This window comes from Mustela putorius, unplaced genomic scaffold, assembly GCF_011764305.1.
Source record: "Mustela putorius furo isolate JIRA1106 unplaced genomic scaffold, ASM1176430v1.1 tig00003863_pilon_pilon_pilon, whole genome shotgun sequence".
NCBI lineage: Eukaryota > Metazoa > Chordata > Mammalia > Carnivora > Mustelidae > Mustela > Mustela putorius.
The window spans coordinates 21,597,679-21,741,857 of NW_025422015.1; the positions used below are offsets into that span (position 1 = coordinate 21,597,679).

General features: G+C 38.2%; 1 protein-coding gene across 1 annotated transcript; it reads left to right on the forward strand.

The window, feature by feature from the left end:
• The first annotated feature begins 129,145 nt into the window (after window positions 1-129,145).
• On the forward strand, window positions 129,146-132,214 carry CCN2 (cellular communication network factor 2). The gene is made up of 5 exons (XM_045066348.1): window positions 129,146-129,351; window positions 129,476-129,698; window positions 129,882-130,133; window positions 130,269-130,480; window positions 130,866-132,214. The coding sequence occupies exons 1-5, from the start codon at window positions 129,286-129,288 to the stop codon at window positions 131,160-131,162; spliced, it is 1,050 nt and encodes a 349-aa protein (XP_044922283.1). The 5' UTR covers window positions 129,146-129,285; the 3' UTR covers window positions 131,163-132,214.
• The last annotated feature ends 11,965 nt before the right edge of the window (window positions 132,215-144,179 follow it).

The following is a 144,179-nucleotide window of genomic DNA, read 5'->3' on the forward strand; positions in this document are numbered from 1 at the left end:
GATGACCTGAGCCGAAAGCAGAGGCTTTAACCCACTGAGCCACCCAGGTGCCCCTCTCTGCCTGTTTTTAATGAGACTTTTCTAAATAATCTAAAATTATTAATTTTAGGTATTAATACTTAATACCTAAGTCCTAACTTTCTGTTCATAAATGGGATGAGTTTTGCCTAAGCTAGTATCTTATTCTAGAAACATAAACTATGCTGCTTAATGCCACTGGATACTTTGCAGTGTTATTAATTTCTGTTGGAAAATTATTCTACACATACCCCTAAAGAGGCTAAAGTTATATACAGACTCAACAAAAATGTATTTATTCACTCCTCATTCATTAATTCCCTCATTCCACATTTACATTACTCTGTGTCAAGTTTTCACTGGGGATGCAAAGAGAAAAGAAACAGTCCATGACTTTGATAAGTCGACTGGAAAAGATAAACATATAAACAGAGAAAAACCATATGGAAGAAGAAAATTTCATGGAAGTGCCTCCTTTAGTAAGGAAGATGGTTTTCTTTTTAGTAGCTTCTTAACAGAGATCAAAGTAATACAAAAGACATAGGCATTTCAGGATGTCACAAGAGCAGGGTTTCTATGAAACCTTGATGCTGGTTACCAAACGTCACAACATCAGAATAAACAGGAAGCTTGAGCTGTTTGATCTTGAAGCCTCTGTACAGGCAGTGATGGTGTGCAGAGTATTCCAGAAGGAATGGATGTGCCCTAGACACCTATTCCAGTCTTGGCACAAAAAGAAAACAATGAGATACATGCTCTTCTGTCCCCAGAAACTCCTGGAAAATGGGTGGTGCTTCAACTGATGGGTCACTGTTAAGTCTTGGGTCCACCAAAGGCAGGTAGGTCTAAATAAGCAAAGAAAACTGCATAGTGTTACTCCTCAGGCCACCTTCACCTATTGGTCTCATTAAGTAGAGTAACTTATGAAGACATAGATCAAGGGCCGACCTCTCTCAAGTTATCTTACCACATGGTTACTTAGGCTGGTATTTTAATGGACTCAAATCTTTCTATTAGAGATAAAACCAAAGGTTCAAATGAAGATGCTTACTTTAGATAAGGCACATTACTGAGATTCATTTATACCCATGTAAAGTGGAACCCATCAACCACACTTTTATAAAGGCTAGTATCAAATTCTCTTCTGTTTACACAAGATGGGAGGGCTAGAAAGCATTTGGAGAGAATGTGCCAAGAAAAGTTGAGAATGTGGAAGCTGAGGCCTGTGAAAATGGAACATGAATTTCACCAACTTCATTTTTGGTTTAGGATTGATCATGCAGTTCTGAGTGTGTGTTCATTTGATGCTGTTCGTGCAAGCTGAGCACTGCGTGCCTGGATCCCATCAGTTAAGTAAGGATCACATCACGTTGCAGAAGTCAACCCTGCTATCCATAATTATAAAGATTTTATTTGGTTTTTAAACAAAGTGTGTTAACTCAAGATTATTTACAGACAAAATATAATATTTAAAGTTAGGTAGGGCCTCCAAAGAGGACCACTTGGGGTCAAATCCTGGATCCTTCCCTTCTGAGGCTGTATGATTTTGAAAATGGTAACCTGAGCACTCTGTGCAGGTTCTCACCTATAAAAATGAATGAGACAAACTGAGGGTAGCTGGAGGGGAGGGTTGGGGGGGATGGGGTAAATGGGTGATGGATATTAAGGAGGGCATGCAATATTATGAGTACTGGGTATTTATAAGGCTGATGAATCACTGACCTCTACCCCGAAACCATTAATACATTATATTTTAATTGAATTTAAGTAAATTAAATTTTTTAAAAATATATGAGACTAGTACTTAACTTAGAGGAGTGCTGTGATGGTTAAAAGAGAGAATACAGAAAGGCTCTTAATACAAAGCAAGCTCTAAATTCATATCTGTTAGAATTATCTTCTGTAAAAAAGACTGAAAATGTCATCCAAAGTCATGGAATTGACTTACGTGAGACAAAATTAGGCATGCCTGGTAAAAAGAAAGACTGGCCAACTTAGTAGCTTATTAGACATTTATGTTTTACTCTGCAAGCTTTTCTAGAATATTTTGCACTTTTACAAGAGCCATGAAATATGATATCATCAGTATCAAACCCTAGAAGTATCTGAAGAACATCACAGAAACTTTCCTGAAGACTTTCAAAATGGGGAGCTCAAATGTTTATATCAATGTGTCTGAATAGTAGAGGAGATAGAAGGTAGGTTAAGGTAAAGGAAGTCCAAAGGGACCTATAACTAGTAGAAATTTCTCTTGTGTCTTCTTTATGACCATTCTCTGTTATACACCAATATATAAATACAGAAAGTTTTCACAAAAAATTCCAAGATAGCTGCTCCAGGAAATTTCACTTTGTTCATTCTGGGGTATCAACCACCAGCAACCTGCCATGGTTTCCCAGAGATTCAGTTATTCCGATTTGAGAACAGGAAATAGAAAGAGAATTCTAATTAGCATACTGCCACTGAGATAGATTACACAAACTATTTAACAGCTGTGAAATAGGAGGCTCAGTGGTGATAATCTTGAATATTCTGGCTCTCTGATTATTCTCATGTGTATCAACAATTTGAAAAGATTTAAAAGGTAATTAAGTATACTTTTCACCTGCAGAATTTTATTTTTTGATGTATTCAGATGGTGTATCTTTTTTTTAATATTTTATTTATTTGAGAGAGAGTCAGTGAGAGAGAGCATGAGCGAGAAGAAGGTTAGAGGGAGAAGCAGACTCCCTGTGGAGGTGGGAGCCTGATGTGGGACTCGATCCCAGGACTCTGGGATCATGACCTGAGCTGAAGGAAGTTATCCAACCAACGAGCCACCAAGGTCCCCCTCAGAAGGTATATCTGATTCTCAACATAACCAAAAGGCATAATCAAAATATTGATCCTCAATTAATGCCTCAGGCTTCCCAAATTACTCTTTTTAAAGTTTTCAGGTTTTTGTAAAAAGAACATTTTATAGTATATAGTTTAAAAATAGACAATAATTTGTTTTTTCGGTTTTTTTTTAAGTTGATCTTGTTAGATCATGGAAAGGACAGGGAGATATGGAACATACCTAAAAGAAATAAGCATACCCAGTTAAGGTTTGACTTTCCTTTATAGAGCAGGGGGTAAAAAAGGCAGTAACTGGACAATAATAGCTTAAAACTCTGACCTTTTGCCTTCTAGCAGGAAACAAAGCTAATTAACAAAGTACTGATCCAAACAAAACAAAACTAAAACAAATTACTGATTATAACAATTTATATATTATTTCTCCAGCTCTTTTGGAAGATCCTGTTCATATTTCTCAATGAGTGGCATTAAATATCTGCTCTGATTCTTTGGACCTTTCCTAACTCCTTGTGGAAATATGCAGGGTGTGTGGTATCTTTCTGGGCACATAAAAGCCCTGGATGATTTCCATCAATCCTTTCAAAACACGAAAATGGACTAGTTTAATTGCAAAGAGGTTAATTCATGGATATCATTTTGGCAAGGGCACAAGGGTAAAAAATAATCTCTCTCCACAGAAACCAAATACAACAAGGAAATTCTAATTGAATCATGTGTTACATGGATATGAGCCACATTGTTTTGGTCATGGACATTTATTTTCCATCACCTTTTTAAAAAATAAGGTATCACATTACAGTTACATTCCAAAGGGTTTCTTCCCCACAAAGCAAAATTAAATAAAATTAATTTATCAAAATAACGATTATGGATTTCTGGATAAACATGCTGAGTTAAAGACACAGGTTTATCATTGCTTCAACCCAAAGCCCCTCTAAACTATCATTAAAGGATATAAACAAGCATAAAGTCATGAGGGTAAAAATAAGAGAAGATTAAAACAGTGTGAGATGGTGCAGAACTGAACCATCCTTCCAACTGTTCAGACCCAAAACAGCATTAACCCTGGGTCCACTTGTTTTTCTTCTACTAATATCCTATCCATCGGCAAGTCCTGTTGGATCTACCATCAAAATATATTCCAAATTTTGCCATTTTTCACCTTTTTGACTGCCACCACACTAGTCAAGGCCATCATCGTATCTTGCCTAGATTCCTGGCGTAATCTCTTCCCTGGCCTTCCCTGACCCACTACGGTGCATTCTCAGCATAGCAGCCAGATTGCTTCTTTCAACAATGTCATGTCTTTGAACAGCCTCACTGTGTTTGAACACTCCACTGTCCTTCACTACGAGCAGGAGCCTCATTCTCATAATGGCCCACAATGCCTTACCTGGTCTGGACCCCCACTCCGGTCCTCCTCCTGACTTTATCTTCCCTCTCCTGCCCTCGCTAACCCTCTTGGGCCCCAAGGGCCTTCTGTCTCAAACATACTGTCTACACTCCTACCTTGGGTTTCACGGGCTGCTCCTCCTCCCTGGGGTGTACTTCTCTCCAAAAGTACACACCTCAAATATGTGCTGTAATTTCACTTTCTCATCGATACTTTTCCCCACACACCTAGAGTGTAACCCCAATCTTTATATATCTGATATCCATTAGTCTGCTTCTTTTCTTTTCCATAGCATTTATCATTCTCTAGCATACTATAAAATTTACTTATTATGCATAATATCTGTCTTACCTGTAGAATGTAAACACCTGAGGGCAGGAATTTTTGAACACTTTTCATCTCTACTCTATCACCTATATCTACCAACTTTTTAACCTGCAGGATCTAAGAAAGTTCAAAATAATTAAAGCAATACTAGGTAAATAAAGTCCCAGGATGCTTGGATAAAGCAAACAATATCCTATCTGAAGGAATACACAATCATTTCGGTGTCATAAAATTATGCAGATAAGAGTTCTACGGAAGGACTGGTATGACCCCTGGGCTTCTGTTTGCATGGGGCTGGTGTCCTCTTGATTGTTTGTATGAATAAGCCTGTGGCAGGATTTGTAGAGGGAAAAAATGAGGAAAGTAAAAAAAAGAAAATTTGTCTAAAATTTGTAGGTAAATCCCACATATTGATAAATAAATCTTCAGTTGAGGTAGGTAGCAACAGTTGTATGCTATGTTCTTAAGTAATATGTGGAGAATTGATTTCTTTTTAGAGCTAAAAAATGAAAAGGATAACTCAAATACATAGGAGACTGATACATCTCATGACTGAAAACCTCTAAGAGTATGTATTCTACTTATTAGGTATATTGAGCTTGGAAAACCTTGATACGTTAGAGTTGGAAAAACCAATATCTGGCTAAATGAAAAGGCAAGCTTATTAGGAAGGCGATCATTCAATAAAGGGTACAACCATATATTCTTGGTTCTCATATACATCTTCATAGAACATACTCCTTATAAGGCCTCTTAAACCTAAGAACCCATTGCGAATGAATTTCTGTTATGTCTAGGTAACACAGAAAGCCACTCTACATGGCTTTTATCCCCCCTTCCTATGCAAATAGGCTTGCAAACATCTGAGCTAACAGAAAGTGATCCTCCCCCACCCCCAAAAAAAGATAGTACCAAAGTTGCTTAGATGCTAGGAGTAAACATACATAAACTGTTCTCTGTTCAGCATGAATGACCATAAATACACACAGTGCACTACAGAAAGCTAAAAGTGTATGTTATAAAGATAGCAGGACTCTTGAAAAGTCCAAACAGTTGTGAAGTACACTTAGCCCCTGGGTCAAGGCTATTTTATACCATGAGGTCTTTCTTGGTTTTGCTCCACTGTTAATAATTTGAGACTGCCTGTCTTACATCAATAACTTGCATTGTCTTAGGATCAAACTATGTTACTATTATTTAACCCTGCTAATAGTACCATTATTCTAAATAAAATAATGACTAATTTTTATTTTCCCAAGTTTGAAAATATTTAGGTGCAAGGTTTTCAACTCAAGAATATTACAGGTTTCTACCTAAACCCAAAATTATTTCTAAAAAACTTAATACCTTTGTGTTCTTGATTTTTAAAAGTCTTTTCAATGTTTTTAACTCTATACCAAAGGATTTTGTTCTTAGCAAAAAAAAAAAAAGAAAAAGAAAAAGAAAGCAAGAAAAATGATATTTAAAGCAAAAGTAAAAAGCTAAATAAATTTCTCTTGCTATCTTAATTCTTAAAAATTTAAGCTGAAAGTTCATTAGAAAATTAGTTTTGAGAACTGTCAAACCCAGATCAATTTTAAAGTAACATGAATAGTCTGAATTCAAATTTCCTCTGCTTTGATTTAGTACTGGTTTAAGATTATTAGATCTAAAGATCAGGTGGTATTTCTTACCTATTTCTTTTACAAGTAAATGTTAATTTCATAATTATAGGACTGGATAAGTAATGGATAAATCTGTTACTAGGAACTACTCCAGTGGGACCTGGGGGAGCACCCACACTTTCATATAGACAACTAAGAGAGAAGGGGAGAGAGCATGCACACACTACTCTGTAGGTGCATGGATCTAACATACAATGAATATTGTAACTACATATCTTCTATTTGCTTCTATTGTAAGTATTATAAGTATTGTAAGTATTCTATTTGCTCTCTAATTGGGCCAGCTCTTCTGTCTGGCATCGCTATTCAGCCCTGTAGCGGATCCCCAGTAGGTTTCATGGAACCTTGTCTCATACAAGCTTGGCTAACTCCCAGCCAAAGATCTGAGAGAGATCCTCATACAGACTGGCTTGCAAATTCCAGCTGCTTCAGGCTGCCCAAATTCCAATCTCTGCCTCCAAAACTTAGCAAGACCCTATATCGGCTTGGCTTGGGCTCCCTATCATGTGACACAGCAAGAGTTTGTCCCAAACCCCAAACAGTAGGGCTCATCTTATGTCTTTCCTTTGTCTCAGCCTGTTCTTCAATGGTTAGTAAGGCTTGTCTCGTGATTTACTTCTGTGTGAGAGTTGTTTTTGGTAAGAGGGCAATCCACTACCAGCTGCTCTGTCATGGCTGGAAGTGACAGTCTCCTGTGTTTACCTACTGATTTTATTAATAATTATTAAGAATATTAATGTTTTTTGTCAATTGTGGTTTTCCAGGAATTTGTCCATTACATCTAACTTTCCATATTTCCTGGCAAAAAGTTGCTCATAATACCTTTTTGTTCTCATTTCAGTGTGTGCAGCATCCACTCATTCCAGTAGCATTTTTTTGTGACTTCTCTCTTTTTCTTAAACCACTTCATCACACGTTTGTCAAATTTATTAGTTTTTTCATTGAAATGATCTTTTTTTCTATGTCAGTCCTCCATACAGAATGTTTCTCTGCTCTATTATTATTTTCTGTTTTTATCTTTATTGTTTCTTTCCTAAACCTTTCATTGGGCTAATTGTTTTGTTGCTGTTATTGTTGTTGTTCTTCTTCTTCTTCAAGACTATGTATAATTCATTAGCAGTTCAGCATGTCATTTTTTTTTTGGTAGTATGTGACTGATTGAAAAGTCATATTGGGTATACTATCCATGAGGGCAGAGACAATATCTGTTTATCTTTCTATTTCCAGTGCCTAATAATCTCTAGTACATAATAAGCCCTCAAACCATGTTTGCTTTTTTAAAGAGCTAGAAAACTACATCTTGATATGATTAATCCTTGGGAAAATACAAAACATTTATACTATGTTACAAAATTCATTCACAATATAGTCTTCAAGAAATCACTGGGTTTATTCAAAGCCATGTTATGAAGTAGAACATGACGTCAATTTTGGTCAGTCCTTAGATCATGGTATTGTCTATGTCAATGGAGAGAAGTAACACAGTGAGCCTCGCTAACACAGTTTGAAATCCAGCATCTTCAGTCATATAGAGTATTTGACACAAAGTGTGTATATTGTTGAATATGTTGAATTTGTTTACAATTAATTTGAATTTGTTTACAATGTCTCCAATTTTCTCTAAAATATCTCTTGAATTCTTAAAAGGTAAATAGTTTGTTTTTTATACTGTTTCTTCTAGTCTTTTTTGATTTCACTTAGAACTGCGGACAATATCTGACAAATTGGCACCCAAGAGTAATTTTAAATAACATTAAGAAATCAACATGGGGGCTTAAGTGGGTAGGAGAAGAATCAATGAAACAAGATGGGATTGGGAGGGAAACAAACCATAAGTGACTCTTAATCTCACAAAACAAACTGAGGGTTGCTGGGGGGAGGGGGTTTGGGAGAAGGGGGTGGGATTATGGACATTGGGGAGGGTATGTGCTTTGGTGAGTGCTGTGAAGTGTGTAAACCTGGTGATTCACAGACCTGTACCCCTGGGGATAAAAATATATGTTTATAAAAAATAAAAAATTAAAAAAAAAAAAAGAAATCAAATAGTCTGGGACACCTGGGTTACTCAGTTGTTAGGCGTCTGTCTTAAGCTCAGGTCAGGATCCCAGTATCCTGGGATCAAGCCCCATAACTGGCTCCCTGCTCAGCAGGGAACCTGCTTCTCCCTCTCCAACTCCCCCGTGCTTCTGTTCCCTCTCTCGCTCTCTCCCTCCATCATAGGTAAATAAAATCTTTGTAAAAATTAAACAGTCTGTCTTATAAATATGGCATTACATAAATTAGTCTGTTTTCATGCTCATTTATTAACTATTACTAACAATTAGATTTTAGTTTTTACAGCAAGACTCCTACAAACTCACCCTGAGTGTTAAATGCATATGGTTTGTGTCAACCTTACATCAGGCATAACATAAAAATGTAACATCCAGCACATAATTCATTTTTAAATACTATAAGGGGAAAAGACAGAAAACATAGTCCACAGACCCAAACACTCAAATATCTTCTCTTGCCAAACTCATTTCCAAGTCTTTCTATTCTTCAGCTGTTAATGAATTCTCAGATATCCATGTATAGACAGAAGGACTCATACAGAGCATTTAAAGTCCTGAATGCTCTGAAAACTATAAAGATCTCAGAAGCAAAGATACTGTTCTTTTTTTTTCTATTCAACATTAAACCTAATATTTAGTATTTAGACCTCAATTTTACCTTCTATTTACATTGTGACTAGAATAATATTAAAATCCATCTGCATTAATTAAACAAAAATCTTTGATTTTGTGACAGGTGTTGTACAGACACGCTTCTTTAGAAACACCCAGAATGATGCCTGGCAGCAGAGGCAAATCATTCTAGGGTCCATGTACATTTGCCCAGATTATCCACAAAGAATATAATAGAATATACACTTTGGATCTATACTACTCTACATGACTGATGTTGCCTGATTCCAAACTGTGTTAAAGGCTCACTTATCAAAGACTCCAGTGAGAATGAAGCATGATTGGCTTGGTTCTCTTCAGAAGCCTGTAATAATATTTTATGGATGCTGAAATAACTTTCTAAATCTTGATCTTTGCTAAATAGAGTTTTCCTGGAAAAGAACTGTAAAACTATCACCTCCCAATCTTACATGCTTCTCCATGTTTTCCTAGTAGATAACCAAGGTTATATACAAAAGAAAGGAGATTAAAAAAGAAAAAAACCCCAATGTATAATCTGAATAGTCAGATCATTCTACATACATTCTAAATTATTTCATTAGAAGCAGCCTAACAGTTGTTGAGCAGCTCCAGTAGTGAACAAATCTCTCTCTGGGACCTCCAATGCCTCATAGCTCAGGGGATGCATTGCTGAAATCTAAAGGTGTAAATGGGTTGATATTTCCTGATTCCTTCCTACATTTCAGTCAGATAAATATTTCTTCTCTGATTTAGTAATGTGATACTAAACAAAGAAAAGCTTAAAAATTCACAATCCTCATTCAAATACTGTGTTCTTTTCACTTTATGATTTTGCTTTAAAAAAATGTGTGACTGATATTTTAATGAAATAGAAAAATATCCAATGAAATAATTCTAAAGTAAATGTGGAAACTAACACTTTACAAAGCAAAAAAGACTTAAAGCCAAGAAACATTTTAAATAGGAATGTTAAAGTATTATTTCATTAATGTTTTCATTATTCTTTTCTAGTTTTCCCATGTCCCATATCAGTAATCCAAATAAATAACACTAAAAAGAACTTCTAATTAGCATGATACTGAGTTCAGTTTCCCTTAGAGGTTCAGGAAGAAATATTCAAAGATGACATCACCTGCCACCAATCCGTCGCCTTCATCTTCACAATTCTAACCACTCCACATCATTCCACTTATGTAACCTGAACATTACACCAGTGCCTTTGCTCATTCTGTTCTCCATACCAAGATCTCTCCTTCAAGGTCAGTCTCCCACTTGACATCTCGGTGAGCTTTTCCTTGATCTCTCTCCCCTACTTTCCAAACCCAACTCTGAATTAATTTACCCAGCTCAAAACTTCCATGGTCCTTTGTTCTCTCATCTCATCTAGTTTGTTGTTCATCTAGTTTGTAGTTTGTTTGTTCCTGGGTTTTTTTTTTGTTTGGTTGGTTTTTTGCTTGTTTTCTTTTTCTTTTTCCTTTTTTAAAGTTTAGAGCAGTTTTAGATTCACAGCTAAATTGATCAGAAAGTACAGAGATTTCTCTGAAACCAACTTGAAATGAATGCCTGTAAATGATAAATTTGGTGTTTTCTCCATTCACAATAACATGCCATACTGTTTCCCATGATATCACCCAGAGGTGTGGCTCATTGTATATGGGCTTCAAATTACAATCATCAGAATATCGAATTTTACGTTTGAATGACAGTTTTACATCTGCAATATTTTTATCTATATTTTGTGTACTTGATTCCTTTCAAACAAAAAAGCCCAGAAGCCATTGCTGCTCCCTCTCACTGCCCCCCAAAGAGAAGGGGTGTGTTGTATAAAGGGGAGACCTGATTAGGTTCTACTTTCTCTGTATGTGGACTGATGACCAGACCCAGGGAGAAGGGCGGCATGTTTTCCTAATACGTGAGGAAATTCACAAAACGATTATATAAGGGCAAAAAAATGTTAAACTCCAAGTCAATAGGTCCAAAAGCTTTAAAATGAGTTTGCAAAACATATGACTCATGGAAGAATCTGCTTTGGAAGACTTCTAGAACAATTCAGGAGGACAGTCGGGAAAATGATTACCTATCAGAGAAACTTTTTAACAATAAATTTAGTCTGTTTTAGTGGAGGATGCCTTCAAGAACTACTATGAACTCTGCCTTTTATTTATTTGTAGATTTTACTTTTTTATTCATCCGAGACAGAGAGAAAAGCAGGGGGAGTGGCAGGCAGAGGGAGAAGCAGGCTCCCCACTGAGCAGGGAGCCAGATGCAGGGCTCAATCCCAGGACCCTGGGGATCATGACCTGAGCTGAAGGCAGACACTGAACTGAGTGAACCACCTAGGGGGCCCTGAACGGTGACATTTAAACGAACACATACATACACTATTTTGATTGCTCTTTCCACAAACCACTATTTTCATTAAGTCCTCAATCTTGCCCTCCATAATTTTACAGGGCACAATCCTTTTCACTAGCACACACCATATAAAGTCTATGCAGGAATTCCCGCAGTTCCTTATCTCAGCCCCACCTAACTGCTCCACTAAGCAAACACTGGGTTGTCTACATAAAGTTAAGCTCTGCTTCTAAGGGAAAGGTGAGGAGATGGCAAAGATTGCTTTCAGTTAGCATACTTTTAACTAAAACCACCATCTCCCTTTTTGACTTCTGAAAAAAATAACCCTTTCCCACCTGTGTACCACTCCCCACTCTTAAACTACTTTGGTTTTGGTTAGTAGGAGAAGAAATACAAACTTCTTAATAATTAATATGGGCATTTGTGCTTTTAACACTTTCAAAGGTAGATCTGTCAACATTATACCATTTGACTTTCTAAACAATGATATGAAGATAGATACTATTTCTGTAAGTGAGCATCAAGTCACACAGCTAGAGTTAAGATTAGGAATGAGGTCTTTCTATCTCAAATTCAGTGCTTTTACCATCCTAGTCTTTTGTTCTTACCTTATTCAAGGTTATTCTTATTTGGTCATTCTCTACATGCTTCTCTGTATTAATATGGACTATAATACCTGGGTAGGAGGAGGACACTGTTTCTCTTTATACGGCACACAACATAGCTTTAACTATTTTTTAGGAAAGTTTGTATCTGACAAAATTAAGTGATTTTTCACTATTTTGTTATTATATTTGTTATTATATTTTATAGATGAGAAAATTGAGCCCCAAAGAAGTTAAGTATTTTACCTAATTCACACAGTACATGATGGAGACAGGATTTAAACTTTAGTCTTACCTGACTCCAAATCCCATGATCTCCAACTGAACCATTGAAACTTCCCCCAGGGTGGTCTCTGGCAAATCCTTCCAGAAGCAAATTTATTTGTACAAAAACTTCAATCTCAGCCTATCCTGATTAAAAGGTCATGATCTGTCCATGCCCAGCAGTAAATCTGAGGCAAAATACTTGTTCACTTAGCACTAAGGTTTCCTTCTGGAGATTCGCCATGATAACAAGCATTCCTTTGGGAAGAGTCCAGTTTTTTAGCCTCTTTGGCCCACTGTGGGATGACTCAGGTCAGAATACAGCAGGTCCAACCAACCCCTTCTAAACAAGACCTAAGAATGTTAATGACTCAGGTACTATCGTTCTCAGATGACCTCAGGTGGGGGCCATGACAATTCACCAGCATAAAAAATTAAGCAATGGAAGATGGAGAAAGTTGATTTTCTGCTTTCAGTCTCAAAAAAAATTTTTTTTTAATACACCAACTGACTACAGCATAACCTGATAAATGGTAGACTTCTCTCAAATTAAATCTTATTTTTTCCTCTTTTGATTGAAGGAAAATGCAAGATAAGACCTAAGAGTAGTTACCCTCTGAAGCCCTCCAGGAAATGTTTATTTTGTCTTATGTATAAAATCATAACTAGTATCCAAAAGAACCTGATGTCCCTGTTAAGAATGAAAAGGACCATGGTAAACAGCTGGAGGGGGCTGATAGCATGTCCCACCGCATGCATTCTTTACTGGCCCCTTGAATTGCTCATTTCAAAAAGGAGGAAAACATTTCCTGCCTTAGTGCATAACACAGAAGGCAAATGGTCTGGCATGACCTCAGAAGATTTAGCAGTTTTCTAAAAAACTTAAAACCGAGTTTGCTCAAAACTTCAATTAACTGGACATCTGCCAAACCACTTGGAAAATTTCTGCACTCAGAAAGAAGGAGGATTCTCAACATGAGATTCTCCCTAAGAAATCATCACAACCACTGTAAATATTTCTATCACTGGTTGCGTAAGTGATTATACCAGAATATGTGCTTCTCTGATTCCCCTCATTCCCTTCCAAGTATAACTTTCCAAAAACAAAGCTGTGATTTACTATTTTGTATAATCCTTGTAGAATTTAAGGTACTCATTCATTCATTCATTTGTTCATTCATTCATTCATTCAACAACAATTATGTTTAACACTGTATCAAGCATTGGGGCTATAATGACATTTGATCCATAGATATTTCTGGAGCATTTAGTGTGTTTCCTGCACTGACCTAGAAAATGGGGTATGGCAGTGAACTAGACAGTCAATGTCCTGTCTTCATGGAGCATTCATTCTAGTTCAGTGGGTTTTAGTCCTGGCTGTGAACCAGAATCACCAGGGAGCTTTTAAAGCAGACCACTGATAAGGCTCCACCTCGTATTGAGAGAATGAAGTCAAAGACATTGGTTTGGTGGTAGACGTAGGCAATAAAACAGGATTACAATGTGATAAATGAAATGACTGACAAAAGTAAAGGATATTTTGAAATAACATAGAAAGTACACACAATTCAGATTCAGGGCTGAGTAACATGTTTTAAATGATGACAGATCGGTTAGCCTAGGAAATGAAGTAGGAGCATTCTGGATAAAAGAAGGAGGACATTCAAAGCAGAGAAACAGACTTCTGATACAGGACAGTGATACTGCTCTTATTTATGAGCAGAGCATGGGAAGCCCAAGGTTTGAAGACAGAAAGACAACGACAGGAACTGGATAAGTAGGTAGGAGCCAGAGCAAGAAAACTCCTCCATTCTCATCTCTGAGGATTTAGAAGATGTTTTTGAAACAATTAGAGCTTTGAAGAAAATTTGAACAAGAAGCTAATAATTCATTGCCCATCCGTTTCCTTTCTTTACTCCCAGGCCATTAGATACTTAAATCTTGCAGGTCTTAAAGCAACAACACAGTAAATCCAAATTGTCTTATCTCAATCCCTGGGAGAAATCAACACTTGACCTGCTAAATAAGGAGAAACTTCTTGTCATTATTCCACTTTAGTATGTATCTGGCTTCCTCTATCTCCCTTCCAGCTAACCCAGTCATTTGTCTTTCTCTCCAGTTTCCCAAGCCTGAGCCCTGGGAGATGCTGAGGACACTTAATACCTTCGTTCCCCAGGAAGAGAAAGCACCAGAGTGTGGAAGAAAGGGTTTGGGCTTCATGCATAGGCCTCCAGTGAGAAGGGGACTTAAGTCTTGGAGCATTTTGCCAGCTTGCTTCTCTGATAAGGCAAGAATGAGAATCATTTTCATAGGAAACGATGGTAATTTAAACATTTAAAAAAAAAAAAAACTCTCCTATAATTATGTGCCTGTATGGGTTTCATGGAGCCCAAAACACATTTTTGTTATTTATAACCTTTTATTTTTCCCCACTATTCATAAAACAGTGGAAAACAGTTCTTACAAATAAGGGAAAATTCAAGTACGGTACCTGCTTGTTTGACTCAGTATTTTGATTTGATTTAAAAATCAATAATTTATTTTAACTAAATGACAGACATTTTATTCCTATGTACAAAGAACTCAGAAATTCCACTCTGCCTCCCGCATCCCGTTCGGTCACAAGAGATAATGGCTGCATTGACAAGAAGTATTTCCAGTTCCTGTCAAGGGTCATTTCTGAAAGAAAGCTGAAGCAAAAGCCTCACACTATTATTTTTACTTTAAAACATTTAAAAAATAAATGTCTAGTTATTGGCCTCCAGGGTCTTCTTGTTTCTGCAAATGAAAACCATGGGAGGAAGTAGTTTTATGCTGGTGAAGCATCGGGTTGGTCAGATTAATAGGGACCAAAGACAAGAGCCCAAACCTGAATATAAGCCTTCTGCAGCTACAAGTCAGACACAGGCTTTTCTCCCATTTGACCCTGCTTAATGGCCTTCTGGGATCAATAATGGGAAACTAACACTCACTTAAGACAAATCTGGTTACTGCTTTCCTTTTGAGAAGAGTCAGAGATCTACGTCTTACAACATACGCATTAATAGCAAGCACTGTTTGGTTTATTAACTCTGTTCTAGGCACAATGCCAACTGTTTTCTATACAGTTGACCTTTAAACAATGTGTGGGTTAGGAGTGCTGACCTCCCCCGGCAGCTGGAAATCCTCCTTAACTTATGACTCCTCCCAAAGTTAACGACTAATAGTCTACTACTGCCTGGAAACCTTACTGATAATATAAACAGTAGATTAACACATATTTTGTATGTTTTATGTATTAAACATGTATACTTACAGTAAAGTGAGCTAGAGAAAAATGTTAAGAAGTCATAAGGAAGAGAACATATGTTTATAATATTGTACTATATATATCAAAAAATAAATCTGTGTATGTGCAGATCCATGCAGTTCAAACACATGTTGTCCCAAGGTCAACTGTACATGAACTGATTTAACTTATACAGTAACCCTGTCCCAAGAATTTTACATACATGACACTGACAGTAAATCATGAAACTAGTCAGTGGGGCAGAAGGAACAGAATCAAGGGCTCAAGAATCACTACACATGTCTGTTTCTCTGTCATTCAACAGATCTTCCCATGCAAACCCATGCTGTTCTGTATTCATATGGTGAATACGTAAAAAAGGTTCCAAGAAATGAACTCCCTAACTCACTCCATACATGTTTGTGTTCTTCAGGTATAAGTCATGAAACTACAAAGGCTAACAGGACTGACTTACATCTCCAACAAGGTTCCAGCAATTAACCATGAGCCAGCTGTAGCTCACCAGGCCTTGCAGAACAATTCAGCCTTATGCTCATGTAGTTCTTTCCAGCATGATAGCCAGGAAAAGGAATCGAAGGATTATCAGTGACCCTTTTGTTTTAGATCTATTAGCCTTCAGGTAGATTGTCTGCTGAAATACTCTTTTCTTCCCTGGTGATGTCATTCTCATAGCTACTCTTCAGATAGCTAGCTAATTACCACTTAAAGCTACTTTTTGTCTTCTGAATTCTTTTCTGCTGCTATTCCAACACAGTAATTTAAAACAACAGCAACAAAAACTATTGTGTTTCTCATTCTGTTGTCCATTCTCTGAACTTTCTAGGTCAAATCAATGTAGCAATCATTCTTAGCCTCAATGATAAACTTTATTCAAGATATTCAAGTCTGGGGGCACCTGGGTGGCTCAGTTGCTTATACGTCTACATCTTGATTCAGCTCAGGTCATGATCTCAGGGTTGTGAGATTGAGTCTTGAGATTTTTCTCTCCCTCTCCCTCTACCCCGGCTCCCGCACCCGCCCCCCCCCCAACCCCCACATGCACTCACTCTCCCTTTCTCTCTCAAGAAAAAAAAAAAAAAAGATATCCAAGTCTGTGTATGAGAAGGCAGTGTGTGGTATCTGAGGAACAGTGTGGGTCTTCAGTAAGACCTTACACCTAGTGCTAATGTTTATAAATTACTTAATCCCTACAGCCTTGAGATTTTCATTGTAAAAACTGAATATTAATGCTTACGGTTCAGAGTAGTTAAAAGGATTAAATAGAAGATATTTGTGAGCCAACTATTTTGCATTTTCAAAATAAGGGGTAGATACTTTATAAAGCACAATATTGTCTTATTCTTAAACGCTGTCTTAAATTTTTTTTTTCTTTTAAGAAATATATTTTAACAGTTAAACAGTATCAAATACATATGAAGGCTAGTACCTCTCTTTCAAGGACCTTAAGTGATATCTTTATCTCTGGTATATTCAGTCTAGTCCTGATTAAACATGCAGGTGTAGAGATTTTAAAACATAATTAGGGGCCTCTTTTTATGAAAATATGTTGGTGACTATGAATTCCATAAAGATATTTTTTATAACTTCATTTTTTTTTCTCCCACCATTCCTGACAGTTGTGTGTAAAATCTTCCCACATCATAATCAAGAAAGTGTCTATAAAAGTCTATGAACTTTATATTGGACAAAACTATTAACTCCTATTGGGTAAAGAGGCATCAAAGAATAGAGGTCATGACACATGATTTGGAATCACAGTAGAATGTGAATCCTAGCTCGGACATACACGTGGTTTAATCTCCCTGCATCGTTTCTTTACCCATATGCTACAAATATAATAGCTGTTGGTGTCAACATTAACTATAGTGAGGTGTGTATTTGGAGGTCCACACACTAGAGGTGCTCTGTAAGTGTACTTCCTCCTTTTGTCTCCCTGTCTAACTTTATGTACCTAGCATTTGGACTCATGAGATTAATTAAACTGAATTACTACTGTTTTAATATGTGAAGTAACAACACTTCAAAGCCCCACTAAGCACATTGACCTTTTCTGTAAGTAGGAAAACACACCTCTTCTCACCTCAGTGTCCAATAGGCGTGACATTTAGTGCACATTTGCATATGAGCACACACACCACACATATGTGCTGACCTGCAAGTCGGCCCATCCCATTCTAGTTAGTAAACGGCACACAGAGTCAGGAAGCATCACTATAATGCAGTTTTGTTTAGAGCTCCTCCGTGCCCCAAACTGCTGTTTAAGTGAAGTATTTTGTATCTTAATTGCTGGTGAGCAGCCAAGCCATTTTCGGGGTTACCGTGAAAATTATGCAATTTTCCAATAGGAATATGTTTTGTCATGTCAAGAGAAAAAAAGCCTTTATCTAATTTACAATTCAGAAGACACGGTGATATCCTTCTGAGGCCAAATTCTGGTCCCATGATTCCCATAAGAAACACAATAATAATGATATCAAAAAACAGAGCTCAGTATGTAGTCAATGTACACGACAGTCAGAATTTCTTAGGTCAGTCTAGATCCATTCAGTTTTCCATGGGGAAAAAGTAGAAAACAACGTAAATTCTTTCATATCCCTCTCAGATGACATCTTGCTGACAAAGTTCAAAACACTCTTAAGAAGAAAGGAAATGCAAAACAAACAAAAAGACCCAGGAAATTTCAATGAGGCAACTTATTTATTTATCCCTAAATATATTTCCTTATTTTACTTGTAATCCTGGGAATCATTAGCAGGTGCCTTAAACTTCCAAGAGTTTTGAATGTGTGGATTTTGGTAGGTTGCCAAATAATTACCTTGTTTATTCCTTTCCAGTTTCAGGAACTTTACTAATAAATTTTGCTGTAACCAACAACCCCATAACACTGACACACACACACACATCTGGTGGAACTCTTACAGCATGAGGCTATAGTAGGCAGATGGGTACCATTTTATGAGGCTCTGCCACCAAAATGATGATGTCAACCCAGTGCTCCTTCGTGTTATGCTAGTAAATACTTGAAATGGAAATCTTGGAATCATAGATCAAACATTACAAGGTAAAAACATTACAAGGTGAAAACTTCATGTGCCTCAATTAGAAAATTATTCTGCTTGGTTCATATTTTCCATTTGAAACTTCTTTATTAGTCCCAGTTTCTCTGAGGTTTTACTCAGGAGGCTAAAATGTTATGCCTCCCAGGAAAATATTTTGACTTTTTTTCCCTTTCTGTTTCACAGCTGAAACAGAGAATTTACACTGTGAGGCATATCAAGGTTTTCTGCTAATGGTAAATAAAACTTTGATTCCTCCAGAAGTTGATTGTGTAATCTATACCACAGAGTGCAAACCAAAAGTAGGTTACTGCATGTTGAATCCACTTAAAAAAGAACTAAAATATTATTAAACAGCTTGAGAGGTTGTTAAAGAAATGTTATTTATTCACTAACGGAAATTTGGCCCATGCCCCAAGTCATTATTATTTCAAACAGCAGGGACCTGAAGATTAAGCCTTCCTTTTGTTGGCAGGAGTCATCTTCTGAGAGCAGATTTGAGAATGTTGGGAAGGGAAGACCAGGCAACTATGATTTCTTCTACTGCAAATAATTCAGTAGGAAGACATAGCTTGTCCCAATAATATCACAACTACCTTAAAATATAGCAGAAATTATTAATAAAATAACTGAATAAAAATGGAGTACTTCAGTAGAATAAATATGTTGTACATCTCAAATTAATATAACATTGCATGTCAACTGTACTTCGATGAAAAAAAATTGAGAGCCTCAATGATCAGGATTGCTTTAAAAATTAGATCTAAGAATATTTCACATAATCTTAAGTCAATTAGTATTTGTTGGGCCTTTTCAAAAACTGTATCAGTTTTCTTTTGTCACATGACAAATCACCCAACCACTTTTGGGTTGATGCTCAACCAACCTTTATTTAATTATCCATTTTGTAGGTCAGCAATTTGGGCAGGGCTCAACAGGGCAGTTCTGGTCATAGCCAGACTCACCGAGGCATCTTCAATCAGCTCTGGGGGCTAGTTAGATGCCAGGTGCTCCAGGATGATGTGGTGGGCAGAATAATGACCCACCTACCCCAAGATGTCCTTATCCTAATCCATGTAACCTGTTGAATATGTTACTTTATACTGCAAAGAGGGGTTTAAGATTATAGATGGAATCAAGGTTAATTAGCTCATTTTAAAATAAGATCACCCAGATTATACCAGTATAAAAACAAGGGTCCTTAAAAGTGTAAGAGGGAGTCAAAAGAGGAGGTCAGAGTGAAGTGAATTGAGAAAGACTCCAACAGCAGTTGCTGGCTTTAGAGATAAAAGCAGAGGCTGTAAACCAAGAAATTTGGGCAGCCTCTAGACGCTAGAAAGGAAAGGAAAAGGATTCTTCTCTAGAGCTTCCAGAAAACAACACAGCCCTGGTTACACCCTGATTTTAGTCCAGTGAGACCTGCCTTGTTCTTGACGTACAGAACTGAGAAATGACAAATTGGTGTTATTTAAGCCACTATATGTTTGGTAATTTGTTAGAGGAGCCATGGAAAACCAATACAGATTGTCTCAGATGGGAGAATCTGTCTCTGCTCAACATGGCTTCTCATCCTCCAACAGGCTATCTTCGGGTTTTGCTCAGATTGAAAGTGGGGAGGATCCCAAGATAGCAAGTGGGTAGAGTGTGAGGCCTATAGATACATCTAAGCCCCAAACTGGCCCATCATCATTCTGCCATATTCTGTTGGCCAAACCAACTCACAAGACCAACACTATGGTTGGAGATTTAAGGAGTAGGAAAATAGATCCCACCTCCTACTCAGAGGAGATACCAAGGAGTGCAAATCAAAAGAGGGAGTCTAGTTTTGCAAATAGCCTACCACAAAGACAAAAACCTTCATATCCCACTATTACATTTCCTTTTTAAGGAACTGGGCTTAAAATTTGAATAAAGGTCTTGCCTTAAAGATGAAAACAGTATGTTGTGTGCTTTAAAATTTGTATTAGTTTTGAATAATGGTATTATTTACCTTTCTTAAAAAGTCAAGATCTATTTTTTTCATTTAAATTAGATTAACATTATTTAGGGTGTCCAGATGATCTGGACATCTAAATGATATTGTTTGAAAACAACAGAATGGGACTCACATGAATAATTTCACATTTTTAACAGAAGCCACATTTTTAAAAAAGTAAAAAGAAAATAGTAAAATGAATTTTGATATTTTATTAAAGCCAATGTAGGTAAATATTATCATCCACTGTGTAACCAAAATAAAAATATTGAGATATTTTGCATTCTTTTCTTCATCTTAAGTCTTCAAAATCCAGTATGCATTTTTTACTTCTAGCATATCTCAATCTGCATTAGCCTCATTGCAAATGCTCGGTAGTCCCATGCATCTAATGGCTACCCTACTAGACAGAGCATATCTAAAAAATTCAAGGAAAGCCCCAGGTAAAATGAAAAGGAGCCAGAAATTTGTCCTTAATGCTCCTCTTTTCTCCATTGGGACATCTTCCTGCTTCTTCTTTCACAGTCCCAGTGTTTTGCTGTCCACCCCCTTACTCTAGGAAAACAAGCAAGCATAGGGCATGGAAATACACTGGAAATCCCAGGATTCCCTGGAAATACATGGAAATCCCAGGATTTGAACATTCTGGGATTTGAAATCTGAAGTGCCATATACCAGACCTTGTAACATAACTTCGTTTGAGCTTTGGATTCCTCATCAACACCTAGCTCAGTACCCTGCAGAGAATTTTTATGAAATTCAAGTGCAATGTCTATGTAAAAGTATTTAGCACAGTGCTTGGCATAGCAAAGGCATTGCAAAGAAGCTTTGCTAACTTTTCTTTTAAACCATGTCTGCTAGGAGAAGGTAATGTTTAATTTAACAAAAAAAGAAAAAGGACTGCTTTCAGAATTTCAGGCACCCCTCACAGGCTGGGGAGGATATCCCTTCAGAGGAGGCGAATGAATCAAGGATAAGAACTACTGGTGGAGGGGCAAGCATGTTTGAGAGCAAAGTATCTTTTGAAATTCCTGATACTTCTAGACTTTTCTCTCTTTCTGATACTATAAAAGGGAAATTAGAAAATCATATTTTCAACATCCAAAAATCATATTTCAGATGTTCATTCAATATAAGATAATTTCCAGTTATTTTCACTGTAAAGATTTCTATCAGAGTACAAAATAAACCATTGGTTTATTTTTTAAGCCAAGAAGCATAGTGCATTTCCCAAAGTGGACAAACTACAATACGACTGAATACAGCAGTGCAAATCGGGACAAAAGGACAAATTCATGCATTATCTATAGCTGTTTAAACCTCGGTTTTTCCTACAAGGTAGATACATCTAAATGCTGCAACATGATACCAGCATGGTTCATACTGTCTTAGTGAATCACCGCCCTTCCAAACAAACAAAAATATACAATTATTAGCTTCCCAGAAAGTGAATAAAATGTTGGCAAGTTCAATAAAATATTCTTTGTGAGTCAGAACATTCTTTGATATTTCCAAGACAGGCAGTCTCAATTGCAAACATATTGTCTTTGGCCTTCAGCCCATGTGATTGGACACCAAGTAGTTATCCACCAGCTATGATCCTGAGGCAAAAAGTAGGTGAGGTGTGCCCATGGACTAACAGTTATGTGGTCAAACACTGAAACGTCTAAGTTACTTGGTGTCTTCGTCTTCTGTGATTACTGCAACAAAGTACCACAAAGTTAGTGGCTTAAAACAACAGAAATTTATCACCTCAGACTTCTGGAGGCTAGAGGTCTGAAATTACGGTTTTGGCAATACTCGGCTGCCTTTCAAACCTGTAGGGGACTCTTTCCTTGCTATTCTGATGATTTGCTGGCAATCTTTGGCATTCCTTGATTACATGTGCATACCCTCAATCTGTCTTCATTATCACAAGCTTCCCCTTGTGTGTCTCTGTCTTCACAGAGCTATCTTCTTGTAAGGACAAGAGTCATATTGAATTAGGAGTCCACAGTACTGGATCATGACCTCCTCTTAACTAATTACACCTATAGTGACCTTCTTCCCAAAACAAGTCACATTTTGAAGTACCGAGGTCTATGACTTCCACATATCTTCTTGAGAGACACAATCCAATCCATAATACTTGGTTTTGTTGGGGTTTAAATAAAATGGTTTAGAGGCCATGGAGCCTAGTGGTTGAAGGCAGGGCTACTCTTGAAATCTTACCAGTCTGAATCAACTCAGGTAATTCAAATCCTGGCTTTCTGATCTACTGTGTGATCTCAAACAAGTAACTTAACTCCAGTACCTCAGTTTGCTGTTGCTCTTGTCCTTGTTTTTTTTGTTGTTTTGGGGTTTATTTATTTGCCTCTATGTATAGGAAGGCAATAATAGTAGTACCTAACTCACAAGGTTGTCTGAGGTTTGAGCTAACATATAAAATGTATAAATAGTGCCCATCAAGTAGGAATACTATAAAAGGGGTTACTTATTACTTTGTTGTTATTGCGTTTTACTGCTTAAGTCCTCATAGTTATTTCCTACTCAAACTTGAAATTCCCTTCTTCACTGCTCTGTTTTATTTTTGCTCCTTCAGGTATAGTTCTTTTTCTTCCAAAATTAAATGCCTCTCCTGTCACTTTTGCTTATGGTATGTAAACAGACAAACTTTCCAGAAAGGAATTTGACCACACATATCAAAAGCCTTAAAAATGTTCATAATATTTGATCCAGCCAACTTATTTTCAGGAATTTTTTCTAAATAAATAATTTAAGGTGAGTGCAAAAATTGTGCTACAAGGGCTTTTCAAAAATCATAGTCATATTTATCATAACAAAGTTACATAAGAACTTTTTTGTAATGGCTGGTTTTTAAAAATCATATATCTACTCACATAATCAAGTACTATCCAGTCATTGAAAATTGAACTTAAGATTACTTTCAACAAAAAAAACCCATATTTGCTACACATTATCGAGTGACATAAAGACAGGATACTCCCTATAGCAGAACTCTTCAAGAAATTTTCTTTGGTGATAGAAATATTCTATATCTATGCTGTTCAAGATGGTAGTCACTAGTCACACACAATAACCACTCATTAGAAATGTGATCAATGCAACTAAGAAACTTAATTTAATTTAATTTTAATTAATTTAATTTAAATAATCAAATACAGCTCATGGTTACTATAATGAACAGTGAAGGTCTACAGTATCTTTTTTCTATTTTTTAAAGATTTTATTTATTTATTTGACAGACAAATCACAAGGAGGCAGAGAGGCAGGCGGAGGCGGGGGAAGCAGGCTCCCTGCTGAGCAGAGAGCCCGACGTGGGGCTCGATCTCAGGACTCTGAGATCATGACCTGAGCTGAAGGCAGAGGCATTAACCCACTGAGCCACCCAGGCGCCCCGCTACAGTATCTTTTGTTGATTCTTCTGTCCCTCCTGTCCTCACCTTCCTTTAATGCTTCACTCATGTCTCTGTCCTTCCCTCCTGACTCAACTTGAAAAGTAATCTTCACTCTTTTCCCTCTATTTTTTAGCCAGTATCATCTTTTTTCAGGAGATAACCCAATAATGAATCTTTTTCAAGGCATAATGAGGCTTTATGGGCTACTAGTTTCATAAGTATTTGGAACCTAACCAAAATATGACTGACTGCCAAAGTAATCTCATGAGAATTCCAGACATGAAGCTGAATATGAGGGTAGCAAATAAAATGTCTTTTCACCATTAAAATAAGAGATCTTCCACAGTCACTTTTTTTTTCATATTTACTTTTTAAAACATTAAGTGTTGAAGATAAGCCATTAGACCTATTATGAGGATACTGTAGTGCTAAACTATGACCAAAAAGTGGAGCAACTGCAAATCTCTTGAATTTATTTATTACCTCTTGTAGTTTTCTTGTGGATTCTTTAGGATTTTCTATATATAACATCACATCATTTGTGAACAGAAATACTTTTACTTCTTCCTTCCCAATTTGAATCCTTTTATTTATTTTTCTTGTCTAATTGCTCTAGCTAGAACTTCCAGAACAATGTGGAATAGCACTGTTGAATAGTAGAGATCCTTGTCCTGTTCATGATTTGATGAGGGAAGTTTCAGTCTTTCACCATTGAGTGTGATGTTAGCTATGTGTTGTTTTTGTTTGTTTGTTTGTCTATAAATGCTGTATATCATGTAGCAGACGTTCCCTTTTCATCCTAATTTTCTGACGGTTCTCATAATAAAAAAGTGTTAGACTTTGTCAATGTGAATTACTGCCAAGTCATTAACATCCTTTAAACAGCACTGAGCTTTGTGCAGTCAACAATTTAATAAGTGTTTGCTGAGTTAAACCGATTTGAAAACAGCAAACACCAAAAACCTGGAATCACATGTCAAGAAACATTCTTCGAATAAATTATCCTTAGAGATTAACTTGGAAAGGTTGACTTCTCCACCTCCCCAACCCACACACACAAGCCATGTAACACACTAGGAGTTTAAAAAAAAAATAAATCACTTTTTACACTAAATAAATTTTAAAATATGGAAAGGGTGAACTCTGATACCTAATACCATTAGTAAACATAGTTGTCTAAGAACACTTCTGAATTTAAGTAGGCTCAGACTAATGGAGGAATCGGAAAACAAAGCCACTACCTGAGCCTTTTGTAGAGAGTGCTTGCAGCCTCAGAAGCCTATGCCAAACATAAAGCGTTCCTCGACAGTTTGGTGTCAAATTCGAACATCTGAGAGTTTCCTCTAATTAGATCATATGACATACATTTTTAAAGTGTATCAACATCAGAGCAGCCTATTGCAGAAAGGACTCTGTGGCTTCCACCAGAAGTCTATATTTTTCCTCCTGGGTACATCTGTGGCATTTCTTAGTAGGTCTGATGGCCCCAGGTATGTTATTTTCCTTTCAGGCATCCTAACTGGACCTTGCTGATGAAAAAAAAAAATCCACAAGGAACACGCAGTACAGAATAATATTTGTTACTGATGTGGTAGAAATAGAAAATTACACAAACAATTCGGGAATTATAGGTTCATCACCACTGGGGTGAAAAGTTATAGACCATTTCTCACCCTCAATTATCCATTGGTTCTCCGTTGTGCCTGAGCCAAATACCTGGTTTCTTTGCATGCCTCTCTTACTTCTACTCACCAAGATCCAACACTCAAAAAACGCCAGCCAAGAGTGACAGTGGCCAGGTTCTTGGTGAATACCTTCGAGAGCAATAATATATGTTTGCATGTAACTCATAATTAATCACTAAACTTCCTTTTGGGAAAAAAAAACACATTTTGGGGTATACTTTACTGTCTGGGGGGCAAGAAATGACAGGATGAGAAGAGAGGAGAAGCAAGTAAGGGGGGATGATTGAAAACATTTGACTTGGCTTGAAATGAAAGTACATATTTCACACATATTTTTAACCAACCCCAAAAGACAGTCTGACTTCGAACACGCTGAACAGGAAGCCATTTACTGTTGGAATGCCTGCTGAGCCCATCCAAAACACACACACTCCTAATACCCCTGGGCTATCTAAAAAGGGTTGGGGTGAAAATATTTAATTTATATGTGTAATTCCGCTTCCTGTTTTATTTTTTTCCTCTTTGCCAACTCTGTTTTTCAAACTTTGTGGAAAATGATAGGAAACCTACTTCTTTTTTGTCCACACCCTTTATTGACCCAGCTGTACATTCTACCTCAATTTATAGCTCATACCTGGCTTGAAGACCAAAGAGAGAAAGGTAAAGATGAATTGCTCAACTCTTATGGTTACTGTGGCTAAAAAGGAATCTGGGTGGAGGAAAGCTTGTTGTAGTATCGATATCAAGGGCAGGAGGGTGTGGAACAGGAGCCTGCCTTGGCTTCCAGAATGTGTGCATTCAGTAGCATGCATTCATGAAGAGTAAAAGGAAGGGTATGGAGAGGAGGGAGGAAGAGGAATTTTCTGAGTAGTAGATGAGTTGCTGGAGACACCTGAATCCTATTAAATTTCAAAGAAACAGCCTTGGTGATCAAGAGGAATTTTAAAATATTTTGCAGAAGAAAATAGAAAGACCCAAATAATTCATAATTATAATTCAAGCAAAAGAATTTTCTAAAACTTGGTTTAACATTGAAGATATGCTCTTTTAGAGTGAAATGAATTCCAGATGGGTGTACTTTACATGGTATACCTGCTCCCCTTATTATTATATTTTGATTTCTTGAGAATGCTGAGTCAATGGGCAATAAAACTTTTGAAAGAAAATCTGAAACCAACTGGAAATCCAGCAAGCTTAAAGTTCAGATTTCAAAATTCTTGATCTCAATCTAATTTTCCCAGAAAGCTGACCACACATTATGGAAATCCTGTTATAGGAAGAGTTTTATAATTGAGCAGTTTGTTTTAAAGACTTCAAAAGAGGTGGGGAAACCTGCAAATACCTGAACTCAAATAAGTATTTCAACATTACCTCCTGAAGCTATGCTTCAGTTTTAATTCCATGCCCCAAGTGGAACACTAGCCTGGGAAATTATACCTGTCACTATGGGCTTTAAGATGCTTGAATGTCCAAGTCACTGATTTGCCTTACACTTTTTTGCTTGAAGTAGATAAAGGCAAGGCAGCAAACCACTTGTAAACTGTTGTGGAGGTACTCAACTATATAATAAAATAGTTCCTTAGATCTTTTGTTAAACCAGCTTTCAAAGTTGATAAGCAAAACACGTGGTAACATCAGTTTATAATTTTTAATTCGACAAGAAAGTAAGACTTCCTATTAACCTGAAAATCCTATGTGGCTGCAGATGCACACGGTTGATACTGTGTGGCTTCAGCAAATACTGTATCACCGATTCTTATCCCTGTGACATATTTTCACCATGGCTTATTTTAAGGAAGGGGATATGAATGTAGATTTCTGATATGTTTTCAAGGTAAAGTAGAGTGGATTATCAGTCCTGCTGCATAGTCCTTGCTGCCATCTGCAATAATCACAAAATCCCTAAGAGAAATTTTCGCATTAAATGGCATCTCCTGGGATTAGGTATCGTATTCAGTCACCGGTGAATTGTAAGCCATGGTATGCAGTTCAACCAACTTGATGATGTCACTGAAACCAGGTATAAGCCAGATCATGTCACCCTGTCCCCACTTCAGAACCAACAGAATGTGTCAGAAAAGGATCTCCTTCCCTCCTGAGTGTACCTGAGTTCTAGACACCTTCATGATCTATATCTAGTGACCAACAAGCCAAGGAATTATGAAGCCTGGGGCACTGGGATTACCTGTGGGTAGGTAAGCTCTTGCATCTACTTTGCAAAGTCCAGCCAATCTTCCTGACCTGTTCTTTTGCTATTTCTCCCACAGTGGAGCTCCTTCTGTGCCCTGATTCTGCATCTAATTGGCATTCTGAAGTGTCCTCCCCAGGTGGCTGATATAGGTCCTACTTTCTTTCTTCATGTCTACTATACCCATGTCTCCTAGAACTAAAATGTAACTCCAATTGTCTTACCCTAAGTCAGACCACCTTCCCTAGTTAACAAACTCAAACTATACTTGTCTTAGTGTTTGGCTACTGCAAAAAAACCCAAATCTTGTCCCCAGCTCTTCTCCTCAGATAAGGTTTTCTAACCCTAGAGATTTGTACCTGCCTGTATTGGGATGGCATTTTTGCCATACTCCCTGAATTTGGGATTTTGTAGGCTGCAGTCCCATTATTGAGGTGGAAGGATCTACAGCTAGTCCTGCCTCCATTACTTCCTTCTGCTAAGCTTAGTCCCTTCGGCCTACTCCTGGTTTCTACATTGTGGTGTGACCCTCCTGGGAGCCATTCCTGATAGGCACTGAATATGACTGAATATTCTTTTCCACCTCACATATTCCCTCCTATTTTTTAAATATAAAGACCACTTTACAGTGAAGAAATTACTCAACTCCCTCCACACATAACTATAATTTTAACATTCTTTAATAATGTTGGGTAATAAAAAGTACTATTAGGAGTATTTTTAATCTAATTTATATTTTTTGGATCATAAGAGCCCCTCATATCTTTGAAAAAATCATCCATATTTGACTAAACTAGATAATGCATGTTATGTCTAGCATGATGCCTACACACAGTAGCACAGAATAAACATTAGCTATGATTTTTGTTGACACTGTTCTTACCCCAAACGTTTAACTCACATGACCAGCTAGCTTCGAATCCTGTCCCTCTACGGAGCACACAGCAGAAGGAGTGGTCACTGAATATGATCAGGCCATAAAACACAAATTTATTTAAGTTTTCCTACAAAGTCAAGAGTAAAATACAAACTTCTTGGCCAAGCCTACAATGTCACCGGACCCTCCAGCTTTCTTTCTGATCCTCAGAGCAATCTTCTAGCCTCAAGAGGACTGTGGCCTAGCTAATCTTCCAGCCGGCAGATGCTTCCTCTAGATCTGCATATGGTTGCCTCCTCCTGAGTCATTGCATCTCAGTTTAAAAGACACCACTTTAGAAAGTCCTTCCCTGGCCATCCAATTTAAATAGCCATGCGGTCATTCTCTATCACATGTATCTACTATTTCTATTGTTTATTCATGTATTGCTTGTCTTTCCCCAACCCCCTGAAAAAAATATAAGCAGGGAACCCACCTACCTTGTTAATCATGTTCTTGAAGCACCCATCTACAACTATATTCAGCCTACAGACAAGACAAACATGTATTGTTGCAGATTCCTTTACAATAAATCCTGGGGCTTGTCCTACCTATGGCCTACTCCATTAAATGATAATTTCTGTGAAACTGAGAAAAGCATAATCCTCACTCAACTCTGAAACTGAAGGCAATAGTATCCATGTTCCAAACCTTGACAGTCAGTTCCTATGGCAAGGCAGCCAATGACTCTCTCCTACAGTGAGCAACCATTTAAGCTGCCTTCTCTCCGGTTCCTATCTTGACATCACCAGGAATCATTGATGAAGTGCCTAACTATGTAACTGAGAAGGTATATGCCATATAACTTATATATCATATATACCATAAAACCTGGTTCTCTAAAGCCTAGAATTTTAGCCTTTTAAGTATTCACATCACAGTAAGTAGACTGTTGTACCTTTAGTTATTAAAGTAAATGAGACTGGGATACGAGGGAGACTGAAAGCTACATTATGGAAGCAGAACTTTCTGAGTAAGAGTGAAGAATCATCCAGGGAACCCTCAACTGGCCGAAATGAGACTGAGGTTATGGTGCAAACCATGCCCAGGCATCTTACAGCAAGTAAAGTACTACTTTCACAGGAGGCAAATGCCTCTCCCCACCCCCACCCACATCTCGATATAATTAACAGAGAAAAAAAATTTTAAGAACAAAGAACATTCTTCATAAAATGTGGTTCACAATAAATACAAATTATCCAATTGAAGATTGGCTGCTGCAGACACACAGACTAAGAACTTGGCAATAGGAACTGCCAGAGAATGACAACAGAGACTGACAATTTGGCAATAGTGACTAATCCAATATGGACTGGCAAGGAATAGAGAAACAGAATGCAAACCAGAGTAAAAGAGAAGACATCCAAAAACATGAGGACATGGATACTTGGGCAGTGTCTCAAGTTTCACCCAAACATGAAACCACCTGTAGCTTTGCACATATGTTGTTTTTAGCCACTATAACATGACCTCTATGGTATGATAAATTGTTAGAGAACCAACAGCATGGTTATTTCATTCTGGGATACAAATTGTACTAAAGAGGGTTGTCTGACCAGTTTAATCCGTAGAACATGCAATTTTTAAAAAATTTAATTTAATTTTTTTTCAGTGTTCCAAAATTCATTGTTTATGCACCACACCCAGTGCTCCATGCAATAAGTGCCCTCCACAATACCCACCACCAGGCTCACCACCCCCCATGAGGATGGGGAGAACATGCCATTCTTAATCTTGGTATTGTGAGTTCAAGCCCCATGATAGATGTAGAGATTACTTTAAAAAAAAAAAAAGTACTAGGGAATACATCTTTTGTAATTACTAAGAGAGATATAATTTGAATCAGGTGGACACATTCTATAGTTTTAGTCATTTATGCAGTGAAAGCAAAATAGTTTATAGTCTTTATTGCAGGCTTCCTGAAAATGTTGTTCCCCTTTAGGAAAAGTTTATCGAAAAGAGAAGAGGAAGTAGCTTTGTGTGCTCATGCTGGTTTTGAAAATACTGATTTAAAACAATGTTAAAATGTTTATACTCAGATGCTTCAATAAGCTAAGGTACAAGAGGTATTTCCAAGGGTCCAGGATGTTGTTGACAGATGACTATGGACTCCTTTCTTCACCAAGGATCTATTAACATCTAAAGAACGTTATGTGGGAAATATTGCCATAGGAAACAAGGCTTCATACTTGTTATAGTTCCATCAGGCAAAAAGAATGACAATAGGATTCTTGGTCTTCCACCTCCAGAAGACCATAACAAAACAAAACTAGGATGTCCCATAAAGCTTTCCTAGAAAATCCCTTACAGGCTTCTGCTTGTGGCTCTGTAGCTTGACCTTGGGCACATAGCCAGACAGGTGCAAGGGCAGCTGGAAGAGTGAGAAGTAGCCTTCTCAGCATCCGAGGTAGAAGCAAATACAGGAAAAGGAGGTTGGGAACGGTGTGGGAACCTCACAGCCATAGTGTGTGACATGTTTGGGAAGTATCTGATTTGTACTGCCAAATATTAAAATGTACTATATACAGTTTCAATGATATAGAAGCAAACAAAACAAAACAAAAAACCCGCCAGGGGGACGCTTGGGTGGCTCAGGTGGTTAAGCAGCTGCCTTCGGCTCAGGTCATGATCCCAGCGTCCTGGGATCGAGTCCCACATTGGGCTCCTTGCTCAGCAGGGAGCCTGCTTCTCCCTCTGCCTCTGCCTGCCATTCTGTCTGCCTGTGCTCGCTCTCTCCCCCTCTCTCTCTCTGATAAATAAATTAAAAAAATCTTAAAAAAAAAAAAAACTGCCAGGAACAGACTGGCTCAGTAATTACATTTAGCATATTATGATATGATTAGCATATTGAAGAGATGACTTTCTAAGTCTATCAAGAAAGGAAAGTTTACTCAGTAAATAATTTTGTAAAATATAGTTAGATATGGAGGGAATACATACCATTAATTCCTACCTCAAATCATAATCAATATACATTCCAGATGGGTTTAAGAGTTAATTGTTAAAAAAAAAAAGACTTAAAATAAACTAAAGATAGGTAGGGGGCTATTTTAAATTTACTAAACATAAAACATTAAGATAAAAAAATAAATAAAAGGTCAGATTTGTCTTTAAAAAACAAAATAAATATAAATCACAAAAAACAACCCAAACAAAATAAAAAACAGGAAAACAGTTGCCAAAACTATGACAGATCATACCTCAAAATATTAACATATCAAAAATTTTCACAAATTGGGAAAAGGAAATGAATAGACAACTTATGGGAGGAAAGTATATAAATAAAAAACATATTTTTTAAGAACTTCTATAAGAGTACTCAAAGAAATACAAATTTAAATTAATTTATTAAAATATTGGCATATTTCAGGGCTCCTGGGTGGTTCAGTGGTTTAAGCCTCTGACTTCAACTCAGGTCATGGTCTCAGGGTCCTGGGATTGAGCCCCATATCAGGCTCTCTGCTGGGCGGAAGCCTGCTTCCTACCACCCCCATCTCTTGCCTGCCTCTCTGCCTGCTTATAATCTCTGTCAAGTAAATAAATAAAATCTTAAAAAAAAAAAAAACTAACCTTTAAAAAAAAACAAATAAAAAATAAAAAAATAAAATATTGGTATATTTCTTCTTTGAATGTTTGGTAAAATTCTCCAGGGAATCCATCAGGTCCTGGGCTCTTGTTTTTTGGGAGGTTTTGGATCACTGCTTCAATCTCATTACTAGATATTGGTCTATTCAGGGTGTCAATTTCTTCCTAATTCAGTTTTGGAAGTTTATATGTTTCCAGGAAGGCATCCATTTCGTCTAGGTCACTCAACTTATTGGCATATAACTGTTGATAATAATTTCTGATGATTCTTTCTATTTCCTTGCTGTTAGTCGTGATCTCTCCCTTTTCATTCATAATTTTATTAATTTGGGTCCTCTCTCTTTTTTTTTTTTTTGGATTAGTTTGGCCAATGGTTTATAGATCTTATTGATTCTTTCAAAAAAACAGCTTCTAGTTTCGTTGATGTGTTCTGCTGTATCTCTAGTTTCTATCTCATTGATCTCTGCTCTAATCTTGATTACTTCCCTTCTTGTGTGTGGGGTTAGCTTAATTTGTTGTTGGTTTTCCAGTTCTTTAAGGTGTAAAGAGAGCTGGTGTATTCTGGATTTTTCAGTTTTTTTGAGGGAGGTTTGGATGGCTATGTATTTCCCCCTTAGGACCGCCTTTGCTGTATCCCATAGGTTTTGGACTGAAGTGTTTTCATTATCATTGGTTTCCATGAATTGTTTAAGTTCTTCTTTGATTTCCCAGTTAATCCAAACATTCTTAAGCAGGGTGGTCTTTAGCTTCCAAGTGTTTGAATTCCTTCCAAACTTTTTCTTGGAGTTCCAGTTTCAAAGCATTGTGGTCTGAGACTATGCAGGGAATAATCTCATTCTTTTGGTATTGGTTGAGTCCTGATTTGTGACCCAGTATGTGGTCTGCTCTGGAGAAAGTTCCATGTGCACTCAAGAACAATGAGTATTCTGTTGTTTTAGGGTGGAATGTTCTATATATATCTATGAGATTCATCTGGTCAAATGTGTCATTCAATGCTCTTGTTTCTTTATTGATTTTCTGCTTGGATGATCTATTACTGAGAGTGGCGTGTTTAGATCCCCTACTATTAATGTATTCATATCAGTATGACTCTTCATCTTGATTAACAGTTGTCTTATGTAGTTGGCTGCTCCCGTATTAAGGGCATAAATATTTACAATTGTTAGATCTTCTTGGTGGATAGACCATTTAAGAATGATGTAGTATCCTTCTTTATCTCTGAGCACAGTCTTTAGTATATAATCTAATTTATCTGATGTGAGAATCACTATTTTAGCTTTCTCTAGAGGCCCATTGGCATGAAAGATGCTTCTCCACCCCTTCACTTTCAGTCTGGATGTATCTTTAGGTTCCAAATGGGTGTCTTATAGACAGCATATGCATGGACCCTGTTGTTTTATCCAATCTGCAACCCTGTGTCATTTTATGGGAGCATTTAGGCTGGTTACATTGAGAGTAATCATTGAAAGATACATTTTTATTGACAGCATGTTGACTGTGAAGTCCTTGTTTCTATAGACTTTCTCTGTAAATTTCTGTTTTATGTCACTCTTGGGTTCTTTCTTCCTTTATAGAATCCCCCTTAATATTTCTTGTAGTGCCGACGTGGTGGTCACATACTCTTTTAAACCTTGCTGGTCTTAGAAGCTCTTTATCTCTCCATCCATTTTGAATGTCAGCCTTGCTGGATAAAGTATTCTTGGCTGCATGTTCTTCTCATTTAGGGTCCTGAATATGTCTTGCCAGCCCTTTCTGCTTGCCAGGCTTCTGTGGACAGGTCTGATGTTATTCTGATGGACCTTCCTCTGTATGTAAGGAATCTCTTTCCCCTAGCTCCTAAAACTTGTATGCAACCAGAAGAGACCCTGAATTGTTAGGGAAGCCTTGAAAAAGAAAAAAAAAAAAAAAACTGGGGGCATCACATTGCCTGATTTCAAGCTTTACTACAAATCTGCAATCACCAAGACAGCATGATACTGGCACAAAAACAGACACATAGACCAATAGAAACAGAGTAGAGAGCCCAGATATGGACCCTCAACTCTATGGTCAAATAATCTTCGACAAAGCAGGAAAAAATAAACAGTGGAAAAAAGACAGTCTTTTCAATAAATGGTGCTGGACAAATTGGATAGTTATGTATAGAAGAATGAAATTCAACCATTCTCTTACACCACACACAAAGGTAAACTCAAAATAGATGAAACACCTCATCATGAGGCAGGAGTCTGTCAAAATCATAGAAGAGGGGAGGAGTCAAGATGGCGGAGAAGTAGCAGGCTGAGACTACTTCAGCTAGCAGGAGATCAGCTAGATAGCTTATCTAAAGATTGCAAACACCTACAAATCCATTGGCAGATCGAAGAGAAGAAGAACAGCAATTCTGGAAACAGAAAAACAACCACTTTCTGAAAGGTAGGACTGGCAGAGAAGTGAATCCAAAGCCACAGGAAGATAGACCCCAGGGGAGGGGCCGGCTCCTGGCAAGCGATGGAGCAACAGAGCACAAAATCTGGACTTTTATTTATTTATTTATTTTTAAAATCTGGACTTTTGAAGGTCTGTTCTGCTGAGGGACATCGCTCCAGAGGCTAAACCGGGGTGAAGCCCACGCGGGGTCAGCGTGGCCTCAGATCCCGCAGGGTCACAGAAGGATGGGGGTGTCTGAGTGTCGCAGAGCTTATAGGTATTAGAACAAGGAAGCCGGCTACAGAGACAGAGCCGACAGTGAGCTCACAGCTCAGGGTTACCTTGAACCAGTCATGGGCTTGTTGGGCTCAGAGCGTGCCGGAGGTCAGGCGGACAGGAGTTGCTGGGCGCTGTTCTCTGAGGGCACAATGAGGAGTGGGGCCCCGGGCTCTCGGCTCCTCTGGGCCGGAGACCAGGAGGCCGCCATTTGTTTTCCTATCCTCCGGAACTCTACGGAAAGCGCTCAGGGAACAAAAGCTCCTGAAAGCAAACCCGAGCGGATTACTCAGCCCAGCCCCTAGTAAAGGCGGTGCAATTCCGCCTCGGGCAAAGACACTTGAGAAACACTACAACAGGCCCCTCCCCCAGAAGATCAACAAGAAATCAGGCGAAGACCAAGTTCACCTACCAAGGAGTGCAGTTTCAATACCAAGGAGAGCAGCAGAATTCCAGAAGAGGAGAAAGCAAAGCACGGAACTCATGGCTTTCTCCCTATGATTCTTTAGTCTTGCAGTTAATTTAATTTTCTTTTTCTCTTTTTCATTTTTTTTCTCTTCTTCTGCTAAAATGTTTTTAACTTTTACCCTTTTCTTTTTTAATGTTTTTAAACTAGATTATCTAATATATATATTTTTTCTTTTTTATACTTTTCTTTATTCGTTTTCTTTTTAAAATTCTTTTCTTTCCTTTCTTTTTTTTTTCTCTTTCTTTCTTTCTGAACCTCTTTTTACCCCCTTTCTCCCCCACTCATGATTTGGGATCTCTTCTGATTTGGTTAAAGCATGTTTTCCTGGGGATGTTGCCACCCTTTTAGTATTTTTTTTCTCCTTCATATACTCTTATCTGGACAAAATGACAAGGCGGAAAAATTCACCACAAAAAAAAAAAAAAAAAACAAAAAGAACAAGAGGAAGTACCAAAGGCTAGGGACCTAATCAATACAGACATTGGTAATATGTCAGATCTAGAGTTCATAATGACAATTCTCAAGGTTCTAGCCAGGCGAGAAAAAGGCATGGAAGATATTAGAGAAACCCTCTAGGGAGATATAAAAGCCCTTTCTGGAGAAATAAAAGAACTAAAATCTAACCAAGTTGAAATAAAAAAAGCTATTAATGAGGTGCAATAAAAAATGGAGGCTCTCACTGCTAGGATAAATGAGGCAGAAGAAAGAATTAGTGATATAGAAGACCAAATGACAGAGAATAAAGAAGCTGAGCAAAAGAGGGAAAAACAGCTACTGGACCACAAGGGGAGATTTTGAGAGATAAGTGACACCATAAGACAAAACAACATTAGAATAATTGGGATTTCAGAAGAAGAAGAAAGAGAGAGGGGAGCAGAAGTATACTGGAGAGAATTATTGGGGAGAATTTCCCCAATATGGCAAAGGGAGCAAGCATAAAAATTCAGGAGGTGCAGAGAATGCCCCTCAATATCAATAAGAATAGGCCTATACCCCGTCACCTAATAGTAAAATTTACAAGTCTTAGTGACAAAGAGAAAATCCTAAAAGCAGCCTGGGAAAAGAAGTCTATAACATACAATGGTAAAAATATTAGATTGGCAGCAGACTTATCCACAGAGACCTGGCAGGCCAGAAAGAGCAGGCATGATATATTCAGAGCACTAAACGAGAAAAACATGCAGCCAAGAATACTATATCCAGCTAGGCTATCATTGAAAATAGAAGGAGAGATTAAAAGCTTCCAGGACAAACAAAAACTGAAAGAATTTGCAAACACCAAACCAGCTCTACAGGAAATATTGAAAGGGGTCCCCTAAGCAAAGAGAGAGCCTACAAGTGGTAGATCAGAAAGGAACAGAGACCATATACAGTAACAGTCACCTTACAGGCAATACAATGGCACTAAATTCATATCTCTCAATAGCTACCCTGAATGTTAATGGGCTAAATGCCCCAATCAAAAGACACAGGGTATCAGAATGGATCAAAAAACAAAACCCATCTATATGTTGCCTACAAGAAACTCATTTTAAGCCCGAAGACACTTCCAGATTTAAAGTGAGGGGGTGAAAAATAATTTACTATGCTAATGGACATCAGAAGAAAGCAGGAGTGGCAATCCTTATATCAGATCAATTAGATTTTAAGCCAAAGACTATAATAAGAGATGAGGAAGGACACTATATCATACTCAAAGGGTCTGTACAACAAGAAGATCTAACAATTTTAAATATCTATGCCCCCAACATGGGAGCAGCCAACTATATAAACCAATTAATAACAAAATCAAAGAAACACATCAACAATAATACAATAATAGTAGGGGACTTTAACACTCCCCTCACTGAAATGGACAGATCATCCAAGCAAAATATCAACAAGGAAATAAAGGCCTTAAATGACACACGACCAGATGGACATCACAGATATATTCAGAACATTTCATCCCAAATTAACAGAATACACATTCCTCTCTAGTGCACAGGGAACATTCTCCAGAATAGATCACATCCTCGGTCCACCATCAGGACTCAACCGGTATCAAAAGACTGGGATCATTCCCTGCATATTTTCAGACCACAATGCTCTGAAGCTAGAACTCAACCACAAGAGGAAGTTTGAAAAGAACCCAAATACATGGAGACTAAACAGCGTCCTTCTAAAGAATGAATGAGTCAACCAGGTAATTAAAGAAGAATTGAAAAAAATCATGGAAACAAATGATAATGAAAACACAACGGTTCAAAATCTGTGGGACACAACAAAGGCAGTCCTGAGAGGAAAATACATAGCAGTACAAGACCTTTCTCAAGAAACAAGAAGGGTTTCAGGTAACAACCTATCCCTACACCTAAAGGAGCTGGAGAAAGAACAAGAAAGAAACTGTAAACCCAGCAGGAGAAGAGAAATCATAAAGATCAGAGCAGAAATCAATGAAATAGAAACAAAAAAAAAAAACAATAGAACAAATCAATGAAAGGAGGAGCTGTTTCTTTGAAAGAATGAATAAAATTGATAAACCCCTGGCCAGACTTGTCAAAAAGAAGAGAAAGGACCCAAATAAATAAAATCATGAGTGAAAGAGGAGAGATCACAACTAACACCAAAGAAACACAAACAATTATAAGAACATACTATGAGCAACTCTACACCAACAAATTTGACAATCTGGAATAAATGGATGCATTCCTAGAAACATATAAACTACCACAACTGAACCAGGAAGAAATAGAAAGCCTGAACAGACCCATAACCAGTAAGGAGATTGAAACAGTCCTTAAAAAGCTCCAAACAAAAGCCCAGGGCCAGACGGCTTCCTGGAGGAATTCTACCAAACATTTAAAGAAGAACTAATTCCTATTCTCCTGAAACTGTTCCAAAAAATAGAAATGGAAGGAAAATTTCCAAACTCATTTTCTGAGGCCAGCATCACCTTGATCCCAAAACTAAACAAGGATCCCATCAAAAAAGAGAGCTATAGACCAATATCCTTGATGAACACAGATGCGAAAATTCTCACCAAAATACTAGCCAATACGATCCAACAGTACATTAAAAGGATTATTCACCACGACCAAGTGGGATTTATTCCAGGGCTGCAAGGTTGGTTCAACATCCGCAAATCAATCAATGTGATACAAGACATCAATAAAAGAAAGAATAAGAACCATATGATACTCTCAGTAGATGCTGAAAAAGCATTTGACAAAGTACAGCATCCCTTCCTGATCAAAACTCTTCAAAGTGTAGGGATAGAGGGCACAAACCTCAATATCATCAAAGCCATCTATGAAAAACCCACCGCAAATATCATTCTCAATGGAGAAAAACTGAAAGCTTTTCCGCTAAGGTCAGGAACACGGCAGGAATGTCCATTATCACCACTGCTATTCAACATAGTACTAGAAGTCCTAGCCTCAGCAATCAGACAACAAAAGGAAATTAAAGGCATCCAAATCGGCAAAGAAGAAGTCAAACTATCACTCTTCGCAGATGATATGATACTATATGTGGAAAACCCAAAAGACCCCAATCCAAAACTGCTAGAACTTGTACAGGAATTCAGTAAAGTGTCAGGATATAAAATCAATGCATAGAAATCAGTTGCATTTCTCTACACCAACAACAGGACAGAAGAAAGAGAAATTAAGGAGTCAATCCCATTTACAATTGCACCCAAAACCATAAGATACCTAGGAATAAACCTAACCAAAGAGGCACAGAATCTATACTCATAAAACTATAAAGTACTCATGAAAGCAACTGAGGAAGACCCAAAGAAATGGAAAAATGTTCCATGCTCCTGGATTGGAAGAATAAATATTGTGAAAATGTCTATGCTACCTAAAGCAATCTACACATTTAATGCAATTCCCATCAAAGTACAATCCATCTTTTTCAAAGAAATGGAACAAATAATCCTGAAATTTATATGGAACCAGAAAAGACCTCAAATAGCCAAGGGAATATTGAAAAAGAAAGCCAAAGTTGGTGGCATCACAATTCCGGACTTCAAGCTCTATTACAAAGCTGTCATCATTAAGATAGCATGGTACTGGCACAAAAACAGATACATAGATCAATGGAACAGAATAGAAAGCCCAGAAATAGACCCTCAACTCTATGGTCAACTAATCTTCGACAAAGCAGGAAAGAATGTCCAATGGAAAAAAGACAGCCTCTCTAATAAATGGTGTTGGGAAAATTGGACAGCCACATGCAGAAAAATGAAATTGGACCATTTCCTTACACCACACACAAAAATAGACTCAAAATGGATGAAGGACCTCAATGTGAGAAAGGAATCCATCAAAATCCTTGAGGAGAACACAGGCAGCAACCTCTTTGACCTCAGCCACAGCAACATCTTCCTAGGAACATCACCAAAGGCAAGGGAAGCAAGGGCAAAAATGAACTATTGGGATTTCATCAAGATCAAAAGCTTTTGCACAGCAAAGAAAACAGTTGACAAAACCAAAAGACAACTGACAGAATGGGAGAAGATATTTGCAAACGACATATAAGATAAAGGACTAGTATCCAAAATCTATAAAGAACTTAGCAAACTCAACACCCAAAGAACAAATAATCCAATCAAGAAATGGGCAGAGGACATGAACAGACATTTCTGCAAAGAAGACATCCAGATAGCCAACAGACACATGAAAAAGTGCTCCACATCACTCGGCATCAGGGAAATACAAATCAAAACCACAATGAGGTATCACCTCACACCAGTCAGAATGGCTAAAATCAACAAGTCAGGAACTGACAGATGCTGGCGAGGATGCAGAGAAAGCGGAACCCTCCTACACTGTTGGTGGGAATGCAAGCTGGTGCAACCACTCTGGAAAACAGCATGGAGGTTCCTCAAAACGTTGAAAATAGAACTACCCTATGACCAGGCAATAGCACTACTGGGTATTTATCCTAAAGATAACAAACGCAGTGATAAGAAGGGGCATGTGCACCTGAATGTTTATAGGCGCAATGTCGACAATAGCCAAACTATGGAAAGAACCTAGATGTCCATCAACAGATGAATGGATAAAGAAGATGTGGTATATATAAACAATGGAATACTATGCAGCCATCAAAAGAAATGAAATCTTGCCATTTGCGACAATGTGGATGGAACTAGAGCGTATCATGCTTAACGAAATAAGTCAAGCGGAGAAAGACAACTATCATATGATCTCCCTGATATGAGGAAGTGGTGATGCAACATGGGGGGTTAAGGGGGTAGGAGAAGAATAAGTGAAAAAGATGGGATTGGAAGGGAGACAAACCATAAGTGACTTTTAATCTCACAAAACAGAGGGTTGCTGCGGGGAGGGGGGTTGAGAGAAGGGGGGTGGGGTTATGGACATTGGGGAGGGTATGTGCTTTGATGAATGCTGTGAAGTGTGTAAATCTGGTGACTCACAGACCAGTACCCCTGGGGATAAAAATATAGTATATGTTTATAAAAAATAAAAAATTTTTAAAAAATAGATGAAAGGATTAAAAAAAAACATAGAGGAGAATATAGGTAGTAACCTCTTCGATGTTGGCCACTGCAACTTCTTTTAAGACATGTCTCCAAAGGCAAAGGAAACAAAAGTGAGAATGAAATTTTGGAACTTCATCAAGATCAAAAGCTTCTGCACAGCAAAGGAAACAGTCAACAAAACAAAGAGGCAGGGGCGCCTGCGTAGCTCAGTGGGTTGGGCCTCTGTCTTTGGCTCGGGTCATGATCTCGGGGTCCTTGGATCGAGCCCCGCATCAGACTCTCTGATCAACTGGGAGCCTGCGTCACCCTCTCTCTCTGCCTACTTGTAATCTCTGTCTCTCAAATAAGTAAATAAAATCTTTTAAAAACCAACCAACCAAAGAGGCAACCCACAGAATAAGAGAAGATATTTGCAAATGACACTACAAAGGGCTGATATCCAAGATCTATAAAGAACTCCTCAAACTCAACACACACAAACAGATAATCATGCCAAAAAGTGGGCAGACGACATGAATAGACACTTCTCCAAAGAAGCCATACACCTGGCTAACAGACACATGAAAAAATGTTCATCATCATTAGCCATCAGGGAGATTCAAATTAAAACCACATTGAAATACCACCTTACACCAGTTAGAATGGCCAAAATCAACATGACAGTAAGAAACATGTGTTGGAGAGGATGTGGAGAAAGGGGAACCTTCTTACACTATTGGTGGGAATGCAAGTTAGTGCAGCCACTTTGGAAAACAGTGTGGAGATTCCTTAAGAAATTAAAAATAGAGTTACCCTATGACCCTGCAATTGAACTACTGGGTATTTACCCCAAAGATACAGATGTAGTGAAAAGAAGGGCCATCTGTACCCCAATGTTCATAGCAGCAATGGCCACGGTCGCCAAACTGTGGAAAGAACCAAGGTGCCCTTCAATGGATGAATGGATAAGGAAGATGTGGTCCATACACACTATGGAGTATTATGCCTCCATCATAAAGGATGAATACCCAACTTTTGTATCATACGGACCGGGACTGGAAGAGATTATGCTGAGTGAAATAAGTCAAGCAGAGAGAGTCAATTATCATATGGTTTCACTTACTTATGGAACATAAGGAATAACACGGAAGACATTGGGAGATGGAGAAAAGACGTGAGTTGGGGGAAATTGGAGGGGGAGACAAACCAGGAGAGACTGTGGACTCTGAGAAACAAACTTTGGGTTTTGGAGGGGGGCTGGAGGGTGGGGTGAGCCCGGTGGTGGGTATTACGGAGGGGACATATTGCATGGAGCACTGGGTGTGGTGCATAAACAGTGAATTTTGGAACACTGAAAAAAATTAAATTAAATTTTAAAATATTAGTATAAAATGTTTTAAATAAAAAATCTCAGTATTATCATCAGTGTAGTGAAATACACACAGTCATCAATTGAAAGTGGAAAGGTAAAGTCTTGCAATCCTTCTGGAATGCAATTTAGTCATATTTTTAATATTTTTGCCCCTGAAATTCCATGTGTAAGGAATCCTCTTAAGGAAACGATCAGATGGAAAAGGACAGTTACAAGAATGTTCATCATGGCTTAATTTTTAACAATAAAAATGAGAAATAGCCTATCTAATTACATTAATCATGCTTATGATGGTAGTAATGGATTGATTATTATGTAAGAGAGTAATGGCTAAATGTTAATTAATACTAATAATTAGTTATTAATAATAATTTATGATGCCTTACTTTAATATTATAATGGTAATAAAACTTACTTTGTGCCAGGAATCATTCTAAATGCTTTGATAAATACAGATTAATCCATTTAATCCTTATAACAAGCCCATGAACTTTGTTCTATTATTTTTATCTCATTTTAGAAGTGAGGAAATGGAGATGCTGAGAGGTTAAGTAACACATCCAAAGGCACCCAGCTGGCAAGCAGCAGAGCTGGGATTCAAACCCAGGCAGTCTGATTCCAGGACACTTGGTCATAATTCCTACACATACTACACATACCACCATGTATCCATAGAGTAGAACATGAATTAGTCATTAAACTGTTTTCAAAAACTACTTAATGATGCAGAATATGCTTCTATTCCATCAGTGGGAAAATCATTACACAAAAAGTTATGTATGGCATTATCCCAGTTTTGCTAACCAGTCCAATACATATGAATAGAAAAGTTTAGAAGGAAATATATAGAAAGGCCAAAGTAATTATTCTTGCCTGGTAAGAAAGTGGTAAGTAATTTTAATTTTTTTATTGATACTTTTGTGTGTTTATAACGTCCTAACAAAGACATGTATTATTTTTATAATCAGAGAAGAATACATGTTGAGAATAAAAAAATAGGGGTTTGTAACTAGAATAACTGACATCTTCTTGCTTTATCTGTCCAACTGCATTTTCTAAACATACAGCAATTTGAGAACTATAGCTCTGTCTTGAAAGCTGCAGAACTACAGAATTCCTTCCCATTTGTGTGAGTATCTGAAATGCTGCCTTTAGCACATTCTTCACTGTAATGCTAAAGACATCCCTTACAGGCACCATACTGCTACTGCTAAAACAAACAAACAAAAATTTAAAAATTTCCCAGTACACCAACTGAAAATAAGAAAAAGATACATAAAGGGAAAATGATTCATTTCTTCCTTTTGTTTTTTTGGTGTTGCTTTTTTTTGTTTTTGTTTGCAAGGACATCAAAACATTCCCATCTGTAGTCAATGCTATGCTTTTTGCAACCATAACCTATTACCATGTCAAAAAAAAAGAGCCTCTTGAGTTTGTTCCATGGAATTTAGATACAGCTTGGGTTTCTAAATTAACTGAAAAAGCTTACTGCATAGAAGCTGCTTTTCTTTGAAGCTCCCAAATGCTGAAGACAAAAGAAACAAACACATATACACATAAACCACTTCTCTATCTATAAACAATCAAAATGCTTTAACATGTATTAATCTCACTTTATCCTCACAACATGACTTTTGAGGCAATAAAGATGCAGATCCTTAAGCCTTTGGGAGGCTTTCAAAACAAAGTTAAAATATGACTTACTTATTTAAAAAAAAAATTGAAGTATCAAAGCTATTCACATACCACAGTTCCAAAGGCTCAAAGCTGACCACGGTAATAAAAAGCAATGCACAAGTAAATGAATGCAGGAATTATGGTTAAGGCAGATTGTTATCTGGGGTCTGGCTAAAAGATCTGCAGTAAAGCCCTGGCAATCCTAGAATGATTTTCTCATCCTGCTGGGGGGATTTTTAAAATATATCTTGAATGCAAATTATTTTTTCCAGGAGCTCTTTTTGTCCTTGACCTTGTCAAACCCCACTTCCCTTAAAACCACCCTCCAGTCCCTAAACCACCAGGCAAGAGTTTTTAATCCATCAACCAGCTTAACACAGGAGTGGGGATCTGGGGCCCCAGATGGGACTATACCATCAAGGGAGGGTATGAGTTTCAATAACTGAGACACCCAGTGGCAAAACAGAAATAACAGTGCTAATTTTAAATTTGTACTTGATTGGGAATACAGACAGCGGCTTAAAGTTTCTCTCGGCCCACACTGAAAAGAAAGAACTAGCCAGGTAAATGAATTAGGGAAATAGGACACAAGTAGAATTTGATTCCAGGCTTGCTGTGAGCACAGATCTCTTTTGGCTACTTCTTCCTCCCAAATGTCAATGGTTTCCCTATTTCATGGGAATAAAATCCAAACCGCCTGATCTACCCCGAAAGAACAGCCACAATCTGACCTTTTGCTTCTTTCCCAAATCAACCTATCCAGGCTAGTGTAACATACACAATTCCCAGAATGCACCCCACTGGTCTTGCCTCTGAGCCCTTGCCTTTCCCCCAGGTGCATCCTTCCCTTCAACTCCACTGGCTGAATTTAAAATAACTGTGATCGTTATCTGTGATTGGGCCAGGCAGCCTTCTAAATGCTTACATCTTTCATCCCTTGTGAGCCCTGCAACAATCCTGTATTGTTCCTTTTATCTTTATTGCTTTTACTGAAAATGAGAAAAACGAGGCACACAAAAGTGGAAAATGTCACCTTTAATCCAATCTGTACAAGCTTTGGGTGTTTTTTGTTTCATTTTTAAGTTATACTCATTTAATTATTTTTCTCCTGCTATTTATCCTTTGTACCTATTTTAAGCCATGATCATGACCTGCCTCGTAAGACAGCTAGTTGCTCTGTGGACTCTTGAGTATAAGGAGGGGTGTTTCTCTAAGCGCGGTCTGGGAACCTCTGGGGTCCCCGGGACCCTTTTAGGGGTTCCTTGAGATCAAAATAGTTTCATAATACTACTAAGACTTTATCTTCCTCTATACTGAGCATTATCACATGTATACACAAAAATTGCAGAAGCAGATACAAGAATACTGCTATCTTCTCTTAAACCAAGCATTTTAAAAGATATTTTTAGAATGTAAAACAATGCCATCTTTCTCACTAATTTTATGTACTATCTATAAAATTCTGCAACAAAGCTGACATGACCCGGCTGAAATAGTAGCCAAGTGGTTCCTGCACACACCCATATCCCAATAAAATTGGTGCCTCAGCAAAATTATAGATTAACTCACAACACAGAGCTTCAATCAAAGCAACTTACATGTCCTTGCTTCTCTTGCTGATATAGAAAACACAAACATCATTCTAGTCACAAACCTTACACATAACAAGTGCCAAATTAATGTTCACTGAATGTGTTTGATGAGGAAAACAAATTACCTTGAACTGCCATAAAGTATTTTAAAAATATACATTGCCTAAAAAATAATTAACATGTTATTGACAAGATTTTGATTTCTCCCCATTCAAGCGGTTCTATTTGTCTGTTATAGTTGAGTTTAAAAGTAATACAATTCTGGGACGCCTGGGTGGCTCAGTTGGTTAAGCAGCTGCCTTCGGCTCGGGTCATGATCCCAGCGTCCTGGGATCAAGTCCCACATCGGGATCCTTGCTCCGCGGGGAGCCTGCTTCACCCTCTGACTCTGCCTTCCGCTCTGTCTGCCTGTGCTCACTCTCGCTCGCTCTTTCTCTGACAAATAAATAAATAAAAATCTTAAAAAAAAAAAAAAAAAAAAAAAAAAAAAAAAAAAAAAAAAAAAAGTAATACAATTCTACTTCATTTAAAAGATTTTATAATTCAGACTTCATAAATAAAAACTGCACTTGTCCAAAATTAAAATAATTAGTAAGTTATATTAAAATATACCTAAAAATAACTGAAAAATATGACAGATACTATTATACCAAGACCCACAAGGTCCTTAAAAGGACAAAATTAATTTTTTGGAATAGAGGAGTAAACACCAGGCAATCCATGTTTGAGAAGCAACTAACATAAATCCTAAAAATTAGGATACTTATCTGAACCTCCTAAGGTTCTAAATCAATCTGGAAGTACCCTAAAGTATTTCTTGACCTAGTCATAATCTCCCTGACAATGACCCATCTAGTGTGAATTGGATCTTCTCAGTCTGACACAGAAGAATATAACTAAATGGAAAGCTAGTGAAAAGGGAAGAAAGATTCTAATAATACAATAAGCACCCTGGACTTGACCTACTCTTTGCAGTTATTGTCACCCATAAACTTGCACATCTTTGGTTATGATCAATAAACACAGAACTAAGACTATTTTTTTCTACAGGAAATTTTATATGAACAATTAAAGGGATATATCAAGAATAATCAAACTCAGATCTTGCAACCCCATTACTAATTATTGTGTCATTTCCTATAGGTTGAAAGTCAATTTTTTAAAAGATTTTATTTATTTGAGAGAGAGAGAGCATGAACAGGGGAAGGGGCAAAAGGAGAGGAAAATGCAGTCTCTCCACTGAGCAGGGACCAAGGGCTCCAACCAGGATCCCAAGATCATGACCTGAGGTGAAGGCAAATGCTTAACTGACTAAGCCACCCAGGTACCCATAATTTTTAAAATTTTAAATATAACTCCCTGCTTCTCCTTGTGGTGTGAATTTGCCTGAAGTATCAGCTTACATTCTGCTTTCTTCCTCAACTCTTGAGTGATTGTCCTCCCTTTAACCTCACATGATCTCTTCCGGTTCAAAGGCCAGGAGGACCCTTCAGGCTCATCCAATATCACCTGCTCATTTTACATTGGTAGTAACGAGGTCAATAATGACTTGACCAAAGTTTCACAGCTATATATGAGCAGGATCCAAACCAGACTCAAGGTCTTGGATCCAGGCAATTTACCATCAGCACCCAAACACTGCCACTTATTTCTCTTCTCTCATGTTTTATTATTAACAATTTCATGACTTTGTACTTTGTTTCTCCTCAAAATTTTCCAGCTCTTCAAGAGCAAGGACCATAACCTCAATGCAACATAGCCTTGAGCTTATGGTTGATACTAACCAATATCTATTGGTTTAAATTCAATCATAAAAATACTTTTTTTAAAAAAATAATGAATACTGTTTTTCTGAAAATAAATTAATTAATTAAAAAAAAAAGCAGTTTTAGGGGTACCTGAGTGGTTTAGTTGATTAACCATCTGACCTCTTGATTTTGGCTCAGGTCATGATCTCATGGTTGTGAGGTCAAGCTCAGGATCATGCTCCATCAGGAGCCTGCCTGGGATTCTCTCTCTCTCTTCCTCTACCCCTCCCCTCTGCACTTGCTCTCTCTCTATCATGGCTTTGGATACCTGTTACAACATGGATGAACCTTCAAGACATTATGCTAAGTGAAATAAGCCAGTACAAAAAGGACAATCATTGTATGATTCCATTTACATGAGGAATCCAAAATTGTCAAATACAGAGACAGAAGATAGAATGGTGGTTATCAGGGGGTAGGAGAGAAGGGAATGGGGAGTTACTGTTCAATGGGTAGAGAGTTTGAGTATGGGATGTTTAAAAAGCCTGGAGATGAATGTGGTGATGGTTGCATGATAATACGAATGTGTGTGATGCCATTGAACCAATTATAAAATTTGCCATGGCAAACTTTATAATTGTATGTTTTTCCCACAATAAGAAAATGAAATGATCGAAAATGCAATGATAAAAACCACGGGAATAAAGCACATATTTTAACTTGGAAGGAATCTTTCTGTTTTCTTTCCATGGTTCATCATCACAGACACAACCTCCGCAAGTATGTTATTGATGAGCCTAACAGACTCCCTAACAGGTTTTTCTAAGGGCTTTTCAATGATAAATTATCTTAATTGTCAAGAGACTAGACAGATGTTTTACATTTAACCAAAGATTACGTGGCTCCTTGGATGTTAGAACCTCCTTTACAGAACAAGAGGTAAGGCTTCAGAAACACAGATGCTCAAATCCTTTTTCTCTATTTTGGAAATCTTTACTTCTTTGGAACAGTCAGAGTTTGCTGCAGTCATCCATAATTCATTTGGGGTGCAATAGGTCATTTTTTTAAAAAAATGTGGAGTTCTTCATTGTGGGATGAAACACCAGCAAAGCTGTGGACTTTGGAAATATGTTCAACATTCAATGCTATGTGTTCTTTCTACATGCAAAATTATTGGCCTCATAGCAGATATGACCTCAGCAACTGGAAAAAATATTTTCAAATCAGATAATCTCTCAAATGGGATGAAAGGGACATAGACTTTTGAAAACTAAAGAAAACTACAGCTCAATATTTTTCAGGAGTTCCCAAAACAATTTTGCTAATCAACATAAAGTAACTGATTTTTTAAATTATGAAATGGTCAACTTCTACCTAAGGCAATACTTTTAAATAATGACAATAAGTGCTATCTTAATACTAGTAATTGAGTGTTGAAACAATTGGACACAAGTCTCTTTCAAAATTTTAGAGATGATGATGATGATGAAGAAGGAGAAACAGTCTCTTCACTTTTACAGAATGTCGTAAGTAGAAGAGTGTAACATAAAAGCATCCTGCTTTCATACCCTTCAGGTCACATAGACCTCTAAAGGAAGACTTAAACCTATACAAATAAATAATCTCTTGGTCAAAATTTGGTGGCTTTTACACCTTAATTTTAGTGGAACAAAAAAGCTTTGAAATTGAAAGAATTATAGGCCAATGTAATGAAAATAAGAAAAGAAAAGAATGTCCAAGCTTGTGAGTGTCCAAGTTGAATGGGAAGTAGGTAGGCTTGCTAGCCAACAAGAAGTACAAGCCATGGTTTGCCAATCCACATGCAGAATGGGATAAAATTCAGCTTTGAAGTCAAGCATTCCTTATTTGCCTATGTGAATTTAAACTTTTACATACACTTGAGGGAATTCCTTTCAGATTTGCTCTAAATCAACTCACACTCAAAAAGTGAATTTTTTTTAAAGGCTGCATTCTGTGCTGATCCTCATGATTTGCACAGTTAGAAACAGAAATGGAGAAAAGATACTTTGATTTTCATGCCTCATCATTATGCCCCTGTGTTATTGCTTACAAAAATAAACTTCTAAGCAATTATCATTGGAACTAAGGAGAATCTTCCTTCACCCTTCATTCAGGTAAAGAAAATATTATTATCTAAGCAGATTTCTGGATGATAAATAATTGGAATATTTTCCTTGATATTTATTTGGGCCAGAGAGAAACTGTATAGATTAGACTACAAATTCATTTATTCCTTTAGATCACTGAGACATCCAGTCCAGCCTCTTCATTTTTTTTAATAAACCTGTTGAATATGTATGAATCATGACTCAAGTGTCAGTTCTAAACATAACACTAATATAAAAGAGCTACCTAAGTCCCGTCACTTCTCAGCATCAACATATTATTAATTGATTTTTATATCTGTTAAGTTTACCCACTATATAGGTGAGGATAGCCAGGACTTGTACTAATGATGCCTGGGATTAACATTTTAGAGTAATCTGCATATAGTCAATCACAGCAAGTCCACAAACTCCAACTCCTATAAGGAAACCAATTGCAAAAAGTAAGTTCCCTTTGTAGGACATGGAAACAAGCCCAAAGCTTTCATAGTCAGTGATGACTCTGCTGCCATTACAGGGGAGCATGATGTCCTTCCACGCTCCAACAGCTGCAAGATCAAGGCTCCAGCACAAGGTTCTGGACCTCCTCCTCCAGGATCCAGTCCCCACTGTGACCTAGACAGCTACAGCAGAGAGACCAAGAGCATCCACACTTATAAGGCAGCTAATGGTCCACTGAAGGTATTTAGGTATCATTGCCTTTAGCCTCTATACAGAAGGAAGTTTTAGTCTTGATAACATAAGTGAGTTAATATTGAGTAATTCTTTTTAAATTGAAAAGGTTCTTTCTGGTCAGTTTGAGCTCGTTATGTGCAAGCTTGTGAAATTAATATAGTGTGGTTCATGATAAAGCTGAGGCTCCTATAGTTTTGAAAGACCCAAGGTATTTCAACCTGACTTGCCCACTGTCACACACATAGCAGAGCACACACTAAAACCCAGATTATTTGCTTCCCAGCTCAGCTGTCTCTTTGCTCCATCATACCACATCCTCTAAAAATATTTCATCAGTGCTAAGACCAAATAGGTAACTTAAAAACGCATACTTTTTATTGGAATTCAGTGAATGAAAATATTTTCTAGAAGACAAATACTGAGGGCTTTTCCATGATTCCTTTATTATGGGCATCCAGATTTTATTTACTATGAATATTAAAAGTTTTCACCAAAATATGAAAACTAAGTTTAAAACTGCTTTTGACAAATCTAACCAGAGCTTCAATGGAGAAAGTTGGCCAAAATAATGAAAAATACTAGTATTGGGGCAGCTTGGTGGCTCAATTTGTTAAGCACTTGCCTTTAGCTCTGGTCATGATCCCAGGGTTCTGGGATGGAGCTCCAAGTTGGGAGTCCCTGCTCAGTAGGACGCCTGCTTCTCCCTCTCCCTCTGCTGCTCCCTGCCCCCACTCCCGTGTGCAAGTGCTTTCCCTCTCTCAAATAAATAAAAAATCTTTAAAAAAAGAAGGAAAAGGGGGGCACCTGGGTGGCTCAGTGGGTTAAGCCGCTGCCTTCGGCTCAGGTCATGATCTCAGAGTCCTGGGATTGAGTCCCACATCGGGCTCTCTGCTCAGCAGGGTGCCTGCTTCCTCCTCTCTCTCTGCCTGCCTCTCTGCCTACTTGTGATCTCTATCAAATAAATAAATAAAATCTTAAAAAAAAAAAGAAGAAAAAGGAAAATACTAGAATTGCCTTTTACAGAAACCATAATTGTTTGATTCTAAGTTACATTTTAATGTCTTGCAATTAGAATGTGTCTTAAAATCAGTGCATTCTCCATCACACCCCAAAACATATTTACATCAATGATAGATCTTACAATCACTGTAAAGATGATAACCCGCTAAGGCAACCATAAAATGATTACAGCTTCATAGTTGAGATCCACGGCAAGTCCATGAATTTAAGATTTTTTTAATCCTGTAGCTTCATATACAAAATTTACATTTTTCATTTTTCTTTCTATCAATCATTATTCTCAGACAACATCCTCCCTAGTCAATGATGGAAGTTGAAGTAGTAAATGTAGAATGTATCTCATACATTTCTCTACCACTCTTTTTTTTTTCTTTCCAGTCATATTCTACCCTTGATTTATAGAATTACAGAAAATGACCCTCAGGGTCACACTGAAAAGAGCCTACTGATTTTACCCTGTAGCATGCTCTGACCTCATCCTCTTTTGGAGTTCAAAACTAGCCCGGCCCCAGACATACTCAGAAATCACTTACTACCAGCTATGTTAAAAGCCAAAGACAAAGGGCACAATCTGTCAACCCCTCTATGCTGACAAGAGAGGTCACTCATTTTTCCCACAAGCCTTACCAGTCTAGGCAGGCATTTCCGTGAGCAGAAAGTACAGCCCTGGAACCATCCATCTGCCTTCTGCCAGTCCTACTTGCTTTAGTGTTTCTACACATTCCCTGTTGTCTAGTCCTTGTTGATGGACTCTGTACTGATCTGAAATTCTCCACCCCCAAAGGGATGCTCCATGTAAAATAATATTTATAAATTGACAAAGGTCACTATATTTAGTGGGTTCTGCCAAAGCAGTTTCTTGGCAAGTTGTGTTTGGACTCTGATTTCCAATTGTCACCTCCCTGGAAGCTGCAGCAGACGATTACAAAAAGGGGAAAAACGACCCATCCAGTCACATCTAGTCAGACCCCTTCCCTCATTAAAATAGTCCTTACGTTTTTCTCCCCATCTTAAGCCCTTTTTTCTTTCTTTTTTTTAAAAAATATTTTATTTATTTATTTGACAGACGGCGATCACAGAGAAGCAGGCAGAGAGAGAGGAGGAAGCAGGCTCCCCGCTGAGCAGAGAGCCCGATGCAGGACTCGATCCCAGGACCCTGAGATCACGACCTGAGCCGAAGGCAGCGGCTTAACCCACTGAGCCACCCAGGCGCCCCCTAAGCCCTTTTTTCTACAAATCTTATATCTCTAGCTTCTATCTTTTTTTTTTTCCCCATCTCTCCCAAGTGGAGTATTTGTGACAAGTCTAATGGCATGAGATGAAGAAATGGAAAGGTAAAGAAATGTGAGCTCAAATGAATTATTTCTTGCTTCCTCCCTGCTCACAGCGATACCCTCTCTCCAGCACCCTGCCACCTGCTCATACTGGGCAGGGTGGCGGGCCAGTCCTTTCTAAGCCTGCTCTGCCCTGAAAAGTCTGGGACCCCCGAGTTCACTTTTCCATTCTAATTCTTTATGCACCCCAAACCTTGTCAAAATACAACTGAGTTTCTCCTTTGGGATCTAAATAACACACACACACACACACACACACACAGACAACCAAAACAGAGATGAGGAGGATACAGGAAAAGCTTTTTTTGTGTTCCACACGTTCTAAGTAAAAGAAAAACAAAAACTGAACTCTGGAACTAAGGAAATCTGAAAACATGGACACACACACACACACACACACACACACACACTCTCTCTCTCTCTTAAACATTGTGATAGATTTTATAACTACTAGTGGAATGCTGTATTTCAGGAGCTTACTCTATTTGAAAGGCCTTTCTGGGTGTGAGGCTGAGGACCTAATGAATCTAGTCTTCACTAGCAAGTACCACCTAGTTGTTTGGTGTGTATGCTCTCAAGCCAGGATGGGTTTAATTCTCAATTCTTTTATCTGCTATCCATGAGAAAAAGTTATTTAATCTCCTTGTGCCTCAATTTTAATAATCCGTGAAAATGGTACCTAACTAATATCATTGTTAAAGAGAAATGACAACACTTAGAACTATATCTGGCATGGAGTAACCATGCAACAATGTTACCATTATTATTATTATTTCTACATGAGTTGCAAATTTCTAAATATCCTTAGAAAGTGGAATCTGTACTCTATTTGGGAAGTCCTAATAATTGGCTTGACAGGAAATTTTAGGAATATGTTCAATTTGTATTGAGTAGAATGAGATTGTCCTCTTTATACACAGCTAATAAACAGTATTAAATAAGCTTGATTTTTAGGATTTTTTTGGACACAAAGCCTCATTCGGAGTCCATAGTCTCTCATGGTTTATCTCCCCCTCTTGTTATGCCCCTTCATTCTTCCCTTCCTTCTCCTAATGTCCTCCATGCTATTCCTTATGTTCCACATATAAGTGAAACCATATGATAATTGGTTTGACTTATTAATCTGCTTGATTTACTTCACTCAGCATAAGCCCCTCCAGTTCCATCCATGTTAATGCAAAAGTTGGGTATTCATCCTTTCTGATGGCTGAGTATTAGTCCATTGTATATATGGACCACATTTTTATCCATTCATCCGCTGAAGAGCATATCATCTCTTCCACAGTTTAGCTATTGTGGATATTGCTGCTATGAACACTGAGGGTTTTAGAGGGGAGTGAGGTGGGTGGATGGGTGAGCCTCGTGGTGGGTATTAAGGAGGGTATATTTTGCATGGAGCACTGGATGTTATATGCAAACAACCATGGAAGACTACATCAAAATCTAATGATGTACTGTATGGTGACTAACATAAAATAAAAAGAAAACAAACAAATAAAAAAATGCCTTTTGGAGCCAAAACATGGAATTCCCTTTCTGGGGATTACGTGTAGCATTTCCCTCTGAAAATTTTAAAAAAGGAACAACTGAGTCCCTTTTTTGGGTGACTTAAATAGTCCCCTGCTTCAAACTATTAAACAAGAGAATTTCAGACGATTAAAAAAGAGAATTTTATGAGGTCCTTTGAGCCCATTTATCCAATTTTTATACAGGCTTTAGTGATCAGGCTCTTAAGAGCGTACCTCTCTAGCCTTGCCCATTTTTGACCTCATGAAGGCTTTATTTCAGCTGAACTTCCTGCTACCTAATATTATTGTTCAGGAAATGGATAGCATTGCAAGATTGGAAATGACTGATGGTTTCTAGGGCCTTTGTGGTTAATATGACCATGTGGTGGTAGGCCAGGCCCAGGCCCAGGCCCATTGTAGTTGGATGGCCAAGGGAGAAGGAGCCCATTGTAGGAGATTAACTGGTATATAGCAAGGAGTCCCTTAGATGGTGGCAGATTCTGTGAGTGTTAATGGGACCATCTCTTCCACCCTATTAATATAAATATAGGCATCTGCAGTAACGTTATTCAAAAAGGTTAATGAAAAGGGGGCGGGTTCGTTGCCCTTGTGACCTTGTGGGTCTCTGTGAAGGCTGCACTGACCTCTCCATTGACCCTCTGCTATATCACATCAAGGAGGGCTAATGAGCCAAATCTATTCATTGTGTGCTTCTCTGTTAAATATCCAATACGCTGCTTGGTTTAATAGTAAACCAGAGAGAAAGAATTTGAATGAATAGAAGTTCTGCTAACCCAGATCGACTCTTTGTTAGCCTGGCCTAGGACACTTAACATTTGGGGTTTCCACTGGGTTTGACATCATGCCAATATAACCAGATGTGTTCATCACAGTCTATTTGGGTTTAGAAATTGACATACATGCCAATCCTTGTCCTTCCCTGCATGCCATTTCAATAATGTCTGAAAAATAGTAACAAGATGATAACTAGCAAAAATAAGCTATTGTGCTTCTATAACCTAGGCTCTAATGCTGATGTTTAGAAACACTTCTTTTTCTCCAGTAACACAAAAATGCAAACTAAGTTTTCAGAAACCATCTCCTCTTTTAAAGGCAGGACCTCTCTAATTCTGAAGCTGTTTACTACATCCATGAAAAAAGCCTCCCCCTCCCCATCCCCTAACGTATCATGTACTAATAACAATATGCCAAATTCTATAAAGGACATAATATTCCAATATTCTGTACTGGGCTCACCATCTACACTGCAGCTGGCTGCAGGAACCAGGAGCTGTCACCCAAGATTTTTCTGCACTTGGAGGTGGGCCAAAAAAAAAAAAATCCCTCCCATCAAGATTGTTAAGTCCAGGGAGGCAATGTCTTCTTGAGAACACTTGTTCAGGTGACTTTTTCCATTCCAATGATAGCACGAAGGGGATACAGTAGAGAGAAAAAAAAAATCAATCCTAAAAATGCCACAAATTCCAAGAGAATCAGAGTACCTGCCTCTTCACCACCTGACAATCACAGCCTGTGACAGCCCAGAGCCTGATCCTTCTTCGGTTATGCCTGGGACCATGAGTTGCTTATGTCCCCGAAATTAACCTCTGAAAGGAGCATTATGTTCACACCGCACAGGACAGATCTGAATTAAATCTCTATTGAGACCCAAAGTGGAAATTCTTCTCCCCTTCCCCCCAACTCTTTCCCCTTTTTAAATTGCCAGAATAATAGCAAAAAGGGCTTTTCTTGGTATTATTTCACGTTGTCTCTCTCTTCTTCTCCCCCCACCCCCTCCACCTCCCCACCAAGTCTAAAACACTAGGGACTCTGGCCTCAAGGGTGCTAGTCTGTTACCTTAGAGACTGTTTCTTTACAAGGCAATAGAGTGGCAGAGGGCATGCCTTTGCTGCTTACCTTGGCAACCATGAATTGCTGAATGCTTGCTGTTCTCATGAATGGAAGTCATTCACTACCATCTGGACATGCCCACAGGTATAAACATTTTTTTCAAGAAAGGACCAGGGAACACACATGGCATCAATAAGTCTCTTGAATGACAAACAAAGCCATCCCATAGGATGGAACATTATCACACTGAAATTGATACAACATGAGCCTCTAATGGCACTGCTTCCAGTCAAGGTCAAAATAAATGTTCCGTTTGTACACCCTTCAGTCTTCTTAAGCAAATGGCATGAGTCAGGTTAGGAAATGAGGTATAAAGGAGGCAGAAGGAAGCCATCACTGCAAATGGAAGACCACTGAGTTTGACCCAAGAATAAATACATCTTAAGGAGGCTAGTAGAGACTATTCATTTCTCACTAGCACTTCTCTAGGTGGAAACACAAGAGAAGTAATTTTTTTTTCCCTTGGCTTGGTGAAATAAGACTGGCACAAACTCGATTCAGAGGCATTTTTATGTTTTTCATAGACAAACATTACAGATGAAATTCTTAACATATTTATAAGGACATAGACTTTGTGCTTGTTTGGGGTTGGTGGGGAGAGAGGAAGTAACAAGGGCTCTTCTATGTTTTCCTATAAACAAAGTTGCTATGAACCTCGGAATTCAGTCATATCCAGCTCTAAACTTAATTCTTCCATTCTTCTATTTTTTTTTAAAACTTGGAGGTTGTTATACTTTGGTGTGAAGTTTTTAAATAATTTACTAACTTCTCAGGTTATGATGTCTTTTATATATCTGCACCATGCTCATTCACACACACACACACACACACCTGAATGGAAGTAAAATATATAATTCCAGCCACATTCAAGCTTATATAACCAAAATAGAATTTCTCCCATGAACCAAGTCTTCCCATAGAGAGAAATGAGGGGAGAGAAATCTTAGGCAAAAAGCAGTCAGCAATATTCCTAATATGACCAAAAAAAAAAAAAAATTAAAAGGAGGGTAATAGGAAGAGAGAACACAGAAGTGTGGGCAGGGGGACAAGCAGGTGTCAGAGTTTTCCTAATTTTGCTCCTTGTGGAGCATAGAAATCTAAAGGTCTTTATGGACCGATGAAAGAAAAAGGGAAGTGGCCAGGTACATTTCTACAAAAATTCCATCACTTCTAATACCCCTACCATAAGTGTGGAATATGACTCAAACATGACTAGATGAACCTGGTTTAAGTTGGGAACAACATATCCTCTTGCCATAACAAGAAGTGTTATTTTTTCCTTCTTTGGTGATAAAGCTTTCCAGTTCAGTAAAAAAAAAATCTCTGTTTACCAGATATAAAAATGTTCGTTTTCAAGCTGCGAAGTTGACCTTGGGCTTTTTCTTTCCCTTCCCCCTCCGCCTTTTGCCTTTAAAAGTTCAGGATGTCTCAAACAGCAACTGTTACATTCTGTCTAGCAAGCCTGGACTGTGGACAGTGATCTAACCTCTTGGAAAAAACATGGAGTTCACCCAAAAACGAAGAGAGACATTCTCTCGCCCCAGCTGCCAGCTCCTAGGTTTCAAAGCTCTGGGACAGACCTTATGAACAGCTTGGGACTCTAGCATGTAAGCTGGCAGGGCCAACTCAAACACAGAAAACACTGCAGCAGGTATAAACAGCAGCCACACACCAGGCCCGGCCCCAAAAGGCAGGCGGTGAGTGGGAAGAAGCCAGACCATGGGCCCTTGCCAGCGTCACACTCCTGCAGACCTGTCCTGTATCTGGGGATATGTGGAAAAAGAGCACACTTCCCAGCTGGACTACAAGTTCAGGAAATCAAGTCTCATTAAGTGACTATAAGAATATCTGTACGCTTGGAAAGAGAAAGGTCTTGCTGATACACACACACACACACGCACACGCAACACCAAGTCACCTATAATTATCTCGATTTACTTGAAAGCAGCAAAATTGGCCTTAGATAGGATAGATAAAAAATGAAGCCATTTCTTCTTTGGGGATTTTGCCCATGTGCCCAGAGTATTCTCAGTGTGCACACTTCCAAATATACTTGGCTTTCAATATTTTAACATCAATGCTGGCCTCAGGCTTTTGACACGAACACAGCCACGAATCTCAGTGGTTCCAGATCAGCGTGTGTGAGCGTGAGCGTGCATTCGGAGAACAAAAGAGAATGTCCCCATTCCTCAAAGAGAAGGCCATCGAGGTTTTTCAACGTAAGGATACTGAGCATCCTAGAGAACATTCCCTAGGCTGATTTTTTTAAAGCTGAGCTACCAACCATTATATATCTTACTCATTTACGTAACAATTTTCTGACAAGATGGAAGTGCATTCCATTTCCCTTAGGGAGTTTATGAGCTCAGAAGTCTTCTTATAATGGGAACTATTTTTAAATTTATATTTCTTTGGGGGCGCCCGGGTGGCTCAGTGGGTTAAAGCCTCTGCCTTCGGCTCAGGTCATGATCCCAGGATCCTGGGATCAAGCCCCACATGGGGCTCTCTGCTCAGCAGGGAGCCTGCTTCCTCCTCTCTCTCTGCTTGCCTCTCTGCCTACTTGTGATCTCTGTCTGTCAAATAAATACATAAAATCTTTTTAAAAAATTTAAATTTATATTTCTTTGTATTCTTAGTCCATTTTGTATTTAATTGTGGTTCTTCAATAAACTTTATTTTGATAACTGTCAAATTGTTGTTACACACATACTCCACTAGCATTTGTCACTATTACAGATAGGAGTATATTGCATTCTTATCATCAAGAAGAACAAAATGTCTTGGGAAAAATGGACTTCAAAACTATACATTATAAGGTTTGCCATTCATGGTCCCTAAACCACTCAAATACCATTTTCATCAATGGTCATTAAAGTATTTATGGAAACACATATCATGTTTCAAATTCTAGGCTGAATTTTATGTGGAGACAAGTCACAGAAAACATGGTTCTAACCACAAAGAGACTCACAACTGACCTGAGTGAAATAAAATATATTTTACTTGTTTCATGCTTTGTATTTGGAAGCTGAGGCTTCCGTGAAATGGGCATCTTCTCCCAAAACCACAGAAGCTGCAAAAACCACAGAATCACAGTGTCACAGAATATTATAACTTACAACAGCTAATAAGGTATGTGTATAGACATTTGCCATCTAAATTACAAATGACAGGAGAGGACCCGTCCAAGTTGGGAAAACTATGGTAAGGCCATTCAAATCATTTTGATTATTAGCTCAGACTGGAGTAAAGTATAAGAAATAAACTTCTGTCCAAGCAGAAACTGGCTTCTGCTTTTCTAAGTTATGAAAATCTGAACATGCATAAATAACTTCTTTCAGAATTTTATAAAGTTGATTATCTGTGTATACCCATTAAAAAACTCATTCAACTAAACCTCTTTATTTAAAGTCTGAATGGCTTCATCCAGATTTGAAAAGTCATGTAGGAGTGTTCAAAACCAAGGTAAGGGCCACTTGGCTATGGAGAAGATTTATTAGTGTTGTTAGGGTCAAGTTATTGCTGATTTAATAAACAGAATTAAAATAGAAACCAGTGATGTCATTTCAGTGAAATTAAATACACGAAGAGAAACCACACATTGTATACACGTTAATAGATCATAGGCTCTCAACCAAGAGTGAGAGGGTAAGAGAATACAATGAATGGCATCCTGCTATTTTTACTTGACTTTTTCTGTTGTCCAAGTCTTCTGTGAACTGGGTGGGAATCTACATTTATTGAGTCCAGTCTACATCAAACATTCTGTGAGCCTGTTGACTTATATTGTCTCTTTTATTGCTCGTAACAATGCTATGCATATGTGTATTTTTATCTTATTTTAGATGTAGAGACAAATTCATAGAATAAAGTATCATTCTCAATGTCTCACACTGCTAATAAGTGATGGAGTCAGGATTCCAACCTGGGTATTCTAAGAGCTGAGGTCTTTCTTTACTCAACACATTGTGCTCAATACTATGCACTATGCTCAATTCTTTACTCAAGACCTTGATATGCCCACATATACCATATCTGTATTACAACATGTATAATGTGTACATGTATGGAATATAAAAATCTTTATCAGCCACCAAGAGGAAACACCATATTAAAAATAAAACATTAAGGGCATTATCATTAAAGACAGAAAAAAGATTCAGATGGATACTACCAACAGGTCATTGAACATTATTCAAGAGACTCTGGTTAATGCAAAAGACAGAAATTAAAGGAGTATATGCATTGAAAAGAAAGAAACAGGGGCGCCTGGTGGCTCAGTGGGTTATATCTCAAGGTCCTGGGATTTAGTCCCCCATCTGGCTCTCTGCTCAGCAGGGAGCCTGCTTCCCTCCTCTCTCTTTGCCTGCCTCTCTGCCTACTTGTGATCTCTCTTTCTCCCTCAAATAAGTAAGTAAAATCTTGAAAAAAAAAAAAAACAAAAAAAAAGAAAAGAAACAAGTCACCTCTGCAGACATCAGATTAGACATCAAGAAAATTAATAAGAATCAAATAAATTCATCTCAGTAAGCTATTCATGTTTAAGATAAATATCTTTAACAGTTAATACTTTTCTCTTTAGACCAAAAATAACTAGTTACTGGAATAACTGGAAAATTTCCATTCACACTAGCAAAAATAATTTAAATGACTAGACATAAGCTTACCATGAATGGGTAAAACTTACATTTAAAAAAAGAACTATAAAACATCAATGTATCACACACAAAAAGACTCAAGTGGAGAAACATATTTCTAAAAGGTCTCAGTATTATAAAGATGTAAATTGTCTCCAAATTATTCTATAAATGGAATGTATTCCCAGTAAGATTGTAGATGACATGTAATAAGTTGATTCTAATACATCAGAAAAGTAGGGATTATTTTTTAAAGAAAAAAGAATACTATTTTTAAAACTCCCGTAAATAAAATCATATGATATTAGCACAAAAGTAATCAAGTGGATTAGAACAGAGTGCATGCAAATAGAGCCATGACTAAAAGATAATTTGGTATATGATAAAGAGGACATTCCAGTTCAAGGAGGAAAGAATGAACTAACTATTCCAACATGGGACGGAAGGGAAGGAGTGGAATATAGCCTTCATTAACCCCCTTGAAAAATGAGTAAAAAATATATGATCAGATAACTTACAGACATGATAATGCAAATGGGGAAGTAAGTTATATAGTAGCCTTACCACATACAAGCACAAAAAATAATATCAGATATCAAAGAATTTTATAAAAATTAAAAGGCATAAAATTAATAGGAGAAAATGAAGGAAAACATTTTGTAACCCTAGAGCAGGGAAGCCTTCCTACACAAGATATATGAGTGCTGTGAAATGTGTAAGCCTGATGATTTACAGACCTGTACCCCTGGGGCAAATAATACATTATATGTTAATTTTTAAAAAAATAAAAATAAATACATAAATACATAAAAGCAATAAATGACCAGTCAATCTGACTATATCAGCCACAAAACTTCTCTGTAGCAAAGGCTATACAATGTTAAATGAGAAAGAACAGCATGGGGGGAAATATTTTAAATATATATATTACAATACTTAAAATACACCCCAAATCAACTAGACCAAAGCAATGAAAAAGCAATGACAAAAACAGAAAAATGGGCAAATACTATAAACTGGCTTTCTCCAGACATGTAAATACAAATGACCAAATGAATAAATAAAGCTATTCAACCATATTGCAGCCATTAAAATAAAATGAAAATAAAAACAACTTTTCTTTTGCTCTGAATGGGCAGAAATTTTAATAATAATCCTCTTGAGTTTATAAGGAGGCATGGAGGGACACCTGGGTGGCTCATTCAGTTCCTGGGATGGAGTCCTGTATCAGGTTCCCTGCTCGGTGGAGAGCCTACTTCTCCCTCTCCCTGCTGCTCCCCCTGCTTGTGGTCTCTCTCTCCATCTCTGACAAATAAATAAATAAAATCTTTATAAGGAGGCAAGGATGCGGGTATTACTCCCTCTTAGGAGGGAGTTGGTACCAACCTCTCAGTTGGTACTGACTTCCTCAATGATAATTTGATAATAGTTTTCTAATCAAATGTACATTTCCTCAAACATAGCAATCTGCGTTACCAGTAGCTTCTTAGAAAAATGTAAACAAAAAAGTATGGTTCAAGACAATTTTGCTATAATATTGAAAAATGGTAATTCCAGGAAGGTCCATCAGCAGGTCTATTTATGTATTAGATGAATAAAGCATATGCATACAATGGAATGCCCTATAGCAAAAGAATGAAGAGGAGATATCTGTATGGACACAGATCTCCAAATAGAGACCTTAAAGAAAAATATTTTGTCACATAGCATCTGAGTTTTTTTAAAAAAGTAAAATAAAAATAAGAACAAATTAGATGACTAATACAGACAAGACTACACATCTGCAAAATAACTGAAAATCTATACTTGATCTCTGCCTCTGACACAGAGCTCCTAAATCCTTTGGAATTTCCTGGATGATAGGAGTGAGTCTCTTCTGTTGTAAATGAAGCAGTTCTTGGTGGTGTCCTGGATAGCTTCAGGATAGGGGCTGGTCACCAGGAAGACCAAACCACGATTAGAAGCCTGGTATTTTCATCCCCAAACCCCATTCTCCAGAACAAGAGAATGCTAGAGTTTGAGTTAATGACTGATCATTGGCTACAAGATGTAACCTCCACAAAAATCCCAAAAATACAGGGTTCAGAGAGCTTCCAGGATGGTGAACACAGCCACGTACTAAGAAAACAGCATACTCTGGCTCCCTGAGGGAAGGAACTTCTCCATTTGGGACCCTACTGGACCTCACCCTATATATCTCTTCCTCTGGCTGTTCATCTGTATCACTTACACTCTTTTTAATTAGCCAGTAAACTTAAGTAAATGGTTCTCTGAGTTCTGTGAGCCATTCTAGCCAATTATCAAACCCAAGGAGGAGGCCATGGGGATCCCAATTAATAGCCAGACAGTCAGAAGTGTAGATGAAAACCCGGACATGGGACTAGAGTCTAAATTGGGGGGAGGCAGCTTTGTGAAAACAAGTCCATAACTTGTGGGATCTGCACTCACCCTGATGTGTCAGAACTGAACTGAAATGGAGGATATCCCACTGGTAACATAGAATTGCTTTACGTGGGAAAACCCACACACATCTGTTGGCCATCAAGAAGGCACTCTTAGTAGAGGAGAAAACAGAGGTTTTCCTGGACAATATCAAGCTGGAATAAGGACTGGGACAACTAGAAAGTGGGGTAATACTACTACTATTTGCCTCTTTAAAGAAAAAAAAAAGTATGCTACATATATAACTTCCAAAAGGTTTAATGTTAATTCTCCCTAAACTAGCTAAAAGGGCAATAGGATATAAAGCAAAACTCCATTTGTTTTCTTTTTAGACCTTGACAACTGATTATCTGGGGAAAAAAATGCTGAAAATGCAGCTAACACATTTTTGTAAAAGAGTAATGAGGGAAAGCTTGTTTATGAGACCTCAGAAACATACTATAAAGTTAAAATAATTAAGACAGTGTGCTACTGGTTCAGAAAAAGGGGTGGTAGGTCAAAGAAATAGAATAGGGAGTCTGGGAAATGATCCATGCATGCTAGTTGTAACCTTTTGGGTTACAAGTAGTACTGGGAGTCTAATTTGCTTAACCAAAACAACAAAAAACGTAAAAATCAACCCATGTATACCCACAATCACAACAACATTTTTTACAATAGTCAAAACATGGAAGCAAACCAAACGTCTATCAAGACACAAACGGATAAACAAAATGTGGTATAACATACAATAAAAGACTACACGATCTTAAAAAGGAAGAAAATTCTGACAAATGCACAATACAGATGAACCTTGAGGACATTATGCTGAGTGAAATAAACCAGTCACAAAAGGACATGATTTCAACTCCTGTTGGAATAGTCTAGAGGTACCTAGAATATGAGGTAACTAGAATAGTCAAATTCATACAGACAGCAAGTAAAATAATAGTTACCAGGCCCTGGGAAGAGGGAGGAACAGAAATTATTGTTTAATAGGTATGGAATTTCGGTTTGCCAAGATTAAAAAAAAAGTTCGAGGGGGGTGCCTGGGTGGCTAGGTGGGTTAAAGCCTCTGCCTTGGCTCAGGTCATGATCTCAGGGTCCTGGGATCAAGCCCTGCATCTCTGCTCAGCGGGGAGCCTGCTTCCCCCCTCTCTTTGCCTGCCTCTCTGCCTACTTGTGATCTCTGTCTGTCAAATAAATAAATCTTTGAAAAAAAAAGTTCTGGAGCTGGTGAGTGGTGATGGTTGTACAACAATGTGAATGCATTTAATACCACCGAGCTACACACTCAAAAATGTTAAAATGGTAAATTTTATGTAATGCATATTTTACCATAATAAAAAAATCCCTAGGAAAAAGAGATGCCCTTGGGATTTCTGAATAACCAGAATCAAGGAATCCAACACAGACAGATCTCTCTTTCCATGTCTTTTCATAGCATTTATCTGCATTTTGATTTTATTCATCTTTATTACAAAACATATTTTGGTGGAAAGCACAAATGTTAAGTGGCCCCTAACTTTTATACTCAGAGCTTCAAATTCTCTCTAGTCTCAAACTCAAAAGGCCCAGGCAAGGGACTCGCTGATGCAACTTTAATCAGGTTCCCACACCTGAGCCAATTAAATAAGGCTTAAAAGATGGGAGTCCGAGTGAACCAAGATGGAACTTGCCATGTAAATGATGAAGACAATACACTACTTTTTTGATCGCCAAATTAACAAATAATAAAAAGGTAGCTAATATGCAACCTCTGATAAAAGGATAAGGAAATATCTTCCATTTCCAGACCATGATGGATTATTATTTTTGCATCAGACCAACATATGTACCAAGATCATCTAGGTAAATTTGATTAAAATACAGGTGAAAACAGCTTAAAGGTGTCAAAGGGCAGCTAAATCAGCCAATACTTGGTGTAGGGATCTGAAAGTTATGCTCTAGAGCTTTTATTCTAATAGAGCCGATGAGACAAAATTTAGGGTTCAGAGCTACCAAGGAAAATAGAATTTGAGGATCCAAGACTCCTGAGAAAAGAGAAAATCAGAGAAGTAGGAAGGTGATAAATGGAATGAAAATGTTTTAAGGGCCTTGCATTGTCCACAATGTGGTAAGGTCTCTCTAATAAGGTAAAGATGAATTAATTTCTAGGGTAACTTCAAAATGAATAATAAAAGACAGCATAAATAACATACCAAAAAAAGGTAAAAAAATAAAATATATTTAATCTAAAAAAGTGATCAAAGAAGAAAAAGCCAGAGCTGACCAATAAAAAGAAAAAAATGGTATTATATTTGGGTATTAAGCCCAAATATAGCGGTAATTTTACTAAATGTAAATAAACTAAATATTCTAATTCATGATAAAGAGTGTCAAAACAGCTATAAACTGTTTAAAAGACAAGTCTTAGGGACGCCTGGGTGGCTCAGTGGGTTAAAGCCTCTGCCTTCGGCTCAGGTCATAATCCCAGGGTCCTGGGATCGAGCCCCTCATGGGGCTCTCTGCTCAGTAGAGAGCCTGCTTCCTCCTCTCTCTCTGCCTGCCTCTCTGCCTCCTTGTGATTTCTGTCTGTCAACTAAATAAATAAATCTTTAAAAAAAAACAAGTCTTAAATGAAGGCAGAAAAATGATGAAGTAAAGAGATGAAAAGATATACTATTAGTTATGCAATGAAAGCTGGTATATTTGTATTAATATTAGATGAGGACAAGAAAGTTAAAGGAAGAATTATTTCAAGTAGAAGCTATCATTTGTAATGATAAAACTAGATATCTGGTAACATAGCATTCGGTAACATAGGTTCAAAATATATAAAGCAAAAACAATAAAAAGTAAAAGTAGAAATAGATAAATCTACAGTAACAGATAAGATTTTAAATGCCTCTTTCAATAACTGATTTAAAAAATCTGACAAAATAATCAATAAAGATATAGATTAGAAACAAAGGACTAACAATTTGGAATGTCAACAGAACACTCCACCTAACAAAGATATATATTCTTTTTAATGGCAAATGAGACATTCTCCAAAATTTACCATATTCTCAGCGATAAGGCAAATCCCAAAAAGTTTCAAAGGAATGGCATTATATCATGTTATCATGTCTACTGACTGTAGTAAAAAAAAAAAAAATTATTGTTATATACTAGCAGGATATATATATATATATATATATATATATATATCTGCAATTAGTATACATATTTGCTAAGAAAGTTGAACTTACATATCCTCACCAAGAAAGAAAGAAGAGAAACATATGAGGTGATGAATGTGTTCACTAACTAGATGGAACGAAGCCTCTCACGATGAATACACATGTCAAATCACCACAGTGTTCATTCTAAGTGTATGACAATTATATTTGTCAATTATACCTCAATAAAGCTGAAGTTTAAAAAATATATTAAATGTCAAAGGTATTTAATATAAAATATAAACAACACTGAAAACTTAAGAATAAATATGATTAAATATATCCAAGACTTCTACTGGATTTACTATTGAGAGACTTAAATAAATGGACAGTTAGCATGTTGTGGATTAAAGGACTCAATCTGTATGACTATAAATTCTCCCAAAGTTAGTACTGAGTGATAGATTTGATGCAATTGCAACCAAAATCCAAGAAGGCTTGCACTACTAAGTGAGCACCTGGTATCAAGCACATGGTTTTGAGAAAAAGGGTAGATAAATTGACCAATAAAATAGGATAGTCCAGAAAAAGAGACATCGAGAGTCATCTGATGTACAACTTGCCACTGTAGCACTTTTCAGTAAATGGTGCAGTCAATTGGCTATTTATACAGAGAAAATAAGACTACTACTGCTTTATTGTACCACATAAAATCAACAAATTGTAGACCTCACAAAGAAAAGTGGGATAATACAGCTCCTGGCAAAAACACAGAGAATTCCTTGAGTAGACCAAGATTTCTTAAGCAAGAACAAGCACTAATTATAAACGGAATGGCTGAAAAAACAAACCTCATAAAATTAAGGATTTGCTTATTTAAAGACAAAATTAAGAGAAAAATACCTCTAATTAAAATGAGATATAAAAACATCTAATAAGGGATATTATATACATCAAAGACATTTACCCAGAAAAATAACTCCTACTAAAATAAATAAGAAAAAGACAAGCCATTTTTAAAAATGAACAAAAGGCCCAAAAAGGTACTTCACAAAAGAAAGCATCCAAATGACTGATTATCATATATGAAAAGGTACTATCTCTATTAGTTATTGAGAACAACAATTAAAACCACAATTGTAGGGAATGCCTAGGTGGCTCAGTTCATTAAGTATCTGCCTTCGGCTCACATCATCATCCCAGGGTCCTGAGATCGAGTCCTGTATTGGGCTTCCTGCTCAGTAGGGAGAATGCTCTTCCCTCTGCCTGCTGCTCCCCCTGTTTGTGCTCTCTTTCTCTCTGAAAAACAAATAAATAAAATCTAAACAAAACAAAACAAAACAAAAAAAACCCCACAATTTTGTATACCACTACATACCCACCAGAATGACCAAAATCTTAAAAATAAGTAATACCAGAAACTGGCCAGGACATACAACCAGTAGTAGCTTACATTTCTGTCATTGTGATAAATTGCACAATTTGGAAAACTTGTAAAGCTAAATGCACACCTACCCTATGAACTAGCAATTCTACTCTGAGGTAAATTTCCAACATAAATGTGTATATATATATATAATATATTGTGTATATATACATACACACAATATATAAATTAAATGTATGTGTATGTATATACACATACACGGACAGATACATACATTAAAGACATGTAGAAGAATCAAAATAGTGGTATTTGTAACAAACACATAAAATGTCCATCAGTAACAAAGTGGTTAATTTACAATATATTCCTAGAATATCATACCATAGAGACGAATGAGATATTGACAACTGCAACAACATAGATGGTCATCGAACACAAACAATATCGAGTGAAAGAAGCTAGACAGAAGTATAGAACACTAACTAGTACACAGTGATAGAAACAGGATAGTACTTACCTTTGGGGCAGGAAAATGATGACTGGTGAGGACTCAGAGATGACTTCTGTCTTGATCTAGATGTTGGTTACATATATGAATTCACTTTGGGTTTTGTTTTGTTTTCTTTTAACTTTTATTTATTTGTTTGTTTTTAAGTAGGCTCTTATGCCCACCATGGAGCCCAATGTGGGACTTGAACTCATGACCATGAGATCAAGACCTGAGCTGAGATCAAGAGTTGGATGCTTAACCAACTGAGCCACCCAGGCACCCCTGAATTCACTTTGTTGAGTTAATAGTTATCATATGCATTTATTTTTGTATATGTATATTATGCTTCTTTGAAGTTTAATTTAAGTAGTGTGGGGTAACAAATATGCTTTATTCACCAATGATGGGTGTATGCCTTCATAGAACCTTTTTCAAGGGCAATTTGGTAATATTTATCAACTGAATAATTTCATTTCTAAGACTTTCTCAAAGGATATACTTACTAATAAGAAATAAAATAGAAAGTATAATAAATAATAATTTTCTGAAGGATTTATGTGTCTTGTATTCCTTTAGACACTTTAAATGTATTGGTGTATTTATGTACTAATTTCAAGAAACCAATGGATAGCTGATGTTATCCCATTGTAAGGAGGTGTGAATAGCAGCATCCTTTTTAATAGTAAAAATTAGAAATGTAAATAATCTCCAATATTGAAATAGATATTAGCTCATTCATATAGGAAAATAAGTCAGGTAAACATATATGAAAATAGTTCATAACTTACTAACAAAATAAACACCGAGGCTAAAATGATTCTATTAGAGCTCATTTTGTTTTAAGAACTAAAGATAAACATACATACACATATGTAAAACCAACCAGGAAGGATAAAAATTAAACTGTTCAGTTTAGTTATCTCTGGGAGATTGGACTGTGGGAGGACTCATACTTTGTAGTTTACACATTTCTCTATTTATAGAATTTATAAAATGACTATAATACATGATGAGAAAAAGGCACTTTCCATCAAAATTAATAATAATAATAATAAATCTTCATATTTCCACTCTTGAGCTCAGTCAAAACTCAAAGCAATATTTTAAAAAAATCAAGAAAACAATATATCTTGAAATTTATCTACTAAAAATTAAATGGATTATATCTCAAGACTCCTACATCGAAATCCCTTCATATTTTTTTCAGCCCAATCTTAAGAGTGATCTTTAAATTCTTTTCCTCTTAACAGCAGCCAACACCACGAACAGTGTATGGTAGTGAATATTTTTATACCTTCTTTATAAGAAAACGACATCTTTGTTTCTTGCCTCTTTGTGTGTGATACTGAATGGAAACTTTAATTCACAAGGTTTAAAAGTAAACTTTGTGAAAACAGCGCCAGTGTAAAAACCATTAGTGGCAAGAGAATTTGCTAAATACTGACATCTGACTGTGTGATAGATCAAGTGGAGGAGGCTTTGGGTATCTAATTTGAAAAATGAATGTATATGGAAAAAAAATAAGAAGTCCTTGGCACCTAGGTGAATAGAACTTCTTCTGACAGAACTGTTGTTTGTCAACCTTACCTAACTAAAAAGGAATGTTCCGAAGAGTTGGATTTCAAAATAAGTGGGCCAAATTGCAAGACATAAAGAGTGTGTTTATATGTACACAAAAAATTTAGAGAAATCCAAAGCCAGGAGAAATACATTTGAAACCAAACCAATAACTGTCCCCCTCCCCTTCTAATTATGGCCTTCTGATTACAGGATTCCTCAAGAAGACAGAATGCAAGCCCTTTAGTATTCATGCCTAAAAGTTCAGAAAACTCTGGCAAGCAGGAGAAAAAGAACAAGGAAAGAGAAAGAAATGAAAACAAACAAGAGACTTGAAGGAACCGTGAGCATTCAAACCCTGGCATTAGATTTGGCAACAGGTGAATTTTCTTTGGAGGGTATTAATTTTGTAAGTCAAAGCTATTAAAACCCGACTTCCCGTTCAGGTCTGGAAGGCATGATGCACAGGTCTCTTGCTCCAGCCCTCCCTGGGGGCTGTATTTTATCCAACTTGTCCCACTCCCTTCACTGGCTCTTATTTTAAGTGCAAAATCTACTGGCCAAGACCATTCATTTAGTCTCGCCACATACTGTGCGGAAGTCTATGTCAATGTTAATCTGACTTCCCGGATAAGGATACATGGCTCCATTAAATGCACAAGACTACAGTTCCCAAAATGTCTCCTGAGACTTTTAAATCTCAGGGAAATCTTCAATACCTTTCTTCCTCACAACTCAGTTGGAAACCGATTGTCATTCATTTATAAGATAGTGATTCACCATCTTTTATTTTCATCTTACTCTTTCAAGATCTCTAACTCAAGCAATCTTTAAGGGACCACAATGGAATCAAGTAATGATATTTTCTTAATGTGTTGATTCTCCTATTCTTTCTCTTAAAGAACTCTTTCATACTTTTGCCATTTTTCTTCTTAAATCTTGATCCCTCCTATATTCTCTGCCATCACTCTTTGGGCTGTCTATGACCCTGGAAAATGCCAGCCCTTCCACTTGTGCCCAGCTCCCAAACCCTCTTGGCCAAATCTCCCTTCTCTCTCTTTCTTTGCCCATGTTCTCCATTCTACTCACTATTATTCAAAAACAAAAGTGCTAGTCCTCTCATCTTTCAAAACCTTCTCTTAACACTTCTTACCTCTCCAAGTACTACCTTATTTCTTTTCCCTCTGTGCCAAAACTCCCCCAAGTGTTGTCTATTCTTACTGCTTCCAATCCACTCTTCCCATTCTCTCAGTCTCACTTCAAAGAGCACCCTGCCCCCACACTGCTCCAAGAAACTGCTTGGGTCAAGGGCATCGAGAACCTCCACATTGCTAAACCTAATAGTCATTCTTTGATCCTAATAACATACTCAACTACTGCTTCCTCCTGAAAACACTTTTCCTACTTGACATCTAAGTCAGGGCTACTCTTCTGGTTTTCCTCTTACCAAACTGTCCACTTCTTCTGTTTCTTTTCCTGGTTCCACCAGCTCTCTTAATAAGCGGTTCCCCAGGATTGAGTCAGTCCTTGGTACTCCCCTCTGTGTTTACTTACTTTCTAGATAATCTCATCCAGGGACATGGCTTTAGTATCTTCTCTTTGCTCAGCTCTCCCAGATTTCTATTTCCTGACCTATCCTTAGACCTCCAAAATTAAATAACCAGCTACATACTTGACACCCACAGTAGGACATCTAATATGTGTCACAAATAGAACTGGTATAAACTGAGCTCCTCCCCACTCTACCCATCTTTTGCACCTCAGTAAATGACTATTCTATCCATCCACTGGCTCAGGGTAATAAATCCTGGAGGCTTCTTTGCTTCCTTCTTTCTTTCACTGCCCACTTTCCCATGTTGAATCCATCAGAAAGCTCTGTTGACCTTGTTTTCTAAATATATACAGAATGTGACCAGCATCTACTACTTCTGCTCTTACTACCCTGGTCCATTCCACCGTCACTTTCTTTAGGTTTATGGCAACAAACACCAAACTGTTCTTCCTTCTTCCCCCTTGTCCCTTCACTCACTATATTCCCAACACAGATGACAGGATGATCTTTTTAAAAAAAAATATTTGGTCATGTCACTGCTCTGCTCATAATCTTAATTGGTTCCTATGTCACTCAATGCAAAAATAAGGAAAAGCCTTCTTATGATCTCCAAGAGCTTCCCTATCAGGCCCCCTTCAACATCCAAATTTCTTCTCTGACCTCATCTCTTACTACATTACCCTTCTCTGGCTCTGTTCCCACCACAGTAACCTAGAATAATCCAGGTGTCCTCTTACCTCAGGACCTTTGCATTTGCTGTTACCTATTTTCAGGAATACCGTTTTTATCTAAGATAGAAACATGGCTTACTACCTCACCTCTTTTAAGCCTCCACTCAGTGAAACCTTCCCTGAATCCCATAGTTAAAAATTCTACCCTCCACATCCTTCTGTCTCCTCCTCTCAGCTGTCCTCTACAACATTCATTGTCACATAACATTTTTTATAGCTTATATTCAACGTTAGGTTCTATGAAGACAGGGCTATTTTCCCACTTTGTTAATTTCTGAGTCTCCAGCACTTGAAACAGTGCCTGGGACACAGTGTGTAACAAGTGAATTGAATGAATAAATGTGGTCGGCTTAGTAACTGCCAGGAAATGAGCTAGTTGCTAAGTATAGTACTGTTTTACTAGTCTAACTGCATCATGGTTTCTATAGTAGAAATTTCCCATTTGGATATCTCTGAAATCATTTTCATTCCAGAAGATATACCAAGTGAAGTATTTTTCATTACCAGATTTGTTTCAGATGCTTGCTAGGATAAGGACCCTTGTTACCAAAACATTATAGATCTGCCTATAGAGTAAAGCAAAGCATCTTCTCTTCCCTTTTCTTCTGTTTTTTTTTTTCTTTTCTTTTTTTCCCTTCTTTTATCCAGATAAAAGTGATGCATAACATTATATTAGTTTCAGTTGTACAATATTATGATTTGTTATTTGTACACATTGCAAAGTGATCACTGCAGTAAATCTAGGTAACACCCATCACTACACACCATCATAAATGTTTTTTCTTGTGATGAGAACTTTTAAGATTTAAAAGTAAATCTAGCAGCTTTTAAATATACAATAGAGTATTATTAACTATAGTCATCACGCTGTACTTTATATCCCCAGGAATTATTTATAACAGGAAGATTGTACCTTTTGACCACCTCTACCCATTTCACCTACTGTTGGAGGCAGGCCCCTGTCCAGGGCGGCCTCTGCCATTAAAAGATGGCGCCTGGCTAGTTGCCAGGTTAGGATTGCCTCGTGAGACTAAGCAGAATGCCCGAAGAGGAAGTAAACAGCATTGGTTGCTAGCGAAGTTGTTTGTTTAGGTGCACAGCCTGATTCGCTCCCTCCTGTACCCTGCTCGCTGATTGGTCATGTAAGCGTATATAAGTGTGTAGACTTGCGGAAATAAAAGAGAGAGAAGATGCATCCGAACGGGGGCTTCTTGTCGTCCTTGCGGGCCGAGGGCGATTACCTACACCTTCCTTCCCCCATCTCTGGCAATCACTAACCTATTCTCTGTATCTTTGTGTTTGGGTTTATTTTATTTCAATTTGTTTTTTCTTCAGATTCCACATAGAAGTGAGAGCATGTAGTGTTTGTCTTTCACTGCCTGACTTATTTCACTTAGTATAATGCCCTCAAGGTCAATCTATGTTGTCACAAGTGGTAATAGATCTCAACTTTTTATATGGCTGTATAATACCATATATATAGTGATATATACATATATATGTATGTATAGATATATATATATGTACTTATGTGCACATATACATATGTGTGTGTGTGTATCACATTTTTATCCAGTCACCCATTGATGGACATTTCTTGGCTATTGTAAATAATGCTACAATTAACATGGGAAACACATATCTCTTCAAGTTACTGTTTTAATTTCCTTCTGATAAATATCTAGAATTGCTAAATCACATGGTGGTTCTGTTTCTTGAGGAATCTCCATACCCTTGTCCAGAGAGGCTGTAGCAACTTATATTCCACCAACAGTACATGAGGTTCTCTTTTCTCTACATCTTTGCCAACACTTATTATTTCTTATCTTCTTGATAATAATCACTCTAACAGATGTAAGTTGATATCTCATTGTGATTTTGATTTGCATTTTTCTGATGATTAGAGATGTTTAGCACCTTTTCATATACCTGTTGTCCATCTGTATGTTTTCTTTGGAAGAACTCAGACCCTCTATCCACTTGCTAATTGTTTGGTTTTTGGTTTTTATGTTTTTTTTGCTCTTGAGTTGTATGAATTCTTTATATATTTTGAATATTAACTCCTTATCAGATATATGGTTTTTAAATATCTTCCCCATTTAGTAGGTTGCTCAGAGCATTGCTTCTTTTTAAAAGCATTATTTCCTTAAAAAACAAAACAAAACAAAACAGAAAAAAAAAACCCCACCAAAGAAGAAAGCAACAGCAAGCTTTCTACCTTCTTTAAAATTAAGTCAAACAGGTACGATATAAACAGACTCAATAACAATATCATTTGTTCAATTTTTCAATGTGTATAACTTTAGTTTTTATCTGATTTTTGGCACCAGGATTCCTACATTCTGTGAACTTTTTGGCCAAAAGCACACGGCATGTTTCCTTGGTGAGAGTTCATTACATCTCTAGACTTGGTTTGATTCGCTTTTCACAATTTGAAGGAAAACTCATTTATAACAAAAATGGAAGTAGAGAGAACTCAAAGAATTATTTAAGAAGCTCCTTCTCTTTTTCTTATTCTGAAGTCCCAGTGCTGTAAGTAAAGCACTATTAAAGCCAAGAGCTACTGAAGCAACAGACTGCCTTGTGGCTTCTACTGCTCTCTGGTACCAAAACGCTTCTCCCTCCAGAGCACAGTTAGATGGCATTGCCATTCCCCTTGCACTTGAGGCCATGGCTGCATGCCTGGTTCCTCTTGCATGAGTCTATCCTATAGTTCTGGCTGAAGCATTAAGAAACCTCCCAGGTGCTCCTCTTTTACCCCATTTTCTGGCTAGCTGTGGAGAAGCCAGTAGAAGACTCTGAGGTCCCAAGATGGCAGAGGAAGACTGGATTTCTGAGTGACCACAAGATAAGCTGCTCACTGATTCACTCTGCTTCCGATGTTAAACCATTGAGATTTGGGAGTTTATAACAGTAATCACTTTTACTTATCTCAGGTAAAATATTGTTAGAAATGGTGCTCCCCAGAGGTAATTGGCATGTAGTCTTGGCAGAGGCACATCTTCCAGATATCTAGCAGGAATGCAGGCAAAATACACAAATTGCACAGCATCAAGAAAAGCTGGCTTTCATCTGTTTTACTCAAAGACTACCACAGCATGGCAAAAGTAAATTAAGGTTTCCCAGAACTAAGGAATTAATTCTTAAACAAAAGTTGAAATGACGTGCAATGCACTTGTTAGTGAATAAGAACTTTTCTTCATTCTTTAAATCAAATTTAAGCTTAAACGATCCCCCTTTTACTCCCATTGAATCCAGTAAATATTGGCAATAAATCTGATAATACTTCTGAATCTCTCTTCATCAAACAGATAACTCTTCCAAAGACTTCCCTGAATATCACTACTACCGCGTGACATATTTCCTTTTAAAACTATAAAATAAATCCATCCACACATACTTTTTGAATGTTTATTACATCCAAAGTACTGATATAATCTTGTGAAGGAAGAAAAAGAGACTATATGGAGCCTCCAATCCCTTCATAATTCAAGCTGTGTTTTGTTTTGTTTTTTTAAATTTTCACATATATACTTATGGTGATCAAGAAAGACCTTGGATGAAGGATGTAGGTGAAAGTAGATGAGCCAGAAACAGAATAATGAAGTGGGAACAGAGGGATATGATAATGAGGAATGTGAGGCAGGAATTGTCCATTATTAACAAATGAAGGAATTAACCAGATATTCTGAGTTGTACATGTGTCCCCATTCCCCACCTCTATCAATATAGGTATCACCCAGCTCTGTGGCTCCTGAACTCTTCAGCCTTAAAATTTCTATGCAGGTTTACATAGCTTGATGACTGTTGAACTAGACTCCAACCCTAGAGTCCCTTGGACCAAGGCAGACTTTATAGGCTGAGGATCCTGGGCACGGTCCTGTGAAGGAACCCAGGCTCAGGTTTTCCTGGCAGACTGAAATGGAGCCCAGGCTCTGATTCCTTACAACTCTCAATGGCACTGGTAGATCAAGGTTTACATCTGTAGTTCTATGGCTTATGAGTGGATGATTTATATGTTGCTGCTCTAAACCTCTAGTCTCCTCAGCTATAACATAGGAATGATAAAAGAACATATCTCTTTGGGTTATCGTAAGAATTAAATGAGATGATATATGTAAAGGACACAGCAGTGCTTGGCACATAGTAAGCACTCCAGAAATGGTAGCTGTTTTATTATTTCATGCCTCATATACACAAGAGCCAAGATTCAAACTAAAAAAGTCTTTAATTTCATCTAATTCTTTCAACCAACCAGAAAATCAAAAGCCAACAAAAAACTCCTTCATCATCTGAATAACCTAATTATGAATTAATCTAAAGAACACTCTGAAAATACTTTTTTAAAAAAATACTTTTAAATACAATGAGATACTTTGAAGACTTAACAAAAGGCCATCACAATTTCCCCCAAGTGTATGGCAGAAGTGAAATTATTTTCTCTCTATTTTAAGGTCATTAACAAATAACCTGACTCATGGAAAGAAGAGATTCTGGAGATTGCCTTGGGTGGCCTGAAATAAGTTTGTTGAACAAACAACACATTATGTTAGCTAGAAATTATTTTTCAGTGACCAATCAACTAAGTAAGAGATGTTAACCTGTCAGCTGCTCCAAAGTCAGGAAGCCTATGGTCTATGCAGGGGTGGGGCAGCCAAGGAAGGTAGTGGGAGGACCGGTGGTGTGGTATTCAGAAGTCTCTCAGCAAGGGCCAATTATTACTTGTCATGGAATACTAAGGCTTTGCCAACCAGAATGGCTCTTCCTGTACTTAGAAACCAATACCTGCTTTGGTTATCTTGCCTCATATCCCGCAAGGAATAGCGGGTAACACAAGGAAGTGAATTTAGAACTCTTAGCACTTAACCTCTCATTTGTAAACTAATCCTGATCTTCCCCTTTACTCTTTCTAGAAGATCCTTATATTAGAAAGAAAGCCTTTGAGCCCCATCCCTGTGGCTAAAGAAGTGTACCAGCTTTAAAAAATAAATAGAAGTTAACAAAGATTACTCTCAATTATTCATGTACAAAACTTGTTCTTGGTGAGTTATACATGTCTGATTATTAACCTGAAGTAAAAAACCTCCTACATTCAGTGGGTGTCCAGTTTTCCTGACACAACATAGGCAGAAAGTTCACTGAGAATACTGGTATGTTTTACTTAGTTCTAAATAAAGTCAAAAGGATAGACTCTTGTCAAACAAACCTCCTGAAACATATTAGCTATATCTTTCCTTGGGGTGCAGTTTCCTCCTCTGAAAAGTAAAACAGCAGAAGGAGAACATTTTTGAAGTCTCCAAAGGTGAAATTCTGAGATTCGCGCTTGAGCCAAAAACCTCCAGTAGCAGTGAATCATGGGGACTTCCAAAATAATCTAGTCAAACCTAATACAATTCTAGAATCTCCACTATAGCATCTGTTTTATTATCTCCATTGGAAGAAAATTTACTACCTTCTGAGGCAGTCCAATCAAACTTTCAACAAGCATTTTCACTGGAAGGTTCTTTGTCCTATTAAGTTGAAATCTGTTTCTCTATAATTTTGATGTGTAGATCATGAAAACTGAATATTGTAATCATACCTCTCTTATCAGGCTTGCTATATTAAATTTAATGACTTCTTTATGTAGCCTTAAAATAAAGTGTAAATGTGTGTGTGTGTGTGTGTGTGTATAGGTATTTATAATATACCTTTGTATACTGCTTTATATAATCTCTGTGTATTGCTATGGCTGAAGAACAGGAACATCATTTAAGCTATGAGATATTGAACTACATTCTTTATGCCTATATGTTGTACATCCTCTCTACCTACATATTTTCTACATCCTTTCACCTGTATGTTCTACATCCTCTATACTTACATGCTCTGCTTGGCACATTCTACCTTCCAACAATCATAACAATAATCATCAGATGTTCAGAAGCACATTCATGTTTACTACAATGCAGAAAGAAGTCCACATAAATCTGCATTTTCATGTGGATTTTGTATAGATAAGCTTTTTGAACAAGTGAATAAAGGTATGTAGCACATGCATATACTCATAAAGGATGATATTCAAATACCTAGAAAGCACTATAAAGTTGATTCAAGCATCATATTACCACAACCACTTAGTTCTGATGTCTTTGAAACTTTCTTACATTAAACGTACAAGAGAGCTCTTATATACCAGGTTTTTAGCTAATGAGTTCCATTCAGTTGAGCTCTAAATAATCACATATTCATTTTTGTTTACTCTTATATGCTACAACTATAGTCATCCACAACACTTCTCTAAATGCTGGAACCCAAATCTTTCTTCACATTAATCCTAATCACTTTTCTAGGAATCTGGGTTTGTTTAATTGACTCTACACTTTCAAATGAACATTGTATTACTTATAAAGTTAGAAATAGCTAAACTTATTGAGTATCTTGATTCTAGAGCACAAAATGAACATAGCAACATTCATGGTCAAGCATTTAATATATCTTTTTCAGATTATTAAAAATGTGAAGAGTTGTGTTTGTATTCACAGATGGTACTGGAAACACACGTGAGCTTCTGTGCTTCAGAATAATCTTGAAGTAGAAATTTAAAAAAGTATTTGCGAGTGCCTATGAGGTCAAAGTATTGCCTAGGCAAAGCAACAAAATAAACACTGCTATGAACATTGCATTTCAGCTGTCTCATTTGTAAAACGGAAGTAATACCACCAAATTCTTGTGCCTGATAAGGTTTTTATAGCCACCAGAGGAGCCAAAGGCATATGAAAGAATACTGACAACCCTAGAAAGTATGATATAGACATTAAATCATTAAATTAGTTGCCACTACTGTCGCTATCCATAGTAGTACCATTCTTATTTGAATACCATCCTAAATGTCTGAATCCCATTTTTTTTTTTTTTAAATTCCAGGTAGAATTTTTTGGAGGACAAATTTTCTCAAGACATTTTAGAATTTCCTGCTTATTTTACTTGTAGCCAAAAGTACTACAAAACAGCCACTCTTGCAATTTTTTCACACCTCTGTTTCCAATCCTGGCCAGAGTCCCAAATACGAAAAAGACGTGGTAAGATAGTCACGGGAAAAGTTCAGTTGATGCTACCAAAACTCTAAAACAAACTCTGGAACAACAGTGATGCTAGCAGTTTTCTGGTGCTCATTTACTCTCCTTCCACCTATTGAGATTGTTAATCTGCCCTAATTTCCAGAGTTTGATGATTAAACATTTTAATTGCCTATCATTATTTCCTTATATTTGTAATCCTGATTTCCAGCAGAAAATCCTCTAGCTACTCAAGGCCATGGAACATATAGGAGCATCCAAACCTTGCCAGACTTGAAACTTTAAGGTTACACATCTAACATTCAGCAAATCTAGTTACAGAAGCACTTGATAACTAGTTATGTTATATTTATTGCCTCTAACACCCACTCTAATAAGAATTCACAAGGTCAGGAGGGTCTGGAAAGGGGATGAAGGCCATATTGGTCTGAGGGGAGAATCTCAAAGCTCAGTGATTTCCCTCTAGCTTGCACTAGATCTCAGAGTGTAGAGGAGATTACATCAACCTTCTTTAGCTAAAAAGAGAGGGCTGTATAAGATAGACAAAGGATAGCATGGAAAATAATATGGGGGGGATAGAATTATTAACGGTAAAAAAAAATACCCACAAACAAAATGGGAACTAATATTCAGGTAGATTAATTTTGCATGTTCTGATGATGTCATTCTTTTAAGGGCCATTAGGAATCACTGGGTTATTTAAAGAGAAGGGTTCAAAAGATTTAGGGGAACTAAGAACCTGCAGTTTCCAGGAAACATAAAGCACGTCTCTAGTCTGGTGTGCCTGTAAGTGTATAATTAAAGGAAGAAAGCCTTAGTGCTTTTCTAGTCATGGCAGCCACGACTCCTATGTTTTATTTTTTTATCTAAAAGAAGAAAAACAACAACAGTGAAACTAAAACCACCAAGTTCAATTCCATGGGCCAAATCCTAAAAATAGGTCAGACCCAGCTTTCTTATGGAAAGAAATACAAAATCAGAAAGAAAAACAAAAACAAAAAACAAACAAACAAAAAGACCAGAAGATTGGAACTACTTTTCAAAATCATCTGAATTTGATGCCAAGTCCACAAGGTGGCTTGGTTTTTAGGGTCTTTTGTGAGTTGTGTTAAGCTCTGCACAGTGGCCATGTTTGTGATGCTGGGACATGACAGAAAAGAAAAGGTTATTGAAAGGCATACCTGTTTAGTTCTTTATACCAATGCTCACAACATACAATTTCAGTTCTTATGGACAAATTTTATAGCTGTAGTTTAGAGTTGCATATATTAGTTCTCCACACAGTCATACAAAAAATGGTGGGATTAAACATGTAAGAGCTCATACTCTGCATTTTGAATATGGCTTTCAGTACGTTTTTCTGCATGTATCACAAGGACCATGGTTTAAAATAATCCAGACTTTATTTTAGATTTGTTTCCCATATACATAGAGGGACACTAAAATAGGAAGATTTAGAATGACAGAATGATTTAGAATCTTGCTTCATTATCACAGCATCACTCATAATCTTCTTTAGTTTAAAATATACTCCAAGATAGAGATTTATGTTAGAGTAGTTTCCCTAACAGATCAACTCAGTCATAACTTTCATAAAGGTGACATATCTACTGAGATCAAGTGAAAAGGCTCAGAAGTTCTCATGTTCTCCATGCATCTGCCTTCTAGATTTACCTTTCAGCAAATGCTTATTGCGTACCTACAACCATGCCATGTGCTATGCTGGACACAAAGATAAAGAAGGAAATTGGTACATTAGTGGAAAAACCTAAAATAATTTATGTAACATGCTTAGCTCATCGCCTGGCACAGAATAAGTCCTCAGTAAGTGTTAGCTACTACAGCAATGACAGCACCACTGAAGACCCTTCTGCATATGAAAACACTCCAAGAAGGCTATGCTTTCATTTTCCACAATGTACTGTGCTATCAATCTCACTTTTAATAGCAACAGGCTCTCTTCCTGCCAGGCAAACGGGGCCAGACAAGTGTACAACAACACACAATACAATGAGTAATATGATTAGAATGGCAAAAACAAAGTATTATGGTCGCTCAAAATAGGTTGTGGAAATGAGGAAAGATTACCTTCTCGTGGGAGTTAATATTTGATCTGGGTTTTGAAAGATGGGAAGTGGTTCAGTGTGAGAGCTTAGCTAGATTACAGATTACATAAAGGGAGTGGTCAGGCAATATACTGACTAATCTTAAATGTCAGGCTAAGAGCTTGTTTTAGATTTTACTCACCAAGGAAGAGGGAGTCAGTAAAAACATTTGAACAGGGAGTAAAATATACATATACATGTCTACTTGCATGCATGTGTGTGTGTGTATGTGTGTGTGTATAAAAGTGCAACACTACACTACTCCAAAATACTTTTGTCCTTTCTGGTCTGTAATTTATATTCTAGGAAATAATACAAGAGTCTAGCTGCAGGGGACAAGCTGGAAGAGCTGGAGGTGCACTCAAGGCTCTCTGAGGTCAGGAATTGCCGCCTGTGGTTGGCTGGACCACAGGCCTCCGGTGGGAGGCTGGGTGACAACCTGGGTGACAACCAGGATCTCCTGGAGCAGACTTCACCTCAGGAGACCTATGGATACACTTGGAGCAGGACAGATAAAACCTCTGTAGCCTGCCTGTCCAGGTCCCAGGAGGGATGCCTGATTTGTCCTGGAGCACTTGCACAGGAAGGACTGTGGTAGAGGATTAAACTTTACTAGATGCTCCACAGGTTAGGAGAGAGCTCCTGCTTAGATCTGAAGGGATATGGAAAGACAGAAACATTTCTGGTCTTCATCTTAAGATTCAGACGATTCTTTGTCTACTGTTTGGTGTATTAGTTTCCTAGGACTACTGTGACAAACAAACTGTGACAAACCACGGAAACTTATTCTCTCCATGTTCTGGAGGATGGAAGTCCAAAATCAAGGTGTTGGCAGAACCATCCTCTTTTTGAAGGCTTTGGGAAAAGAATCCTTCCTAGCTTCTAACTTCTGGTGACTGCTGGCAAGCCTTCATGTTCTTTGGCTTGTAGATGCATCACTCTAATCTTTGCCTCTGCTTTTACCTGGCTTTCTATCCTGTGTATGTCCATGTCCAAATGCCCCTCTTCTTATATGGATACCAGTTACCGGTCATTAGATGAGGGCCCACACCAATCCAGTGTGACTTCATCCTAAATTGATTGTATCTGCAAAAACCCTATTTCCAAGTAAAGTCATGTTCACAGGTTCCAGAGATTAGGACTTCAACATATCATTCTGGGGAACACAATTCAACCCATAATAATTGGCTAGTAAATTACTGAAGAGAGTATAGAGTGTCTTCTACCAACACTTAACAGTGGCTTCTGATCCAGTGACCTGATATCTTAACTGAGGACTTACAGAGCCATAAGTGTTCAGGATTCTGGGAGGTAGGGACACAACACTCCATATGTGCCTGGAAAAAACAGCCTCCAACCTCCCAGCACTTCTGATATCCTCACAACAAACTGTCCCAAAGTCAAGTCTCAAGAGGGAAGGAAGCTATAATTAGAAGAGAGATCCACCTTGAGTGATGAAATTTAAGACAACCTTATCCTGTTTTATAGCTCTCTTTACCCCAATCCCCACCCACACCCCAGGAGGTACACTCCCTGGCCACCTCTCATAGCTCACACTCAGCTGGACAGTTTTCAAAAGCTTATGAAAGGACACAGATATGAGGGCTTGGGGGGACCTCATGGTGCTCACCTGCAAGAAAGGATGTGGTTAGGCTATCCATTCTGAGATAGCCCAAAGAAATGTACCAGAAGGGAATTTTAGGACGATTACTGATCTGTGCATAGATAGAAATGTTGGTCAATTTCTACTTTACACTTCTGTTTGACAAATTCTTAAAAAGGGTTTTGCTTGACAAAACTGTATTGTTCTCTAAACTAAAAAAAAAAAAAAAAAAAAGTCAAAAAAGTTTTATTATTGCTTTTTAATTGCCATCTCAGAATCAGAATCTTGGCATGTTAGAGACTCAACACACAGGTGAGAGGATTACAGGAACATATTTTAACTCTAGCCTTAGGATGTGCTTATATTTCCACTGACCCACAATGACTGCTAATGATAGCTGATGGGATTTATCAAAATTGTAATAAATTCTTTGTTTAGTAACTTATAAAATTGTTTCAAGTCTGCTTGCCTTCCTAAATGCTAAGTACCATGAATATTAGGGCTCTATCTATTTAATTTGCTTCTATAACCCTAGTATGATGCTCGTTATATAGTAGGAGTTCAACAGATATTTGGGAAATGATTATAGACCAAAAGGAAATGGAAATAAAGACCCAATAAATCATTCTGTAGTTATGGACTTGGTCATTATATGAATATGAATCAGCCAGGATTACTGAGCTGGGAAATTATTGACTTTAAAGGTAGATAGGCATAGAGTTGACTTGATCTGTATCCCAGAGAAAACTAAGGCACCAAATCCAGTGCCCAGCACCAACTTAGAACATATGTAGCTAAAAGCTTGCTCATATCTTGAATTCAAATTCAAACTTATTTTTAAAAGTGATTAAATCTATATTGTTTTGATTTTATAGAAATTTCTCAATTGATAAAGAAACTAATACAAAATATTATAAATTAATCCACTCTACTATAGTGTATCGTTTTAAAGTATTAGCATGATTTTATTTTTAGTTTTGTATTTTACCTATACTTGTTAGTTCTCCCCTTAAAATAGATTACTATATCTTCTAGTTCAGGGTTGTATACCAATATGGACATACTAATTTTTCACAGCTTTACTCATTAAAATTAGTATTTGTGCTTTCACTGCACAATCATTTTAACTTTCCTGTATGTCTGAAAACTTTCATAACAATACTTTGAGAAAAATAAAGTTAGAAAAGAGGAATAGGTATGGGTCACTTATCATCACTGAAAAGAGGACAGGTACTTTCTTAAATATTATATATTAATGAAATGACTTTTTAAACTCTTCTTTTCACATTTATCAGCATGCTCTACCACTTAATTGCTCTGCAAACCTTGGGCAAGTAATTTCTCAGGGTTTCTTCTGCACAAGAACATGTCACATGCCCAAAGGTAGTGGTTTGAGTCAGACAATTTCTTGGTATCATTTGGTATAATTTCCTGATTAATGTTATTAGAAATGGAATATAAAACTCCAATTGCCTTAATCTATTAACAGTTATAAGCTCCCTCATGAATGTAGGTTAACCATAGGAAATTGCTATTTTTATACTCAGAAATTGTCAAATATCAGAGGTTTCCTGTGATCCAACATAATACGTACTGATATAGATAATACAACTTTCACCAGATATTCTATTTAGTCAACATGTACTTAATTGGCACCTAATTTATGCCAGCAACAAGTGTCTCTGTATGTCAGAAACAAAGAGGAAAAGTCCCTGAATTAGAGGTGTATATAGTGCAGTCTCTTTCTCTCCAGCTTTATGATCTAATAGTGATGCTTATCATGTGTTATGGAAACACGGAGAACAGACACTAACCCTGACTGTGCTACTGAAGAGGACTTCACCAAAGACATACTAGAAAAGAGAAAGAGAGGTAAGGGCACTAAGGCACCAGTCAGTGTGAGCTGGCATGAAGGTATAAAAGGATATTTGTCCTGAGACAGGAGGGATAGATTGGGTCCTAGCATAAAGGTCATGCTAAGGAGTTTAGATTTTGTCTTAGTTAATAATGTCATTATTAGCTTTGATTTAGAAAAATATTAGTTTTAGAGAGATAACTATGGTGACAATGTGAATGATACACTAAAGTTGGGAGAAGCTGGTCTCCAGGTGACAAAATAGCAGGCTGCTGCAAATGAATGAGAGCATGAGGACAGAAGAGAGGCTGCATTCATAGAGATTTCTGGCAACAGAACTGATAAGATTTGGCAACACCATCAAATATAACTGTCATCAAATTTAAGAACTTTTAGGTCATTGTTTCCTCAAATCTTTTCTGCATTGTTTTCTATCTCCTTTCAGACTCCACTTACATTCATGTTAGACCTTTTGATATTGTCCTACAAGTGACAGAGTCTTTGTTCATTTTTATTTTAAATCTTCTCCCTCTTTGTTATTTAGATTGAACAATTGCTATTATGTATCTTCAAATGTATTGATTCTTTTTGTCATCTTCAATTCGCTCTTAAACCCATCCAGTGAGTTTTTCTTCTTCCTTTTGGATATTATATTTTTTATTTCTACAGTTTCCATTTGGTTCTTTGTTAGAATTTCTATTTCTCTGTTGAAATTTCCTCTACTAACTTATTGTGATCATATTTTTCTTTACATTTCTAAATAGTTGTAAGAGCTGCTTTAAAATCTTGTCTGTTAATTCCAGTTTCTTGGAGCAATTCTCCACTGCTTATCTTTGTTCTTTAGTATAGGTATCACTTTCTGTTTTCCTCGTATTTGGTCATTTTGTTATGCAACCTGAATCCTGTACAGAATACACTACATTTCTCTGGAGATTACTGATGTTTTATTAGTTTTCACAACAAGATACCTTAGCAAACTTAAACTCCAAACTATTTGCCCCAACGTGGTGGTCAGCAGCTGAACTCTCTGTTCAATCCCTCCAGTCTTGGGTGGCTGTTCCTACCACACATGCACACGTCATAAGTCAACCAGATATGTGGACGGAGTTAACATGCAGAATCTGGGACTCTCCTTCTGTGTCTCTCTCCTTTCTGGGATTTTCACCCTCACTCTCCAGTCATTATGGTAACCTTGAATACAGTGCTGACTGGAGCTGCCCTCAAGTGACAAGTATTAACTATGAAAAAGCTCACTGGGCACTATTCTATTTCCAAGTACCAATGCTTCTCCAGTTTCTGCCCACCTTTGTTCGTCCTCCAGTAGTTTCAGATAGTTGATTATATATACACACACATACACACATATACACACACACAAACACAACATGTGCATATGCATCTGTATGTGTATAAAATTATGTGTATATTGTGTGTATGTGTGTGTAATTGTTATCAATGGAATGTTGATATGATCTGAGCTACTCTGCCACTACCAAGAGAACCCATACCTAATATGAGATTAGATGTATTCTCTGTTTAGAAAGTAACCAGGGGAAAAATAAGTAAGTAATAAAGTCCTTAAATGAAAAGTGAAATATATCAAGAAAAAAGCAAATAACCCTAAGAAAAGTAAGCAAAAGAATGAATAAGTATATCACAGAGGGGGAAAGACAAATGGTCAATAAACATATAAAAAATGATCAACTCTAGCAATAGTCAAGTAACTTCAAATTAAAATAACAATATTATACCTATTTTTTGACAAAAACTAAGACAACTAACAGCCAAGATATGGATCAATGGAAATTTCTATACAGTGCTTAGAGGAAGATAAAAATTGTACAGTGGAAAATAATGATACTGTTTTGGAAAGTTGATCATTTGCTATTCCATTCCAAAATATACACAAGGTAGAAAATCTCTTTGTGCGTCAGGAGTACTAGAATGTTCAGGGAGGCATGTTTCATAGTAATATAAAAAAAAAAAAACATGGAAACCAAATATCCACTTCCAAAAGAGTGGAGATATTTCATACATTCTCAAAGTTAATATTCCACAACGATGAAAAGAATAACCTACCACTAGACATTAATATGTATTATCTTAGAAACAGTATCAAGTAGAAAAAGACTAAATACATGCATTATGAAACTATTTTTACAAAGCTCAAAAAATAAGGAACTAAATAGTATCTTATTTCAATTCATACGTCTACATAGTAAAATTATTTTTTATAGATCTTATTTATTTACTTGAGAGAGAGCAAGAGAGAGAAAGAGAAACTGCACACAGGGGAAGAGGAAGAAGCAGACTCCCCACTGAGCAGAAAGCCCAACATGGGGTTCCATCCCAGAACCCTGAGATCATGACCTGAACCAAAGGCAGATGCTTAACCAACTGAGCCACCCAGGTGTCCCACTAAAACTATTTTTTTTGAAAAGGATGATTAATGAAAAATTCAGCATAGAGATCACCTCTGGGGGAAGAAACAAGAGTTGGATAAGAATAAAAATGTATTGGTATTTTTCTAATTCTTAAGGAGGGGATGGGTTCACAGGCATTACTTTGAAAATATGCTTCATAAATTACTCATTTTTACATATAATCTTTTCTATGCTTAAAATAAAATATTAAAATGTAGAAGAGGCATAAAATGAATAGAACTTGGAAAAAGATGAATAAAAGTGTAATACCAGGAGGGATATCTTGCTGTCATGTTTTTAGCTGAGTAAATACTACTTGTCTAAATATATTTTTTGTAAATCCCAACTTTAATAACATTTAAATAATTAGGTACTTGGATGTCTTTTTGAATTAGCATATTTTTTGGAGTAATAAGACTTTGAAAAGCCATATTTTTGTCCAAAAAAATGACATTCTGAGTATTCATAACATAGTGGCTTATATAAAACATTTTTTGATGAATTAATTTTTCTTTTAAAGATTTTATTTATTTGACAGAAAGAGAGAGAGCACAGGAAGGAGGAGCAGCAGGCAGAGGGAGAGGGAGCAGCAAACTCCCCACTGAGCAGGGAGCAGGACACGGGACTCCTCCCAGGACTCTGAGATCATGACCTGAGCTGAAGGCAGATGCTTAACTGACTGAGCTACCCAGGCACCCCTTGATGAAGTAATTTTGACTTCAATTTTAACATTCTGGCACTTGAAACTTAGTACTTAAGTTTATTATTTAAATAGGCCCTTCCCTTTGGTTTACAACTAGTTTAGAGTGCATACTAAGCAACCATTTTTATTGAAAGAAAATATTAAAATTCATCATTCCCAAATAAGGTTTCTGAATTAAGTTCTCTCCTACGCCAAAATCTTGTCTAAACTGATACATGCTTTTTTTTTTTTTTTTTGTCAAAATGTAGGTCATTCTGAAAGAAATGCTTTCATAAGAAAACCATGTATGATTAATGTTAATTTGAAAAGGTACCCTAAAATTCTGTGGTCTTCTGAATATCACATGTTGAAAGAAAGCTATTTGGGATCATATTGTAAGCTTCCCAAAAAGGCCAAGGAGTCTTTTTCTAGTGATGTTATAGAGTTCATCTTGAAAGCAGCTGGAAATATTTAGGGAAATAGTCACAATTTCGAATGTAATTAGATTCTTAGTCATCAGGGTAAAGAACATACCAGACAACAATCAGAATGCCAGGCTCTTTCAAACCAAGGACAGAAAGTGAATTGCAAATCTAGAAAAGATTTCCAGAAGGGAAAAACATTCTTATTTCTTCTACTTACCAAGTATGTTTTAAGTTCTCTTGGGTTGGTTTTTCCAATCTGGTGATACTGGAACACTGAAAAATTTAAGTATAAGTGATTAAGAGCTGGGAAAAGTTGAGATCCTTCCCATTCAAGAGTAGTTTGCAGACCAGATGGGATCTTGGTTGAAATTCAGAACCAAGTCTGGGGGCCACCCAGGCTTACTGAGTCAAAAATCTTCATTTCCACAAGACCCCCCACATAATTTATGTGCCCATTAAATTGAGGGACTCCCTGGTGTAGACTAAGTTTATTTCAAATAAAATTACATAAAAATCATATTCTTTTCTTCAGGTTATTATATTTCACATAAATGCTGTGAATAATAATGAAGTCCTCAAGAGAGATGGTACACTTTGCTTTTTTTCTCTCTTCTAACTAAAACAAAAAATGATGATTATATCTCCTTTCCTGGATATTAATTTTTGTGAACTGGGAAAGTTAGAAAAGCAGGTGTTTCCCTTAGGATGAAGGAGACATACAAGATCTTCAAGGGCAAATATTAAGCTAGAATTATTATTCTGTTAAAAATCCTTTCCTGTTGTGTTTTCTTTTAAGTCAAAAAAAGACCAAAACCACACCCACTTATCCCAGTAGACATTAACCTTTCAGTGGATGAAGGTTGAGTTAAGGAGAATTGCAAGAAGCCAGCTAAGATGCTGCCATAAGAGTTTATAGGTAACATGAAACTAAACGTGTTTTACTTAGAAACCAGGTTTTTCCTAATTTCCAGCAAGTCCTGTCAGTTCTAGGTCCGCTGAACTATGGGCACCTGTGCTCCATTTCCTCTGAAAGCCTTATCCAAATCATCACAGTCTCTCAGCTGGGCCAGAGCCTTCTAACCAACAGGTCCCCCTCCCTCCCATCTGGCTTCCCTCTAGCCCTTCTCAGATGGCAGTCAGGGGGCCCTTTGTAAACACAAACCAGACCACCCCCTTCCTGGCTCGGGCCTTCCATAGCTCCTATGCAGTGGCCCAATGGATACTGCATGGAAAGGCCCCTGCCTCACTTAACACAGGTATTCTCCTGCTCCCCCATGGTATACCCACACCAGCCTCAGGTTCCCATTTCTGGCCCTTTCCTGCCTCTGGTCTCTGTACCTGCTCCTCTCATCCTATCCCAACACAAACACTCTGGCTCATTCTCATCTTTCAACTCAAAGGTTACCTCTGCAGGACAGCCTCTCCTGGCCAGGCCACCTTATCTGAAATAGCAGCTTGCCCCTCATGCCCTCTCACTCTATGGCTGTCACTGTTTCTCTCCTAGTATCCTATAGTGTAATCTGTAATCATATTGTTGATTGGTTCTCCTGCTTATTGCCTGTCTCCCGAGCTAGACTCTGTGGTCCATGGAAACAGAGAGTGGTCTACCTTTCTCATTGCCCAATCCCAAGCTCCCAGGACAGTATCTGGCACATAGGAGTGCCCCGTAAACATGTAATGAATGAATCAATGAGTGAAATTAAAGAAATTAACATTATAAAGATAGGATTCCTAGATAGTTATTAAACATATATTGTAGTTAGTGATTGTTTTGTAACTTTATTCAAATAGAAAGTACCTTATAGTCCAGTGATATTACTGAACTATAAATCATCATTAATATCACTTTCATGTTTTTTCATAATTATAATCCATAGATACTGTGGCCACTAGGGAGAATATATAGGTCACCCAAGTCAAGCAGTCCAAATCACCTTTTATATTACAAGTATTTTCCTACGAATCATATCTAATGTCACACTGATGATGGTCTCAGCTAGTTGTCTGCCCAATCCATTTTCCCTTCTTCCCTAATAGACCTCTATTGTTTCGGGGACATAAACGTGCCCAGATGGCACTTCTCAGCCTGCCTTTCAGTCAAGTGAGTGCCATGAAACACAGTTCTGGCCAAAGAGACAGAAACTTCAATCTTCAGAGAAAGTTTTGCATTCCTTTTTTCATTATTTTATAAACATATTATGTATTACTTGCACCAGGGGTACAGGTCTGTGAATCATGAGGCTTACACATTTCACAGCACTCACCAAAAGTTTTACATTCTTTTTTTTTTTTTAAGATTTTATTTATTTGACAGGCAGAGAGAGAGGGGGGAAGCAGGCTCCCCACTGAGCAGAGAGCCCGATGTGGGGCTCGATCCCAGGACCCTGGGACCATGACCTGAGCCGAAGGCAGAGGCTTTAACCCACTGAGCCACCCAGGTGCTCCAAGTTTTGCATTCTTGAGAAAGATTCGACTAATTGCTCTGGGATGCTCCCTTCTATTACCAACCTGGAAGTTGAACATGGTGGCTTGAGCTGCAGTGGCCCCCACTTAACCATGAGGGACATATGAAAGGAAGCACAGAGATCTTGCTTCAGATAGTCTCAAAACACTGAACCAAAACCAGCAACTGATACTTACCTTCAGATTTCTTGGTGAGCAAATGTGACTTTGTTTAAACCATTGTTTTCTGATAAACTCTGCTACCTTAAAACCTGTAGTGAGTGTTCTCCTATACATGCTACTCTACTCATTCTCTCCATGAGAACCAGAACCATCTTTTAAGAACCAGTTCAAGCATCTTTCCCTCCAAAAGCCTTCCACATCCCTCTCAGGCAGGGTCCCTCTCATTCTTCTGGGCCTCCCAGTGCTGTTACAACAGTGATTTGTGCTGCAACTGTCCTGTTATGTGCCTGTTCCTTCGGGTCTGTGAGACACAGGCCTGATACCTCATTCAGCTTTGCATCTTAATTAAACTCTTAACATGCCACTGGTTACCACACCCCTGAAAATCACTCACCAAATAAAGGAATGAATGTCCTTCAGCCCATGGATACGGTTTTGGAACCATTACATCTCACTGTGTCTATGAATAATTCATTTTTAAGCACCTACTACTTGCGAGACTCTATACCGAGCATTAAGGATAAAGTGCTGGACAAAGGGGACAAAATTTTGACCCTATGTAGATATTCCTCCACTGAAAAAACTTAGACAAATTGAGTGCAAATCAATTAAAGGGTATTGCAGGATATCGACTCTGTGCAGTAGTAAGTCATGAAGGAAGAGATGATTATATACCCCAAGGCAGTAATGGAAATCATTTAGAAAATAGAAGAGAAGTCTAAGTCTGACTTGTTAAAATGTTAAGAAGAAAATAAGCAATAATTCCTCTTCCACTATTTATGCTGGATCTAGTTACTACTAAGGAATAGAAGAGAAAAAACTAAGATGATCCAGAAATACTTCTACTAATACACTCAGATACATGTACAGTGATGTGTTTTACATGATTGTTACATTATAACAGTCAAAATTTGGAAACAATCTAAATATTCCTCAACAGGGGATCCATTAAATAAAATACGGTAATTTCATACTATAGAATATTAGGTGGCCATTAAAAGAATGAGGAAGCCCTACAGCTACTGTTGTAGGGGAAAAAAAAAAAACCTTCTGAGATAGATAATGAAAAGAGAAGGGAAGCCTCAGAATAACACAGACTGAAGAGGGAAGGGAAGGAAGCAGGAGTGAAAACTGACACAAGAAAAAAAAAAAAAAAACCCGAAGAGTACTGCATCTATGAAAAAAATTAAACTTGTAACTTCTTTCCCAAGGAAAAAACACCAGGCTCAGCTTTAATCCTTGATTCCTACAAAACTTTCAAGGAAAAAATAATACCGATATTACATAACATCTTCCAGAGAAAAGAAAGAAGGGAATACTTACAATCTCATTTTATGTGGGCAGCATGTTGACGTCAAAATCTGATATGAATTTTACAAGAAATAAATACACCAAGAACAAGCCACTGTCTCCCATAAGCATGGTCGTAAAAATCATACACATACAAAAATAGACTCAAAATGGATGAAGGACCTCAATGTACGAAAGGAATCCATCAAAATCCTTGAGGAGAACACGGGCAGCAACCTCTTCGACCTCTGCCGCAGCAACATCTTCCTAGGAACAACGCAAAAGGCAAGGGAAGCAAGGGAAAAAATGAACTACTGGGATTTCATCAAGATCAAAAGCTTTTGCACAGCAAAGGAAACAGTTAACAAAATCAAAAGACAACTGACAGAATGGGAGAAGATATTTGCAAACGACATATCAGATAAAGGACTAGTGTCCAGAATCTATAAAGAACTTAGCAAACTCAACACCCAAAGAACAAATAATCCAATCAAGAAATGGGCAGAAGACATGAACAGACATTTCTGCAAAGAAGACATCCAGATGGCGAACAGACACATGAAAAAGTGCTCCATATCACTCGGCATCAGGGAAATACAAATCAAAACCACAATGAGATATCACCTCACACCAGTCAGAATGGCTAAAATCAACAAGTCAGGAAATGACAGATGCTGGCGAGGATGCGGAGAAAGGGGAACCCTCCTACACTGTTGGTGGGAATGCAAGCTGGTGCAGCCACTCTGGAAAACAGCATGGAGGTTCCTCAAAATGTTGAAAATAGAACTGCCCTATGACCCAGCAATTGCACTATTGGGTATTTACCCTAAAGATACAAATGTAGTGATCCAAAGGGACACATGCACCCGAATGTTTATAGCAGCAATGTCCACAATAGCCAAACTATGGAAAGAACCTAGATGTCCATCAACAGATGAATGGATCAAGAAGATGTGGTATATATACACAATGGAATACTATGCAGCCATCAAAAGAAATGAAATCTTGCCATTTGCAACAACATGGATGGAACTAGAGCGTATCATGCTTAGCGAAATAAGTCAAGCAGAGAAAGACAACTATCATATGATCTCCCTGATATGAGGAAGTGGTGATGCAACATGGAGGCTTAAGTGGGTAGAAGAAGAATCAATGAAACAAGATGGGATTGGGAGGGAGACAAACCATAAGTGACTCTTAATCTCACAAAACAAACTGAGGGTTGCCGGGGGGAGGGGGTTTGGGAGAAGGAGGTGGGATTATGGACATTGGGGAGGGTATGTGATTTGGTGAGTGCTGTGAAGTGTGTAAACCTGGTGATTCACAGACCTGTACCCCTGGGGATAAAAATATATGTTTATAAAAAATAAAAAATTATAAAAAAAAAAATCATACACATAATATAAACAAACTAAATCCTATGGTCCATAAAAAGAATTAAACACCACAACCAAGATTGGCTTGCCCCAGAAATGCACAATTTAATATTTGGAACCTACTAATAAAATTCAACATACTCACAAAAAAAAAAGAAAGAAAGAAAGAAAAAAAAAAAGGAAAGAAAAAACTCACATGGTCATCACAAAAGGTCCAGGAAAAAAATCACTTGATAAAAGTCAGCATTCATTCTTGGTAGAAAAAAATTCAACAGATTAGGAATACAAGGGAAATTCCTTAATTTGATAAAAGATAGCTACAAGAACAAAACAAATCAAAATAGAAAAAAATCCTATAGCAAACATAGTAAATATCACAGTGAAATAGGAAAAGCCTAATCCATATCTCACCCTCATTGCTCTGAGTATAATAAACTACAAAAATATTTGCCATTAAATTAATAAACCAAATCAGAGAGAGATGAGAAATAACAACAGAGATGTTCTAACATAAATGGCAGATACGTACACGGTAATGACCAACTAAATAAGGTATTCCAAAAATGTTTGTTGTATTATTTAATTAAATACACTCTGGAATTACAATCATTCTGCTCAGGAATAATGGCAGTTCAATTTAGATTTGGCTCAGCAAATTAAATGCAAAATTTGAAACAGGGCAATAGCAAATAGGTCGATTTATTTCTTGTGTATTCGTATTTGTTTTCACCTTGTCTTGAAGACCTTTTACTCAGTTACATCTAAGAATTTAATTTTATATTCTTAATTGCATGTTACTACTGACTTTTTGGTTTTCTTTGAAGTTACTTTAAGTTAGTCGTGGAAGTAACCCCTGAAAAAATAAGTAAAAAAACAAATAAAATAAAACTTGGTTAAAGCAGAACTCAGCTAATAAAGTCACTCTTTTTAAGGTCTCAAATTTTCTTATTGTGAGAAAAAAATATATATCTAAATAACACCATATCCTAAAACATATTGTTATTTGCCATTTAAAAATAGTTATTATTATTTTTAATTTAAATTCAATTAGCCAACACATAGTATAAAATTAGTTTCTGATATAATGTTCAATGATTCATCAGTTGCATATAACACCCAGGGCTCATCACATCACGTGCCTTCCTTAATGTCCATCACCCAGTTACTCCATCCACCCACCCAACTCCTCTCCAGCAACTCTCAGTTTGTTTCCCAGAGTCAAGAGTCCCTCGTGGTCTGTCTCCCTCTCTTGATTTCTTCTCAGTTTTCCCTCTCTTCCCCTGTTATCCTCTATACTATTTCTTATATTACACATATGAGTGACAGCATATGATAATTGTCTTTCTCTGATTGACTAGTTTTACTCAAAGGCACTCAAAATTTAGATACCTGAATTATCAATAAGAATTCTGTTTAGACTTTACTTTAGTAGACATGATAGGGAAGAGCAGAGATTATCTGTGAACAAAAACGACTTTCTAAAGAAATATGACAGCTATTAACACGGGACATTATCTTTCTGTATTAAGTCTTTGGAGGTTCTAGGTTATTTAAAGTATGATGAACCTGGGGCACATGGGTGGCTCAGTTGGTTAAACATTTCCCTTTGGCTTAGGTTATGATCCCAGGGTCCTGGGATTGAGCCCTGCATCGGGCTCCGTGCTCAGCAGGGAGTCTGCTTCTCCCTCTGCCTCTGCCTCTTCCCCAGCTTGTGCATGTGTGCTCTCTCTCTCTCTCAAATAAACAAAATCTTAAAAAAAAAAATATATATGATGAACCTTTCCCTGCAAGTTAAACCTTGTAGTCCACATTAATAATAGATAAAGATGATAAGGTTGCATTCCAACATCAGATTCTAAATTACAAAGAACAAAATTTTGTACCCATTCGGCTTAACCCTTAAAATGTCCCCCCCCCCAACATTAAGACAACTCCCAATGCATTATGTAACAACTATGCAAATGATATGAGTTCCTTTAGGGAAGGAGTTGTGTTAGTTAATTGGCATTGGTTAGGCACTCTATAAAGAGTTGTCAAACAAATGAATCAGGTTTCATTCATTTTATTCTAAAAGAGAAACACCAAAACATGATTGTTACAAAATAAAATTAGCTTAGGAAGGTAATAACTACCAGTAGAAAATATTTCAAACTGTGTTAAAAATAAGCAGAACATCTGATGATGGCATCAGATTGAGAATTTGCCATGAACCAGTCACTTTGTATTTGTTATCTTATTTAATCCTTACCAAAACTCTGTGAGGAAAATGTGACTAGAATACACAGTTTACTGATGGGGAAACCAAGGTTTAGAGTTACATAACTTGCCTGAGACACATAGTTACAAAATGGTAAAGCAAGTATTTGACCTCGAAGACTCTGTCTCTCAGATTTACTCTTTTAACCACTACGTGATCCCATCTTCAATTTTGTAAACCACTTTTCACTTACAGTATGTAGTCTTTGAAAGCCAATGAGGGGGAGGGAGCACTAGGCAGACTCTTACTTCCTAAAAGGAGATATGAAACATAATGAAATTGCTTATAATGGCACGTATTGGAGCCAAGATGGTGGTTTTTAATAAAACTGAGAAAGGCTGGATTGCTTTCCCACAGAAATTGTGGAAACACAGATGCTGCCCAACTTTAAAAATGTAAAATAGTTCATGTTTTTGATCTCTGGACCAAAGGAAAAACTACAAATTCCACTGTTTGGAACATTTCATGGAAGTGTTTTAAAGGAAACCATTATTATAATCATGGTACCCACCAGCGCTGTGAGAGTCCAAGCTCTGTCAACATTTTCTTTATAAATTCGCTATTAGGACTTTCTAACTCATCCAGTATTATGCAGCAAGAGCTTAAAAATCTGAAATATAAGATCTTAAATGGTGAGTGATATTGTTCCAAGAATTAAGGAGGAAAATGGATATCATGTGATACAGACACAATAGAAAAATGTCTGGCTTATGCAGCATTTTAACAGGTATTAGCTGTCTTTTACTTTGTTTTTCTTGCTTGGGAAGAAGGTTTAGGAAAGAGGGTGGGTTGATCTGGAATAGAAGGTTATATCGCAACCAACCATGAACAAAATTTTCAGTTTTTAGTATGTTACAAAGAGTTCGATAAACTCTTAAGAAAGCTAGATGTTGGGGCGCCTGGGTGGCTCAGTGGGTTCAGCCTCTGCCTTTGCCTCAGGTCATGGTCTCAGGGTCCTGGGATCGAGCCCCGCATGGGGCTCTCTGCTCAGTGGGAGCCTGCTTCCTCCTCTCTCTCTGCCTTCCTCTGCCTACTTGTGGCCTCTCTCTGTCAAATAAATAAATAAAATCTTAAAAAAGAAAGAAAGAAAGCTAGATGTTGTCTCCACTTTCTGAGTCTGCACAAAGCCTTGGAATCTCATCAAGAGAGATTACGTTTAAGAACTTTGACACTTTGCTTTTAGTCTAAAGCATAAAAAGACTGAAAGAGCTGTCATTTCTAATCCTGTCTAGTACATTCCAGCTAAATGGGAGCAAGAAGACATAGAGAAAAAATAATTATTCAGTCATAGTTCAGAACTTCAGCAAGTGTTGAGCTAAACTCCTTTCTCAATAAGGGTTAAAGTTGAAGGGACGGGATTCCTCGGAACATCCTTCTCTTATCCCTACTTTCTGTATCCCCTGCACTGTTATTTTCTCATCTTCCTTCCTTGAGATGACTTGCCTTTAATATGAAATCAAAGGTGAAAAAAATATATAACAAATCTTATCTTACAAAGGCAAGTGAACTAAATGTTAACAACTCATTCTGGGATGACACTTCATGTCACCATTTATCATGCTCAAAAACCATAATGAATGGTTTGTAAAATCACATGGGATGGCTAAGTCAGAAGACAACCAATCAAACAATGCAATCCACTTAATTCATGATGGCCAATCTACACAGTCACAAAATGTGGAAGAGACCAAGAAAGATTAGGTCCCTTACTGACACTGGGAAAACAACAAAACAAAACAAAACACAGTGCATGGCTCAAGACCATCCTATTTACTGGGAACCACACAAACATAACCATATGTGGCTTCCTCTGCTAATCTATCCAATTAGAGTTTTACTTTATAGATCTTTAAAAAAAATACCATCTACATGAAGTTTCAAATCTAAACTCCCCCAGCCTTCTAGGATTACTAAAACTCGGTTGGTTGATTATTATAGTGTGAAGTGATCTAGATCTATTTTTTGGTGGGGTCTGATATTCCCTACCAAAAGACTCAGCAGGCTGTTTAAACCAACTTGGGTTTTTTGTTTCTGGATTGATTTTACATAGTGAATTTTCACATCAAATATTCACTTAATGAATGAAGCCTTTTATTAATAGACCCATCTCAAACTGTCCAGTAAGTCTCAAAACTTTGACAATTATGGCTCTTTCCACTACTATGCTTTATACCTTATGAGTCACATAATTTTCTTATGGACCTTTTTTTGGCTACAAGCACATCCTAATACCAAACAAAAATGACTGAACAGTAAACTGATGCATGTGTCAGCATAATCTAAATATGGAAGGCATCTCTTATAAGCAGAAATGGTGCTAAAATTCTGAAGTTAGAAGGTTTACTGTAAGTAAGAAGCCAAAAGTTCAGACATTCAACCAAAGTTGATCCAAACCTCTTGGGTTGGAAACATCACAAAAGCAGGCTTTTCCACGAAATGGCCTGTATTTCCTGTTTTTAGCTAAGCTGGAAGCGTAATGGGAACAATAGTTATTATGGCATGGCACTGCTTCTACTTTGGGTCTGAAAACACCAAGCAGACACTGTGAGCGTGACGAATCCAAAGAAAAAAAGTTGAGTGGAGAGGTGTTCTGGGCTATGAAAAGGAGAGTTAACCGGGACAGAATTTCCTAACTTGACCACCAGTTAACCATAGCTTGGACGCCCAGTGTGCTGTGAGTCACTAGCAACTTGCTCCAAAATAACACAAGAACATCTTGGGCTAAATCATTACTGGAGTATATTGTTAATAATATTCCCAGAAAAAAAAATTAAGCAGAAACAATTATTCAATGGGTAAGATGGCACTCACACAAATTCCTTTTTACAGAATAATCTGGAAATGAGATAGTGTAAGAAACCTGCTAGACAGATAGTCTGATAATGTGATTCACCACATGCACGTAGAAATTTGGGGCAAAAATCACAGCTCCCTTCAACAGGTTGATAATAGCTCTTCACAGGAAAAGCGTGGAATTGTTAAAGACAGAACACGAGTTGAATTTTCAAAAGCAAAGCCTCCAAAGTCTTATGGATTGTGAATATAGAACTATGTTTTGCATCTTCCGAAAGGCCACTTACCGCTGTTGTCTCAAACTTACTTTCTTAGCATCTTTAAAGCTAAAGCTTTCTAACTGACAAACTCAAACCACTAGTATTCAACCATTTAGTTAGTATGATTAGAGAGACCTGTGCATTATTGATTATGCATCCTCAATTAAGAATGCAAATTTGGGAGCTATAGCTGCTTTCTACGTGATCGCTCCATGATAAACAGCAGCCCCTCAAGTTGGACAAGCCATCGAGTAATGCAATCTCTCAGTATCCTCTTCTATAACCTGGAAATACGATTACTCCCTAATAAATCAATCCCCAAAGCTGAAGCACAAAACTCTACAATAAGAAAAAACAGGAGAAAAAGAAAATGAGTGTTTAGGATTTGTAGCCAGGACCAGATAGCCTTAATAGGAGAATTTATCAACACCAACCTATAAAAGAGGTTTATGAAGCCTTACAGAGTGAAAAGTAAGAAAACAATGAGACAGCTCAACTGAGACATGGGTCTAGGGGTCACTAGCTTCCCCTTCCATCCTTCTGTGAAGGTCATTCCTAGCACCAGAAGCAAGCCAAGCCTAGTGGTTAGGGCAGTAGAGTGGTAGAGTGACTCACCAAGGTCCAACAGAAGAGCAAAGGATGCATTGCTCAAAACTCGCCCTGGGGCAAGTTCTCCACCAAGGTCAGGGTATGAAGCCAAACAGGGCAACCGTCAGTAAATTCTAGAATAGGCAGTTATGCCAGAGTTCCAGGCAGAAGGATGCTGAGAGGGCCTAGGCCTTTGGAGGGAATAAAGATGACAGGCCTTGCACGTGCATTTGGTGGGTACAGTCAAATGAGGACCTGCCCTACCGTCTGGGGCAAAAGTCCTGCACGGGTGTGTGCTGCTTTGCTCCGTTCCTGTGTTCTGTTTTGGCAAGCTCCATTTTGCCACAATTCCTTCCTTCCCTCTTTGCATCCCTGATACCTTGTATGTATGTCTCCCTGGGTTTATACTCCAGGCCTAAGTAATACTTCACATGAAAGCAGATTAATCAACGGCACATACAGTATGTTTATTATTCATTTTTAGGACTGGGTTAATAATTCAGCAATTGTAGCTAATGGCTATAAAAAGAGAGATAAAGGAACAATGGGCCCCTTGTACCGGGGCAGCCAGGCTTCCTCCCTGGAGCCGTGCCACTGGCGGGTGGGCTCTGAAACAGGCCTGAACTCTGCTCTGGGGCCACCTTCAGTCGACGCCTTCAGTAGAGCCTGGAGGCGTGTTCCTGGACTTGAATCTCGCAGACTATGTGTATTCGTTTGTTCAGCTTTGATCCCGTGACCAAAAAATAAATAAATAAATAAAAGAAGAAGACTGTGTGTGATTTCATGAGAAGGACTGGCCTGGCTGACGTAATCCGAAACAAAGGGAACTAACTACACAGAAGCAAAACAAATACATACACGGTGGCTCTCCTCGTTTAAAAATGACATGACAATGAAACCCTAAGAGTGAGTTATGCACTGAGGCAAAGGTGGCATCTCATTTTCTGTGTCCCAGCACTGGAGGGCATACGGCACATGGCAAACATTCTATTAACACTCTGTGAACCTAAGTGAACCGTGTTGCTTCCTATCCCCACCGCCGGTCTCCTTTCATCCATTCAGTTAACCAGCTGCACTCGTCCTCAGCTTAGCCATCACTTCCTCAAAAAAGGCCTGCCCAGACCTCTCCAGCGTGATCAACCCCCCCAAGAACACTATTATGCACACTCCTTCAAAGCACCTATCAGCCGTAATTGTACATTTACTCGCAAAGCTCTTTGATACAAACAATACAAACCATAAACAATAAATTCCAAAGAGGCAAGAACTGTGCCTTTTTGTTTTTCGCTCATGCAGTAAATGTTGTTTCTGTTGGCACTCAGTAAATATTTGTTAAAGTAGTGGACCAAGAACCCATAATTTTCATGGTTTCCTCTCATTCTAATAATACTCACAAGACCTCAAATAATATGAAATAAATTATCCAACACACACTCACATAACAGTCAGAGCTGGGAAAGCAAGTGTGCAATGCAGAGCCAGCCAGTGAGGAAGAATTTTAATAAGGCAAAGGAAAAATGCAAATATCTTTCATTATAGCTAGAAGTTAAGTCTCCATTCTGGAACATACCATTAAATTGCTTATGGGGAAATGTTTACTCTTTTACAGGCATCTCAGTTGTCTCATTTTTTAAAGCATAATCCACTAAATTGAACCACTTGAAGGTCAAAAACCCTCAAATATTGTCTATTTCATATGGCCTAATCTAGCAGACAATGTATGTTTGCTTACATAGTTTAGTTTAGACATATGTAAGCAGTTCTTCTGTGAAATTGTTCTCTGTACGTTGGAAATTAAAAAAAGGAGGGGGAATGCTCTGCTGTTTCAAAGTATAATACTGAAGAACACGAGCTATGGCAAATGACAATGCTATTTTCTATTTGAAGACAAAAAAGGAGCAGAAACTGAAACTTAGCCATATTTAATCTAATATCTGAACATTTACAATAAACCAATATATCCAATTATTCTAGTCCACAACTTATAAGTAACATTCCAGGAGAATAATTAAGAGGCAAAAAAAGAACATCAAACAGGGCTATTGCTCCAACTGGACCATATTTATGTGGCATCCCTCGGGTGTCAGCGTACTCAGAACAAAAGATTCAGCAGTGAAAGACACAGATACAGACCCTGCCCTCAGGAACTTACAATCAATGCAAGAGGTCCCAACAGACATGTGCCAACATGCTCAACATCTCTCAGCATCAGGAAAATGCAAATGAAAACCATAATGAGTTAGCACCTTACTCCTGTCAGAATAGCTAAAATCAAAGAATTAAGGAATAACCCATGTTGGTGAGGATGTGGAGAAAAGACATCTCTCATGCACTGCTGGTGAGAAGGTAAACTAGTGCAGTCCCTGGGGAAACCAGTATGGAGGTTCCTCAAAAAAAAAAAAAAAAGAAAAGAAAAGAAAAGAAAGAAAGAAAGAAATACCATACAATCGAATAATTCTACTACTGGGTATTTACCCAAAGAAAAGGAAAACATTAATTCAAAAAGATATATGCTCTCCTATGGTTATTGAGCATTATATTCACAATAGTCAAAAATTATGGAAGCAACCCAGGTGTCCATCAACAGGTGAATGGATAAGGAAGATATGGTAGATATATACCGAGGAATACTATGCAGTCATTAAAAAGGATGAGATTGTGCCATTTGTGACCACATGGATGGACCTAGAAGGCATGACACTAAATGAAACAAGTCAAGATGGAGAAAGATGAATACCATATGATTTCATTCAAATGTGGTACCTGAAAACATCAAATGAATAAATGAACAAAAAGTAGAATCAGATCTATAAATACAGAGAACAAACTGAGAGGATGTCAGAGGGGAGGGTGGTGAAGTGTTGGGCAAAATGGGCGAAGGCAAGTGGAAGATACAGGATTCCAATTGTAGATGGAATAAGTCACGAGAGTAAAGGGCACAGCCCAAGGAATACAATCCATGGTATTGTAATAGTATCCTATGGTGACAGCAGCCACACTTGTGGTGAACACAGCATGATGCATAGACTTATCAAATATGCATTGTGCATTGTGAAACTAATGTAACACTGTGTGTCAACTATACTCAAATTTTTAAAATCATTTGAAAAACCCTGAAAGAGGCCTCAGGGTGTGTCTCACACACTTCACAGCTCCTCAAGCTTCATTTTGTTCCCTGAGCTAAATGTCTGGCCTCCAGCAGGTCCATAAAGATGGTCTCCTTCCTCCATAAGGAATCATTCTCTTCAGGAAGCCACAATTTTTGGGGGGTGGGCAGGATTACTGCACCAAGTTAGGGTTCAATAAATATTTTTAGGATAAGTTAGAGGATAAATTAATTAATACCAAGAAATATAAGAGGGAGATCTGTACAGTGGAAGCTGGGTGAGAGCATTTATGGTTTGCCTTCAACAGAGGTCAGGTCTTTCTGGCTTGGCTCTGATCTCCTAAGCTTTTGAGTATATTTCTTGATGGCTCTTCTACCACCTGGGATAAAGAAATAATTTTTATGGCTGACTTAAAGTCAGCCTTACCCAAAAGTAAAAGTTTGACTTTTCTTCTTTGACTATGTAATACGTGCAGGAGATAGCCCCAGCTCTTTGAAGGTAGAAGAATCTCAGTTCTGTTGCTGTGTAACCGTGGGAAAATTATAAAACATCTCTGTGCCCAATTTTTTTTAATCTGTAAAATATGGATAATTATATGGAAATTTTCTGAGAATTAAATGAGACAATACATGTAAAGTACCTGGCACAGTATCTGGCTTAGAGTAAGCATTCAACCAATGTTGGCATTATGATCAATACTATCATGTTTATTGTAGTATTATTATTCCACTACTGATCTATGTTTTATTGGGGAAATCAAAGTCCTGGTTAGACTGAAGAGCTTTGGTAAGAAATTCAAAAAAAGACCCAGTAATTTTTTTTTCAGTCATTCCACAAATATTTATTCGGTTTCTGCAAGTATCTAGGTTGACCAGCTCCTGAGAGTCAAATGGGCAACTTACTAAGGGCTTAAAAGGGAGAGGGTAGAACTGAGAAAGAATAAGTGAAGCGTAAGTTAATGGGACCAAACTAAAGTCCAAACCTGTATGAATTAGGATACATAAAAGGGATCAGGTGCAGAAGTGAGTGTTATATTAACCTTTAACAAAAGGAGAGCCTAAATTTGGAGAAACTTCTTACCCATGACTAGACCCTACTTAACTTAAAAGGTTAAAAAAAAATTCCCCATCTTAAATGAGCATAAATCTCATCAGAGATGGTTTGTTGAGTTACTGGTCATAATAAAAACCAATTAGAATATGGTCACCTTAGCAAGAATCATCATTCAAAAATGAACTGGAAGTCTATTCAGAAATGGAAGTCTACACTGAGCTAAGAATGAAAATCCAGCCTAGTAAACAACAGGAAGGATAATTTCTGAATGTGTTGAGCAATAAGTGGGAAAGTAAAAGCAGCTCCTCGGACTCAAGACTTAAATCCCAGGTCGCTCCGAGCTGGTCTTACAGAGACTGAAGTGAGCAGTGCGGAAGTAGCAACGACTTATCTGAAAGTCCCCAAAGGCTTTACAGGGTCATTATTTGCTTTCCACCAACTACATATCTGGTTCCCTCAGAAAGGCTAGAGTATCCTGCTAGAAATACACAAGACTCAGGAAACTGGGTGCACATAGTCTCTAAAGGTCTTGTGAGTTTTTCTGATGTTTTGTTTTGTTTTGTTTTGTTTTGTTTAATCAGGCCAGAGATGAGGTGGAGCAGCAGGAAGATGCCTCGTGACCCGTTGGAACTGTGAAGACTATTTGCAAGCTAACACTTAGCACAGATGCTGGAAGAAGACAGGACATACCTGGGTCAGAGAAAATGGACTTTGCTACTCACAGCCACAGTGCTAACAGGGTATTAGCCTCTTCCGGCCCTGGGTCCCAGAATGCCAAATAACACAGCAACACAAAAAGGGTCAGGTGGCACCTGTACACTGAGTGAACATTATAGGAGAAGCAACCTGCATTTAGGGAACCTGAATCTTTTACGCTTGTCAAGTAAGCATGCCTCCCTTTTGCCCTGGACGGAGCCATTATCTCCATTTTCCAAGGCTGTTCACTTGTATAAACATTCCCAAAATGATAGAATGGAATAAAGTGAATTAGTTTCTCTGCTCACCAAACATGTGGAAATGAGACACCTATTCCGAGAATTGTCTCCCAGCATGACCTTGACACTAAGTGTGCGCATGAAAAACATGCTTAAGTGCTTGACATCTTGCTGGTTGAACAGCTTAAATGACAGTGAATATGCAAGGCCCTTTCTGGCTCAGAATGTCACCTAATCTGGACAAGCCATTATTGCAAGTTTCCAAAAACATGTTCCTGAGCTTCTCAAACCACCTGCAGGTAGCTATTTCCTTCTTTTTAAGGTCAGCACACATTTCTAATACTCATCTTTTACCATTTCCCAGAAGGACTTGGGGATTCACATCGTAAGAGGTCTTTGTAATATAGAATAACTCTCTTCTACTAGTTCCAGAACGGTATTCAAAAATATAGTCCGGAGTGCCTGGGTGGCTCAGGCATTTAAGCATCTGCCTTCAGCACAGGTCATGAGCCAGGGATCCTGGGATCGAGTCCAGCACTGGGCTCTCTGCTCATCAGGGAGCCTGCTTCCCCCCTCCCCTCTCTGCCTGCCTCTCTGCCTACTTGTGCTCTCTCTCTCTGTCAAATAAATAAATAAAATTTGGGAGGGGGGAGTTTAGTCTATACCTATCATGGGTTTAAGGTAGGCACATGCCTCTGCCAACCAGTCCACCAAGCCTCCTAAGTAAGGTCGTCAACGCTGCATGATGATAAAGGCCTATGTTTGATGCTTATTACCTGTTGCCTTGGATCAATCACTTCTTCCTCCACCTTAATCTCTTCATTGCGAAATGGGGATAATAACACTCACTCTTCCTACTACACACCATTTGAGAAAATCAAATGGCGTAACATCTGGGAAAGCATTTCATAACCAAGAAAAAAAAGCTTTAAAGTGATTTAACATTAAAATTAGTATTTCCTCCAGCTTGCTGTGTCTCCAGGGATGCCTTCGGTGCAGACATGTGTAAACCAAGTCTGGTCATTTTCTATGCTCAGGACCTGAGTCACTATCGTGCATCAAGCAGAGTTGTGGGGCAATAAGTTATCTGCAGTTAGATTCATGCGTTATTGAATGCCAAGGAGATACCTCTTTACCATCAAGGACTTGGGGAGATGCTGTGGGGTCAAATAGGGAGCAGGAAGGAGGGAACACACTGTTATTTCTAGGTCAGAAGCCTTTTCCAGATATATAAAATAGCCAAAACTGTATAATACCAAACAATGGGTTTGCAAATCAGTGAATAGCATAGAGATAAAATATATTATCACTTTTGCTTAAAATCTTCATAAATATGTCTTCGTATTGTTACCTTTTCCCAAGGCACCAATAAGACTCCTATAAGAGTATATTATTTCCGCCCCCCAACAGTGTCAGGGTGGATCTACAGGCAATTCACGAAAAGTCTCAAGAAAAATAGTTTCAAAACCCAGAAAAGATGCCTTGCAGCTGGTGAAGCAGTTTTCATGGTGCAAATTATGAAGGCTTGGGTCCAAAATTCTGCTCTCTGCCTAACTGTACAGAAATGGAAAACCATACAGTCTTTTAATACAGAAAAAGAAAAAAAAACAGCAAAAAGGAACACAGCACTGTCAAATAAAAAGTGGGAAGCAAGAACAGGAGGACAGAAGCTGGTAGGGATCTGTTACTGATGCAAACAGTTTTGAAATGAAAACCAGAATAAGAATAAAAAAGAGCTAAAACATGAAAGTATGAATACATTCTTATGACACTCTATAATTTCCTTAAGGAAAAGAGCTTGACCTGGATCAGTCCTACCCTCCAGAACCTTGTACTCTATTCTCTTTCTACAAGTTGTCAAACATTGGCAAAGATAACCACTTAAAGGAGACAGGTTTTCCATTAAAATTAAAGCCAGCAAAATTATGTCTTCCCTGAATTGCCTTGAGTTTCAGAAGCTTTGGGTCAGCAACAAAATTTGACATATTGGAATATGTTTCCAATTGCATCCAATTGTCTAGAAGGAAGTGATGTGTAGAGCTCCACAGCATGAACTCTCTTTTTGGATGACAGAGAGTTCAGAAGTCCACTTTGGGTATCACATGTTTTCTATGCACTAGTCTGTTTCTTCCATTCTTTTTTCTCTCTTAGCTTATTCAACCTGGTCTTCCAGTTTATTAATCCTATGTTCTGATGTGTTCACTCATTTGTTCAAAATATCTAGAGTTCTTAGTGTTATATTTTTCATTTAGAGAAGGTCAACTTGATGAATTTCTATAGATTCCAGTTCTCTCCTAAAATTATTCATCTCTTCAACTACCTTGGTACCTCCAGTGTCTTGGTCATATTACCCATAGCTACTTTAAAGTCCCTATCTGATAAGTGTAATCTCTCAATCCTTTATGGGTTTATTGTGGGTTTTATTTTTCCCCCTCTTAGGTTTTGGTTATTTGGTCCTGTGTTATGGCATGCCTTGTAATTTTTTTATTGAATATTATGGAAACTCTGAATAATATCTTTCTTCAAGGAGAGTTAAATTTTTTCCTGGAATTTAGGGAAAAAAAATTCTTGTACATCCCCTTAATAGGAAGCTCCGCTAGCTGTTGTCTATTTCAGTTTTCCCAGAGTAAAATCCCTAGTCTTGGGACTTGATAGGCAGGCCACCAAAAGCCCGAGATTGTTTACCAACACCCCTCTACATTGGCAGCACTTAAAGTCAAATCTCTCCCTGAGCATCATGTGGCCACAAATATCCCTGGTCAGATACTTGGCCATCAGATGTACCTTTGTACTCAGTCTTTTGAGGTCTCTAGCCTGTTTATGTGCAGGTTAATAGTTAGCAAATAAGCAGAATTTATGTGTATATATTTGGGCTACTTTTCCATGGTGTCCTCCTCTCCATAAATGCACCCCTCTATACCTAGCCACTTTGGCTGCCCCAAATTCTGACTTCTTTCTACCTAGTAGAGGACATAGTCACTTTCTTCTTATACTTTGTTCATGATATGGACATCAAAAGAGAAGTCCAATCCCCTCCTTAAAGTTGGTAGATCAGTAAAGATAGTCTGACATAGGAAAATGAGGCTAGCCAGGATTCATGGTATGGAGGTGGGCAGCCTACTTAAAATACCATGCAATAGAAACAGCCTGATTTACTGTAGCAGACAAGGACAGGCACAGTCCAATGTGAAAGTGGCAGAAAATCAGGTGAGCACTCACTCCGGGCAGACTAGGCAATCCTCAAAGTCCTGAACTTCCACTACGAGCAAGGCATTGAGAAGGCCAAGAATCCTGACGTGAAGCCTGGCATAGCTACATGGCCCTCTGGGGTTCCACTTAATTCTCCCTGCCGAAGGAAGTCTTATTTTGTCTAGATCATGGCTAATCAATCAGACTAGATCACTGAGAGGCGTAAATCAACTCTGACTAGTTCCATGGTGACCGTGGCCATTGGTAATTATATAAGGAGATAGATTTCTATCAGGAAATCTACAATTGACCATGATCTCCTGAGGTTCTACAAGAGAGACCCCCACACCCTCATCAGTCACCCAGCCATCCAAGACCACGGGACACCAGCTCCCAGCCCATGGGAGTCGTGACTCACAGCAATAACTAAATAACTAATTTAAGAGAAAATCATTCTTTTAAATAAAAATATAAAATGAATCAATTACCATGCGTTTCTGGTATACATATTATATTTTACCACGAGCAATGTGATATTTGATGACTACTATTTAAGACTGAAAGAATCAATGTTGTTAACACAATTTTTATTTTCTAGTTAAGCAGCTGTAAGAGATATGGCATTTTTTATGTGTTTATCTATATTCCTCTCATACTTACTCGGGAAAAGACAACATGTTTATTATCTTGACATTTCCAGAGCATAGTGCCAACACGCAGTAGGTGAGCGATAGGTGAGTAATGATTTAGTCAATTAAACATTGAGATGGGTTTGTACTAATCTAAGGAAATGCCCTTCGTGCTGATATCAAGTTAAATGGACTTTCTGGTCAGGTATAGCTCTGGAATAAAAGCAGAAAAGAGAAAAGAATCGGGGTTTGTCAGGGTTCTAAGTTACAGATTCGTCGCTAGGAAGGATATAGTGTACAACCAAAAGAACAGAAGAGGAGAGGGTTTGTTCACTCCCTGGATCTGCCACTGTCTCTCTGACAGTGTGTCTTTGAGTATGGCACACAATGCCTCAGGATTCTATTCCCTCGCCTGTAAAAGGAGAGGTCTGTCCTCACTCTGCAGAGGCTGAGCTCTGCCAGGGTGCTAAGCCAAACTCTACCCCTCTCTCTTGCAAGAAACAAGTTAACTTCTTTTAGTTTCTATAGATTATATTTGTGCCATAGGTACCATGAAAAGTGGAAGACTACACGATCCCAGAAATTTTTCCAACCCTGCAAGTTTTTAATTCATGTTTAACTAGATGAGGAGAAAAGAAAAAGAAAAAGAAAAAAGAAGAACCTGTCAACTTTAGGGGCACCTGGGTGGCTCAGGTGCCCCAAAAGCCTCTGCTTTTGGCTCAGGTGATGATCCCAGGGTCCTGGGATTAAGTCCCACATGGGGCTCTCTGCTCAGCAGGGAGCCTGCTTCCCCCCTCCTACCCCCGCTCCTCCGCCTGCCTCTCTGCCTACTTGTGATCTCTCTCTGTCAAATAAATAAAATTTAAAAAAAAAAAGCTGTCAACTTTTATAATCAGAACCAAAAATAAAACTACTTTCATGGTGCCCCAACTAAGCACTTCTAAGATAAATTCCCAAGATTTCCATAATTTTAAAACTTGCATATTTAATAAATATTTAATTCATGTCTTAAACTCATTTTCTCAGAATTCATCACATCATCTGAGAACAAATGCCACATCTAGAAGGACTTTCTTTTCAGCATAAACCTGAAGGTTCAAAGCAAAATAATTTAATTTGGTAACTAAGCTGTTAATTGCTCTGGTTTATATAGTTTTTAATAATTGAAAACATTATTCTTCAGTTTCTCATTTATTAGGCTTTACCATGTGCTAACAATGCTTAGAAGAGAAATCACTGGAACACTAAGATACCCTTCTCCAGAAAGTGAATTTCTACTTGAGCTACCGTTTAGTTAGTATTTTAATTTGAGAGAATATATCTTTCCTGTTTCTTGATAATATTAATTATTAAAGTAAATATAATAGTATCTAACAGTTGGGGGGGCAATTTCATAAATATCAATGCTATAATAAACACTTTAAATAAACTACATTTTGCTGAATTCTCCCCAGTGCAAAAAGTAGGTTCTACTCCATTCCCCATTTTCTAGAAAGGAAGCTGAGACACAAGCTGTCAAGTGAATGGGAGTCTCACCCAAGTGATCTGATTCCTCAGCGCATTTTTTGGAGACACTGTGATGCATTGCTACGCAACAATGTCTACTACAGGGCATCAGTACCCTGGGAATGAAAAAAACCAGGATGTTGAAAATTGCTAAAAAACAACAGCAGTAAGCTAAAATTCATTTTATGCTTTTCTGTTTATTTTTATTTTCCTCAGGATATATTATCCTACCATAAATTAAATAAGACAGGATGAGGTAATGAGAAAAAAGAAAAAGCAATAGAGACAGAGCTCAAGTCAGGAAATGCACACTTGACATCAGATCTGCCACTGGCTATGTGGCTTTGGACCAGTCTCTAAGGATATATTCCAAGCCTGGGCACAGGGTGGGGGAGACTTTCATTTTAACTACATAAAAATTCATAAAGGCTTTAGGGAGTTACGTCAGTAGTATTATTAATCACCAAAACTGATGTGATCATTCTTATTACTAAAGGAATAACTGCCAATAAGAGTCCTGTGTTAATTTCCAGTATATTATCATAAACAGAGCTTAAAAAAACTATTCTAAGATGGTTTAAAAATGGTTTCCTTTGTTTCGTGGAATGTTCCCTATAAATAGGAGTAAAACTGTCAGTATTTCCTGTGTGACTCTTCTTCGTTACTCTGCAACATTCTAAAGACAAACAGAATTAAATACACTCTAGAGAGGCCGTATTTAGAGGACAGGGCAATTAGCAAACACTTCTTAAAGTTCATTTATCTTATAGGAGAGATGCCTTGCCTTTTGTTTTTAAGAAAAAATAAATTAAAGCACATATTTTTGCTATATTTAAGTCAAATAAAAATCTAGTCTACAAACGGATATACTAAATGGTAAGATTTGGTCAGTATGTAACCATAGGTTTGAATTGCCACAGGTACAGTTCTTTTCTTGTACTTTACCTTTTTCATAGCAGGGAGTCAGGCTCTGTCTGTCCCTTCATCCTGTGACCTGAAACCAAGAGACACGGTATTAATCTTCATGACAAGCTAAAAAGAAAATCCTCTTCCTAAATGTGCTATTTGTATATAAAGTAGAAATTACATTTCCCTCCTATTCCGAATTTGCCCATGTAACAATACCTGCGAACTTCTATGTATGTAGAACTTTTATAACTGTTCAGATCAAGTCAGCTTTAATAATCAACCCCATACAATGTGTGGGTTAAATAATTCTAACATCCTTCTTAAAGGAGGGTGAGGAGGGAAGGTAGAAATTTAACCTCACTTCACATTTGTTTTTTAATTTTTGGTGAAATATATGCAGCAAGAATTAGTCCACAAAAATCAAATGAGTATAAGATCGTTATTTTTTTTTTTAAAGAGCCATCAATTTTAATGAATTTTCATTTTGGTTTACTTTCAATTAAATGTTTTAGGTTGGTTGGTTGGTTTTTAAAGACATTCATTCACCAAATAGTGACTCTTAGATTGTTTTACGCATTCATCTTCTAATTCAACTGTTGGTTCTCTTGTCTGATAACAAGCGCCCACCTGTGTAACATCCAGACAGTTATAGAATTCACTGGGTAGTGTTCTCAATGATAATGAGTCCACTACTTTCATCCATATATAAATAGACCACATAAAGACAAGCTATTAACATAATTTTTTGATTTATATATCAATTATATATTTATATATTTTGACATATCAAAATTTATTTTGATATATAATTGATATATATTGATACAGTCTTATATATATCAAATATATATAGATAGATACAGATATATGTATAGATCTATATGTAGATCTATCTATATATATCTATATATATATTTGAGAGAAGCATAGCTCAGAGTTTACATTTCTACAAAACTCCAGATACTCTAATCTAGAGTGAAGGGAAGAGAAATCTAACAGGGCTGACTTATTGAGTCTGGAATGTCCTATGTTACTATCCAGCCATTTTCCCCTCTTTGTGACCATTTGAGAGAATTTCCAGGCATTAGATAGAGTAGAAACTAGTTGCACACATTAGTTAGTGAAAGAATACTCCATCCCTATGCCTTTAGGATACCAGCTGACTCAAGAGTAGCTTGATCCAATCAAGCTAAATTCACACTCATTAATATGCAAAAGCACTCTGCTAGGGATGTGGAGACATTTAAGACAAGCATAAGACGGGCCTAAGTAATTTCTAGGAAAAATAATACAAATCCGGAGAAACAAAAATCTACTTGTGCTAAAAGTAATTAGCCTTCCATCTAGTTTTAAATTTTTTTAGGGGTACCTGGGTGGTTCAGTGAATTAAACGTCTGCTTTCCACTCAGGTCATGATCTCAGGGTCGTAAGATCCAGTCCCCACACTGGGCTCAGGGAGGCTTCTCCTTCTCCCTCTGTCCTTCCCTCACCCCAACTCATGCTCACTCTCTCTCTCATTTATTTGAGAGAGAGAGAGAGAGCACGAGCAAGAAGGGGAGAGGGAGAGCGAATCTGAAGCAGACTCCATGCTGAGCATGGAGCCCAACAGGGGGCTTGACCTCACCACCGTGAGATCATCACCCTGAGATCACTACCTTGAGATCAGATCCTAAGCAGAAACCAAAAGTGGACACTTAATTGACTGCTCCACCCAGGTGCCCCAAGTTTGAATTTATTTTAACTTCTCTTCCAAATAGGTTCTGAAAACAGAATGACATCACTGCTATCAACTGATCCAAGACATGTGAGATGCCTGTATCTTCCAAATGTATAATGGCCTATGTGTTCATATAAAGTAAATAAGCATACTGACTTTATATATAAATTCTGTTTATTCTCAAAAAAGTTCTGGTGGGAACTGAAAACCCCCAATCAAATAAATAAAGATATGATAGTAGATTTCACTGTGTTTGTTAACAAACAACATTGCCAAGTTTTTGAAAAATATTTTAAAACTATTCAGTCCATATTTCTAACCTAATGATAAAATTATCATTTGATAGACTGAAAGGGTCACCAGTAGGGTTTCAACAAGACACTAGAGGCATAATAGAAGTCCAACACCAACAAAACACGTGTATGTCCCCTCCATATGAATAGTAACGTATTAATGGTACCATATTAATGGTAAGAGGAATTTCATTTTACATTTGGCAATTGCATTTTTGCTACTTTTCCATTTTTCTTTCTTGTTGGCTCATCTCCATTCTCCAAAGTGTTGTAATTCTGGTATTCTTTGGTTTGGTTAGGTCTCTGAATACAGTATTAAAGCTGAGTGCCCAGTTCCACGCCAGAAGTCTGACAACACCATCATTAAAGATTATATTTGTTCTACAAACACTTACTCAACAAACTCCCGTCAAGAAACATTTATAAACAAAGGTGCTGGACTTGGTACATCAGGGAAGGAGGGAAAAGATTCAATTCTGCTCTTGTGGAACTCTGTCTGGTAAGGGATACAGGCAATCCACTGCACAGTTAGAGCAAAGCTATGAAAGGGTAAGCCCTAAGCCAGTCTGGAACACCGAAAGGGAAAGTGGCCGGTGAACTGAGAGTTGAAGAAAGAGTAAGAGTTGGCCAGCCTTTCACAAAGGCATGAAAGCATGAAGCTCTTGCTAAAGTCATCATTAGACTACTAGACCTCATGTTAGCACAGTGTCCAGTGAGCACACCCATTCCTGAGTGAATGGATGAATGAAAGAATTGGTGAGACACCTTGGCCAACTAATATTCACTCTAGCCATGTTTGTTCCTCATTAATATAAACATTTTCAATACTTTAGAGTTATTGGATGTCCACTGTGTATAAAACATCTTACCAGAAATCATGGAGAATCATAAAAAGAAGAAAAAAGATAATCTCTGCTCTCAAGAAAGATGCATTAGTTCAACAAATATTTATTGTGCTTTAAGTTTTCTCTATATGCTTGGTATTCTGCAGGTTGTGGGGAGAAAAAGTAATATATACTATTTATTGAAGCAAGAAGAGAAACAGACGCATAACAATTTTAGCATTACGAATTCTTAGTTTTTGAGAGCCTCTTAGTTTTACTTTATAAATCTGTAAATGTCATCTTAAAACTCTCTGATGAACTGATGAACTACTACACAGTGAAGTAACGTATGTACATTCCAAAAATTAGAGGGCTCAAAATAAAACTGGTGCATTCAACGTGAGAGTAAAAGAAAGAAATTAGGATTCTGGTTTTTGCACTGCACTCCTTTCCTTACTCCTTCCAGCTCATCCCCATGTTAGCTCAGATCAAAACAACCCTTCTATTCTCTTCCATATATGCCACAGCATTTAGAAAGCCAAGACTGTTCACACAATTCTGAAGGTCTAGAATGTCCTTGCTGCTCCTCTTTTCCTTATCCTTTAACCCAGTTTATGTCCCTGAAAAGTCACGCCAGGTTTCTCCATGTTGGTTACACTTCCCTCTTCACTCACAGGGCACTGAGAGCTCTATCCCCTCCGCGTCCACTTAATGCCTTACCACCAACCCACTGACACTCGAGCAAGAGCTCTTACACCTCATATCATGTGATCCTATCAGAATCTATGCTTCAAAGTTCCTCAAAAGTTTTAATTTCAGAGTCATGGAATATTATACCATATTACTCCTTCAGAGTGCCCAGTGTCCTGTGGGTCCTATGTCATACAAATGTGAGATCACTTGGTTTAACTCTTGGCCTGCGTCTGATCTGCTTCTGTAAATAGATTGTGTGTGTAACCTCCTTGTAAGCAAGAACTAGGTATCTTTTAATGCCCTACTGTGTTTAAAACAATGTTAGAAATGTAGCAAATACTAAAAAATATATATATATATATATATATATATATAAATTATTTATTTAGCAGGAAAACAGAAAAATACTGATTGACTTTAATTTGGGTTATAGGAATAGATTTATCAGTCTGGAATAGTTTCCCACCATGATCTTCTTAGACCTTAGGTTTGGCAACTTTAACAATTGTATTAACTTTTTAAATTACATGAAGCAGCCAGTCAGTCAGCAACTTTTCCTAAACATTTACTAGTGTTACTACTCAATTTCATAGAGAATTATTTACCTTAATAAATTATGGCTTGAATAAAATAAACGCTGTAGTCCCTAGTATTCTAAAAAAACATAAACTTGGGGCGCCTGGGTGGCTCAGTGGATTAAGCCGCTGCCTTCGGCTCAGGTCATGATCTCAGGGTCCTGGGATCGAGTCCCGCATCGGGCTCTCTGCTCAGCAGGGAGCCTGCTTCCCTCTCTCTCTCTCTCTGGCTGCCTCTCTGTCTACTTGTGATTTCTCTCTGTCAAATAAATAAATTAAAAAAAAAAACATAAACTTACCAGATATGAATACATGAGCCTCAGAAATTTTATTTATATAATCAATAAATACAAAATACCCATGAATTGATATAAATATGCTATAATATAAATCACCATGTTCCAAAAACTTTAGTAATTATGTAATTTTAGCTAAATATGGAATATTTGTAGAGTATTTTAAAGTTCAACTTAGTTCCCAAATTTTACATAGGAAATTTATTTAACAGTGGATTTGTTTGCAGTTGATACTATGTGAGAAGTTATTCACAAATACTCAGAAGTCAACTTCCATGAAAAACCTTAAATTACCTAGAAACTAAAAAAAAAAAAAAAAAAGATAGCAATTTGCCGGTAAGTTCTGCTATGATCTTTGCTATCTTTAAGCAAACAATTTCTTTACCTTTATCATTCCAAAATTTTAGAAATTTTAGAAAGTCTTTGCTCTAAAATTCATTAAAATGTTATCATTTTCTATGTGTTCCATTATGTTGAAGAAAAAAACAAAAAGGCTGAAGAGCAAGCTCTAACCCAATACCATGACAGAATTAGAAAATGTTGTTATTACATAAGAAAATACAAATGTAAAAGTACAAATGTATCCCTTTCACACTGAGGAAGTCTGTATTTACTAGAACATTTTGTAAGTGTAATATCCAGAAACAGTATCTATTTATCTATCTGTCTATATATAGTGACTGATAAATAAATAAATGTGTGTGTGTGTGTGTGTGTGTGTGTCTGTGTATGTGTGTGTAATATCCAGAAACACACACACACATATATATGTGTGGATTCAATGTTTGGGTTCAATAAGACAGTAAAATAAACTTAGAGATCAAGACCAGCATTTTTTTTTAATAGAAAGAAATCAGTTTTAACATATCAAAGGTATCACCTCTAGTAACAATAAATATTGTCTCTCTAAAATTTGTTTCACTATGTATGTGTGAGTGTAACTGTCCTGAACCAAATCTGAAATGAGCTCTTACTACAGTCAAAAGTTGATCTGATGTAAACCCACCTTATAGCTCCTCCACAGGTTGGTCGAGCAAGAGGAGCAGAGTTGTAAAGGCGTGAAATACATGAGAAAAGTGTAAGTCACTGAAACTAACTGGAGCAAAATAGGAAATGAAACACAGGGAAGAGGGCAGGAGTGGTAGGTAGTGAGACATGAAAGTGGACAAGATAGGAACCAGACATGGGACCCTCTAGTAGGGGCAATGGAAGCTGTGAGGATTTTAAGCAGGTTGAGTAAGCACTTGGCATTGATAGATTCTTCAAGAAGCAGCAAAGGGAATAAACTGAAGAAGGCAGAAGAACAGTTAACAGAAAGACAAATGCGGTGATTCAGACGAAAGTTGCTGATGGCGAAATATATTGGGAAGATAAAATGAGAAGGTGGAGTCCACAGAGCTTTGTGACTGATTAAATATAGGAGGGGAAAGAGGGGGAAAAAAGAACATCCAACTACGTACAGGCTAATATGGAGTGGTATACTGTTCCTAATCACTAAGTCTGGCAACAAATTAAAGGGAACAGATTTGGGGGTAGGAGGCATAAGTTTGCTTTTAATATGCTTACTTTAAGATCCATGTAGGCCATTCAGATTAATGTCCTGTACACGGAACAGATGAACCCAGAAAAATGTTTCTGGTTGAGATCCAGAGAGCAGAGAACCATCAACAATGTGGTAGTTACATAATAACACTAAGTAAGAAAAGGACCAGCGACAAAAGACGATGGGGCATCCACATCAAAGGGAAAGGCAGGGGTAAATAAGACTTCAAAGGAGATCAAAGGAAATGGTCAAAGAGAAGGAGAGAGAATGCGACCCTACGCAACACCCACAGAGAGATCAAATTATATAAGAACCGAAAAGAATCCACTGGATTTAGCAACAAAGAGGCTGTTTGGTGCCAATTTACAGCACTAGAGTCAGGAACCTTATTGCAGTAGGTCGAATGGTAACTGGAAGGTAAGTATTTGGCAATAATAAATACAGAGTGTGTGTGTGTGTGAGTGTGAGAGAGAGAGAGAGAGAGAAAGAATGTGTGTTTTAGGAGCTTCAGAGTAAAAAGAAAAAAAGAAGAGCTGTATACGAAGGGATGTATAGGACAAAGGTTGTTTTGTTTGGGAGCTTTTCTTTTTTACGTAAGAGAAATGTACACATCATTACAGGCTAAGAAAAAACTACAAGGAAAAAAAAAAGAAATTGAAAGACCAGAGAAAGGGAAAAGAGAGAACATGGTCACAACAGACAGAAGGAAGTGGGACCAACAGAAGTCTGTCTGAATCTTTGCTGACCAATGGAACTTGCCACAACAACATCAAGCATTACCACACCATCTAGTATAGTAGCCACCAGCCCTACATGGCTACTGAACACTTGAGATGCAACCAATACAACTGAGGAACTGAATTTTAAATGTTGGCTAATTTAAATTTAAATTGCTACATGTGACCATTGGCTGTGGAACTAAACAGTGCAGCTCTACGCTAAAGGAACAGATACAAAGCTGAAGACCCATCAGCCCTGGGAAGGGCACCTGAGTTGGTCTCGTGTAGGCAGGAGGGCTGGCCTGCTAAGAGGCGGGGGGCAGGGTGGGAAGAGGGAAATTTTGAGGGTAAAGGTTTGGAAGGAGGATAAAGGAAAAGATAGGAAAGAGCTGACCAGAATGAGGAAAAGCACAATGCAGCAGAACTGAGGGCCCAGCTGCGACTGGCTATAGTTCACAGCAGGCAGTATAGGAACAACTAAGACAGGGGGCTGGCTTGATAAAAGGTTGGGAGGCTGAATGCCAGAGGTGCTAACAAGAGACTGTTGACATAAAACATGGTGCCATGGACAGGTAAGGAAGCAAAGCCTTGAACTCAGAAGAAAAGGAAGGCAAAGAAGAAGGAGGAGGAGGAGGAAGAAGAGGAAGAGGAAGAACAAGGCGGGGGAGGAGAATGAGGAGGAGAGAAAGGAGGAGAAGGTGGAGGAGAAGGAAGAAAAGAAAAGGAAGTGAGCAAGAGATCAAGGTCTCAATTGGGTCAAACAAGGGTAAATGAGTGAGAGAGAGAGAGAGAGAGAGAGAAAGCAGGAGAGGATAGATGGTTTAGGACCCAGGGGATGGAGTAGTTCTAGGTAATGTAAGGGCTTGGGGCAAGTCCTGGTTGGCTCAAAAGAAGCAGGCAACAAGAACACAGAAATAAGTTTGGATGGTTGTTCTGATGAGTACTGGAAAAACCCAGGATAGTGGCAGGGGGTAGGGTTCAATGAAAGAACATAAGCCAAGTGCAAAGCCCTCAAGTTAGAAAATCAGTAAACATGCTATACTGACACACATGAAGAAATCCCCTAAGAAGAAGAATTTTTAGGACAGGGTTTCTGTAGAACCCTGCACCAAACTAGAGAAAGAAAGGGAGGTCGAGGGTGGGAAATGTCTCAAATGTGGCTTATCACAATGTCCTGAAGAAGGAGTTTCTGGGAAAAGCCGAGAGAGAGAATGAGGGCTGACCACAAAAGTTAAAAGCAAAACCAGCCATGACCCCGTCACACACAATGCATTGGGCCTGTGGGTCCCAAATAGACAGCAGCACTTCTGCCCAAGTCAGCATACACAGCCTGCGACCTGCTTAATGCCAAGTCAACACACCTTCACCTCAGACTGACAAGGGCTCACACTGACACACTTCCCCTCAAATTCCAGCCCCTGTGCTCAAGTTCGTGCCCCAAAGCAGGCATAATTATAACAGCAGAACGAAGCACCCCAAACAGTGACCCTAATTTTGTGGTAAAAGCAGTGTGCTAGGCTGAGAACATCTTCAACAAGCACATCAATGAATAATACATGCAGTATGGTTCTGGTTCCTAAAAGAAGCAAACCTGGGAGAAATAAAACAAGAAGAAACCAGAGAGGGAGAAAACCATAAGAGAAACAAACTGAGGGTTGCTGGAGGGGAGGTGGTGGGGGTGATGAGAGAACTGCATGACGGGCATGAAGGAGGGCATGTGATGGAGCGAGCACTGGGTCTTATAGGCAACTGATGAACCACTGACCTCTACCTCTCTGAAATTAATAATACTGTTAATTAATTGAATTTAAATTAAAAAGGAACCCTCCCCTCCTCAAAACAAACAAACAAACAAACAAAACAACCCAGAAGAAGAAGGAAGAGGGCTGACCTCCTAACAAGAAAGGTTCATGCTGGTATCATAAACAACCTGCCCGACCTAGAAGTTTCTCCATTTAGCTTCCCTAGGACTTCATGGTGCTTCACTTTTCCTCAAAGAGGCAGAGGAAGTAACCGCATTTGGGGCCACTACTATTACAAAATCAGGTCACAATTTTTGCAGCTATTAAGTACATTTGCATTATCAAAAGATATTCATTTTTTACTTGTGCTATTCTGTTTTGGAGTTATCTAGCTATTGAATTTCATGGGTTTAAATGTCCCCATATGTACCGGGGGGGGGGTATCAGTGTCATCCACATTGTTAAGCCATGTCACGTTCTTGTATCCAAGTCATTCTCATCCTCATTTTACATCTTAACAGTTACTCTGGTTCTTTCTCTCCTTCTCCCTCTTTCATTTTATGACTTGTCAAAAACTAGAAACTTAAAATTTCTCCTCTCTCCTATAGTGCCAATAATGCCCACATGCACACACGCACACGCTCACACACGCATTCCCCTCTCCATGTCACAGACAGACATTTTCTAGGCACTGTTTTTACAACGATCACAAAATTATTAAACCTAATATGGAACAGTGGCCTAATTTATTATTTTATCATAAATATTTCTCTTTTCTCAAGGGTATTAATATCATCTGTTTAGCTGTTTTAGATATGGCCATTCATTCCTAATAATTGGTATCGAATTCCTTAAAACAGTATTATTTGCTTCTTTCAAGAACTTATACTCCCCCCTGTGGCAATTTGATGGAAAAAAGAAAAAAAAAAGAAAGAAGGAAACGGAAAATGGGATACTAAGGACAGAATCACAATTCATAAATCATTCACAAGTGACATAACAATGGTATGTGTCTTGCTAGCAAAAAGCTGTCAACAGAAAGTCACAGCATTCTTTTCATCCTGTGTAATCTGCATAATACATGACCCCAAAACCTACTGGGCTAAGGGCTAATTTTTGCCAAATGCTAAGGCAGAAATTCAGTATCTGAAAATATTTAGATATGAGCTAAAAGGAAAGTTTTATTTTACTTTAGCAAACATTTTTTGAGTGCGTACTCTGTGACAAGCACTGTGCTGGGTACTTTACAAGACTTTTGGTATTTAATCCTTACACATTATCACATCAATCTTATGCGATGGGTATTGCTAGTATCTCCAAGTTGAAAGGAGCCAGCTAAGGCTTAAGTAATATTCTTGATGGGTGTCACACACTTAATAAAAACAGTGAAATAATAAAACAAAGAGGAAGGAAGGAAAAGAGAGAGGCAGGAAGGGAGGGAGGGAAAGAAGGAAGGAAGTTAGGAGAAAGAAGAGTAAAAAGGCAAGGCGGGGCAAAGCAAGGCAAGGCAGAAAGATAGAAAGATATAAACAAAGAAAAGACAGAAGGAAAGAAGGAGGGAAGAACTCTCTCCTGAAATAGTCAAAAAGAGATACAAAGTACAGCAAATTCTATATTTAGGCCAATTCTATGCTACTGCTATTAATAAAACATTAGAAATCAAGGTAACAAAAAGTTGGTCTAGCTAAATCCAAAACAGTGGCTAGTTTTATGAAATGCTTTAAACTACAGAATTAACTTAAAGTAATAAAATGTCATTCTAGAATATCAAACTCAAACTGTTGAGAATCTTGTTTAATGAAATATGAATCAAGCTTATTTTGTCAGACTTCATTCTTGAGATCTTGAAAATGTAAACAACTATTTTTTTTAAAGATTTCACCTATTTATTTGACAGACAAAGAGATCACAAGTAGGCAGAGAAGCAGACAGAGAGAAAGAGGGAAGCAGGCTCCCTGCTGAGCAGAGAGCCCCATGTGGAGCTCGATCCCAGGACCCTGGGATCATGACCTGAGCTGAAGGCAGAGGCTTTAACCCACTGAGCCACCCAGGCGCCCCACAACTATTTTTTTTAAATGAACTATCATCAATGTCCTTTTTCACCTTTGCTTTTCCAGGCCCAGCCTGATTGAACATTGGGCTGTGTGCTAACACAGTATTTCCCTACCACCACCACTGCCAGGAAAGGTGAGAAGTCCCAAGTGAAGTGACCCTCCGAGTGCTTCTCTAAAAGGAGGTCAGGTGAGACACCGGCCAATGCATTTGGGACACAGGTGCTGCTTTGGGTCACCTGCCCTCACATTAGTCTAACAGTCCAGTTATTGTAGACAAAGCAGGTTCCAGATTGCCCTTCATACTCAACACAAAGTCATTTTATTTTCCCTTCTTAAAAAATTGGATGGGATGCAGGAGAAATATAGGAGTTTGGAGTTCCTGAGCCCTCTTTAGATTTAAACCAGGCATCTGCTGAATGAGGTGAGAACATCAGAGAGGCAGAAGAGGCAACACCACACTGTACAACCCACCTCCCCCCCAACACACACACACCTTGGCAGCTCCTTCAGAAGCTAGCTGGGGGAAAAATCTGCTCGACTGGTGAGGGAGAGGCCTGCCTGGAAAGTAGTCAAAGCCAACAGGGGATACTGTGGCTGTGGCAGTGCCCAGCCCTACTGCGAAGTAAAATTGGTTCAAAGTCTAGCTGAAGCTGGACCGGAAGTTTGCTTGCTCACCTACAGAGCCGAAAACACCCGAGTGTCGAAAATCAACCATATATGGAAGTGGCAGGGCAAAGCCCATGAGCAAGAAGAATAAACAGAGAATGGTCCGAAATGATGAAAATCACCACAAAAGATTCACTTGGACAAAATCAACTTTCATCATCTCTCTGTGAGAAATAGCTTAGTGGTGCAATATTTCCAGACATTAGCAAGTCTATGGTTATATGAAACTTTTTCCTATAGTTGTTAATTTTCACATACATGCATGGGTCAATAAGAAAAGTCCCTCATCATAAACCTGCCATTCCTGGATAATACTCTTAACCACGGCTCTGGGTAGTTATGACACAGATCTCAGTCCATTCACAACATGAAATTGTCATAATTCAAGTCACATTATTTCACTGTGAAAGGAGAGAAGGGAAAAGTGAACTACAAACTGTATTCAGGCTCAGGAAAGTGCATTTTCACTGAAGAGGAAGTTCACAGAATAAGCGTTATGTTACCAGCATGCCGGACCATGTCTATCAAGGGATACTCGGGAAAAATCGATGTTAAGGATGGATGTTGCTTCAGTGCCAATGGCCTGAGGCTCTATCACGATATTTCATCATAAGGGTCACTCCTCAGTGAATGATGCTCTCTTTAAAGAAGACTGTCACAATGCCTGTGGTTGGTCTGAGACTTAGTCTAAATAAGATTGCACTGAGTTAGAGACTGAACGTTTTCAGTGTGGGCTGACGCTGATGTCACCCTGGTACACCCATCATCATGGTTCATTTTTCCCTTTCCAGTTACATCAGTTCATCAGCAGATCGCAAGCAACACATCTGTCTATGCAGCAAAAATCACAGAAGTCTTAACTGCCAAAACACACACACACACACACACCCCTTCGTCTAAGCCAACGTTCTCTCCTCAGGCAGATCATAATCATTTATGCTTCTTCTTCATGCTTATCTCAGTCCACAGCATAATACTGACTCTGCCAATTAGCCCACAGTGTTTTATTTTATATGCTTTCTAGGGTGTGTGCCTTAAAAGTTTAAGAAAATTGGAGATAACTACCTTTAGAACACACAGCCTTCAGAGATCCCTGTATCTAAATGTGACGAAAAGAAGCAGGAGAGTTTAGAAGAAGATTCAAGGGTGTTCCTGTCCCAAGAACTGAATTCAAATTTACATATGCCTGCTCCACCTCTGACCAAGCTTGTGTTATGTCCCGTAACCTTCTTGGACCTCTATTTTCTCACCTGTAAAATGGGGAGACTAATACCTCACAAAGTCGTTAAGAAGCTCAAGTGACACAGTGTATGTGAGAAGGTTTTTTAAATTTAAAATCTCTACATAAATGGAAGGTGACACAGCCATACAGGGTATCCATTTCAGGCATGCACACAAAGACCCAAGTAGCATTCTTGTTAAATTGATCTGACAAAATCGGCATTGTACATTCCACTGTCAAATTAAACAGTGCATTATTTCACTTTTACTTCAAATCTGATGAAGAGCTTAGAGTGGGCTTTTCTTCTTCACATGTGGTATAAGCTCTGACTTAGAAGATAAGATACCTTCTCAGAAAGCTTTATCCCTGTGTTCAGATTTTCATAAATGATTCTCAAAGGCATAGTTACTTAAAAATCCCCACATAGAAAAACATCTGAGAAACTCTTTGGACAATTTGAACAACGGTAGTCAGCAACCTAGAATGTACTGGCTACCAGTTTCTATTTAATTTGAAAACTTCCTTGTCAGTATCGTGGTGCCATGGTTCACATTTCAAAATGAAATGGAAAAAAATGTCTATTCAAATATATGGAGGGTGAAAAATGTCTGTGGCATTATGTAAAAGCAAAACAATTAGTTTCTGAGAAACAAAGAAAACATCATGGACAAAGACACTGACAAATTGGTTCTTTCTTTAACGCTTACACACTGTAGTCTTACCTAAGGACGAGCGGTAGCTCACATGCTTTTCACTGAAGAAAGGACTACTTGGACCTCCCTTTCCTCATGAAAAAGAAAATGGAAGGAAAATGATAAAATGGAAAGAGAGTGGATGCCATCATGTGACTAAAATAAGTTGAGTGTATAATTTCTTCTTATGTATCCTGAAAACTATGATTAAAAGAGAAACTTACCGTGATATTTCTCCCATATAGACAACATGTAAGGGTATACGATAAATAAATAAAAGAGTTTCCTTTGTGAAGTAACTCTATCAATTCTGAGCATCTAATCTAAAAAATAAAGAAGTAGTATTTGCTTTTGTGTGAACTCTTATAGAGATCTAATCTTTTAAAATTCTTGCAAGATTGAATGGTGTCATAAAGTCAGATTGAAAGGCTTTTAAAATCAAGGCTCAATTGGGCTTAGTCTTAAAGTCAAGGAAGAACCACTGAAAAATTGAAGAAAATGGTAAATTTAAAATCTTAATACATTATGTAAAAGTACTTTCATAAATGTGGTGCCTGGGGCTGAAAACTCGCCTTGAGCACACAGGAGATTTGAGCTCTGAGAGGACTGGTACCTTTCCTGAGCTTTTATGGCTGACAGACAACAGGTATGGAGCATGTGTCTCCAGCCTTCTAGCCAGTTCTCTGGCCCTACCTAATGGTTTTTTTAAAAAACGTTCTCCACCAGGGGGAGGCCTGACTGTCTCAGCAGGAAGAGCTTGGGACTCAAGATTGTGAGTTCCAGCACCATTTGGGTGGTAGAGATTATTTAAATAAATAATGAAAAAAAAAAAAATACTCAGGAAGCCCTGAAGTTGCAAGAAGGTGCTTAGGCTTGTTGGTAGGGGATGGGGAACACATTTCAAAAGGTGAGCTGATGGGGCCTGTCTTAGTTTGCCCCACCTCCCCCATACCCCAGCAGAATCTCTAGGCACATATTCATATCACATGTCTATTTTACACTTGTCCTCTCAAAGATCTATCCCTTCCCATTCTCTCATTCTTTGGAATAAGTTATCTAGTCTCAATGTTCTGTTCCTCCTAAACCTATTGATTTGGTTTCCCCAAATCACACATTTGAAAGCACAGATACCTCCCTTCTTTTTCATTCCCTCTTACCACCTCAAGTATCTCCAAAGAGGCTCTTCCCATTTAGGCTGATAAAACCAAGGGCTGTAAAGACTCAGGGTTGCTAAACTAGTAAATTCAAGTTGCTAATATGTCAGGAAAAGTATTAGACACCCAGCTCTCCCTGTAGTAGCATCCACGAATCATCTCAGATTAAGATGAGCAGACTAGAAGCAGCACAGGGTTTTAATTAAACTTTAAAAAATTAAATTAAATTAAGCGAGACAATTAGTAAACTGAAGAAAATGTCACTAAAAAAAATTCCTTTCCTTTCTCACTCTGACCTTCAGCTGCATCTACAAACAAGTAAATGAAGAGGCAAACACAAACACAGACCACATGGAACAGCCTTGACTACCTCCTGGACAAACACCTTTGCATCAGAAAATATCCCAAGAAAGTCAGAGAACTAATTATAAGGAGGAAAGAGCAGGGAGGAAATGAATGTAATTTAGATAGTAAACATCTGCACTTCTTTCCCACCTCTGAACTCCCAGGGAGTACGCCCTCTCTTTAACCTTCATCTTAAGCAAATATAAGGCAATGTAAACCAAGCCAGGGTCTCTGAAGATTTTAGGATAATATTTATAACTATTTTCCCAAAAGCCATCTGGCATATCATTTTTCGGAGTGGAATTCATTTACCTGATTGAATCTGAGGCATGCTAGAAACATCCGAAGCCCACTCCCAACCCAACATAACGACAAATGGCTCCCTGTCCAGATGCCCTTATACGGCCAGACTTCCTATAAATCTGACAGCCCAGTGTATGCATTGCGTATGGGTCTTGGCACTGGGTCACATTCCTCTGGTATGTTTCCCTGGGAGCTCTGATTTCCGCTTTGAGGGTTGGCACAGACTCCTACTTGCTCTTATAAGAAAATGTCTATGACTGAAAGTTGAAAATGTGCAAGATTCCTTCTTTAAGTACACAAACACTCCAAAGTCTGGCCACTTTCCTGTCGTCCTGCCGGGTTTTCTCTCTGTCTGATACCTGATCAAATAACCTTTTTTTAGGGGGGGGGGGGGGGACAACAAAAAAACATAAGAGAAGGAATGTAGTACATCTTACAAGACTTAACCAAACGACCTGTACAAGTGATGCCTGAGTAGACACACACATACCTTATATAGCTCTGTAAACAGGCCTTAGTGGCCAGCTTCATGAATTCCTCTTAAAAAAAAAAAAAAAAACTCTCTGAAAAGCATTTGCTAGATAAACACTTGCTTACAAGACAAAATTAGAGCATCTTAACCATTTTGCACACAAATTCAAAGACCTTTTTCTCCCAATTCTAACCTGCTGTCAATCAGAAGGGTTAGGATAAATCAGAGTTGGACAAAGTTATAAGAAGCCACTATTTCCACTTTACCGCCCAGGTGCACACAAACATTTGCTGAGTCATTTATAATAGTGCAAGAATTCAGATCCCATGGCATGAGTTAAGGATAGAGTGTCAGCCTTTCCCTTTGAATTTCCTGGCACTTGAGGGTCCCCCTAACACAATACAAACATACTTTTGAGTTTGTGAATGTCTTGGTATCTTCTCATTCTCTCTCTGTCTCTCCTTGCATGTGTATGTGTTTCCCTGTGTTTCTGTCTCTTTCTGTCACTTCCTTAATAATTATCTTTTATTTTAAACTCTTCAAAGGAATTTTGATCATAAAGTCTCACTCTAACCTTATAATGCGCAACATTATTTTTCCTATTCTGAGATTCCATGTTCTATATATTTCAGTATATTTTCTCTTAGCCAATACTAAAACCATCCATTTGGAGCTAACTATGGACTCTTTGAGACTTTGAGGAACCATGTGAATTTTATAGTAAAACCATATTCTTTTTAGAATGTCTTATTGTTTTTAACAACACAGCAGAATGGTGGTATCCGTGCTACATTTGTGGAAGAAAAGGAAATCAAGAAAAATGGTGGGGGACGGAGGACACACCAACTCCCTAAGAATTTTAATCCAATTAACCATCATTAAATCCTGGGAAATAAAACATTCTCATTATCTTCATTCTAATAATGTCAGCTTGGAAATATGGTTCTTACTTCCTTAAGATTTGTGAATGGTAGTTCTAAGAATATAAACCAGGTCACCTAACTGTAAGCCAGTCCAGCAATTTATCCCTTCCATGAATGAAAGTCTCCACTCTCCTGTACATGAGGCTATTGGTGGTGGCTCTCAGACTCTCCAGAGCATTCAAAAATTCCCAACCATTCTCCCATCTACCTCACCCCCCAAAGCCACGAGAGATCACCACCAAGCCCACATCCCACCTTAGGTGAGGCTCCAACTTCACATCCCTACCCTTCCCCAACTACCACACCTTCCCAACCATTAGTGGCAGACATAATTCAGGGTTTAGGTCTTGAAAGATTTCACTGTGGCTTCCCACATATTTTGGACTTTTAAAATCATCCACGAGGGAAGAAGAAGTTGGGGGCCAAGTTGCCTTTAATACACATGTGGCTATTAACGTAACTTGGAATGTTCCATCTTTAAATAGGAAATTTTAGGACTCTTCTCTTTGAGGAATGCTTGGAAGGAACACTAAATAACAATGCTGAAAATTCTTCCTGAGCTTCAGAGCCGCCCCCCCCCACCCCCCTTTGCTGGCCACTCACACTTGACAGGCAACTACACTCTACAACATGGGCATTGCTTAAGGAGGTAATTGTGTACAGATGATGTGGCCGATGCTTAAGTTGGAGTGGTTCTTTTCTTCTTGGCTCTTTTTCAATAGAATGAACTGAAACAGTAAAAAAAAAAAAAAAAAAAAAAAAAAAAAAAGGCGGCCACTTTAAACAGGCTGTTTTCAAATTAGAAATCTGAGTGTTGTTTCTCAACCCTAATCTTTGCATCAGGAACAGGTGTCTTTATCTTAAACCTATCCAGTGAAACATCAACAACTGAAATGAGTTTACTCACTGGTAACATCAGTGTCAAATGTGGCCTCACAATGGGAAAAACAAAAGGCGGGGCCCTAGAATCATTCTCTTTACATAAATGGTAACTGGAATTAACAACAACAACAACAACAAAAGCAGTTAAACCATAGATTCTAAATGAAAGCATGGTTAAGTAATTAAGTCCTTAGTGAAGCTAACTAGCAATCCTAAGAAATGGAAATATGCTTAGACTTTATCTGCTGTGTTTGACTTCTGTGCACAAGCAGAGAGAATGAAACCTGTTGTTACCTTGACCTGATCTCACTCCACTAGGTTGCAGTCTCCTTGGAGAGTAAAAAGTCACAATCGCCATTCATAGACGTGTAGAAAGTTATTACTAAAATATCTTATTCACTGACACTCTTAGTTTATAACCAGCAATATTAGGGCCCACTGTTCTTCTTAATATTATCCGATTTTTTTACTGCAAGACAAACCAAGTCAAATCCACATTCGAAGATTATAGGTTTTAGTATTAAAAAAATCACCCATTTCTCAAAGACCCAAACTGAATTTAGAACACCCCAAGTAAATTCCAAGCTTCTTGCTGGCCCTCCTGTCTGGTTCTCCTCTTTTCCCAACACCCAGAGCCTCTACTTACTCCACACGTCATCATTTGCTCTAACATAACAACTGACCCACTTTTCTGTAAATACTGATCTGCATTCATCTTTTTTTCTTCCCTATACCCCCAACAATAAGACTGTTACATTTATTAAGAGAAAACAAAGCAAGAGTGCTGGAAATCTCCCCTGGAAAACTGCGTCCATACTCTTGACCTCTGGCTTTGTTCTTTTTTTTGTCCCGCAATAGGCATCCAGACCATTATCTCAAGTGAGAAAAGACCAAATTCCTACATCTCCAATATGGAATGTAGACTTCGCAGGTAGGCTTCTTGGAGATCTCAGCTGGTCAAAAGCAACTAACTCCTTTTCTGCTCCCTGAAGAGTGTCAAAAGGCAGACAGCCTCTAAAATTAAAATATTATAAAAATAATACAAAGGAAACCCTTCGGAATTTTTTTAGGAATCCCTGCTGTCAGCCTCTTGGGCTACCTACCTCCTAAAAAGCATTTATGTCAGTGGGTAGAGCTGGAACAGCTATTAGAAACAGAAGGGAGTGGAATGAAAAAATAATAGTAACTGCTCATGTATTTTTCAATGATATAAATCAGGAGTAGTGGGAAGAAACATGGGGAAAAATCCTATTTGGTGCTGGAAATACTGAGCCTTTTTTTTTTTTTTTTTTTTTTTTTTTTTAAGCCGGAGTGTGCCAGCTTTTTCAGACGGGAGGAATGCTGAGTGTCAAGGGGTCAGGATCAATCCGGTGTGAGTTGATGAGGCAGGAAGGTGGGGAGGAATGCGAGGAATGTCCCTGTTTGTGTAGGACTCCATTCAGCTCATTGGCGAGCCGGGGCCGCCCGGAGCGTATAAAAGCCGCGGGCCGCCCGCCTCAGCCCCACACAACAACTCTTCCCGCTGAGAGGAGGCAGCCAGTGCAACTCCAACCCCGGCGACCGACCGCCTCCCCCACCTCCGACGGCAGCCGCCCCGGCCCGACAGCTCCCAGCTCCCAGACCGCAGCCCGGAGCGCCCAGACACCGACCTCCGGCCCGAGCCCGCGACCCTGCGCCGGGACCGCCGCGCCCACCCCATCGCCGCCACCGCCGCGCCCTCCGCCCGGTCCGTCCCGCCCGCCGCGCCCACCATGTCCGCCGCCGGCCTGGGCCCCGTCCGCTGCGCCTTCGTGCTCCTGCTCGCCCTCTGCGGCCGGGTAAGCCGAGAGCCCCGCGGAGGCCGCGGCGGCCGGCGCCTGGGGGAGGGCGTGCGGGCGGGGCGGGGCAGGGCCCGGGGCGCCGAGCGGCGTGCGTCCGCTGACCGCCCCCTCCTCCCCGCAGCACGCCGCCGGCCAGGACTGCGGCGGCTCTTGCCAGTGTGCGGCCGCGCCGGCGCCCAGCTGCCCGGCCGGCGTCAGCCTCGTACTGGACGGCTGCGGCTGCTGCCGCGTGTGCGCCAAGCAACTGGGCGAGCTGTGCACCGAGCGCGACCCTTGCGACCCGCACAAGGGCCTCTTCTGCGACTTCGGCTCTCCGGCCAACCGCAAGATCGGCGTGTGCACCGGTAAGAGCTGCGGTCCGCGCCCCTCGCCGCCTTCCCCCGCGGGGGTGCAGAGAGCTCCGGTGTCCCGGCCGCCCCCCAGCCCCACCCGCGGATCCCTGTTCCCCGCTCATCCCCGACTCGCCTACTACTACCGATGCCTGACACTTGCATCCCACTCCCCCTTATTCCCTCTCCCTCCTTCAGCTAAAGATGGTGCCCCCTGCGTCTTTGGAGGAACGGTCTACCGGAGTGGAGAGTCTTTCCAAAGCAGCTGCAAGTACCAGTGCACTTGCCTGGACGGGGCGGTGGGCTGCGTGCCCCTGTGTAGCATGGACGTCCGCCTGCCCAGCCCTGACTGCCCCTTCCCGCGGAGGGTCAAGCTGCCTGGGAAATGCTGCGAGGAGTGGGTGTGCGATGAGCCCAAGGACCACACGGTGGTTGGCCCAGCCCTTGCCGGTGAGTGGAACCTGCCTCTCAGTCACTGTTGTGATCCTACCCCCAGGGGCTGAGTCCTCCCTAACTTTGCCAAGGGAAGGGGAAAATGTCTTATCCTGGTGTCTTACCTTGTGTTTGGGTGCTCTGCTCTCACAGCTTACCGACTGGAAGACACGTTTGGCCCAGACCCAACTATGATCCGGGCCAACTGCCTGGTCCAGACCACAGAGTGGAGTGCCTGTTCCAAGACCTGCGGGATGGGCATCTCCACCCGCGTTACCAATGACAACGCCTTCTGCAGGCTGGAGAAGCAGAGCCGCCTCTGCATGGTCAGGCCTTGCGGAGCTGACCTGGAAGAAAGCATTAAGGTACATTTTCTGTTCCTATTAATCAGTTTTCTTGGGATCGTAATGGACAGGACCAAAGTTGGGTCTCACCGCCCTGGTTATTATAGACCTTTTATCTCCAAAAATATCTAACCATGGAGCTGTTTTGCTGGAATGAGATGTTGTGTAATTGGAACCACCAGCTTTCCACTAGGAAATTCTCCACACTGTTAGTTAATTCAAGACATCCCAAGAGAGGCTATGACTATTTTTGGAAAACTGGCAAATGAGACGCAAACGTCCTCTCTTCAAAATATAAACATAAGTCAGACAATTTAAGACTAAAACACACAGAGCTTGAAGAAAGTCACGCCCCTTACAGAGTCATTGATTTTTTTTTTCTTTCCTTCTGCTCTGTTTTCCTTAGAAGGGCAAAAAGTGCATCCGTACCCCCAAAATCTCCAAGCCTGTCAAGTTTGAGCTTTCTGGCTGTACCAGCGTGAAGACGTACCGGGCTAAGTTCTGTGGCGTCTGCACCGATGGCCGGTGCTGCACCCCCCACAGAACCACAACTCTTCCTGTGGAGTTCAAGTGCCCTGACGGGGAGGTCATGAAGAAGAACATGATGTTCATCAAGACCTGTGCCTGCCATTACAACTGTCCCGGAGACAATGACATCTTTGAGTCCCTGTACTACAGGAAGATGTATGGAGACATGGCATAAAGCCAGAGAGTGTGAGAGACGTTGACTCATTAGGGTATAACTTGAACTGATTCGCATCTCATTTTTGTGTAAACACGATTTCAGTAGTGCAAGTTATTTAAATCTTTCTAACTGGGGGAAAGAAAAAGTCCCACCAATTTCAAAATATTGTGCCATGTGACCTTCAAATAGTCTATCAACCCAGACACTGGTTTGAAGAAAGTTAAGACTTGACAGTGGGACTACATTAGCACATAGCACTAGAATGTATAGGGAGGTGTGGCTTTGGGAGCAGTGGGAGGGCACCTTTAGAAACTATTATCATCTTCAAGTAGTAGGTGCCTGCTCTATGTGGAGTATAATTGAGAAGGGAAGTTTTAGCATGCTCTCTGACCTCCAGCGACAGCTAGGATGTGCATTCTCTAGCCTTCATGAGGCTGGGTCAAGTTCTTTAAGTCAGAACACAGATTCAGCTCTGACATTCTGATTTGAATGATACTGTTCAGGAATCAGAATCCTGTCTATTAGACTGGACAGCTTGTGGCAGTGAATTTGTCTGTAACAAGCCAGAATTTTTTTTAATTGATACTGTAAATAATGTGTGTATATATATATATATTTGTACAGTTATCTAAGTTAATTTAAAGTTGTTTGTGCCTTTTTGTTTATGTTTTTAATGCTTTGATATTTCAAGTGTTAGCCTCAATTCTGAACACCATAGGTAGGACGTAAAGCTTGTCTGATAATTCAAAGCATGAAATGGATATTCAAATGGAATTTCTGCTCAGAAAGATAGTCCATCAAAACAGATGTTTACTGAATATGGGGCAGTGATGTCCTTGGAATTCTGATCTGTCAGTTGGAAATGTGGTAGCCTCACTATTAATGAACACGTAGCCTTTATGAAAACACAAGTGGCTCTGTATAGTTGATCAGTTTTTCCACCTGGAAGCATTTGTTTCTACTTTGACTATGACTGTTTTTTGGACAGTTTACTCATTGAGAATGTGACCAAAAGTTACATGTTTGCACCTTTCTAGTTGAAAATAAAGTATATATTTTTTCTATAAAAAGTGTAGTTATTCACTCACTCTTCTAAACGTTTCTGAGTTTTCTTTGAGTATATATGGGAAGCTTTTATTTGTCTTAGAACAATTCATCTATAACTTCTTAAATCTCTTATCATATATACTGATAAATTGGTTAATCAGTTTAGTAGAATTTTACATAAACCTATTTCACACTGAATCAAGTGTCAAACTGCAGGCATACGCCCTGTGTCCTGTGTGTGTGTGTGTAGATAGATAGATAGTAGATAGATATACTGAGTACACAGACATTTTGTTACCTTCACAGTACTCTATAGACATTTAAATTAAATTCTCTTTAGGTGGGGTGCCTGGGTGGCTCAGTGGGTTAAGCCGCTGCCTTCGGCTCTGGTCATGATCTCAGGGTCCTGGGATCAAGTCCTACATAGGGCTCTCTGCTCAGCAGGGAGCCTGCTTCCCTCTCTCTCTCTGCCTGCCTCTCCATCTACTTGTGATTTCTCTCTGTCAAATAAATAAATAAAATCTTTAAAAATAAATAAATAAATAAATTATCTTTAGGTAATTTTAGTCTCCAACAACCCCTATTGGTTATACTTGGTCCTGTTTACATTTAATACCTCTGGCCATTGACGAGATTTAATTTATAACCTTTCACATCACCAACTAGTCTATGTACCTTACACATAGGAAAGGTTGTAACTAGTTTTTGAGTTTGTATGCTCTACTATAGATCTATTTCTGAACTTCAATAATCTTACTATTAAATCTGCAAAGGATAAAATCTACATTTAAATGGAACCATTTGATAAATCATTTTTGTATAATTCTGTTTTCAGTGGCCATGAAAACCAATCAGAAATAGATGATGGCCCAAATAGAAAAGGAGCATAATTTCTATTAACATTTATGGAAATTTGTCTTCAATTAAAAGCAACTCCTTCATTGCCCCAAGCTTTGGATTATCAGATTTCAAGATCAATAGCTTAGCAAGTGGCTGGTAAGTGACAAAATGAAATTGTTCAAGAAGCCTGGAAATGATACTGGACCTCTCCCTGCTTCTACCAAAAGTCAACTGAAGTAAATGGCAAACAAAAATATTCCAAAGACCATTGAAAGCACAGTTTTCTCCACATCGATAAAGCTGTGAAATAGCGGTGGGGGAAGGAGGGGGTTGCAGACAAACTAACCCATCACAGGGTAATTTGCAATGTTGTAGTGCCAGCGTCATTCCAGGAGACAAAAATACATCTGAAAATAAAGACTAGTTCTGCAAACAGTGCCCCTGCCACAAACCAAAGGGAAACCCTCCCTTTTTAAATGTGCAAAGTATTTCTGGTCAAAACTGGACTTTAAGGATACACCCACATACGTATATAGCAACACTGTTGGCAGGTGTACCCCATTTCCCCAAATAAACCCACATGTACACAAACACACACACACACACACAGAGTACACTGACTAGTCTGCATGTTCTTTCTGTTAATGTACTCCTAGATGCAAAGAAGAATGGCAAGGTAAATGAGCCTGAGTGTTTTATATGTTTTTAAAGATTTTATTTATTTATTTATTTATTTATTTATCTGAGAGAGAACACAGCAGGGGAAGGGCAGAGGCAGAGGGAGAAGCAGACTCCCACTGAGCAGGGAGCCCAAGATGGGGCTCAATACCAAGACACTGAGATAATGACCCAAGCAGATGCTCAACTGAGTGAACCACCCAGCCACCCCAAGCCTGAGTGTTTTTTTTTTTTAATGTAATTTTTTATTTTTTATAAACATGTATTTTTATCCCCAGTGGTACAGGTCTGTGAATCACCAGGTTTACACACTTCACAGCACTCACCAAAGCACATACCCTCCCCAATGTCCATAATACCACCCCCTTCTCCCAAACCCCCTCCCCCCAGCAACCCTCAGTTTGTTTTGTGAGATTAAGAGTCACTTATGGTTTGTCTCCCTCCCCTGAGTGTTTTAAAAAGAGTTTGAGAATTCTGGGAAGATAGAAGTAGTAACAGAAGCATAGATTTTAAATTTTTCAACTTCCCACATAAAAACAGAATAACTATATTGCAATATCAAAATCCCATGGGCAATATTTACAACAAAATTAGGTGGCAAGGTATCCCTTTAATCCCAAAATGTTAGCGGGAGAAAATCATTAACTGCCAGCAGATGTACACTGTGTCAATGTACATATGGGAACAAAGAAATGCAATGGGATATCTGATACTTCTGAGAAGAGAGCTCCAAAATAGCCAACAGTGAAGTGTGGGAGTCCAATTTGAGGGTAGGGGTTCTGCCCAGTCAAATAAATCTTACAAACCAGAGCTCCCACAGGAGGACTTGTGTTTGTGGGAATAGAATCAAAATTGAGATTTGTTGTCAGAGACAACAAAGACATTAAAAGAGAAGGTCTAGATAAAAATGAGGAGAGGAAACAAATGCACAAAATCTGAAGAAGCAAACTGCCATATTTATAAAATCACATGAAAACAATAGAAGAGGGAACTCTATGAAGTTCAGAAAACTGTCTAAACCAAGTGTCCTTACTGAATAAAATTCAAGAAAATTAATTTTACATAAAAATAGGAAAACAAAATTATCAAAGCCAAATCCCATACATTATTACATGAAAATAATAAAGGGCATAATAAATATTTAGTGAAAGCATGTCAGAAATACATGCCAGGAAAAAAAAAAAACCAAAACTATATTATTTCAAAAGAACATTAAGAAAATGAAAGTAGACATAAATGATAAAAAGGAAACAACTAACAATATAAATCAGAGTTAGTCAAACTTAAAAATAGATAAAACTCAGTAAAGAATTAGAAATTTTAAAAAATCAAATAAGAAGGAACAAAAGAATGAATAAATACAACAGACAGTTTTTTAAGAGAATATATGGTTGAAAAAGAGGGAATTTTTTTTTTAAATAAAATAAAGGAGGGGGCTGCCTGGATGGCTCAGTCATTAAGCTTCTGCTTTTGTCTCAGGGTCCTGGGATTGAGCCCTGCATTGGGCTCCCTGCTCAGCAGGGAGGCTTCTTCTCTCTCTGCCTGCTGCTCCCCTTGCTTGTGTTGCCTCTCTCCCTATGTCCCTCTCTATTAAATAAATAAATAAACAAAATCTTTTAAAAAAATGAATGTAAGTGTTCCAAGAAAAATTTGTAAGTATTGTAGATAGGCAAAGAAGATCTAACATATGGAGAGCAGGAGATCCTGAAGAAGAAAATAAAATCTATAAATCAAGAAAACTTTACGGAAATAAAAAGTGATTTGAAAACACATATTTAAAAGAGGATCCCATGTACCTAGTAAAATTCACCAACACTAAGATGTATTCTAGTAAAATTTCTGAAATATAAAGAAAAAGGAAAAATCATCAGAACATCTAGGCAAAGAGAACAGAAATCCTTTAATTAAAAGAAAACTCATCATCAGGCTTTTTGACAGCAGCTCTCTCCCTTCCTTCCTTCCTTCCTTCCTTCCTTCTTTTAGCAATGGTTTATGCCAAAAAAGTGGATTAACATTTAGAATGCTCAAAAAAGAAAATATGAATTAAAGAATTTTTATCCTCCAGAACTGACATTCAAACAGACAAATCGCCAAAGACATGCAAGAATTGGGGCACCTGGGTGGCTCATTTGGTTGAACAGCCAATTCTTGATTTCAGCTTAGGTCATGATCTCAAGGTTGTGAGATCAAGCCCCACATCTGGGTAGGAACCTGCTTGGGAGTCTTTCTCCTCCTCCCCTGCCCATGCTCTTAATAAATAAATAAATAAATAAATAAATAAAATTAGAATGGAATATATGAGAATTTATAGCATATTGTTCCTATGGGCATTTTTTGAAAAAACCCTACTAGAGACAAAATTCAGAAAACAAAATTGCCTAAGAGATATTAATGTAAAAACTGGTATATGAATATTAAATACAACTTATCTTGAGGACTAAGATTAAAAGAAGGTTAAAGAGGAGAACATATAGTAGAACATATAGTGAAGAGTGGGTATACATATCATGTTCTATCACATGAATGCAACCATATAGGGTGTGGGAGAATGAACATAGTGGATGCCTCCCCCCAAATACTTAACCGCTTTTATTGGTGGTGGTGGTATTGTTATTCAGAGACTATTGGGTGTATAATATGGGATAAGCAAGCGAACCATTATGGATATTCTAATTCTATCCCTAATGTCAGTGAGTACTGGGATTCTTAGTGAGGAAGAGTCAAAATACAGATATAATATAAAAGTGGTTAAGTTCCACATTTCTTAATTTGAACTAGAAATATCAGCATAAACTTGTGATACATCTTATCTCCTAACACACACATATACATTTTTTTTCCTACATCTGCTCCCTGAAAAGGCTTAGATACAAGGACAACTTAAGAGGAATGAGCATCCCTAGTCCACTACTGTGCTCTTGAAGTACTGTTTTCCACTAAAAGAAACTAAAGCTTCTTGGAGAATGGCCTCCAGGTCTAGCACAAGGAATGTGTACGATAAATACATTTATTCAGGGACTACATTTTCATATTGGATAAAAATGAAGCTAATAAGAACTGTAAAGATCATATCAAAAAGGTACAAGAGGCAAATTTAAAAGACTACTATTAAAGATGGGGCAATTTTGGGTGACTGAGTGGCTCAGTGGGTTTAGTCTCTGCCTTCAGCTCAGGTCATGACCCCAGGGTCCTGGGATTGAGCCCCACATCAGGCTTTCTGTTCAGCAAGGAGTCTGCTTCCCCCTCTCTCTCTGCCTGCCTCTCTGCCTACTTGTGATCTCTCTCCTCTATCAAATAAATAAATAAATAAATAAATAAAATCTTAAAAAAAAAAAAAAAGCATCTGCCTTTGGCTCAGGTCATGATCCCAGGGTCCTGGGATCAAGTTCCGCATTGGGCTCCCTATTCAGCAGGGAGTCTGCTTCTCCCTCTACCCCTTCCCCCTGCTTGTGATCTCTCTCTTTCTCTTTTTCTTAAGCCCTCTCTCTCTCTCTTTCTCAAATAAATAAATAGAATCTTAAAAAAAAATAAAATAAAGATGGAGCAATTTGAGTAGCTATAAGGACAAGAATTGCCATACATTAAGGCCATCAACTCTCCTTAAATTCTAGTTCATTCTGATAGTTAAAGAAAAACACCTAATTGGTGACCTGAGAATGACAGAGAACCTATTCATTTTACACAATCTCTATGATATTTCAGTATCAGATTTTTGGTACTCCACTTTTTACAGCACCTCAGTCCAATCTGTACCAACAACTCCAGACATAACCCCAAGATGACTTTTAAAAGAAATAAATTTCTTAATTTATGGTAATCATCTCATGATGGCTAGTTTAAAGTAATTTTATATTCTTTTAAAATAATCTTCTGTATTTTTCCAAATTCTCAGACATGAACACACTTTATTTTATAATCAGAAAAAAGACTTTTAAAATAAATCTTTCAAAAAAAAATAAAATAAACCTTTCCTCTCCTTACTAAAAAATAGCAGAGAATATGACAAAACATGTTTGAAGTTTTCATGATTTGGGGTTTAATAAATTGTTCACAACATATAAATAAATAAGCGGCTTCACTATTCAAGCCACTATTCCTTAATTAGCTGTGTGCCTAGGAACATGGGCAACACGCCTGTAGCCTCTAGAGAATCCACATATAATCGTACATACCGGTGTATTTTTGTACCTCATTCTCCCATGCCATAAATGAAATCACGGAAGATTTTCCTTCATAAGTTTTTAATAACTATTCTTTAACTCATGAATCACACTGATTATATATAGACTGTTGCTAAGACTAAGCATAAACCATGTAAAATATATTCTTAAAATACAAAGTCAAATTCCAAATCCAAATATAGGATCTGAAGAAACAGACATGAAGACCCATCATCTATATCAGATGTTTAAAGATACTGAAAAAAGAAGAAGAAATGTCGGGTTAGTAAGAAATATTATTGATTAATTAGAATTTATATCTCAAGAGCATAAAGCATATTAAGATTTGCGTTTGTGCAACAAATGCTAACAATTTTTGTCAGCACAGTGAACTTATGTAATTCAGACCAGTAACTGGAAATTAATTTCCAGTAACTGGAAAACTGTATGTCAGTATCTATGAAAGTGAAATACAAAACTACCCGTGACACGGTAAATTTCCATTCTTAGATATCAATCCAAGAGAAATGAACAAAATACATAAACAAAATTCCCAAAGCAGTTCTATCCAACCCCAAGCCAAAAACAACCCAAATGTGTATAGGAATGTAATAGGAAAATGGATAGAATGCAGAATATTCAAACAATGGAATAATACACATTAATTAAAAAAAAAAAACAAAAACCATTGACATTATGCAGAATGAAAGAACCCAAATACAAAAGAATATACACTGTATGATTTCATTTTTATGACACTGAAGGGAAGGGAACACTAATGAATGGTGATAGAATTCAGAATAATTTTTTAAAGGTTTTATTTATGTATTTGACAGACAGAGATCACAAGCAGGCAGAGAGGCAAGCAGAGAGAGGAGAAAGCAGGCTTTCCCTGGAGCAAAGAGCCTGATGAGGGGCTCCATCCCAGGACCTTGGGATCATGACCTGAGCTGAAGGCAGAGCTGAGCCACCCAGGTGCCCCCAGAATAATGTTTTTTGGTTTTTTTTTCTCCCCACTCTGAATTACTCTCTAGCTAATTTTTTTCTGATCTGTGGTCAGTATTTCTTACCCTCTCTCTAGTGGGGTATTATGAAGTGCTGCAAGTGGCATATCATTCATAATTCTCAACTTAGAGTTATTAGGCAAGTTTGCATATTTAGATTAAGAAACTCTAAAAGGTCTGGGGCAATTTCCAGGATGATGTTTGCATAGATGCCTCAATGTAGAGATGTGGTGGGAGAAGGGAAGTATGTGGGGGATGAGCCAGACACTATAGTTCCATGGACTTTGGGAGGGAATTATGGGCTTTATAGGGTGACTTTGGGGAGATAACCTTCTAGGGAAGACAGGGGCTCCCCTGGAGCGCTAGAAAAGTCAGTTCATGTGTTCTGCCTCAGTAATTGGCAAAATAAAGTGGGAAAGGCAGCAGAGATGGCATCCTGAGTGCTTTTATACACACTCATCATTCATTCATACAATATTGGTGGCTTTCATTGTTTCTGCTTTGAGTCTTTGTCAATTTTCTACAATCTGTTGTGGTAGTCTTTGTGTCACACTATTCCAAACATGGTATAGTTGTCTTGTGACCTTCTACACACACAGATTGTTCAACTAACTGGAGTACATAGGGGATCCACAATGAGAAAATACGCCTCAGTCTTTCAAGCCAGAAGCCCAGCATCTCCATCCATGGAATTCTTCTGCGAGAGGTATGTGGAGTAGCCAGTGGAGATACAAAGAACTCTGAAAAAAACAGTATGACATTATAAATGCCCCTAAAACCTGAATAGGGAGCCTTTTAAGAGCTGGCCTTGAGGAAAGATGCTGGAAGTCTAAGGTTCCCATTAGCTACTGAGGAAAGTCAGGAGCTTTTTTGAGAAGGTCTTTGGAATTCAAGTTCTTTAAACATTTTAAGTTTTAATGGTATTCCAAGGAAATAGAAGTCAGGAGCTATAGGCAATCGCTTGGAGCAGTGTTCACCAGCAGGAAGATCTGCTGGGAGGTATTGCCACTGGTTAGGACCTGTGACAATGTGGGTGGTCACTGGAAGCTGCTGCTATGGAAACTCGTGCTAACCACTGTTGGAAGTAGTGGTCAATGGAAACTGTCATGGCCAAGAACAACAGATCCAAGAGCCAAAAGGCTCTTTTGGGAATGTCGACTAGAAGCATTAGGTGTCTCTAATAGAAAGCTGTGTCTGGGGTAATCTACCTGAGTTTGGAGGGAGGAGGTGGTTTGTTTTCTTTAAACATGCTTAGCTGAGTCATTCTTGATGTTAAGGGAAAAAAGAAGTATACTACTGGTCTTATTGCACTCCAAACTAAAAGCATCATAATTTCCCTCAAACCCAGCTTCTCCATGTGATTCTACATTTCTATTAATAGCACTATTAATCTACTTGTTTCCCAAGTGGAAACACTCCGTTATCATGGAATCCTCCACTTCCCTTTACCCACGCTCAGATATTTTAACTTTTGTTTATAAACTCATTTATAGGGAAAGTAGTCTCAGACTCAGTCACAGTGGGCTCCAAGCTTTCATGAGTTTTACCTCCAGGAGGTCTGTGAATATTGAAGGAAAATCCCCTCTTACTTCATTCAGAGGAAAGGGATAATTAACCATTTTTAAATATACCGAAGCACTCTCTTCTTAACAAGGTCAACCCTCTGGAGAAATTATTTTATCACCGCCTAGCCTATTGGGGTTTTTTCAGAACTTAACCTATCTAGAGAAAGATAGATACCTAATTACAGAATCCTCTAGCTATGTAACCACACTTAAGGAGTGAAAATAAAAACAGAAGTATTGGTGAAGTTCACAGGAGCACAAGCTCACCAAAGGACTGAGACCTAATCCTAAAACTATAGATAGCTTCCCCTCCCCCTACACCTTATGACTATGTTACTAAAGGCTTATTTACTATAGTTTCTTTTATTCAGTACATCATGTATACCTTCCACAAAATATTACAAATCACAGTGGGTGGCTCAGTCAGTTAAGGGTCTGCCTTTGGTTCATGTCAAGATCTCAGAGTTCTGGGATCGAATCCTGCATTGGGCTCTCTGCTCAGCGGGGAGCCTGCTTTTCCCTCTTACTCTCCACCTGTGCTATCTCTCAAATAAATAAATAAAATCTTAAAAAAATACTAATGCCTACTCTCAGACTACAACAGAATTAAACTAGAAATCAGTAACAGAAAGCTAGCTAGAATATCCCCTAGTACCTGTAGATTCAACCATATACTTCTCAATAACACATGCATCACAGAAAAAAAATCTCAAGGGAAATTTTAAAATATTTTGAACTAAAGGACTATCTAAGTAGAGCTCCCGGGCCCAAGTAGTCACTAGATATTTCTGTCACTTCTGCCTCTTCTTAACCTCTCAGATGCTTCCGTGAGGAGTGGAAACCACTCAGGTCATTCTTTTCTCTCTCTGTAAGCTTCATAAACTGATACTGGGTTGTTCTTTCCTCCATCGTATTTCACCTTGATGGTTGAAAGCTACTTCTGTGAGCCATCCCGTCTTCACAAATCTCTAGACGAAAAGTCTGTACTAGTCTCTATTCACATGCTCCCAAACTGAAAAAATTCTAAACGATCTTCCAACTTCCCATGTTCATCATTCTTATCACAGATCTCACTATTCGTTGCCAATGACATTTGTTTGGGGCTGCTAATTAGCATTTCCTGTTCCTCCACAATTTTCCTCCATTAATGCCACTACCTTAGTATCTCTGGTCCCATAAGTTTGATGCTCCAAAACAGGAAGCAAAAATTATTGTCAAGGTAAACACTCTCCTTTCAACATAGCATTCGAAATCTTCCACAAATTGATATCAAAGGTCCTAGTGAGCATAATCTCCTATTACTCTGGTATACTTCTTATGCCAAAAACCAAATGGACTTACTCCTATTTCCTAAATAGTTTCGCTCTGACTCAATCTAGTCACTCTATCTAGTGATAGATAGAGTGCTCCTTCCATGATGTGTGTGATCGCACGTGCAGGCACGCTTACATACACATTTTTATTACACATTTTTATTTAAATTCCATGTAATATACTGTGTAATATTAGTGTCAGGCATAGGATTTAGTGATTCATTACTTACATACAACCTTCAGTGCTCATCACAAGTCCTGTCCTTAATACCCATCACCCACTGAAGCCATCCCCAGCATATATTTACATATAAATCAACTCTACCCACCTTTTAAGCGTTTCCCAGAAGTCACTTCCATGAATCCTCTCACCTGCAATGCTTCTTTTTCCTTTAAATGTTCTACAAAACACTCTGTTTATAACTGTATTATGTCACTTAGATCATTTTTACCCATACTCTAGTTCTTTGCTGTCCAGATGGTAGACATAGACACATGTGGTTATTAAATTTGAGAAAATAAAAATTAAATAAAATATGAAATTCAGGTTCTCTGTGACACTAGACATGTATCAAATGCTGAGGAATGATATGTGTCTAGTGGATTCCACATTGGATGATACAGATGTAGGACACTTTCATCATCTTTGAGCACAGTCATCTTTACCCCAAGCACCTAGGCTAAAAGCTGGGCGATGATGGTTCCACCAATGCAATGATCAGGAATTTTTTTTCTATAGAAGTCCCCATAATAAATACTTTACCCTTTGGTAAAAAGTATGGCCCATACAGTATCTGTCTATTTGACTCTACAGTTAGAGCTTAAAAGCAGTCACGGATATCACATCAACAAACAGGGATAGCTATGTACCAATAAAGCTTTCTTTTTTTTTTTTTTTAAAGATTTTATTTATTTATTTGACAGACAGAGATCACAAGTAGTCAGAGAGGCAGGCAAAGGGAGAGAGGAGGAAACGACTCCCCAACGAGCAGAGAGCCCGATGCAGGGCTCGGGCTCAATCCCAGGACCCTGGGATCATGACCTGAGCTGAAGGCAGAGGCTTAACCCACTGAGCCACCCAGGTGCCCCCCAATAAAGCTTTCTTTACAAAATAGGGAGATGAGCCAGATTACGCCTCCAGGCCATAGTTTGCTGACTCCTGCACTAGAGAGAAATTGAGTACAATTATCAGGATGGAAGTCAGGGAACAAGAACAAACAACAAATGTCTACTCTACGTGTAATATACTATAGATATGCCTATTTTCTGGGTCTTTGAACTATCACCTCCTTTATTTTTTTTTAAGATTTTATTTCTTTATTTGACACACAGAGAGAGAAATCACAAGTAGTCAGAGAGGCAGGCAGAGAGAGAGAGGGAAGCAGGCTCTCTGATGAGCAGAGAGCCCGATGCGGGGCTCGATCCCAGGACCCCGAGATCATGACCCGAGCTGAAGGCAGAGGCTTAACCCACTGAGCCACCCAGGCGCCCCCCATCACCTCCTTTATAATGAGATTCTTAACAGATGACTTTTAGGAGGCTGCTTTTCTTCCATATTTACCCAGTTTCGAATCAAAATGGCCTACTGAGTGTCCAGGGGGTTCTTGCAACTCTTGGAACCCAGGAGAAAAAGTGATAGCCGTCATGGTAACAAGCCTGTGGGCAGTGGCAGCTCCAGTAAAAAATAATTCGCCTCTAGACTACAACAATTTCATATGCTAAGACATGCAATGTCTCCCCCTCAGCCTCCCCCAGAGAATCTGCTACTTTCCCAATCTTTCCCATGACGGGTAATGGTGCTGCCTTTTACCTAATCATCCAGGCCAAAGCTGAAGTGTCATCCTTGACATTTTTCTGCTCACACTGCAGAGTTAGCCAGTCATCAAATTCTATATCCAAATTACATACTGAATCTGACCCCTTCTTCCTGCCTTCACTGCCACAACTCCCATCCATGTCACTACAGAGCCTCTCCTAGGTTCCTCCAAAAATGTCCCCATGGGTCTCCCTCCTGCTTGCTCTTCTACTGTCCTTTCTCTATTCAGCAGTGATAGTGATCTTTCTCAAACATAAATCTTCCCATGACTTCCCATTAGAATAAAATCCAAATTCCTTAGCATAGTTCACAAGGCTTTCATGACCTAGACTTTCTCAACCTTCCCAGTGACACTGACTTCTTTCATTCCAGCAACATTGTCTTTTGGCCATTCATTAAATGCCCTGTGCTCAGCTCTGTCTCATGGCTATTCCCTCCACCTAGGCAGACCTTGTCCCGAGAATTTCTAAATCCACTAAAACAGGGTGTTCTCTTATTCTCTACCATATCTGTAGGGTACAGAACGGTACTAGAGATAGTCATTAAATATTTTCTGAATGAATGAATATAGAGAATATGGTAAGACAAATGTGGGTGAATATATAGACAGTG

Bases quoted from the DNA above. Each gene is read 5' to 3' on its own strand.
- CCN2 (XM_045066348.1), top strand. From the start codon at position 129,286: ATGTCCGCCGCCGGCCTGGGCCCCGTCCGCTGCGCCTTCGTGCTCCTG. The intron at 129,352-129,475 runs GTAAGCCGAGAG...TCCTCCCCGCAG, and splicing joins TGCTCGCCCTCTGCGGCCGG to CACGCCGCCGGCCAGGACTG. The intron at 129,699-129,881 runs GTAAGAGCTGCG...TCCCTCCTTCAG, and splicing joins CAAGATCGGCGTGTGCACCG to CTAAAGATGGTGCCCCCTGC.